We start from the raw sequence: 125,818 nt of genomic DNA, 5'->3' as shown, positions 1-125,818 counted from the left end.
AGCCGAAATGCCGAAAACAGAGAAGAGAGGCCGAGATGGGTCAGTGTGGGTCGGCGACGATGGGTTTGTGGAGGAAGAAAGAAGTAGATGGAGAGGTAGTGAGGAGAGACACGGAGAGAGGAAAATGAAATGTAGAAAAAAGAATAAAAAATAAGAAAAGTACTGTGAACGTAAACTAAAAAAAAAAAATTTTTTTTTTTTAACTGTCAGTTATAGTGCACAGCCAAAAATAGTTGTGTACTGTAGCTGTGGGGTAAAAAAATATTGCTTTGGCTCCACTATTGCAAGGTACATTTTGAGTTTTAGTGGTACTAAAAATAGCTATATAGCTATTTAGCACCACTATTGCTAATGCTCAATACCAATGTTTTAGATTTAGGTTGGTGTGTTGTTTTAAAGAGAGAAACTGTAAGTAATATCGCTTATTATGTTTTTCCCTGAAAATAGTGAAATCATCGCAACTCTATGGATATAGACAAATTACCGAACCACATCATTTCTTGTGTCTTATGATTGTCTTTTATTATTAGTTTCTTTTTGTTTTTCGTATATCACAAAATTGAAAATTCGTGTATATTTCTAATTTTCCAAAACAACACAACTTTTGATTTTACATTTTAGTTTGATGAAACTATTAAAAAATTCCTTCTATAAAAAAATAAAAACAAAAAACAAAAGTCATATAGGATTTCGTCAAACTTGTGAAATGACCAGTATAATAATTTCCAAAGGACCAAAAGAATGTTATTGGACTATTTAATTTTAAAAGTTTTGTTTAGACTCATCATGTGTAAGTCTTATTATATTAAGTAATTATTATTTGTACCGGGTCTCACGGGAAGCCATAAAATTTTCAAAACAAAGCCATATAGTTCTTGTTCTAACATTAGATATGCCTTGAGGCTCTCGTTTTATTACCGAGAGGGCATTTCATGTGGCCTTAGGCATAAGGTTGGGACCATATATGTTATTTTAAAACCTAGGTAGGGAATTTTGAGGTTAAAAGATGAAAATATTCTTGTTAAATATCTCTAATCTCTATGCATGTGTCTATATGTGAGGATGTTTAATAAAAAAATTTATTTATTGTTTTGAGGATTCTCGGGAGTCCTAGGTCAATTAAGGATCAAAATATATTGAAGGAATTGATAGAGAAATTCATAGACCTAGGTGGGATGGGAGGATTGGTACAGGGAATAGGGATGATTACAGAGAACATACTGAGAATCAAAGGATTTTGTATTAATACTACTCTCACTTTGAACAAAGTGAAACAATTGTGATAATATGGATATAATAGAATAAAAAATAAAACCTTAATTGAATCAGTTCGGTACCTATACATATTTGCCTATAATATATATATACATATACATGTTTCAACAAGAGAGAAGGAAATTTTGAATCCAAGACGTCTTTGTAATAATACCTTCTATTTTTAAGGCTTCATAACATAGACAATTAATAGCTTAACAACCTAATTAATTGGCAACTACCCATTACAATCAATAACAAACTAACCAACTTTAATTGCCTATACTAACTGAACAACTAATCAGATATTTACAAGTGTATTACATCACATGTGTTAGTATAAGTTACTAAGTGAACCATTTATTTTAATTTTTGGGAAAACTTAACGGATGCTCTAAGAGTATTAATTGAGGAACTACTTTTATAAAATTTTTATAGGAAAAAAAAAATCTAACTTAATTTTTTGACAATTTTTTATATTTTTTATGAAATTAGTATTATTTTTATATTTTTAAAAATAGTTTATTAACAAATACCTTAAAAGCACTCGTTAATCAAACCCTTATTCTTTTACCCTTAACTAATACGAGTATGACTAGTGCCACAAGACATCTGGACAACATCTTTGAGTTCTTAATACATGAAATTCTTTTGAGTATTGTTCCCAACTGTTTATCATCAGTACAATGAGGTTTGCAATATCCCCCTCAATATGGCAGTAGAGGTTATAGTGAGAATGTCTACAAGTTGGTGTACTGTTGAAACATGGAGACTATGCAGTAACCCTCTTACCCCCTAGTCCTGCACAATGTGACAATTTATCTCGATATGTTTTGTTAGTTCGTGAAAAATAGGACTTTTTTGCAGTAACTCACTTTGATTATCAGAAAAAGAAAAGAAAAGAAAATATAGCTTGTAGGTGTTCAACCTGAAAGTCTCGAAAGATACATTAGCCATGACAATTCACCAACAGATGATGCCATGGCATGATACTCAACTTTAATAGTGGATATATCTGAATACGATAGTTTGTTTCTTAGATTTCGAAGAAATCAAATAATCACCCAAGTAAATACAAAATCCATCCAGTGATAAACCTACGAGTATCTGGGCATGTAGCCCAGTTTGCAACAAATGCCTAGGGATGCGGTGCAACTTTGATCTCTGGTTGCTTGAACATACTGAAGGATTGCCTTGACTTCTAACAAGTATAATATTAATGAATTTAATATTTCATTTTTTTTTTTTAATACGAAAGATAAGGAAATTACAGAACAAGAAATTGTGAGTACTAGGAAAATCACTACAAAATGGTTGGGTATATATTTTGAGGCTAGACAAGCTTTTTAATTTACATTTGATATGATCATAGGGACAGTTACTTTTAAGGTTTACAGTTATCCTAACATTGCTTGATATATTATTTTCTTAGTGAGACAAATGACATTCGAGACTTAAATCCTTAACCATCAAAACGGCTTTCACTCCAACTTTCTAGCTTGTCATTAATGCAATAATAAATAAGGTAAGTTAGATGGTTCAGTCAGTAGCTGATTTCAAGGGTCAGCCAGTAAGTTCAGATAGAATAAATTTGTTAAGAGTTGTAATAACTTACATTCTAAGAGATACAAAAGTAGTTTCTTGATAAATTTTGTATATTTCATTTCATTAAAAAAAAAAAAAGTTGTATATTTCATTTGTTTCTAATCAATTCAAATTTTATTTCTCTTTCAATTGTTTTTCTTGAATTTCCTTTGTAAGTCATAGAGACAGTAATAGTTAAACTACTATATCATTTTTAAAAAATGGTGTTCCTATTCTCTCTTTTATTATTTGCCGCTCCTATTGAGTGTTTTATTCTCTATTTTTTGGATGTTGCATGCTTTTTTGTCATAGGCAGCTTAATACCTTAATAGAAGAAAACTTATTCTCTAATTACTACTACTTTCATCCACCATGTAATGTAAAATGCTTTCATCCACCATGGAATGTAAAATGTGAAAGAAGTGAAATATGAAAGAACATAAAATTTAACAAAACTTCTTGGTAATAGAATTGATATTCTCTTTGCGATTTTTAATTTCCACCAATATTTTACATTAAAATTTATATACATAAAGATTGGTCGTTTATAGGCTTTGATCCCATGAAAGAGATGTTCATAGTAAATGTATGTATGCATGCAACTATACTTATGTGTGTAAAAAGGAAATTTGGGTTTTTGTAGTTTTTTTATAAAAAAAATATACTAAGAGATTAATATTGTTATGACAAGCAAGGAAATAATACAAAAGCATGATTAAAAGAAAATTTTGTAACATAATAGGCAATCATTGTTTTGCCTCCACACACTAAAAAAAATGATAGTTGAGTTACTAGACGTTTGGACTAGAGTAAGCATAACATTTTTGAAAAAATAGATTATTTAGTACTTTATGTGAATTAATTCACATACGTCCAGTGACCCCAGATCTTAGTTAGATCCTATAAAAAAAATCCAAACTTTGTTTGATAAGGTCCAAAGCCAAAAAATTTTAATTAGCTACCTAAATGATAAAAAAAAAATATCATAAATTCAACCCCAAATCCCAATTTGTGTCATATGTTTCTCTTTTATTATGAGCTTCTTCCTCAATCCTGATTCCCTTACACATGCTCGGTTATTAATTTATTATAAACAACGCTAGTTGCAGCTTCAACCAAGTGAAGGAAAATTTCAACACTTTTGATGAATTTTGACAATTTATATTTGTAAATTTAAGTTCTATCTTATGTTTGCAATTTGTTACCCTTAATAAAATAAAAAGGCCATATGAATTAGAACTAGCACCACTAATTCATAAAAAAAATTCATATTTTGTAGGCCAATAAATGTGGAATACTTATAACTAATCAAATAATTAGTCTCATATGTACTAGTACTAAGTACTAGCACTACTGCACTAGAAAGTAATGCAGTCATCGTTTCTCCCAAAACCAAAAGGCAATAATTATCGCGAGCAAACATATTAATGATGAAGAACAGAAGTTTGTTATTGTAATGACATTCTGCCCAAAGCCCAGCTGAGAAATAATTACTAGGAATAGAAAAAAAATTTTCTATATATAACGCATATAGATTCTTATCTATTACTATTAGTTTTCAAATAAACTTGAGAAAATTTTATGCCATCAAAACTTAAAATAACCCGGTTACTTGTGACAATGAGGCTTATATGATCTTTATGAACGGAATGTTTGCCATTGCAGGATCAGCATTGCATTTCTGATCCTTGTTTCGGATGCGTTTTAACTTGGACCTAAATTTTTCTTGGTATGGAGCTTCAAACATGGATCTAGCACAAAAACTAGGAAAAACATAATAACTGATATGAACATTGATAAGCTAAATACATCAAAATTTAAGCATTAAATAATCCCAATTCAAGGATTTGAGATAAACAATCTTTTTATTTCCCCCTTCTAAGGATTAAAATACTTGCATAGAGTGGGATACTTATATTGAAAGATATTACATAAGGAACCAAATGTGGAACCACACCAGATCACTGTCTCTGTATCAAAACCTTAAAACATTACTGTCTACGCTTATTTACACACAATAAGGCATTGGTTTTTGTGTATTTCGAGCTTTGCCTTTGGTTTGAAGGGAACTACAACCAAATAAAACGAAAAACAAAGGCAAAGTGGGAAACCATTATAAAAAAATACAACAACAATGCAGTTTCTTTTGTTGTGTTTAAGGGGGAGAATTGGATTGGGGGAGGGGAGGGGAGGTGTTGTGTGCGGATTGTACCCTCCCCTGCCCTCTAGATCCTTCAAGGCAATGAAAATGGGTGTGCTGATAATAATGTACCCTCTAATCATTATTAATGTGCATGCCCTCAATAGCCCTAAGAGTGGAGTCAAAGTACTTTGCATGTGAGGCATTTCTACCAGAAGATGTACGGTGCTCTGATGATACAACAGGTGAACTTCTTTGCCCACTAGAAATCTTACGAAGAGTTCCTGGGCTTGCATCCATAGTGTTCAGGCGAGAAAGGTCACCTTCATTGCTAATTACCGCATCACGACTGCTAGAGACAGCAGGCCGCCTTGATGATCCACTTGACCGCAAGAAACTAGCACTTGATAACTGCATGAACCCAAGGACACAAGAAGTCCTGAGAAAAAAAAAACTAGAACGAAAATACAATATCATTGACGCAAAAGGAAACACTGAATTCATTAAGATTATCCAAATAGGCCTGTAGTTACCGGTGGTAAAATGACAACATATAAAACATATTCAAGCTTGCAAAATTCCTAATATCCTTGGTGAAAAAACACACATTGTGATGCCTTCATTTTATTCTTCGCCTGATGTTTTAATAAGTTATACTGAAATTCTCATCTTTGTTTTATCCTTCACTACAATTTTTATAATAATTAGAAGTAATTGGCCCATACATCATTATCCAGTACCTTCCTAGTGGTAAAAGCTTGAAATCTCAGTATTTGAGGTTTAGTGGGTTGTTAATAAATCCTTAAGATGCTGCTTCAAAGACATGGAAGCTTTGGTCGAACAGGCAACCTACAGCCAATAAGGCAGCTCCTTTGTGTTTGTAGAGGTATATTTAGCTGGAATGCAAAAGCCCATATTGAAGGAAGAGGGGGTGTAATGTGTTGGATCTCAAAGGAACTTTTTTCAGCAAGCTTTATGCAAATGGTAGTAGAGGCTGACTGGAGACTGGAGACTGGAGACTGGAGACAACTACTCCTTCCATTCATTTTTGCCTTTTTTAGACTTTGTAATATTTCATTCCTTTTAATGTTGGTTTTATTTTCTAATACAATTCTGGTGTACTTCCTTGCATCTGCTTCACATTTTCTATATATATTTTCACTCATCAAAAGGGAAAAGTAGACCCTACAAGAGAAAAATTACGTTTTGAAGTTGTTTCTATAAAAAGTCTAGTCCACTGGTTAAAAGAATCAATCTCTCAGACCAAAGCTTATCATCTCCACTTACTATCAATTTGCCTAAATAATCAGTGACAAAATTGTCACCCAACACCCTAGAAATAACAATACATTCAAGGATATCATAGGCATCTGGAACAGGTTTACTGGGCTATGATGATATTTGACTTTCCAAAATAATAAACTTGGTTAACTTAGAAGCACGAGCAAGGGGATTGAAAACTTTTAAATCTGGATTTAGTCAGAAATCAAGTACCACAGCATCTTTAGATGAAATTGGATCATTCGCAGCTGGACTTTTCTGTTTAGAAAGGTTTCCAGCACTCACAACTGGCCCAGAGTTTCTCCTGCGAGAGGGATCTGACAATGACCAACCAGTAAGTCTACCTTCTTCCCCACCTGCAATGAAGTTAAATAATTAACCATATTAAACATTTCATCCTCGCAATATGTATAGTGAAGTGACATCCTGAATACTGGACTAAAATAACAGATTGCAAAAGTATATGTAGGTTGTATATTTGAATTTGAACTCATTCAAAAGACCTTTCAGTAATCTCAACCCAAATATGAAGGGAGGGGGGAGGGGGATTCAAAAATAGTTTATTATTTGGAACTATAGAAAGCTTATGCTAAAGCAATAAGGTGAATGTACATAGATAAGTGAACATTACATAGAAAGAAATTTTTAACAATGTAGTGGATCACAATATGTGCATGAAGTAATACATTAAAGGAAACACAATTACGGAAACACAAGTAGAATTACCTGATTGTCTATCAGCATTTGCAGCTATTGGTGGCATGCCAGAGCTGGGTCCAGCACCAGGACCCTGTAATAAGATAAATGAAATAAATAACACATTAAAAATTTTCAGATCAGTAGCTAAAACCAAAAGCCATAGAGGTTGATCACTTACAAGAACACGAGCAGGTGGAGTGGCAATCTGGGACTGCTGATATTTCAAAATGGTCCAATCAAACACGTAATCAAACTGGAAGCCTGCAGTCAAAGAAACAATAATGAATCTCCAATTTTGAGACTATCTATTAATTATTTAGTGAATTGGGAGCACTATTGTCATATCAGTTGATCAGGTAAAGCATCTAACTGCATAGAAGACATTGAAGTCCAACGTTCAGGTGAGAATATTTGACAAGAATAACAGAAAAATTGAGAGCATTGCTGTCTTATTTTTTGAGCACATGAAATGTCTAAGAACAGCACAGAAGACATTAAAGTTCAAACCTTCATGAATGAAAAGGTCACGGAAGAGTCTTTTGAGATACGCATAATCCGGTTTATCATCAAATCGTAGAGAACGACAGTAATGGAAGTATGAAGCAAACTCTGTAGGATAACCACGACATAAAGCCTAAGGAAGAAACAGTAACTTTTGCAGTCAGACTCATGTTACTGAATACATAAATGACATCAGAATGCTATCCTAAGACATGATTCTACCTCAATGGATGTTGAAACTTTCTTCTCACTGATCTTCTCATACTTTTGCTTCTTAGTTCCTGCTTTCAGTCCCTGCCAAGGAAGACTATAAAGATAGACGGTCATAACCAAACAAACTAAGGAATGAAAAACAGTATAAGATAACATTGGTGCCAATGAATCTTCACCTTCCTCTTAAGAAATACATAAGAACATATCCAAGTGACTCTAAATCATCCCTGCGGCTTTGTTCTACAAAGCAAAAGAGCAACATAGCTAAGAGTCAGAACCATAATTCCGAGAAAAATGAAAACACACAGGACCAAAAAAGATAAAAAGAGAGGGTGGGGGGGGGGGGGGGTCAGAGCTACAAAGGTTGACACCTACATTTATGAACACAAAAAAGGTAAACTAAAAATTGATAACAAAAAGAAGCCAGAAAAATAAAATTAATAGGTATACCAATGCCGAGGTGAGTATTCATGCTCGCATATCTTGCAGTTCCTGTTAAATTCTTATTTTCTCTGCAAAGTATATGAGAATGTCAGAATTGATGAAAGAGAGTGAAAAACTACCTGAAAATTTTTGGAAAAAAATATTTAAAAAATCAGTAATGGCCTAGAAATCTTAGTCATCGTAACAAACAAGGGAAGAACAACCAAGCACAATAAAATAAGTAACCCATACAGGTAAAACCCCATTAAGCTTTATCCTTTTATTTCCTCTTTTCCTATGAATATGTAAATCAATGTCAATTAAAAGCTAATCCAAACAAACTAACCTATAAGGAATATGTTGATGGGTTGAAGCATCTCTATACTTCTTAGCCAGACCAAAGTCAATGACGTAAACCTACATGAAAGAACATATCAAGAATTGCATCGATACAAAACATGAAAGAAGTATATATCACTTGATTGATAAAAGAAGGGTGTTCAACAGTAAAACCTGATTTGCACGCCTTCCTAAACCCATAAGAAAGTTGTCAGGCTTTATATCTCGGTGTAGAAATGACTTGGAATGAACAAACTCAACTCGATTGATCTGACAGGAATATCAATATTAGATTTCCAAGAGATAACTAAAACTTGAATAAAAGTGAATTCAAAAACGATAAAAATGCAATAAGGAACCCTACCATCTGATCTGCAAGCATAAGTACAGTCTTAAGGGACAATTTCCTACTGCAAAAGTTGAATAAATCTTCAAGACTGGGTCCCAATAAATCCATCACAAGAACATTGTAGTCTCCTTCAACGCCAAACCATCTCACATTCGGAATTCCAGCTGCCATAATAGGAAAAAATTTCCAACCAATAAACATCTAATAAATGAGCACCAGAATTTGCAAAAAAAATCAAAAGGCACCAAGTATAGCAGTAAAGGTCATTACTTCCTCCCTGTAGTATTTTATACAGCTTCGATTCATACAGCAATTGGGGGTGCTTTGTCTTGACATTTTCCTGAATCAAATATGCATTATTAGAACTTACACATATTATAAAATATGCATTCCAAAATTTCATAATAATTGCATTCTAAAATGTGCAGGTGTTGGATGTAACTGACTCAACAAAAACATGACTAACCAATGCGTAATCAGCTTAAAACCCAACAAATTCAGACTCAGAAAATAATTAAGTTCTCAATACTAAACGTTTGTGGAACAAAAGAAGCACATGAAGAAAAGAAATAGTATTACAAATTAAGTGTGCTGGAATACGTGCATTACAAAATTTCATTTTATTTGCTTCTAGGATGTGTAGGTGCCAAACGTAGCTAGAAACAGCTGAGCAACAGCCAACAGTTTAATCAGCATAAAGCCCAACAATCAGACTTAGCAAGTACAGATTCCGAAATTTCATAGTATTTGCATTCTGCAATGTTTAGGTGTCAAATGTAATGGACCCGTTGCTAGGCAATGACCAGAAGTTTAACCAGCATATGACCAACAAAATTAGACTTAGCAAATACATAAATTCTCAGTACTAAACCTTTGCTGGACACTCCAAGCACACAAAGCAAAGAAACAGTATCATAAATTATGTATATTAGAACATACACTTGCATTCTAGAATCTGCAACTAACCCAACAGAAACAGCTAAGCAATAACCAAAACTTTAATCAGCATATAACCCAAAAAAAATCAGACTTAGCAAATTCATAAATTCTCAATACTAAATCTTTGCAGAACACTATAAGCACTACAAATTACACATGCTATTACATGTGCATTCAAATTACATTTACATCTTACAAACTAAGCAATAACCAAGACTTTAATCAGCATTAAACCGAACAAAATTCAGACTTAGCAAATACTTAAATTATCAAAAACTAAACCTCTGCAGAACACTACAAGCATTACATTTTACACATGCTAGAACATTCTCATTCCAGAATTTCATTACATTTTCATTCGACAATGTATAACTAACCCAACATAAACAGCTAAGCAATAATTGAAACTACAATCAGCTTAAAACCCAGCAAATCAGACTGAGCAAATACTTAAGGTCTCAAAACTAAACCTTCGTAGAACACTACAAGCATTACAATTTACAAATGCTAGAACATTCACATTCCAAAAGAGCATTACATTCACTCTACAATGTATAACTAACCCAACATTAACTGCTAAGCAATAACCAAAACTTCAATCAGCATAAAAAGCAACAAAACCAGACTTAGTAAACACTTAAATTCCCAATACTAAACCCACACCAAAGCAACTCCAACACTCCGAAAACAATCATCAAATCTCCAATACTTACTTTCACACAAATCCCATTTCGAACTCTTCACAAAACCCAACAAAATAACATCCAAATTAATCAATTTCAGTCATTTCAGAAAAACCAAAACCACAATCTAAGCCCACCAAGCAATCTACTTTTCCCAAAAAAAAAAAAACCAATTTAGACCCAACTAAGCACATAAACACAAAAAGCTAAAACTGGGGTCAAATTTTAACTAGAACCCATAATTCCAAAAACCCATAATTCAACCAATTCCAAAGCTTTAAAAAAAAAAAAGTCAAAAGTGAATTACTCACAAGCTTAATTGCAACCTCCTCATTGGTCTGAATGTTAGTACCTGATTAAAAAAAGATTAAATTTTTAAACAAAATTAAGAGCACCCACAAGCTAAAAAATCCAAAAAAGTCAAAATTTTAGCCAAAAAAAATGAAAGTACAGACCGAGATAGATCTCTCCGAACGATCCACTACCGATCTTTCTGCCGAGTCGAAACTTGTTTCCAACTCGGGGCTCCATAGCTCTGAGAATCCTCGATCAAGCAATCCGGGCCGTCCAGAGAGTGGAAAATGGGAAAAGCAATCGACGGCGGAGATGTGGGGAGGACAGAGATGAAGATAAGATGAGAGAGCGAGGGCAGAATTGGAAACAGGAATTATCAAAGTGAAGAAGAAGAAGAAGAAGAAGGAGAGAGAGGAGGCATTGTGTGTTTTTGAGACATTCAGACAACAGAGAGAGTTTGATTGAATCGTTAAGACAAAGGGTTTGGTCTCTTCTTTCTTTTCTTTTCTTTTCTTTTTTTATTTTATAATATTAGTAGTCATCAAAAAGACAGTAAAATATGGTTGTTTTTGTGTGAAGGTGTTTTTTAAAACGACGATGTTTTATTGGTTGCTTAGTGTGGTTAGCTTTGAAAATATATATATATGAACTACTTTTTTTATTTTTTTATGAATTTTTATATATAGTGATTTGGTGAGTTGGAAATTTGGAATATTCGGATACAGTACTTTTTTGTTTTAGGGGGGGGGGGGGGGTGACTGATAAACCTATGACTCTATCCCTGTTGAGTTATTCTAACCCAAAAAGATTTTAAAATATAAAATAAAAAGAAGACAAAAGAAAGAATTTTGAAAACCAAAGCAAGGGGTGATTTTGTGGGAAAAATGACAATTTCTAAAGAGGAATACAATAGGGAGGGATTAAAATATGTATCTTATAGTACAATGTTTAAACAAATCTAGTGAAGAATATATGAGAAAAGATTGTGATGATTTTAGTTCAATCAAAGCATAGAATGGATTCTCAACCAAAAAAATAAAAATAAAAATAAAAAATCAAGCATAGAATTTAAGTTGCCTACAATTTACCCACCTATGGTTTGGACAAAATTTAAATTGCCTACATGTAGTTTGAAATTTGACATACTCACTTGAGGTTAACCCAATTAGATTTTTATAATCCACCTTTGTTAAAAACAGAGTTAAATATGTAATTTTACTTCACTTTTATGTCTCTCTTTCAAAGACACAAAAAACATAAAAATACAAAATCAAGTAAGATAAAAAAACTATCCATCAGAATACTTGCATCATGGAATTTCAAACCATAGGTAGTTAACTTAAATTTTGGTCAAATATCAAATGAGTAAAGTGTCAAATTTTAGATCACAGGTAAACAACTTAAATTTCAACCAACGACAAGTGGGTAAATTGTAATTTGCCCAAGACAATTTAAGTTCAATGATAGATGGATCGTTTGTTTCCTTCAAAACTTCTAGAGTTCATCTTCTATAATAGACATTACATTAGGTAATATGGAACAATCTTATAAATGCTTACGTTCCAATGTTGGCCAACACTATCTTGCCAAGAAGCTAACAAATCCAAAATTTGTTGTGGCATGACCTATTGAATTCCAAACAAACAAAATACCATAGGTCACATCTCATAAGCAGTAAGGCAATGAAGAAAAAGATGATTCACACTCTCTTCATTCATTTTATACAAATAACACCAATCTATATGCCTCTCTTTTGTTGATTATTTTGTAGACAAAATCTTTCTTAAAGCAGTATTCTCAAGTTGTAACATATCGGGTACTTATTCAAAATTGTCATTTTTAAAGCTAAACTATCTTTGCACCATAGTTTTTAATGATAGTAACACTTTCCTTTTTGTTTACTGAATGTTTAACTAGTAACTACTCTTTTAAAAATCACTTTCTTCTTCTTTTCCGAACACATGTTTTCAAATAGCTAATCCAAATATATACTATACTATGTACCAAAACGATGTTGTTTTCATTTGTTATTGTAGTTTATTTATTTATTTAACCTTGGACCTTGATATATGCACCTTAAAATTCTTAGTGCATTACATGCACACATTTAATATTAAATAATGTAGTTGATTATAAAAGGATGTAGTTTGATATGTATAGCTTTGGACAAAGTTCTCATCTTAAAAAAAGTTAATGGGGCCTCATTAACTACATGGATGTGCCCTAAATTTCTTAGTGCATTACAGGCATGAATTTGATCACATAAAATATATATTTTTTTTTTTTAAACCTAAAAAGTCCCTAAGGAAACCATAGAAAAACTTAAAAATCATATACTTTTCTAGATTGAATCTTGCACATGTTTCATGCGATTAATAGTTAAGGTTTGCGTCAACTTTATATCTACTCTACATTCACACCATGATTTATTTGCACGGCACCTCCTCATTGTGATAATTTTCTTAATTAGATGGCATCCTAGGGCATTACTGTCTTTTCAATATTCTCCTTAAAATTTCTAGATAATGTTCAAATATTTCACAAATACATAAAATTCCAAGTCTCTAACCCAAGCTGAATCAACTGCAATCTTGGTCAAACAGGGTAGATTATTATTTCTAGAATATTAATAAAAAAAATTTGAAGTTGAATCATGTAACTTTCTAATAAGAATTGGCTAATGTCATAATAATGACTTGATTGACGTTGAACATGTCAATTGTTGGTAACAAATTCAAAGGTTGATGACCAACAGACAACTGTGGATGAGAGATTGAATTGGTCCCATTCTTCTCTCCAAGAAATTATAATTAACTTATTTTTGTTGACTGGATTAATTTGAACTTATTTGATTAAACTCATAGACTTGGAAGAGGAACTTCTTAGCATTTAAAAAGTGTGCTGCATCATGTGCAATCATTTTCTGTAACAAAGTTTTCGTTTCCGGTTAGGATTTTGTAACTCATCATCATCATTTTATTCACATTCAAGAAGCTTAAGCCCCTCAATTTTTTTTTTTTTTGAAGAATTCCCTTTTAACCATCTCTCTCTCTCTCTCTCTCTCTCTCTCTCTCTCTCTCTCTCTCACAAAATAAAAAATAAATAAAATTGAGGGGTCTAAACTTGAGGAGAGAGAGAGAGAGAGAGAGAGAGAGAGAGACACTTAGGCCATATCTCCATGAAAAGGGAAGGGAATAAGTAAAACCCAAATTACAGGAGATTGGATTCCTTCTAGTCATATGACAAAACAAAGCTCAATGCACACAATAAGGTGAGATAGAATTAACAGATTTCAATGCTTGAAAGCCCTTCCAAAAAGGTTGAGCCTATGAATTAGCCCAATGGCATTTAAGTCATTTTAGAATTGATCCGAGTATTTGTCACTTAATTCCAAGTGGTTAGTTTAGTGATTTTTAAGATTTCATGATATTTATGAGATCCTTGGTTTGAAATCTCTAGTTAGCATGTTGGGATCACCCTCAAAAGGATTTCTTCTTGTAATAACTTGGTGTTTGTCAGATAGAAAACTACACAAACTCAAGAGAATAATTAGGTGCTTAAAGAGTTTTGAATGTCCTCATTTCTTAAAAGTATTTTGTCACTTAAATGGTCCCATAACTTGGTAGGAGTATATCATGTTTCGGGTGTATACTCCCACCCTCATGCAACAAGTGAGATCCACTACTAGTGTATGGGTCCCACGTAGAGTGGGTCCCACATGTTGTGAGAGAGTTATTCGTATATACCTAAAACATAATATGCTTTTGCCATAACTTGAGCACAAGTATTCTTGAGTCATTGAAAATTCTCCAGCTCTACGGCCAAATACAGGTGCTTTAGCCGTCGTAAAAGTGAATAAAGGAGACGAGTAAAGGGATGTACAAGAGTAAGTCAATACCCACTTCGGAAAGAGTATTTTGAACAAATATAGGATGTTATATATCTAGAATTTGTAAAGAAGCCAATTACAGCCAATAGTGACGTGCATGATACCCAGACCAGACTCCAGTTTCTATCTTCACAAGCTGCTAACTCTATAAATCTCTATAAATGTTGTACATACAAAGCTCTAATACATTTCTATAACGAATGAATCTGGATTAAAATTACAAAAAAAATTATAAAAAAGGCCCCTTTATAAAACTATGAATGGCTACAGACCCTAAGAAAATTTTCAAAACTGATAAAATCATCGGCATGATCATGATGCACTCAAGTTCGAAGAATGCTTCTTTTGTAGCCTCCCTCTCAACTGCCTGATCTTTGCCTCCACCCTTGCTGTGAACCCAATCTTGGTTTCCTGTCTAGCCTTGGATCGCTCCCTAGTCCACATGTGTCGATCTTCAATGTCTTTCTTGTAGTACTTGATTTCTTGGATGATATGATGATCCATTGGATTAAAACATCTTTGGAAAGATATGTGGGCAAGGTAAGGAAGATTACAAGTGATTGTCACTAAAAGGGTGGCTGCCCAATAAATAGGAGCAGGACCAAGAACTTCAACTAGAATTTGGTAGGCATTTCCAGAAATAAGCGGTGACATCATGCCATAGAGAAAGAGAAACAGGTACCACGTGACAATGCTGCCCCAAACCAAGAGGTGTTGGATCCATGTGAAGTGGCTCATAGTGAGTGCAATCTGGCAGTTAACAGCCCAGATGATACAAGTGAACATTGTCGTACCTACAGCTTCCATATCAGCTGTCTCGCCTCCAACACGGAATGCCTGATCATAGAATATGACAATGTTGAGGAAGAAAATAACGAGGGAGGAATAGAGACCGTTGCCCATCCAACCCAGTATCCTGTACCAGTCAAAGAACAGGTTTTTCGGTCCTTGCTGATATAGTGCAGGGAACTGCAAAAGCATGGTGGATGGGTAAGTATTACAGCAGGGATAACTGGAATATGGAGGAAGCACCACTTTGGGTGTTATCAACATACTAACCTGTAGGCAGACCTCAGAAGAGACGTCTTGTTCAAAAACTCCAAGTGAAATGACAGGCAATGAGGTAAGTATAACATTAAACAATAGCATGTACCAGTCATCATAAATTGACTGTCCAGAAAAGGCCGCAAATGCCTCAAAGTAGAAGAGGGTAAGACCAAATGCTATATTTTTGTAGAAGAAATAGCAAACCTGAATGCAAAAGATCCCAGGATAAATGAGGATAAATTACATAAAAAACAAGCACATGCACACAGCATCTTCATTTCTGTTGATGCATATGTTTGCGGGTGTGCAAGTGTGCATGCATAGTTGAAAATAAATGATAATCAAACATCAAGATGGTTTACCATCTGAGCAATCCTCTTGTAGCACCAGTGTCCATGTACTACCAGAAGTCTCTCCAAAAACCGAAACTGGGCAATGGAGAAGTCACTAGCCATCACAGCCTGCAAAAAGTTACTAGTTATGAGCTTCAATGCAAAGTACAAGTGCAAATATATCCTTCTAAAGGGAAAACCTCATGCACATCTCATGCCTCTATAGTCCATACAAGGATGAGCATTAATCATTACCAGCTAACTAGCAAATAGTCCAATGTCCCAGAAAACATTCAAATATAAGCAAGAACAAACTTAGAATTGGACATTTAAGTGTGGATTAGGTCACCCAAATCTGTGAAAATACATTCAGACAGAGCCTGCCTAAGGGGGGTGCCAAACCTCCCGAGAGAGAGAAATAATAAAAATACAAATGGATAGTACTAGGTTTTTTTAAAAATTTTATTTAATTTTTTATTTTATATATGGATAGTACTAGTTCTGGAAAACAGAAGCAAATTTGACACCATGTTCCTGTCTAGAATCCAACTTGAGACAGAAGATTGTAAACAAGAATGATGTCCTACATTTGCTAACCTAAATTAAATTTTTGCCCGTCATAAAATTCTGGCAATCAGAAACAATAAAGCTCTATGACATTTTTATTTTCACAAATTTTTGAAATAGATGAAATGTGTATGAATTCTTGAACCGAAAAAAGAATGTACCAAATGCATTTAGAGAGCCGTTAAGCAGAAAGGGCAAATCAGACATGTTACCAACCTGCATACCCTCAACCCCACTGATACCAACACCAATGTCAGCTTCTTGAATCATTCCAACATCATTTGCACCATCACCTATAGCTAGGGTGGTTTTTCCAGTTCCTTCTTTGACTAACCTGGTTACCTGGTGTCAAGAAATTGAAGATATGAAAACAGATCCCAACATAACAGCACATATATAAGTCTACATTTATGAGTGACACTGATTTGATGATTGAAAATCAGAAAGCAAAATATCTGAAGACAGTGCAATGTTGACACGCAGGAAACAAAGATCCTACCTCTGCTTTTTGCTTGGGAGAGACACGACAGCATATGACAGATGCACAATCAACCGCTAATCCCAAAAATTGATGCTTCATATTATCATCTAAAACATAGCCTAAAGTTTTCCCGTCAATAATCAGTGCAAATGCAGCATGTGGGTCCTTCTCCAGCTTTATCATCTGAGTGGCATTGGTGATTTGATTCAAAATGTTCTCTTTCGCACCCTGTTCAGTGACAAAAAACAACTTTTAATGAAGGCAATTTTCCGAAATTAATTCCTCTATTTCATTTTCAAAGGAAATTACCTCTTTGCCATCTTTGACTAATGCGTCTGAATTTGTCGTTGTTATACAGATCTGCTTCATTCCTTGTCGAAGTAAACTACAGGCAAATCTGCATCATGCAAACAAAACAGTCATTATATTTATTGTCTGGAGCAGCTCTCAATAAAAAGTCTGCTTTCTGTAAGTTCCTCAAAAGAAGTACTATGCATAAAGAAGAGCCTTCTAATCAATTAGAAAGCTACGGACCCTATGTTGATTGCCGTTTCCATCTTATCTCCTGTCAAAACCCAAATCTTGAGACCAGCTTGTGCAAGTTTATCAATGCACTGGGGGACCTAAAAGGGAGAATATTGCAATTAAGTAAAAGCAAACCAAAAGAGCAAAATATTCATATTATTATGGCTAAAAAGGATTATTATGTCTACCCCTTTTTGCAGTTTGTCCTCCACAGCAGTAGCACCAACAAGTATCAACTCTCTTTCCATCATATCTGATACCCTCTCAAGCATTGCTTCTCTATCACCCCCAATAGATGTTTTAGCTTTCTGAAATTCGTTATTCCAGGTGGCATACTGGGACTCCTCAAGCTTTCTATAAGCAAGTGCCAATGTACGCAATCCAGCTTCTCCATATTCATTCAAATGCTTGGTAGTGGTTTCCTCATACACTTTTCCATTCTTTGAAAGTCGATCAAAAATGATGCTGCGTAGTACAGGGGAGAATGCATGGGTGTTAAAGTGCCTAAAACCAACTAATTTTCTCTCCCACTAAATTAAAGAGAAGAGTAGAAGATCCAAAAAGTATACATAAAGCTTGATGCTGAATTTTCAGGCTTCAGAGTTTCTTAATGCATAAAGCATTCAAAAGGTAGATATTTGAAATATAGTTTAGCCTCAACAAAACTTAAAATCAAAAAACCCTTGGTGCCATATGGAAGCTGATTGAAGATTTTTTGTATAGGCCATTTATATCATATATTCAGCTGTCAGTATCTCTGAAGCAATATCAAGAATTAGAAGGATATTCATGAGCCTAACCTGTCAGCACCTTTGCACAGAAGCAGAATCTGTCCCTCCTGATCTTGCACAATTACAGACATTCGCTTTCTTTTGCTGGTGAAATCCAGTAGATTCAAAATTTTATACTCCCTGTAAAGATAAAAAAATGCTAAGTCAACAAATATCTGTAGATGAGAACAATTACCAAAAGGGCTACATTATGTAGGTCAGTGGAATTCTTACTTCTCAACTGGCTCTCCAGAATTGGTATATCTTTCACGGACAAACACACTTGATTGAGTTCTTCTAAAAAATTCAAAACCAAACTCTCTCGCTGCAACAAGAAAAGCCCCTTCATCAGGTGACTCTGCTTCATATGTAAAACTCCCAGTGGCTTCATTATACTCAGGAATTGCAGTGTGACAAATTGCTAATATCCGGAAAAATAATAAATGGACATCAGCATTGGGCTCTTTAGACCAATTTCCATTCATCAGGCGCCTGTCCTCAAAGCTAAATCCCTTGATGGTAGGTTTGAGATCATTTTCATTACTAGAAGTGATGACAGTCTCTAGTTCAATTTCAGAAGCTCTTTCAACATTATCCCGTGAAACATGTCGACCACCTCTCCGCTTGGGAAAATTGGAAAGGTCTACATCCTCCTCCTGAATAGCCATTTGTTGTACAGCAGCAACTTCAACTTCACTAGAATGCACACCATATGCTGTACCGGCGATGGAGCACTTTAGAAAATCCATCTGATTGCATGTCAAAGTGCCAGTTTTATCAGAAAGGATTGTGTCTACCTGACCCAATTCCTCATTCAAATTTGACGTCCGCGCTTGCGCGGTATTCCCACTCTCTTCATCATACATATGTATGTCTTGGTTAATGAAGGTTGCTTGCAAAACCTTCACAACCTCAATTGAAACGTAAAGCGAGATGGGTATTAAATATCCATAAAGGATGAGAGCAGTGATCAGATGATAAAATCCAGACAAGCTAGGGTTTGTAGGATCAAATACACCATCAGGTTTCTTGGGTTGTAAGTACCACCAGTCTGGGACTTGGTACTTAGTCTTCACAGCAAATCCCAGTGAGCTGATCAATGAGATCAATACAAGGAGAGTGAAAAGGATGTATATAATATAATCCATCTTTTTTTCTATTGTGCTCCTTTTCGAAGGGGATTTTGTCGCATTCTGCATGACTTTGCTATCATGACCAGTGAAAACCACCACACCATACACAAAAGCTGTATTCCTGAGCTTTGAATCTCTGAGGAGAATCTGAGTAGGATCAAGAGGAAAAACCTGACGATCATACTCCAAATTACCCACAAAGGTGTAAAGACTGGGGTTTGGGTCTTCGCATCTGATTTTCCCCAAGAAATCCTTGAAAGATTCATCATCATTCAAAGACAAAGTTGTTTCCAAACATCTCTTTACTTTCAAGTTTGTCTCACCATCTAAATTCATAGTCTCCACATAGCAAATCCCATCCTCATAACTTGAAGACAAGAGAAGCAAATCAGCAGGAAAGAACTGATCCTTTTCCACTTTCAATACATCTCCCACCCGAATCTTATGCCATGGCCTATAACCAAAAACACCGTCTCCTTTATGAACACTAACTTTCCGGAGATTAACCTTCATATCCTGAACAAACCTACGTGAGTCTTCCAGGGCTTCCTTCGCCATACTGAGCCCAACAACAAATGCCAAAGGAGCAATCATGCTAACAGGAGTAAATGGCGAAATTGGTGTGAGTGAAAGAACCGCAGCCAAAAGAAAGTACAAATTAGCAACCCTCCGGAATTGCTCAAAGATTGCCTTAGGTAAGAACGTAACAACATTATACTTCGTGGTTGATATAAAATTTGAGCAGTACTTCAGAGGTTTCTTCAGGTGAAGTTGAGGTTGGTTGCAATGTACAACTCGTGAGCCTTGAACTGCATTTGGTCCCTCAGTGTCTGTGGTCTGAGGCCGGAGGCATGAGAATGTGTAAAGATTGCTCCGCCGGATCTTTGACCTTATCCTTCCCCTTGTCATCTTTCCAAATTTCAGCTCAAGACAATAATAAGTGACACATGCCAATCAAACAAAACCCGAATCTCCTTCACTATGAATCTAAGGATTTGTCCCTTATGTCCAATTTCTTCTTCTAATACCTAATTATACAGACCCAGATGGAAATTAATTTAGCACATAATGTTTGAAAATATGCAGGCTGCAATATCAATAAAATAACACACACACACAAAAACAAAAAAAAAAAAATCAAACTTTACGTATAAAAATCACCACATTCCTTAATGGATTCTTATTTAAACCTGCATATGAATGCTTGCAAACCCAGATTTGCAAACTATTTGAAATGTTGTCATCTTTAAGGAACAAATAAGGTCTTCACACAAATTCACAACTATAGCTACAAAGATCCTCAAAATCACAAACAAAACTTAAATTCAAAGATACTTGTTCTTTTCATTATATATGGAAATTTTAAATACATTACACCAATATTTCAGCTAAAAATTACAAAATTTATTACAAAAGAACAAATTAAATAAAAGAAAAAGGAAAGATTTTCAAAAATGAAAAAAAAAAAAATCTGAAACAGCCCAGCTAAAAATGTAGGAAACAGTCATTAATACCAGTGCAGATTCCTCATATCAAAAGCTACAATCTCACAAAATAAACCAAGAAAGGCCAAATTTTGTAGGGAAAAAAAGAAAAGAAACCCAGATGGAATAATTATTTAAAAAGCTCAAATTTTTATAAGAAAAAGTACCTGGAAACAAGAGCCCCATTAATCTCCAGGACAAACTGGCCAAAACCCATTTGCCAAAAGAGAGAGAAATGGCTTGTGAGTTGCAGATCAAAGAGGAAGACAAAGTTTAGAAGCAAAGAACAGAAAAGCTTTAGAGAGAGATTTGACAGGGTTTTAGGCCACAGAGCAAGGTCCTCTCCTCGTCCAAGAAACAAAGTCCGAACCAATGTCAGAAATTTCCGGGCCCTCCTCTCCTATATTTATATTTTACCACTCTCTCTCTCTCTCTCTCTCTGGTTTTATTAATTTTCTTTTCTTTATTAGAAAAAAAAATTATACTTTCAAAGTGTCAAATTACAGAATTGTAATTTAATTATTATGCTTTTTTTGTAATTTTTAATGTCCCATAAAAATTTGAAGGTACAACAAAATTTCTTAATTATATAAGGTAGTAAAGTTGTTAATAGTAAATAATAAAGTAGCGGATACATTTATTGATTTAAATTTTCATATAAATCCAACTTATCAGTTATAAAATTTAACGTGAAAATATTAAGTTATGGTTTTTTTTAATTTTTTCTTAATTGAGTAGTGTTGCCTAAGATGTACTGGCAATGAGAAATAAATTTGGAGCAGCTGAGAGAGGACCAGTCTAACACTTCCCTGGATTGCCAGGTGTGGGTCCCACATTATCCCACGTGGCAGGTCCTTAACTGGGACATGTTGTACCTCTTTTCTCCCAACCAATCATAAAATAATTCTAGAAAAATGGGGTTACTGATTTTAGTATTAAAAAAAGAAAAAAAAACAACTCTTTGAACAAAATTTTGTTGATTTTGTTAATTTTGTTATAAAGTACTGGGTGCACCTACTTGTGGTTCTAGTTTTAGGTGGTACTTGGGCTATAAGATATTCCTGTCCAGTCCCTAATCTTGTTTACCTAGTTTAGTTGCTATAAGAGAGAGATTAGGGACATTTCATTTTTATCATATGTGATTCAATTTTAATGAGAGTTTTGCTTATTGAGTATATATTGATTTTCTTCTATAATTAAATTCCAAGTTTGTGGCTTAATCCTTTGCATAAAATGTAGATTATTTTTAGGATTCAATTTAAGTTGAACATCACACACACACACACACACACACACACACACACATATATATATATATATATATATATATATATATTCACCTCTTTTTCTATTAGTTTTGTTTTTCTTGACAATTTGTTAGGAATTTTTTTTGATACTCACAGGGGGGAATGGAATTCAACACCATAAGTCAGTACTAAAACTGCATGCGGCAGTTAGTACGGTATATGAGCCCACAAACACACATCACCACAATTGATGTGGGACTAAGGTTGAGAAATTGTTAAGGAATTAATTGTTTGTTTTTAGTTTTTTATGTTAATGTTATTGTCTATTTTGAAAATACTTAAAAAAAATACTTTCACATTGTATATATGTTTATAATTTTTTTTAAAAAATTTAATGAAACTTTTGATTACTTGAACCAAACAAACAACTATAGGGCATGAATTATATGATAGCATAACAAACCATAGACTTGTGTTCTGCAACTCTGTTTTGAGAATGTATGCATGGCATGATTTTGGTGGTCAATTTGAACAAGGAATACACATAGGAGAAAATCTTGGTAATCTTACTATGATTCATGGATCAAATGGTTGTCAATTAGCTGGTGAATTATATATATATATATATATATATATATATATATATATATATATATATGTATGTATATATGTATATATCTTCAATGGGACCTAAAGGTGACGCCTCCCACTCCATTTCCATGTGGATCGGCCAGCTGCAAGTCTAATTTAGAGAGAGGTGAGAAAAAAAAAAAAACAAAAAACAAAAAAACAAAAACAAGAAAAGCAACATTAAAATACAGCATTTGACTTAGTTTTTCCTTTGTTAAATTATCTAGTGAACAGTATTTTTATGTTTTTAATTCTGTTTGGCCAACTATCAAATTTGACATATTTTGTTATAACAATTAACAACACAATAGCACGTTACATGTTTTTTTTTTTTTTTGGTGGGTGGGGGATTTTAATTAGTTTAGTTAGTGAAATATTTTATTTCTTACAAGAGATTTGAGATCAAATCTTATTAATACCCCCAAAATATATTTTAAAAAATAAAGAATTAGGTCTTGGTCTACAGCTTATAAATTTAATGATCATTCCGTTGACCCTAAGCCAAAATTATTGATACGTACGTTGTTTTCATGTCATTTTCTCAATCATTCGGTTCTTGTTTTAAAAACCACGAAATAGAAACAAAAACCTATTTTCAGATAATATCGATATTATCTAAAACAGTTTATTGTTTTTGGTTTACAAATAAACTAAAAACCATTGAAAACCAATCTATTTTCTTTATTTCCTCTAAAATTCTTTTTTTTAAATAAAAAATATGAAAACCAAATAAATTGATAATTATAATTAACCACCCTAAACTATTGAGATATTAGCAATATCCAACTTTTTTTTAATACATCAATAAAGAGGATTTGAACCCTAGATATTTCATTTGAAATTATTAGAAGATACCAAACAGTTGAAATACAAGACTCCTAACTACAATATATAATCTAAACTTTAAAATTTTGTAATCAACATCATAGTTTGATGCTAATTTGCAATGTCTATTCAAACGTTTAAATTAGGGTAAAAATTAATAGTTTAGTAGACAATTATCAACCGTAAGCTATGAGAGCATTAGAAAATAGGCACTTCAAACTATGAGAGTATTTGCAATATATGTCCTAAACTATAAGAGCATTTTTAATATGCACAACTAATTTGAATGATTAGATATCACAAATTATTCTCATATTATGTTGCTGATTTCTATCATTTCTTTCTCAAAAAAAAAAGAAAAAAAAGATGACTATCATTTATCAAAAAATTAATAAATAAAATTGGAAACCATATTACGAATGTGAAAATACCAACCAAATTTCATTAATTAAAGCATGACCAGTACTACACATAAACGCGTTTAATTGTGTACAACCCAACTACCCAAGTGTTGGCCATTTGGAAGTTTCCTTTGAAATTAAAATGTTATTAGACTTTCTTTCTCTCTCTCTTTTCTCCATTGCTCTATTTTTATTTAATTTTTCAACTGTGAATGTGAAAGCATGTTCAAGCATTGATTACTAATTTCAATTTGAATATGACATTACAGACAAGATTCTATATTTGAATTAATATTAGATTATATCATCGTGGACTGTTTCTCATTGTTTACCACGCACTTGAATAAACTCCATAGGTTCAAGGACTTTCTCAAGCCTTCAATTTGGAATTATACATATATATTGGCCAGTTTTTGATTAATTTATTATTATTTTTTGGTCATATGAACATTGTCAATATCGAACTCATTCTTCTTCTTCTTCTTTTTTTTGTTTGGGTCAAGTACCTTTGGTCTATGGCTTCTAGTAAGGTTAAATTTTTTTTTTCTTTAATAATTGATTTTTTGAAATACTTAAAAAAAGAGAGAAAATTTTGAGGTAATCCCTGACCATATTTATAAAACATATTTAAGTTCACAAAATGAAATATCCCAAAGTAAATATATATAATATATAGTTGTTAGTTGCAAGTGTCCATCGACACCACGTTACAATCATAGTATTATATATTATCCATTAATATCAAAGCAATAAACATTAATGTTTGAGCAGGTGTTAGCCAATTGTCAAATTTAGAATCCTTATTACAATTTGCGGTAGGTTCTGTTATTTTTTCAGGTGGATCCACTCCATCAGGTATGCTTTAGTTGAACACTATTAGTTTTTGGAATAGCCCACATATATGACTATGAGTGACATGTGGATCACAACCACCATTTTTATTTTCCTTTTTATTTTAAAGTTAAAGTATCATATCCATTACGATAATTCTTAGTTTATAATTTCAAATTGACACAAAATGTATACAATTTTGTATACATTTGTAAAAAATGTAAATATTTTATATATCTACGATCCTATAATATAAACTTACATAACTCTACAAAATTCCTAGTGATTTTGCTGTTAGTATAAACGTATAATATATGATAGCTCTGAGGAATTTTGTTTTTCTTTCTTTTCACTTTTCCCAGCCCTGGTATTGGATCTGTCACCAGTTTTACACGTATGGATTGTGGAAATTCATGCAAAGTAGACTGCAATGATTTCATGTTTTGAACGGGACCAGAGGTTCCTGCTGAAAAGGAAAAGACTAGAACAGAGAATATAGTAGTACAGTTTTAACCTCTTGTTAATTTTATCCATCTATTTTTCTTTTTTTGTTGGTATAAGGTGAGGATTTTCAATTGAGACTTTCTAGTGCCATATAAAGTGACACAAGAAATGTCACAACTCACTTATGTGGTGAGTTGTGGCTGGTAGAGGGTAGTGGTAGGTCCATGTGAAGACACTCTCTATTAACTACAACTCATCACATAAATAAGTTGTGGCATTTATTGTGCCACTTTATATGGCACAAGACTTATCTTTTCAATTTTCAATCTTTCAAACTGATGGGATATTTTTATATGATTTTGATTGAAAAGTTAGAAGAGTAAAAATAAAGTTTCTGTAACTTACTAATTAAGTAACCAAAAATAATGTTTCTAAAAAAAAAAAAAAAAGTAACCTAAAATGAGAAAGTTTAAAGTATTGGCTCACTATAGAGGAAAAGACATGTACATATCGGTGGGGAAGGCAGGCCTTGGCCTGGCAATTCTCAGAGCCTAACCTATTTGTTATCGCAATTTTGTTATATTAATTTGCCTAATACTTCCAAATATAATAATTGTCCTTTTGAGGAGTATGACATATATACCTTAACATAAATACTATCTATCTTCCATTTTTTTTTGTCCACTTCAACCATTCAAAATTTTTTTTTAAGGGAACATTATTTCATATATTGTCTTTAAAATCAAAATTTACTATTGTACAATTTATTTTTTTTATTATTATTAATTAAATAAAATATATTTTGATCCCTAAACTTTATCCAAAGTTTATTTTTCATCTTTAAATTTTAAAAAATTATTTATTCATTATCCTTAAACTTTATAATTTTTTAAATAATTTAGAGACAAAAATAAGAATGAAAAAAATAACATTTTTTTTCAATAGTTTAGAGATGGAAAAAAAAAACTTTTGGTAAAGTTTATGAACATAAAGTAAAACATTTTCAATAGTTTAATGATTAAAAATAGACTTTTCAATAATTTAAGGATAATTTTTTTTTTTAGTTTATAGATGAAAAAAAAAATTAGAACTTAAAGCCAAAGTTTGTTTTTTGTCTTTAAAATTTAAAAAATTATTTATTCATTATCCTTAAACTTTATAAACTTTTTTTTAATAGTTTAGATACAAAAATAGGAATGAAAAAATAAATTTTTTTTAATAGTTTAGGGATGGGAATTTTTTTTTTTTGGTAAAGTTTATAAATATAAAGTAAAACATTTTCAATAGTTTAAGGATTAAAAATAAAATTTTCAATAATTTAAGGATAAATTTTTTTTTTAAGTTTAGAGATGAAAAACAAATCTCATCTCATACTATATATAAAAGCAAGAGCGTTTTCCTGCAATTAAGGTTGTGTTGCCACGTAAGGAAGAAAGCCCACTTTAAAATCTGCCACGTTTACCATTAAAAAACAAATAATTAGAATATTCACATTGGGTCTTGCAAATGTCATTTGTTAGCATTAGAATTCCAAAATCTCCCATTACTCGATTTTCCAATTGTAAAAAAAATTTGCAATTCTGTTACAGTACAATTTGATATGTATGACAACACTATAGCAGGCTTGTATAATTTTTTTTATTACTTTATTCTCTCTCCCTCTTTCACTTTCTCTTCTTCTCCCACTTTGTCTCTCTCCATGTCATCACTCCCCCTCTCACATCTCTCTCGTTTTAGTAAAGTTTAAGGATTAAAATAATATTTTACTATTATTAATTTGAACATAAATTGTGGGTTCCAGTTAACTTTATTAGTAAAGTCTATAATGGTTGAATAAAAGATTTAAGGTTCAATCTCCGTCCATATCAAAAAACCAATTGATGTTTTGGTCTGATAATAAAGAGCTATCATTAGGAGTGGACGTCATAGAATGAAACTCTCTTGAAAAAAAAATTGAACACAAATATAAAAGATGGGAAAAAAAAATTAGTTTTCTTGATTAAAATGAAGGGCACATTCAATTTTGACAGGATGGGTTGGGGTGTAGATAGACTTTGTGCTCCTTTTGCTGTAGATAATCTTGGAGCCATTTCACCTCTTTTGATGTAATTAGTTTGTTTATAAAAATATAATCCTCTCCTTTTTTTTATCTGAAAAAAGAAGTTTTTATATTCTTTTTTTATAAATATGGTAGACACGATAATTCTTTTATAAAATTGTGCTTATATATATTGACAATTTCAAAGTGGAAAATAGGTTGGAACATGGTAATGGACCTAATCACAGCATTGAATAATAACAAATAAATAAAATAGGAGGAAGTAGTAAAGTACACGAATAATGAAATGTGAAGTATGAACTGTGTGATTCATTTGAAAACTATTTCCTTTCACATGGTGTTGTATTTGGTCCAAAACTTGAAAAAATATATATAATATTTTTTCCTGGAAGTTCAAGTAACACGTAAAGGTCATATGCAACAAAGAAGGGTCCTACGTAGAGTTTCAAGTCAAACATGAAAACAGCACTTGATTAGTGAGTCCTTATTGCCTCTTGACCTCTTCCATGCATGATGGTCAAGTCTCAGAAGCTCACACGTTTGCGTGTTAAGTTTGCCAGAGCTACATGAAGAAAATTGAGCTGTTCTAAGACCACATATTATCTCACAATTTTTTCATATTATTTCATAATTTTTTTGCGGCAATTTTAATAAGTTAAATTATGAGTGGTTAATCATTACCTATAAATGAATATACTATTTTTTTCTACTAATTACATATTGCCACATTACAATTATAACAAAAAATTATGAAAAAATTCGTCGGCCTAGATTTTTTGCAAGAAAATCTTGGAAAGATTTTTATTAATTAATAAAATTGGCTTGTACTTTGGTAGCTAACTAGGTGGGTTGGTTTTTTCCACAAGTACGACATCGTTTCTGACCCATCTAGAACAAGAAGAGGATGAGTATGTGAAATTTGGGACCATTCGTTACTAGATAGTAATGCAAGTCATGGGAGAAAATATTAAAATAGCATTAATTTTCAAACAATATAATTAGTAGTTAAGTTTTACAAACTATATTTTTTACTAGCATCTCGAGTCTAAAAGACTTGATTTTGGAGCTATAAATCGAGTCTTTAATGCTCGATTTTTATGGTCTGTCTGATGTGGCATTTTTTCCACGTGGCGACTACTTGGAAATCGAGTCTCTAAGACTCAATTTACCACCAAAAAAAAAAAAACGCAGTCCGCCCACCTGGGTCGCGCGGCCTGGGGCGCGCTGCCTGGGCGCGTGACCCGAGCCACGCCCGCCCGGGTCGCGCGCGGCGCGGCGCCTGGGAGCGCAACCCAGGCCCCCGCGCGCCCAAGTCGCGCTGCCTGGGCGCGCTGAGACCCAGGCCACCGCGCGCCCAGGTCGCGTGACCCAGGACAGCCCAGGTCGCGCGGACCTGGGCGCGCACGCTGCCTGGTCCGTTTTTTTTTTTTTTTTTTTGTGGAGTTCAAATTTCATCTGGCTTGTAAATCGAGTCTTAGAGACTCGATTTTCAAGTAGTCGCCACGTGTAAAAAATGCCACATCAGATAGAATCAGATCATAAAAATCGAGCATTAAAGACTCGATTTATAGCCCCAAAATCGAGTCTTTTAGACTCGAGATGCTAGTAAAAAATATAATTTGTAAAACTTAACTACTAACTATATTGTTTGAAAATTAATGCTATTTTAATATTTTCTCCCAAGTCATGGCAAAAAAAAAAAAAATGCAAGTCATGGCAAAAATGATGTGACTGATAGTGGGGAAAGAATATCAAAGTCTTGGTCTTCCTCTTTTTCTTGTTCCCTTCCTTTTTACTTTTCTAGTTTTTATGAGTTGTATTATTGTTCTGGTTTGGGAATTCTTCGCTCTTTGTTTTTTTTTTCGTGGGTCATAAATAGACTCCTTCTCAAATTTTGAATTGGTGGTAAAACCCTTCGATTTTTAGAATTCAAAGACATTATATATATATATATATATATATCTTATAGGAAGTGGTGGCTATTCCGATATTACCATTATTGGGAATGATGTTGGAGAGAGGTTATTTTAAACTTTCCATCCCTCTTTTCTTGCTCACTTCCTTTATATTTCAATCTTGAATAATATTTACTTCCGAATTCTGATCATGTTTTTGTTTTCATTGGGTACTCGTCATTCTTTCTTCTTTTGTGCATAAATGGACTCTTCTTCAATATTGGAATTAAAAAAGAGAAAAAGAAGTGGAGCTTAAAATATATATATATAAAAAAAACCTTTGTTTTAGAATTCCCACCAACATGGTTTAAAAAAATGTCTTTAAGGAAGTGGGGCATTCTTAATATTGTAATTTTAAAGTTAAAAAGAAGTGGGGCAAATCCCTTGATTTAGATTTCACACCAACATGGTTTAAAAAATGTTTTAAATGAAGTGGGGCTATGAACTACGGATAATGCTAGTATGCTACCATGGGAATGATGCAGGAGCAAGAATATTATTAGGGATTCTCTCAAATCTACTTTTTCATTTATTATTTTACATTTGTTTTTAGTGGACATTTCATTTTCACTTTTTAAAATGTGTTTTTTAACGTATCAATTATGAATATCGTGTAAAACAGTGAAGGTAAAATGAGTGTTTTTTCATATTATTAAACTTCTTGTATCCTCTTTTTCTTTGTTCTTTTCCTTTTTATTTATTTAATATTAGTATTTCTCTTGCCAAGAAATGAACTCTTTCTTGTAATAGGAATTTCAAATAGAAGTGGGGGCAACACCCTTCCATTTTCGATTTTAGAATTTCAAACCTAATTTGGTTCAAAAAAATGTCTTGAAACAAGTGCTGTCAATACCCTTAGTTTCATTCTTCAAATCCACAAGGTTTGAACATGTGTTTATTTGCATATTTATTATCTTTGATATTTGATTTTCTTAACTATCAAATTTAGGGATGGCACCTAGTGGGATCGAATTGGATTACAAACACCTTGTCACCACCTCGTCTTCTCTTCAAGGTTGAGACAATTGTGCAAGATGAACATTAGAGTAAAAGATGAGAGAGAAGGGAAAAGCATAACATGGAGAGTATTGTGAGAGGGATATGAAAGATGGCAATATAATATGAATTATATATATACACACACACACACGAGATGGGGTGCGGGCATCAAGCTAGATAAAATCCGGCTCTGCTGGCGGAGACCAGGCCCGCGGGGGCAACTGGGCAGGTTGGGTGATTCATCAACTAAATTATTATTTATTAGACTGGGATATTTTACCAATCTGTATTGATGATTCATTCAAAACAGGTCCTAGTGGACTGAGTTTTTATTTTATTTTATTTTATTTATTAATAAATAAATTAAACAGCCAGTCAAAATCACAAATAGTGTTTAGGATAAGATTATCATGATTAGATAGCTACGGATTGCACAGTGTACGTTGTTTCAAGTATCAACAGGTTCTCAGAAAATAACAGGACAAAAAACAGATGAGGGTCCCTGGAGGGCAATTCAACAACTAAATCATTATCTTTAGGCCAAGAAATGCAAGTGCAAGAGCCCACAGGCAAATAACAACATTTTCCATACGTTACTAATTATTGAGAGAGAGAGAGAGACCATAAGAAGAAGCCAAATGGCATTATGTTTCATCATCCCATGTGCTAAATGGAGAGAGAAATGAATAACTACGCTACTCACACATGAAAAAGGATTTTAATCAACCAAAAGAATGCCATCTCATATTCTATGTGTGCACGCATATCTCATTTGAGAAGGGTTCTTGTCAAATGTTCACGTGCTGTAGCCCATGCCTGAGTTATAGTCTGCAATTTTAGTCAAGAAAGATAAAGGATTAAATACAAAACCAAAGAAGAGAGCTGTAATTAATTACTTTTTTTTTAATGAGTAATACAATTTTATTGATGAAAGGGAAGCTCAAATGCGATAGCAAAAGGAGGGAGTCATTAAAGGCGGGTTAGTTAACAGTAGTTCAAACAAATAACAAATAGAGTCCAAAAGTGCTGGGAGTTAGTGTTAGTGGGTTAGTGATGCATGCATATTTCATATAAAATGTGAAATTTGTGGATCATAACATCCATTACAATATCTTATATTTTATATAAGTGGATAAGTTGAGATTAAGATATGCGAATAATAGTAAGGGAGGAACCAACGAAAAGAGAGAAAGTTGCATTACTTGCTCAGACAACGGTGCGTCAGCATCCATGCTGTGGGTCGCCACTTTCCCTGCAATGACACTTGAGTCCGTTTCAAGTATCATCCTGCAAAATAGATATATGTTCTTAATAAATAATACACTCCTTGACCATAGAAGTACTGCAGTAAACTAGACGACACTTATTGACGCTTCATGGGAAAAGGAAAAAAAAAAAATCCTCCAATAGAGAAGGAAGCATGGTGGTCGGTGAAGTGGATTCCACTGACAGTATGAAGATTCACTATTGGAAGATTGATAGTTCTCTATTGTAGAACAAAATTCTTTTCCTTTATGTTTATCTTATCCATTATGATGTATCAAATTGATCCCACATACATTATTGAAAGTGTGGAAAAAGGAATATGGAAATATTTGATAAAGTGCAAATATGCAGGGTATGTGAATTTAAGAAGCATGTTACATACCCTCCATCAACAATCTCATCAAGGCATAAAAGAATGAGATCCAAGTTTTCGAGTGCCTCCCTTTTATCAACAGTGTTCCTACAGCAAGTGAAATAGAAGAATGCATAAAACAGAAGCACAAACTAATAAATCTCTTTATCAAAAATCCAGAAACAAAGGTTAATTATGACAAAAAATACCTCAAGAGAAGGGCAACTGCATCAAAGAATCCCTGAAGAACTGTAGCTAAGATGAGTTCATTTTCATCATCACCTCCAGTCACAAAGAAGTGCAGGTCCTGGACGAACTTGTAGATAACAATGTTGTTCTCAAACATAGCTATCTCAGCTGCAGACAGTAATACAGCAATGTATCAATAATTCAAGTCTCAGGCTGTGTACCATATTTACCAGGCATCATCAACCTTTATAGAGGGTCCTACTATCACCTATGGCAAGACTAATATTTTGTGTTTTTGTCTAGTCCCAGCTAAAAATTTTCCTGGTCAAGTAGAATATATTAAAGCCCATGCTTGTTTCTTTTAGCTTAACGTTCACAAGAATATGCATTTGTGGCTTCAAGCCATGGGGCTAAAATATGCAGATATGTAATCATTGCTTTACCAATCCTTTTGACACCAGTAAGAAGATGCTTATATAGTTGATCTCAAAGCCAGGAAAAATTAGAACTAAAATACCAAAACTTGTATTATACTTTTGAAGTGGTGGTTAATGGTTTTGGCTGACTGTTGTTAGTACACAAATTGCATAGAGAAAATAATGCAAGAAATACACTAAGGCTAATTTTTACCTGTTAAAAAAATACACTAAGGCTAACTGTTGTTATTGCACAACTATACAGAATGTAGTGCAAGCAATACACTCCAATGCCCTTGGAAATTGGAGATGTTTAAGGATAGAAAACTGCTGATCAGTAATTTAGCCAAGGTCATTTAACAAGAAAGTGATTGACTGACATCTTGCAAATGTTTCAAGAGAAAATCTATGTATAAAGATTAATGATATTACCCATTTTCCCAATTTCAGAAAAGTAATACATGATTGACCATATGGCTATGTCCTCTGTAGTCTGTAGGGCACACAAACTTGACTAATTGTATGATGCTATGGTTTTAAATTCTACAGTCTATATTGAAATTCAAGGCACCAATACAAAATCTTGAGCTCAAAAAGTGACTCAGGTTTTGTTTGAAAAAGTATAGATCACATCAGTCAAGAACTGAACTTGTTAGAGGGATCAATATGAGAAAAATGCTAATACACCCCCTAAACTTTGAAGTAAAGGCCAAGACACCCCCTGAACTTTTTTATTAGCCAATTACTTTATAAACTTCACATACCTGCCAAATCAGTACCTCTGTTAGTCTACTGTTAAAAAAACTAATGGAATAGGCATATGAGACACACATGAACTTTAAAAAACAACTTCAAACCCCTTAATTTGAAACCTGGTGGATTGACACAAAGACAGAGACCATTTCAAGAACCCATTGACACTCTTACCACCTTGAAGGGGCTTCGAATCCCCACATGAATCCAACAACACACAGAAAACACCATAATCAGCACAAACACCTTGATCCATATACTCCACAATTTTTTTTTTTTTTTTTTGCATAACAGTGGAAATTTTATTGATGAAACAAAACATACAAGATAAATCAGAGTTCACACTTGCAACAGCACACTTAAACCAGAGTAACCGGACACTAACTACAACACACTGGACTACACATTGACTATTACAACAAAACAAAAAAAAAAACAGAGAAGTCCTTAACCACACCAAACTACCAGCAACTAAACATTACAAAAAAAAAAACAAAAACTGGGAAAATTGGCCACAATTTCGCCCAGGCCCATTGTCAGCCCAAGCGGAAAAACAACTCCTCCAGCCACACTGAACAAAACCACTCCGCAACTTGTTCAACCTTGCCCTCCTCACACAAACCCATCAAATCAACATTTGGTGGGTCACCGCATAACGGTCACTCTCATTTTCATTCTTAAGCTAATTACTGTTCATCTTTTGCACATTGGAGTTCCTCTTCCTGTTACTCTGTGACTGAAGAAGGTTCAGGGTGGGATTTGTACTGAGTGTTGGTGCTTTGGCGGTGAGAGACGCCACTACCGTGACGGCAATAGGCCTTTGAGTCATGGGTATTGGTTAGTGCGTAGGTGCATAGAGGTTCGGATGATGTGGGGTTGAGATAGCTGAGCTGAAAGCTGTGGTGGTATTTGAGGTCTCAAGTGGTAAGCAATAATGGAGTTTCTTGAGCCCTGAAGAGATATTAGAGAAGCCATCCTCTATCCAGTCAGACCTTGCTTCTTTTCTTTGTTCTTTCCATTAATCCATTGAGTTTTAAATTAAGGGGTTTGAGTTTGTATTTAAAGCTCATGTACGTCTCACGTGACTATTCCGTTAGTTTTGACAGTATACTAATTGGAGATACTGATTTGACAGGTATGTAAAGTTTATGGAGTAAATTGACCAATAAAAAAGTTCAGGGGTTCTTGGCCACTACTTCAAAGTTCAGGGCATGTATGGGCATTTTTCCCAATCAATATAGCATGGAGCGCATGAATTTACATGCATAGAATTGCAAGCCATGCACACAGGTTCTAGTTATCCACTGATGTAACACCATTTGTTATGAAATACATGAGAGGAAGCTTTCTGATTTTTTTTTTTATAAGTAAAATGTTTTAGCCAAAGAAAGAAAAGATCAGAATGGCAGGCATCGAGGGGAAGCTTTCTGATTTGGTTTAAATATTAAAACTGCATTCTAATTTAGAAGAAGAAAATAGCTTTTAATGCAATAGAATAGCAAACAACTACCTGAGAAGGCAAAAAATAGATGAGAAAGTTTGCATACCTATATAAATAATTATTTGGCAGATAATATTTGGACAAGAACAACTGTACTATTTAAAGTTGAGTTATTACAGTGTACCTTCTACCCGAGCATTGGACTTCAGAGTCTTGGTAAAAACAGATTTTTCAAAAGCTAACTTTGCACCATTTGTTGGCCAATCATCTGAGTAATACTTGACTGCTACATGCTTCCCTTCAGAGTCTAGAAGAAGAATGTTCTTCACCGTAGGGCATGATTCCTATTTAAAACAAAAATAACTGGATTAATAGAGTAACAAATCCCTTTACACTAAAAAAGACACGTTTAAAACGTAACAATTAAAAAATGCAGAACATTTTTTTTTTTTTTGCTAGGTCAATACTTTGGGGGGGGGGGGGGGGACAGGTTTGAACCATATATATATCTAAATTTTTCAAAACATATATATATCTATTGCATGTTACTAGCACGACCAAGACTCAAGTCAGCATGACCAATACTTTAAGATCACTCTGATGAACCTTTACAACTTTTTTCCATTGACAAGCTACACAGCCAATGGTTTTTGAACCCATAGCCTCACCCTCCATCCATTCTTGTGGGAGGAGGGAGTTCTCTTTGAGCTAGAACTCATTAACAGTTCACTTTCACGAACAAATATGTGACTAAGACTACTGTATCATTGGCTCTGTTTCCAACATTATAATTCTATTGATTTATGTCAATTTCTTGTAAGGCTATGCACAACTGGCCATGTAGCCACCCCACTGCTATTGCTTACACCATGTAATCTCACACAACCAAGTCACCCTCCATAATTCCCTCAAATTCTAGAGGTTCTATAACTGTACCATGCTGGGGATTCGCATATTGCTGCATGCAATTCTGTGCATTACTGCACCTAAGGCAGCCAATGTGATTCTAGCCATTCCAATACTCCACTACTAATCAGCATAGGTCACACAGTTTGGACCTAAATCAACCACCCATCATTTCCAAAACCAGTCCCAAATCCTCCTAACAAGTCTCCCAAGATCCTACATTAATCAAATCCTAAATTGGCTAGCATTTCATGGCCACATAAATTGATCTCTTGGTTGGGTTTTAGGTAACATAGTCAAATACACCTAATACGGCCAATGTGATCCTCCTCCACTTAGTAACTACTGCTATTGAACATAGATCACACATTGGGACTTAAATCAACAGCCCATCATTTGCAAAACCAAACCTAAAATCTAATAAGAAGTCCAGAAAATCCTACATTAATCAAAGCCCAAAATGGCTAACATTTCATAGCCCCGTAAACTTAACTCTTTAGTTTAGTTTATGTCACAAACATTGTCGAATATGCCTAACACAGCCAATGTGATTCCCATCATTTAAATACTACAACTATTCAACATAGATCACACAATTTGGAGTAAAAACAACCCCCATCATGTCCAAAACCAATTCCAAAGTCTCCTACCAACTGCCACAAAGTCCTACATTGATCAAAAGTTCAAAACCTCAAACTGGATAACATTTCGTAGTTAAATAAGCCTAACACAGCCAATCTGATCCCCACCATGTAATTACTACCACTAATCACACAGATCACAGATTTTAGAGCTCAACCAACCACCCAGCATTTCCAAAACCAATCCTAAACTCTCCCAATAGCTGACACGACATCCTACATTGAGCAAAACCCCAAAACTGGCTAAAATTTCATAGTCAAATAAGCATAACACAGCCAATCTGATCCCCCACCCCCCACCATCACCATGTAATTACTACCACTATGCCACACAGATCACACCCTTTTGCATCCAAAGAAAGCACCCATCAAACCCAAAACATTAACATTACATTGAGCTCCAAAGTGAAGTCTTGGTTTAGTATTAACAACAAACACCTTATAAACAAACATTCAACAACATCATCAAATACACACTCCTTTTCCATTATGTGAACCCTCTGATTACTAAAAAGTAAATAAATTCACACATTGCACAGATCTAAACCAAAAAATTACAAATTGTACGAAAATTTAGATCCAAAACTAATAACACAAAAAAGGGGCATTTAGAATTTGCTTAATTTCTTCGGATCTATCATACTGAACAAGCATAGAAATCATAAAATTTTCTCAGCGACCAAATAAACAGAGATTAACAATAGTCCTAGTTGTATTAATTTGTGGATTCGGAAGTTGAAAGTTGAATAAACATTTCGTTGTGTGCAATTGTAAGAGAAATAGAGAGAGAGAGAGACTTACGCGAGCCATTGATGAAATATTCAGAACAGGGAGAGAGAGAGAGAGAGAGAGAGAGAGATATGCTGCAGATTACAAAAGCGTATGCTTTTTGAGTAGTTTTTGGTGACGAGCTATATGAGTGTTTTATTTTATTTTATTTTTTCGCGGTGGTGATGGTGTTTTTATTTTATTATTTATTTTTGGGTAAAGTAATTAATCCGTATTAAATTTTTAAATATGTTCTATCTTTTATATCAAAAAAAAAATATATATATATATATGTATATATATATATATGAATTTTGAAGTGTATTAATTTTGTATTAAAATATTTGAAGTTTATCAAAAGATGTAATTGTTTTAAATTTTTAATTGAAGTGTATATTAAAATACACACAATGATGGGAGAATATATTAAAGAAACTAATTGTGGTGTATATCTAAAATGATCTAACTCTTTTTTTTTTTTTTTTTTGCTTAATACTGCACGTCAGAACCAAAAGAGCATGGAACACTTATTTCCGCGGAGCAGTAAATAAACTCAAACAGCCCAACACACACACACACGGTGTGAGACTAAGCTTTGACTCTTTTTTTGCTTAATACTACATGTCAGAACCAAAAGTGCACGCAACACTTCATTCCGTGAAACAGTATATAAACTCACACACCCCAAAAATGTCTAGCTATTGAATATACAGCACAGGTTCTAAACTTCTTTAACTTACTCATTTTTCAATGTGAGATTAACCCACTATTTTTATTTTTATTTTTATTTTTAAAATACTAATAATTTTAACATATACACAGGGTGAACAGAAAATGTAAAGAATATTGTTTATTATATTTTTCCTTTTTCAACAGCTTATGGAGATATTTGCTATTGCAATTATTTTGGTACTAGATAAATTTTTTATTTTTATTCTAAATTTATCAATTTTTTTATAAATCATAGTTAAACTTTTGTAACGAGATTCTTATACTAGAAGGTTAAAATATTCATTACTAATATAAATAAAAGGGGGGAGTTGTTAATTTTTTTTCCAAATTTTAAGAGAGGGGGTGTTTTTTCATTCGAGTTTGGAGTTGAGTGTCATTCCTTCAAACCTCAAGGGAGGGGAATGTAACCACGCCGTAGTTTAAAAAAAAAATTATGTTAAATATATTACAAAATAGGCTAAAAATTAATTTATTTTAAAAAATCTAAAATTTATATTATTAATAAAAAAAGATAACACTGAAAAAAAATTATAATTTGTTTTTAACAATTCCTAAACACACACACAAGTCATATATGTATAACCGCACAAAAGTCTTAAACAATGTGTTCAGACAGTTTTTTTTTTCCTTCAACTTTTAAGCTAAATTATAAACTGGACTTTCTATATTTTACCCAAAAATTAATTCAGTTTTATAGCCTTAGATTAATTAAGTATCTATACCTTTCGTTTTATTTTTTTTATGTAGCCATTTCATTTAAAAAAATTGTACGTTCACAATATTTTCACAACAAATCTTAAATAGTAGATTGTTATTAATTGTTATGGGTGTATTAAAAAAGTAATTTCAGTTTTAAATTTAGACTAGATCAAATAACAACGTACCATCTATGATTTGTTGTGAAAGTATTACAAAAATATTATGCATATAACACTTTTATTTTGTTTGCTTCAATTAAAGAGGTTGTCATTCAGTATCCCAAAATAATGTGATTTTGGTATTTTGAATTTCTAAAACAACGTCATTTTAGAATACTTAAAAGGCACAATGCCATGGAATTTGATGGAAGGAAAGTTATAAATCTAAAATAAATAAATCAAAAGTTACAAGATTGAATTGAACTATGAATAAATTTAAATGATGAAATTTATAACTTAGTTTTTTTTTTTGAATAAAAAATCAATAATTTCAACATAATCTCTCATATCCCTGTTTTAGATCTTCAAGTTTTCAACTTAAAAAAAATGCTGAAACTAATATAAATTGTATTATAAAATATTTACAAATTGATAAAAAATCCAATATGATTGGTGGATTTAAAAACCATAATTAATGAATGACTGATTTATTTTTTTTATAATTAGTGATACATTAGTTTGTAAAAATTATATAGTAAAATTTGTAGTATCTTTAATGTTACTTTTTCAACTTTTCAAAAAACTCATTTTCTTGAATGTAAATTTCTTTTAATATCGAATCTCAATGACAAAAAAATAAAAAGTTTAGTTGCTAAAGAATAATTATTATAAAGAATCTCTCTTGTATAAAAAAGGATAAAAGAAAATTATTGATGTCTTGAATAATTGCTAGAGAATAGTACTCTTATAGAAAATAAGTTCCAATTCTATGGATATATAAATAACTTTGTGCCACATTTGAAATAAGTTGGTTTAATTACAAATCTAGCTCATCTTCTAACTACATTTATATATGTTTCACTAGTCACTACATTGATTGTTTCCTTTATTTCCTTTCTTACCTATGAGGTTAGAGTAATTCTACGGTACCCTTTTTTTTTGGGTACTGAACTCACTAGTTAGCAACCTGTTATACTAGGTTACCAAAGCATCATATTTGACGGTTTCATTCTCACATTGTGCAGTTCCAACATTACATGTGACAATTCTTTTGTTACATTTGATGGTTATCTTATTTTTTTTCTTACATTTGATGGTTCCTTCCTCATATTATATAGTTCCAGGCTTCCAGCATCACATGTGACAGTACTCTAGTTACATTGGTGGTTCTTTTATTTTTTTCTCACATCTGATGGTTTCCTCCTCACATTGTGCACTAGTAACATAACAAGTAACAGTATTTTTGTCACATTTGGTGGTTCCTTTATTTTTTTTCTCACATTTGACAGTTTTATCCTCATATTGTGCAATTTTAACATTACATGTGATTTTTTTTCTGTCACATTTGGTAGTTCTATTTTTTTCCCTCACATTTGATGGTTTCATTAATTGTCATATTAGGCAGTACTAGCATCAGATCTGATTGTCCTTTTGTCACATTTGGTTGTACCCTATTTTTTTCTCACATTTGTCGATTTCATCCTTACATTGTGTAGTTCTAATATCATATGTGACTGTTGTTTTGTCACATTTGGTGGTTCCCTTTTTTTTTTTCTTACATTTGATGGTTCTATTGTCACATTAGGTAATACCAATATCATATCTGACTGTACTTTTGTCACATTTCGTAGTACCTTTTTTTTTTTTCACATTTGACAGTTTTATTGTCACATTGGGCAGTACTAACATCACTTATGACCGTACTTTTATCACATTTGGTGGTACCATTATTTTTTTTCTCAATTTCATCATCACATTGGGCAGTATCAATATCACGTCTGACCATGCTTTTGTCACATTCGGTGATATTCTCATTTTTTTCTCACATTTGAAAGTTTCGTCGTCACATTGGGTAGTACCAACATGACATCTGACCATAATTTTGTCACAATTTGTGGCACCATTATTTTATTTTATTTTTATTTTTACATTTAATAGTTTCATTGTCATATTGGACAGTACCAACATCACATGCGACCCTACTTTTGACACATTCAATGGTTCCTTATCTTTACTCACATTTGACGGTTCCATTGTCACATTGGACAGTACCAACATCACATGTGACCGTACTTTTATCACATTCAATAGTTCCCTTATTTTTTTTTCACATTTAATGGTTCCATTTTTACATTAGGCAATACTAACATTACATATGACTGCACTTTTATCACATTTGATGGTTCCCTTTTTTTCCCTTATATTTAATAGTTACATCATTACATTGGGTAATATTAACATCACATGTGACCGTACTTTTATCACATCCAAAGGTTCCTTTATTTTTTTCTCACATTTGGCAGTTTCATCATCACATTGGGCAATATCAATACCACATCTAACCATACTTTTGTCACATTCAGTGGTACTCTTATTTTTTTCTCACAGTTGAAAGTTTTATCGTCACATTGGGCAGTATCAACATGACATCTGATCGTAATTTTGTCAAAATTTGTGGCACCATTATTTTATTTTATTTTTTTCACATTTGGTAGCCCCATTGTCACATTGGACAATACCAACATCACATGCGACCATACTTTTGACACATTTGATGGTTTCTTATTTTTTTTTCTCACATTTGACAGTTCCATTGTCACATTGGGTAGCACCAACATCACATGTGACCGTGCTTTTATCACATTCAATGGTTCCCTTATTTGTTTACTCACATTGGATGGTCCATTTTTACATTAGGCAAGACCAACATCACATTTGACTGTACTTTTATCATATTTGATGGTTCCCTTATTTTTTTTCTTACATTTGACAGTTACATCATTACATTGGGTAGTACCAATATCACATGTGACAGTACTTTTATCACATCCAATGGTTCCTTTATTTTTTTTTCTCACATTTGACAGTTCTATTGTCACATTAAGCAATACCAACATTACATGTGACCAAAATATCCCTAAAACTCTTAGAAAATAATAGGATACCCTTAAAACCTAAAAATGATGGAAATACACTTAGAACCTAAATAATGATCGAAATGACCCTAAAACCAAAAAAATGACCAAAATATCTTTAGAACCTAAAAAATAACCTAAATGACCCTGAAACATAAAAAAATGGCTGAAATGACTTTGTAAGCTAAAAAGTGACTAAAATACTCTTAAAACTTAAATAATGACCATAATACACCTGAAACCTAAAAAAATGATCGAAATACTTATAAAACCTTAAAAATGATCTTAAAACTTAAAAAATGACCAAAATACCCTTAAAACCTAAAAATGACCGAAATGAACTTGAAACCTAAAAAATGACAAAAATGAACTTGTAACGTAAAAAGTGCCTAAAATACCCTTAGGACCTAACAAAATGACTGTAATGCACTTAAAACCTAAAAATGACCAAAATACTCTCAAAACCTAGAAAATGACCAAAATACCATGACTAAATAACGACCGAAATACCCCTAAAACCTAAAAAATGATAGAAATACCCATATAACCTAAAAAATGACCATGATGCCATTGAAACCAAAAAATAACCAAAATGACCTTGAAACCTTTATTTGCAAGACCAAAATGACAATAAAAATGTTATATAACTACTCTACTTGCTTCCCCCCCCCCCCTTAAAAGTCTCAGTGGAACTTATAAAATTTTCTTTTGTAATTAAGTTGTTGTATTTTGGTGTATACTTATTGTAATTTAAAAGATGATAAATTATCTATAAAAAACTATCTATTACACACACACACACACACACAAACACACACCATTTTTTTAAGTTTTTTTTGAAATTCTCGCAAAAAAAAACTTAAGGTTGTCTTTGGATGGCAACATTTGGATTTGGATTTTAAATCAATGGATTTAAAATGCCTTGATTTGAAATCCATTGATTGTAAAATTCCTTGTTTGGGTCTTTTTATAAAACTCAAGATTTGAAATTCATAATTTGAATTTCCATTATTTGGATACCTAAATTTAGATTTGGATTTAGAATTGGATTTAAGATCATAAAATATTTTTTTCCAATTATTGTTTTTCTTAAACCTTCTACATTTTAATTTTAGTAACATTTTTAATAAATACATGAGGTAATAAAAAAGCTATTGATAATCCAATTGACAAGATGATGACTAAAAATCTGTCATCATAGACAACTAATAATTTGCTATTAGTTGCAACTTGGACTTGAAAAATATGAATTTATCATATAACAAAAAACAATTTTTATTGTTCCATCATAATCATTATCAATGGCAAGGATAATCATAATCGATCTAGAAATTATGGACATTTGACCCCAAAATTTATAACGAACTTTCATGTACTACAAATAGGTCTCTTGTTGTAAAGTATCTAAAGGAAGAAGCCAGACTACAAAGAAATCCATTATAAGTATCTTAACTACTACTTACTTTGCTACTTTCTCATCACAAGAAGGAAAAAACTTCATTGACAACGGAAATCCATTACAATGTATTTCCTTCAAATCTATATTTGAATACCCTCATGGAATGAGACAATCAAAAGTAGCTTGCAATGGGTCTTCATGTCTAGATCATTCATCCCTAAGTTTTCAACACGGCAACTTATAACTTGTAGGAATTTCTTATTGTCCCTTTAGCAACTTAAGTGGTAAAGGAAATATCTGCATTTACACGGTATAACTATCAACACTTAGAAAAATGAGGTGTGGTCACCACCTTGATTAATAAGTAGAGCCACCCCTAATAGTGGAAAATATTGCATAATGGATCAATGGTCAACAAGTCAAAAAAAGAGAGCCAGATTCTAGATGATTCTGACATTGATGAATAATAGCTACACGGTTACTTGAAAGATGGATGTCAAATCAACCTAACGCAACATCTCATCACTTGTGTGTGGTGAGCATTGATCTTTGGGGGTTTTGCTTAAAGCCTATATTATCACTAATTTATTCATGTCATTAAGAGCACACTCACATGATATTCAACTCAATCATGAGGCTTAATTTCATGAATTTTGGGCCTTACATGAGATTATGTCACATGGTGAAAAATATTGCACAATGGATTAATGGTCAACAAGTCACCCAATTAAAAAACAAAAGATGTCAATAAGACAAACTCTTAATCATTTTGATATTGTTGAAAAATCTTTACACGGTTACCTGAAAGATAATCGTCAAATGAACCTAACACTACATCTTTTCACTTGTGTGTGCTAAGCATTGATCTCTAGGGGTTTGGCTAAAAACATATATTATCATTAATTTAATCAAGTCATTAAGAGCACATACACATGACTTGAGATTGTACTCAATAATGAGCCTTAAGTTCCAAAAACAATTTCCTCAACATGAATTTTTGGCCCTACATAAAAATTATGTCACATGGTGGAAAATATTGCATAATAGATTAATGGTCAACAAGTCACCCAATAAAAACAATAATTCAACAATTCAAATTCTAGATGATTATGATATTGATGGAAAATCTCTACATTATTACGTGAAAGATGGTTCTGAAATGAACCTAATACTACTGGTTTATTTGAGAACGGTTTATTTAGTTGAAACTAAAAATTTGTTGTTGAAAATGTAGAAAATAAAATTTAAAAGCTAGTTGAATAGTACAATGAGACTTATGAATAATTCCAATTGTACAATGAGACCCATAAATAGTAAAAAAAAAAAACTACAAAATTAAATAAATTAAATAAATTTTTTTAATTATGAAACAAAAAATAAATGCAAAAGAGTAACGGGATCATGAAAATCAACTAATTTGTGTTGTGTTCACATTTTTAATACTATGAAATAAAAGTATGTCCAACTCTCTCATTGTCTTGCACTCATCAATAGTGCGACATTAAAACACGGTGTGGGCAAATGTGTATGCATGTATCTTATAGATGATTTAAAACCATGGTAGAATATGACTTTACATTGCGTACCAAGTATTCTCTCTACTTATATACCCAAAACAAAAACTATCCAACCAAATGACTCAAACCTAAATCATATTTAATCCCTTAATTTTTTTTAAAAAATTTATAGGGGTTTCAACGTCTTGATGGTAGTGGGAGACCAATATGATAGAGGCGGCAGCCCCTTAGATTTCTCTTTCTCTCTCTTTCAAATGTTTTGTTAGTCTTAGGTCTTTTATTTTGATAATATGTAGTGAAACAATGCGGTTTATTTAACAATTCATAACATTTTTGTGTCTCTCTATCTCTCTCCAAGGCCTTATTTGGTTAGTTATTACTATTAGTCTTTAATTATTATTATTATTATTTTTCTTTTTTTTTAAATATTAAAAAGGTGGGTATGCTAAAAGATATGAAAAAGAGAGAAATGTGTGATGTAAGCTTAAGCAATAAATGAGAGATTAATGAGATAATAGTAAAATAAATTAATGTAAACTTTTGAGTAACAGTAAAAAAACTTAATGAAAGAGGTAAAAAAATGCTAAATGCAAAATTAGAATGTATATATATATATAGTGATTATTCATTTATAACTCCTAATCACTAATCATCATAAGTCTCAAAAAACTGTGATAGATTATCATATGTACAAAATAAGCATAGATTTTTTTTTTATCTTTATTTTTTTAAAAAGGATATTGCTATTGTATTCATCCTTATAAGAATTTAAGCATAGATTAAATTTTTATTATTTTTGACAATTTTTCTTTGATTCCTTTATAATTTATATATTGTGTTGGTTTATATGAAATTTTTCTCAAGCTTTCAAAGGATGGACTTTAGATAAGATGTTCAACTTTTATACACCAAGCATTGGCTGTAAATGTTGTACATGGAACAAATCGAGATAAGAAATTAAGAATATGGTCCATTTTGGTTGGCCTTAGCTTGATTTGTCTGGACATCAATTTTCTCTCTTGCCAAAAGTCCGACTTATTTTAGGTGGAAGTTTCCTTGATTATTACTTGTATACAAAATTTCAGGATCATTAAATTGGAATAGGTCCTTACTGACCTAATCAATTGGAATAGGATGAAATTTCTTCCCATTCACGATAAACATTGTGTACACTCTAAACTTTTTCTGCATCTCATAATAATACGTTGTGGAAAAGAGTCATCTAAGTCCCACATGATTGAGAGTTGTAGTTGAGACTATGGCCCATAAGCTTTACTATTCAATACTTTGTGAGAAAAATTAAACACTCATTTGATATAACAGGAGACTATGGAATTTGACACTGCATACACTGGAGTTTGTTCTTGATGTTGTGAAATTGCTGTAGGTATTAAAAACTCTAGTTTGATTAGTTGACAAGTCATGTTCTTTAAGCATGAAAAGTCTACAATGAAAAACTTTTATATTCCTATAATAAATATTTTGGAGAGAAAATTGTTAGCCCCCCATCCCATTGGGACCCCGCTACTTATACAAAGGAAAAAATGTCCAATACTCTTGAGTATGACTTAGTTAAGTGTGGAATTTTTGTGCAATTGTGCCTAGATTTCTTTTAAAAATTTAATTATAATTTAAACTCTAATTTGGTGATTTTTATGAGTTTTGTGGTTTGATTTTGATTTTGTAAAGACACATTAACCAAAAGATACGAAGGTAAAGCTATTAAATAAATCTGTACTTTCAGATTAGCAATTACCGATGGCTAATGCTACATTGTCATTTGTGGTTGTGGTATGAATAAGCGGTATGTTGTTTGGGTGACTAATTGAGGCAAAGAAATTAACCATATTAAAAGGGATTAGCAACTTTTTTTTTTTCTTTACCATTTGTGGTATGTATATGCCTTTTTTCACATATGCTCAAGTGAAGTACCCATTAGGATTTTCCTTAATTATGATAAACATATTAATTTTTTTAAAGGAAGTTCTATATTTATTGAATGATATATATATGACAAGGGCCATGGAGCTGAATTGGCATCTTCCCATACAAAAAATGTCTAGGGTTTAAGGGAGAAAATGTTCAAATTGTGAGAGTCATGGAGAAAAAGTTCAAGTCGCGGGATTAGCATACATATTGTAATTATTTCTATATATATATATATATATATATATATATATATATATATATATATTGTTTTCCTTGAGCAAAAGCAGTTGCGATGGAAGGGTGGAGTGAATGACTTTTTTTTTTTTTTTTTTAACCTTGAGTATTTTGGGTTTTTTCAAATGAGTAATGGCTACTCTTAGGCTCCTAAAATTTTTGGTTTATTGATTTTGCTATCATTAACTTGATTCTTCTTTACCTAATTAGGTTTGGAATTTTTTTTAAGTACATTTTTTCTTCAAGAAAATGAATAGAAATCTCCCTTCATGTTCATACTCATGTTAATATTCATATTTGTATCTTTTGCAATACTCAATAAGTTGTTTACTCATGTTGTGAATTATCAATTGTAGTTTAAAAAAAGAATAAACACAATATTGTTCAATTAAACTAACTAACAACATTCCAATCATTACGTGCACAATGGGGTGATGAAATGGTTGTTCAATTTATTTAAGAAATGTGATCTGGCTAATAGAAATTAAAAAATACAATAACTTTCATGCGTAGTCATGAATTATGCCTTTACGTATATCTTATGCATTTTATGAGTTTTATTTTATATAAATGTATTTCATAAAATTAACAAAATTTATCATAAAACCCTTCATTGTATTTCTTAAAATCACTGCATAAAAATGAAAGAAGTTTTTTTTCCCTAAAACAATGTTCTTCAGTCATAATATTTACCAAAAAAGATCATACCAAAAAAAATTGTGCAACGCATGGGCCGATAACTAGTCTATATATATATATATATATAATATTAAAGCCAAAACTAAGAGAAAATTTAATTAGATTTTAAATTGGATTCCAATTATTGTCTAATTTTGTGCTACTGTCCAATTTAAGAACATTGATTCCAAATACTGATAGACTCATCATTCCAAATATATTGCAATATACTAACTTTTTTTTTTTTTTGATGAGATAGTGGCTCCTAAAAAAGGACCATATATGGGACTATGATTTCATGAACAACATGTAATTTTAAATAGAGTGATGGTAGGTTGCTATACATCTATATATTGGAGTCTAATTTTGCGCCATGTGTCTCATCTAATTTTTAAATTTGTGTGTCAAATGAATTATTAGGTACAAAAATCAAAGAGTGTAAATTCAATTAGATTCTAAATTGAATTTTAATTAGAGTTCAATTTTGTGTCATGTGTCCCATCTAATTTTTTAATTTTTGTAGCAAGTAAATTATTTGGTAAAAAAACCGGAGAGACTAGATCCAATTAGATTTTAAATCATATATATATATATATATATATATATATTTAATTGTGATTGTTTTTAAATGTACATGTGCATATGCACGGGATTACACATTACTTTTATTAAATGGATGTATCAATTTTTAAACAAAAAATAGGAAAATAATTAGGAAATTGATTTATTACCTTGTTGACATGACACTAATTATATTCATTAAAATGTTAGTTTACAAGATTTTTATAATATAATTGGCAATAACTTTAACTTCTTAAAAAAATGATAATGTAAAAAATGGACATTTGGCTTTTCCTTTTTTTTTTTTAATTTTCATTTTAAAATTAGGTAAATAGTATGTTTTGTAGATGATGTTCATAAGCACTTTAACTAAAAAGTCAAGACTTATACCCCATTTGGTTGGTAAGAAAGCAGACGAAAAGAAAAGAAAAGAAATTTTCAATTTCTGCTACTAAAATGACATCTCGTTTACTTATGGAGATGCAATTAATATATTTTCAAATATTTTATTTTATTTTCTAATTAAGGACACGTGATAATTCAAAGCATAGCTTAGATGGCATAAAAATATTATTTTGATATTAATGTTAGATAAATCAATTCTTTTCATGTACCGCTTAATCATAAGGATTATTTTGACAAAATACAAAAAGTTTAGAAACAAAATTGACACATTTAAGATGTTAAAAACGATTTCGATACATTATACAAGTGTAAAGACTAAAACAGTAATCAAACATGTTTTTTACATATTTTTATTGAAGATTAAATTTTATAAAGATGTGGTTTAAAACCCAAGTTTTACACTTTCTAATCACAACATGTCACATCATCTTATCATGTATTAAAAAATAAGCACAACCACACTCAATCAATTATAATACTCATCTGAAAATTCAGCCAAATTGGGAGTTTATTAAGATGTTATTAATTGTAGTATGATGTACTGAGTTTTAAATAAAAAGCTGATGTGACATCTCTTATTGGATGGTGTAAAACACAAAATTTACACCACATTCTTATCAAATTCAGACTCTTTTTATTAATATCCTCAAAAAAAAATTTATTAGTTGAATTTGGAAACTAGTATCTTGTTTGGTTGTAAGGGAGATGAAAAGGAAAGAAGGGAGGAGAAAGTAAAGGAAGGGAAAGGGAAGAAGAGAAAGTTGTACATAAAATGATTGCATTAAAACAATTTCTTTGAAAGAAAGGTCTTCTTTGAAAAAATAATGGGACCGTTTGAAGGATTGTGCTAAGAAAATTTCTAGAACACAAATGTTTCTCAAAATTATGGGTTGTGACAAAAGTATGAAACTTCATCAAAAAAGAAAAAAAGTATAAAATATTGAGGAATCGGTCAAATTGTGTATTCTCACTTTTTAATAGAAAATTGAAAAGTGAAAATACTTGGGACCATCACAGCACATATTGATATAGAAAAGCTTAATGAAAGAGGTAAAAAAATGCTAAATGCAAAATTAGTGCACCACTTGGAAAGACCTCATACACTTCTGTATGAGGTCTCCTTTTATATATATATTGATTGATTGATTATCTTTGTCAATGTACACAACTAAGCAATCATTAAACTGTTGATCTCCCATTCAATTACTAATACCTTACCAAAATAAGTAAAAATAACACAAAATGCATTATCCCTTTTTATGATATGTTCCAACTAATTTTTGTATTCTTTAAACTAATTAGGATTAAATTGACACAATACTCCACAATTTTTTTTAAAAGGAAATTATGGCCAAGAGGTTGACAAGAACCTCTTTATAAATATGCTCTTCTTATTTCATCTTGATCATTAAGATGAAACATTTTCCCATATCCTAGGATCTAAAAGAAAATTATTCAAGCCAATACGAATTTTCTTGGAAAATGAATCTCGAAATACAAGTGATTTCCTTATAAGAAATTTGTTCAGAGTGCTAGCAAAAGAGTAAAGAGTAAACTATAAGTTTATTCAATATATTCAACTTAGGCATTCAACTGTTACATTAATCATGTTCTACAAAGTATTCAGGTATTAATTAAGTGCATATGCATGTGTAGAAAATGTATCAAATAAATTCAACAAATTCAGTAGAAGACTAAAGCAAGCACGAACAGACTAAATGACTAACTATTTGAAAATGTGTTTTTTAGAAAAAAATATATAATGATTTTAAAATATGCCTTTTGAAATCAAAATTTAAAAAAATCACAACTAAACATTTGATTTGGGCTTTTGGGCTAATTTGTATGTGTTTGGGCAATTTTTGAGAAGTGCTATATTTACTATATTTTCATAACAAACCCTAACTGGTAAGTTGTTATTGGTTCTAATTTGAAATTAGCAATAAAATTATCTTTTTGTTCACTACTATTAGCCAATAATAATATGCCACTTAAGATTTATTTGTGAAAATGTTGTTAACATAGCACTTCTCACAATTTTTTGGTTCAATCTTCATTGGACCAAAATTTTATTTTTAATGGCTCAAATTTTTATTTAGGGTGTTCAAGATTTTTTTAGAGTGGTCACAAATCATTTTTAGGGTGGTCAACAACCCATATTAATTTAAAATTTAATTTTTTAAGGTATATATATAAAAAATAAAATTCAAGTCAAGGTGGTCACGACCCCGATTAACAAGTAGAGCCGCCCCTAATAGTGGAAAATATTGCATAATGGATCAATGGTCAACAAGTCAAAAAAAGAGAGACAAATTCTAGATGATTCTGACATTGATGGATAATCTCTACGCGGTTACTTGAAAGATGAATGTCAAATGAACCTAACGCAACATCTCATCACTTATGAGTGGTGAGCATTGATCTATGGGGGTTTTGCTTAAAGCCTATATTATCACTAATTTAATCATGTCATTAAGAGCACATACGCAAGATATTTTACTCCATCATGAGCCTCAAGTTCTAAACAAATGTACTTAACATGAATTTATGGTCTTAGATGAAAATTAATGGTCAATAAGTCACACAACCAAAAAACAAAAGATGTCAATAAGTCAAATTCTTGATGATTTTGATATTGATAAAAAATCTCTACGCTATTATGTGAGAGACGGTTGTCAAATGAACCTAACACCACATCTCATCACTTGTGTGTGGTGGGCATTGATTTTTTGGGGGGTTTGGCTTAAAGCCAATATTATCACTAATTTAATCATGCCATTAAGAGCACATTCACATGATATTCTACTCAACCATGAGGCTTAAGTTCATGAATTTTGGGCCTTACATGAAATTATGTTACATGGTGGAAAATATTGCATAAAAGATTAATGGTCAACAAGTCATCCAACTAAAAAACAAAAAGATGTCAACAAGACAAGTGCTTAATGATATTGATGTTGTTGAAAAATCTCTATGCGGTTACATGAAAGATGATTGTCAAATGAACCTAACACTACATCTCTTCACTTGTGTGTGCTGAGCAATTTCCTCAACATGAATTTTTGGCCCTACATGAAAATTATGTCACATGGTGGAAAATATTGCATAATAGATTAATGGTCAACAAGTCACCCAATAAAAACAAAAATTCAATAATTCAAATTCTAGATGATTATGATATTAATGGAAGGGCAAGACTTAGGTATAGTACTTAAGTGCTGTTCCTTAGGTTCCCCTGTTAAGATTCTGCCATGTGGATTTTTTCTTATGGAATGAAAGTGTATTTTTTAATTAAGTGGTCACATGGCTAAATCTTAAGAGGGGAACCTAAGGAACAGGACCTAAAGTACTATACCTAAGTTTTGTCTTTAATGGAAAATCTCTACATTATTACGTGAAAGATGGTTCTGAAATGAATCTAATACTACGGGTTCGTTTAAGAACAATTTATTTAGTTGAAATTGAATTTTTTTTTACTAAAAATGTAAAAAAGAAAAAGTTAAAAGCTAGTTGAATAATACAATGAGACCTATAAATAGTACCAATTATACATAGAGACCCATAAATAGTAAAAAAAAAAAAACTACAAAATTAAATAAATTTCTTCCCAGATTCTCAAAAAAAAAAAAAAAAAAAAAATTTCTTCCCAAACGGACTGTACATCTCATCACTTGAGTGGTTAGTGTTGATCCTTGTGGGTTTGGCTTAAAATAATATAAAAGCACAAATCAACAAATCAAGGTCTTTATTAAAATAATATAATAATAAGAAAAATGAGAAAGGGTTTATAAAATCACTATATATATGGCCTCCTCTTTTGAAAAATTTTTATTTTTATTTTTGTGACAAGTAAAATATTTAGAAGTCTAAAATTAATTAAATTATATATATATATATAATGAAAAATCATTACAAAATTTATAAAAATGTAAAGATAAAAAAAATATAAATTAATACCATAAATAATTTGAATTTCTTCTAAAATTTTTTATTATCCTCGTGCATTTACACCACACTACAACAATAATATATAAACTTAGGAGGGAACCAAAACATCAACTTGCACTGGCCACACATGATTCTGAAAGAAACTAATGAACCTTACCTAATCATGAAACAAACAAGAGTATTGGTAATTGGTGTTTGGCATTTGGCTTAAGTCAACAAGTCAAAGTCTTGTTTAAAATAATATAATAATAATGAAGAATCCCTATATATTATCACGAGCTGCAGTAACATTCAATTACATCACCTCCACTACTCATATTTCAGCTTTTCTTCCTTCAAACTTCCCTTCCTTCAATTCATTACCATGGCCGCCTCTTTTGCAACTCTTCATCATGTGCTTTTTTTAGTATGGTTCCTTCCCATTGCCTTCAGTCTAAAGCTTCTTCTTCTTCAAAGCAGAGTCAATCTCAAATGTCTCTTGCAATGAAAAAGACAAGCAAGCCCTTCTAACCCTCAAACGTGGTCTCACTGATCATGACCACGTCCTCTCATCCTGGTCTGACCATAAAGATTGCTGTATTTGGGACGGAGTTTTCTGCGACAAGAAAATTGGCCGAGTCTCTGAGCTCCACCTCAATGATTCGAGGTTAGGCGGTGAGATTAGTGGTTCGTTGCTCCAATTAGAACATTTGAATTCCTTGGATTTGAGGGGCAATGACTTTAATTGCACTTCGATCCCAACTTTCCTTGGTTCAATGTTCAGTCTCACACATCTTGATCTCTATGGTGCTAACTTCTGTGGACTCATTCCTCATCAGCTTGGGAACCTTTCAAGCCTTCGCTATCTGTCTATTCGATATAATTCCGACCTCTATGTAGATAACCTTCGTTGGATGTCTGGTCTCTCTGCCATTCAATACCTTGACCTGAACTCAGTTGACCTTCACAGAGAAGTTGATTGGCTTCAAATAATGAGTAAGTTCCCAACTCTTTCAGAGCTATACTTGTACTATTGTCAGCTTGATAGCCTGAATCCATCTCTTGGATTTGTCAATTTCACGTCTCTTCGAGTCCTTTCTCTTTTTGATAATCATTTCAATCATGAGATACCTAATTGGTTCTCTAATCTCAGTACAAGCCTCTTATGGCTTGGCCTGTACAACAATTCTTTGAAAGGCAATATACCGCCTAGCATTTTCAATTTAGAGAAATTAGAACATCTTGATCTCGGACTTAATTCTTTAAATGGTCCTATACCTTCTTCCGTCGGGAATTTATCTCGAATGAGAACATTATTGCTCGACCAAAATCAGTTGAATGGCACCATTCCAAAGAGTCTTGGGCTTCTCTCTAAGTTAGAGGAGTTGTATGTTGGAAAAAATTCTTTAACAGGTACCGTAGATGAAGGGCATTTCAGAAAACTCTCAAAATTAAAGTTTCTCTATATGTCTGAAGCACCTTTGTTCTTTAATGTCAATTCCAATTGGGTTCCCCCCTTCCAACTTGGCTATGCCTACATGAGCTCAATCGAGATAGGTCCTAATTTTCCTTCATGGCTACAATCACAAAAATCCCTCAGTTTTTTAGATATGTCCATGTCAGGAATTTCAGGCAAAGCTCCGGGTTGGTTCTGGAATTTGACTTCAAACATTACACATATCAATCTTTCTAACAACCACATAGAATGTAATGTATCAGACATTTTTCTGAGTTCTACTGTCCAAGTGCTCAATATAGCTAACAACTCATTTTATGGACCCATTTCTAGTTTCTTATGCCAAAAGAAAATTAGAAAGAATAAATTAGAAGTTTTAGATGCATCAAACAATCTCTTATCAGGAGAACTTTCTCACTGCTGGAAGTATTGGCAATCTTTGATCCATTTAAACTTAGGGAGCAATAATCTAGTAGGTGGAATTCCCTACTCCATGGGGGCTTTAGTTAACCTCCAATCATTACGTTTACAAAACAATAGCATCTATGGAGATATTCCTTCATCGTTGAAAAAATGCTCAAATCTGAGGCTCATTGATATGGGTGATAATCATTTGTCCATCATACCACTATGGATTGGAGAAATGAAAAATGTTTCAGTTCTCCGTCTAAGATCAAGTGAATTCAAAGGTTATATACCTCAACAAATATGCCAACTTTCTTCTCTTATAGTATTGGATCTTGCCAATAATAGCTTATTAGGAACCATACCAAACTGCTTAAAAAATATTAGCGCCATGGCATTCCCAAATTCCTATTATATTTCATCTTTTTCTATGTCTTTTCTGTATTCATACGCATATGAATACTATGTTGAGAATGTTCAGTTGGGTCCCAAAGGGAAAGAAATGGAATACGAAGAGAACCTTAAATTACTTAGGCTCATAGACCTTTCAAGTCACAACTTGTCTGGATCAATCCCTACTGAGATTTCAGATCTTTTCGAATTACGTTTTTTGAATTTGTCTCGAAATCATTTGATGGGAAAGATACCAGAAAAAATTGGGAGTATAAAAGAGTTAGAGTCAGTTGATCTCTCACGAAATCATTTATCGGGTGAAATTCCTCCAAGCATGTCTAATTTGATATTTCTTAGTCTCTTGGACTTGTCATACAACAACCTCTCAGGTAGAATTCCTTCAAGCACCCAGCTTCAATCATTTGATGCCCTTAGGTACATTGGAAATCCTCAGTTATGTGGTGATCCTCTTCCAAATAGCTGCACAATTGAGGAACAATCTTTGAATAAATCACCAATTGGCAGTGTTGAAGATGATTCTAAAAACTCCAGCTTCTACATTGGTATGGGAGTTGGATTCGCAATTGGCTTTTGGGCAATTTGTGGAGCTCTCTTCTTTAATAGGACTTGGAGGCATGCTTATTTTAGATTTGCCGATGAAATAAAAGATTGGATTTATGTGACTACAATGATAAAGATGAATTTAGTGGAAAAGCTAAGAGTCTACCTTAGCAAGTGAGGCATCGATATCTAGCCAAAAGGTATTGCTTCAAGTTATATGTCCTTAATATTGTTTCTTTCATGTTTATGTTGTAGTAAGCTACTTTGAATATACAATTTATTTCATAGCTAAGTGTGATAGTTATTTGGTTTTTATTTCACTAATATGACATAACTTTAGCCTTGGTTTATGACATAACAGTTTTACTGAAAATACTGTTCCCTATTTCAAAAATGGGTTTCTCAGCAAACTCTATTCAATTGAGCCAAATCTATGACTGTTATTGAATTGAGTTGGGTTTTTGATAACAATATTAGTCATAAAGTTTAAAACTTTCTTTCATTTATGCTATGCTTTCTTATCTTCTTCTTCTTCTTCTTCTTCTTTTTTTTGTGCTTTTGTATGACCATTTTGCTCTTTTGCAAAAAATATTCACAGGCTGTGAAAACTCTTGCAATCAAGACAATTACAATTAGAAGCGGACAGAAATAAATTGTTTCTATATATATACCAGGTCAGTGTAACTATGACTTTGTCATCTGAATTATCTTGTTTGTTACCTTTGCATATGAACTATATGCGGCTGTTGGTACTAGCCAATTCCACTAAGGATGTTGTATGTAATGTGAAAAGATAGGGACCGTATCAGTAGTGTAGACCATTTGATTGGTTTATATTAACCTCTTGAATGAATGTTTTGCCCAATTTTGTTGATATACATGATTATGTTTGAAGTAGAAATTGTATGGATTTTGATGTTATGGTCAAATGAATTAAAGCAAATTTACCATAACAATGAGATTTACCTCAAATGACTTCCTCTTCCATAATAATGAGATAGAGGGTAAGGTTTTGATTCAAAACTTAATGAATGCATAATATTCCAATAATAATAGTAATGATATAAAAAAAGACTATTCCCTAAGTTTCAACCCTATCAATTGTCGTATATTGTGTCAGATTTATTTGTAATAAGTGAATGCATTAGTTAAGGATTTTTATTTTTATTTATTTTTATTTTAAATTTACTCGAAAGAAGTGGTAAATTATCATTGAGATTGTGTTTGGATGACCTTATTTTGACTGCCTTACTTTGTTTAAAAATACAACTATAGTTAAAAAAAGTGAGGCTTTAAAAAACTTTACATAAGTTGTTTGTTGAAATTAAATTTACATATTAATCTAACACAAACATAACCTTAGCATATAAAGTTTATGGTTGGGCATCAACTATTTTCTAGTTCTTGTCTCTGAGGTATTTAAAGATAGAAGTGAATGTAGTATTATAATGATTAAGAATTTTAGGTTGGATCACCACTATTAAATATAATTTTTGTGCCTATATTGGTTTCAAAACTTCTTAAATCTTAATTACTGAAAAAGTTGTATTACTTGCAAGGTGATAACAGCCAAATAATAGTAGATGTGACATAACTTGCCTATATTGGTTTCGCCTTTGTCATTCAGTGTACTACTTCATTGGTTTTCCTTTAATCTCAATTTTTTTTTCTCATTAACTGTTTGGGAAGGGATGCTGATGAGGCAAAAGCAAAGGGGTTCAATGAAATGGTTTGTAAAGCCTCTCTTACTGATCAACAGAAGCAGGTCCAAGAAAACATTCATGCTCAAATTAAAAGTTTCTCCATGTGTATAAATGAAATTCTTCTGCCTTATACTAAAAGGATAAATGAGGCACAAGAACTGCCTCCACAACCAATAGCTGCTCCTTGTCAGAGTGGCCTTGGTTTTGCTGTTGGCAGGAATGGCCAACCTACGGACTATCCTGGTAAGATTCTGTTTGTAATAGAAAACCCTTTTCCAATGTTGCATTATAAGCTTGAAGTTGTGTGAGTGCAGCTTGAGATGTTCAGGATCTTTGAATTTTCTTGTGGCTCATCCTTGAAGTAGGGGGATTATATTGATTTGAAGGAATGATCTTTTGATTTGTCCGTTGATTACCCTAACTTCTTTAATTGTTTCCTTAAACAAATTTAATTATTTAAAATATTTAAAGTTATTCAAGTAGAGTTGAAGTCAACATCCAATCACTTTTGAATTGAAGTGTCAACAAAAGAAAGATGCCTTGGGGATACTTAAATTGATTCTATGAGGCCTCAATTGGGAGTTGTGTTATCTCTAGCTTCTATAAGGCCTTTCTTGAAATCATGTTTTTGTGTTTGTGATGTGATTCGTTCTATAATTTTTAACCTTTTTACTTCTAAATTAATATTCTTAGATGAATTGGTTATTTTATAAATTTTTTTTGGAAAGATAATATGCTCTGATGCTTTTAATACCTTCTAGAATATCTCTTGGCTTCTTTTCACTGAAGTTAAAGCTCTAAAGTAGTATTTGTTCTTTTTTGAATGCCATTCTTATTGCAGCTAAACAAGGAATTCAACCAGTTTGTAACCTAAAACATGAAATTATTTGGATTGAATCCTTGGAAACCAAATTGATTAAAGGTTATGTGAAGTTCTAAGTTTTGATTGATATTCGACAGGGCCTTGATTGGAAGTCATTGTATTGGAGGTAACACATATAGAGGTTCAGATTATTTTACTGCAAGAAAGTGCTAGATTATGATCAATTCTCATTTTAGTATTTGGATGTCATGCTGTTGGCTAACAAATACATGGATATGTGGGAAAAAAAAAGGGGATCAATATCTCATGAAGTACAAGGATGTCCTCCAAGCTGGACTTATGCCCTCCAGTTTAATCTCCTTTATGTGGTAAGAACTAATCGGTGTTCATTTAATTATATGGTTAATGTTTCAAACTTTTTTCTTGAATATATTTCCCAATAACATCAAATCAACCCTTGCCGCATCAGAGGTTGCATGAGAGGGCTTCAACTGGGTGCCAGTTCCATAATACACAGCTGTCAAATATGTTTGCTTGTTACAAAATTCATTACAATTGCGCATACAAGTAGGATCCCATATCATAGTCGCTGTACTGGAATCAAATTAGAATGTTTTCAGCACCCGGATTTGATTGCAAGACTATCAGTTTTTGCTTAATGTACTGGAGTATATGTACTTGTTGAGCTTGGATAAATTTCTTATTACAGGAAAACATCAAAATCCAGAAATCTGTATTGTTGTCTTCTGCTGAGTTGCTTGTCTAACAGTTGTGAAATTCCTTAGGTTTCCTTTGGTGGCAACATTGCTTTGGGTTGTCTGCTGCACTTAATTTGATATTCATGATCATGTATCGCCACACTCTTCTGCATCTTGTGGTGCAGAGGCTCTTGACATTTCCATCATTTGACACTTTCATTTGATTTTTCTTGTTGACCTTGTTGTCTTCAATAATTATTGAACTGCTCCTCATATTTAATAAGTTTTTTTTTTAATCAAATTGTCAAAAATGAACTGTTTTTACTAATGCCACTATAAACATAGCTAAACAATGCCCTTTTTGGCCTACATGTAGAAAACACATGAAGTTAGAATGCAATTTATGTCATTTTAATTTTTATAATATAAATTATGAATTTGTGAAGAGAATGGTTTATATGTACAACGCATATTTTTTTTACCATAATTGCATTATTTGGGTTTTAAGTATCTATCTTCTGTTTAGGTATAGAAGAAGTCTCAATTAATTATTACAAAATTTCGACATTTGGTTCTGATTACTTAAAGCTTGTGGGTTTGTCATGTGTGTTCTAGTTCTCCCATTAAAGTACCAATTACTAATGATTTTTCTGCACATCATTGAATTGTGCTGAAGTCTTTGAAAGACTAAAGGACCTCATTGTTTACAAGCTTGATGGTGAAATACTTCACAAGGAAGCCAGCCAAGCTATATGTTTAGATGGTGAAGCTGATGTTGGTACTGTCATAGCCTTCTAGCCTGTTGTAACTTTGAGGACGATCCATTCTTAATAATAAAAATCCTAAGCTCTTTTTGTTATAAGTGAATAAATTAGTTGTTAAGGCCTTTTTTTTAATATAAATTATGTTCACAAAGTAAAAATCAAATAAATTTTCACGATTGTGTTTGGATGAGCCTATTTTGACTGCCTTACTTTGTTAAAAAATAAGCTGTAGAACAGTACAACTATTCTTAGAGAAATAATACAAATTTTGTTTGTTCCCTACTTTGCCACTTGGATTCATGTGAATTTATGCTGCCTTTGTTGCTCAAGGTACAGCTTCATTGGGTGTGCTTTAATCACAAATTTTTTCTCATGACAGACTTGAACATCCAGCTACAACCATTTGGGAAGGAATGCTGATGAGGCAGATGCAGAGGAGATCATAGAATGGCTAGTAAAGCCTCTCTTGCTGATCAACAGAGCCAAGTCCGAGAAAATATCCATGCTCAGATTAAAAGTTTCGCCATGTTTATGGATGAAATTCTTATTCCTGATAATAAAAGGATAGGTGAAGCACATGAATTGCCTGCACAACCAACAGCTGCTTCTCGTTGGAATGACCAACCTACTGACCATCCTGGTAAGGTTCTATTTGTAATTCGGAAACTTTTTGCAGTGCTGCATTATGAGCTTGAAGTTGTGTGACTGCGGCATGAGATGTTCTGGATCTTAGAATTTTCTTGTGACCCATCCTTTCTGTGTTTGAAGTAGTGGGATTATCTTGATTCGAGGGAAAGATCTTTTGATTTGTTCTGTTGATTTCCTTAGCTTCTTTACTAGTTTCCTTGAACAAATTTAGTTATTTAAAAAGTTTAAAGTTATTCAAGTAGAGTTAATGTTAACATCAAATCACGTTTGAACTGAAGTGTTGGAAAAAGAAATCTACAATTGGGCAGCAAAGTGTGGGAAATGGGATGGTGACCTTCAGGGATGCAGGAGGGGAGGGGAGGTGAGGGGAGGGGAAGATTTCTTGGGGATACTTAAATTGATTTTATGGAAGGCATATTCAAGGAGTATTTAATTACTGTCCAGAATGCCTACTGGGATTTTGTTGGGGAATCTAATGCTATATTCATTGTCTCTAGCTTTTATAAGGTCTTTCTTGAAATCAAGTTTGTGTTTGTGATGTGATTCATAGGTAGTTCTATACTTTTTAACTTTTTTTCTTCTAAAATAATATTCTTAGATGAACTGCTGATTTTATATTTTTGTAATGATAATATGCTCTAGTTGGAATCAAATTAGAAGTGTTTCTACACCTAGATTTTCTACAAGACTATCAGTTTTGTTTATTGTACTGGCTTATAGGTACATGTTGAGTTTGGATAAATTTCATATTACAGGAAAACATCAAAATCCAGAAATCTGTGTTGTTGTCTTCTGCTGAGCTGCTTGCTTGTCCTACGACTGAGAAATGCCATAGATATACTTTGGTAGCAACGTTTCTGTGTCTTGTCTGCCGCACTTAGTTTGATATACATGACCATGTATCATGCTCTCTTCTGCATCTTGTGGTGCAGAGGCTCTCTTGACATTTCGTCATTTGACACTTTCATTTGATCTTTCTTGTTGACCTTGCTGTCTTCAATAACACTTGAACTGCTCTTCCTTGTATTTGATAAGTTCTTTTTATTATTATTATAATTATTTTTTTCATTGTTAGTATTTCATCAAATTGTCAACAATGAACTGTTTTTACTTATGTCACTATCGACATAGCTAAGCAATGCCATTTTTGGCCTAATTAGACATAGAAAACACATGAAGTTAGAATGCAATTTATGGCTTTTTAATTTTTATGATAACTTTTGAATTTGTGAATAGAAAAAAGAGAAAGGACTATACGTACAACACATGGTTTTGGGTTTTCTGTATCCATCTTATGTTTTGGTACAGAAGAAGTTTCAATTAGTGATTCAAAATGTCACTGTTTGGTTCTGATTATATAAAAGATTGTGTGTGATGCGTGTACGTTCTAGTTCTCCCATTTTAAGTACTAACTATTAATGATTGTTCTGCACATTTGTACCTGAAACAAAGCCATTAAATTGTGCTGAACTCTCCGAAAGACTGCAGGACCTCATTGTTACAAGGTTGATATCAAGCCATCTCAAATGCCACACAAGAAGCCAGCCAAGGATTATATTTAGATGGTGAAAGTGAAACTGATTTTTGTGCTGTCACGGCCTTCTAGCCTAGTGTAGCATACTCTACCAGCGTACTATACATTACAGTCCTGGATACCCAAGAGTTGATGTGCAAAACACATATAAGGTAACAAGGTATGATGGAACTGTGATCAATGCCCAACATTGGGGTTTTGGTGGCTACTAAGGTACTTCATAATGAAGAAGCGCTGTTAGGCTACAGATTGAGCAAGTTAAAGCGACGATGCATGATATACTCCAATGTATGAAGAGGACCAAAGGAGATGGAGCTTCGTGTATGTTGTTTAGCCATAATTTTATTCCAGACACCTTCTCACCCTGGTGTACTTTTTCCATAATTATTAGTCAGCAATCAGATTTTTCATTTTAACTATTTTGAAGTTGCAATCGCCAACCTTTGTAAATTACAGAGTTATGGCATCTAGATGAAGATTGTACTACTTTATGCTCAAGTTTTCTTCATGTACATAGAGTTACGAGTAACATAGTTCTGTACTACTTTATGCTCAAGTTCACTTTATGCTAGTGGGTTGGCTTAGTAGTTCTTAAAGCTTCAAGATATCTATGAGATTATGGGTTCAAAACCTCTTGCTAACATCTTGGGCCACTCTCAAGTGAATTCTCCATATAATTATCCAGTGTGTGTGAGATGGGGGGATTGCACATGCTCAAGAGAATAGTCAAATACTCAAAGAGGTTTGAACACCCTGTTATAAAAAAAAAAACACGTAGTTTTGTATGCTTGAGTTTTCTTCACATACAGAGTTTGGATTAGAACTGTTTTGAGGGATTGGTTGTGGTTTCTTTCCAATTAATTCTTTTATGCAATGATGATGGAAAGATATTATTAAACACATGATGACATATTCGGACATTTACTGTGAGATGTGATACTATCTTAGTTGTTATGTTGAGTTGGAAACTTGCTTTGCTTTTGTAGTTTTTAGTATCATTGAGATCATGTAAACAATAATGCACCATTTTGATGCAACATATTTAAATCCAAAGGACTGGATTTTTGTACTGTGGTGCGGACACCAAGTTAATGCCCAATTGATTCCACTAGTCCATATTATGGGATTCAAATTTTGTTTTGAGGGTTTTAACTTTCAAGGGTTTAATTGCAATCTTAATTATGAATTATGAATTTCTTTTTTGCTACAAATAGGAATTATGATTTGATTTCCCTTATTTCATGTACTTTGGTACCTTATTCATAGATCCTAGAGTAATCCCAAACTCTCCAAACAAGGCTGTTTTGCATAGTCCGGGACTATACAATAATTTTTCCACCAAATAGCGACTACTAGATTCTACATTAACATTACATTACACTCCAAAGTGAAGTCTTGGTTCAGTTTTAACAACAAACACCTTATAAACCTTCAACATTCCATCAAATACACTTTTTTTTCTTTTATGTGAACCCTCTTATGACTAAAATGTAAATAAATTCACACATCGCCCAGATCTAAACCAAAAATAAAAGTAAAAATTGTAAGAAACTTCAGATCCAAACATAATAATACGGGAGAAATTTATTAAAATAGACTAATAGAAAAGTTAGAATTTGCTTCATTTCTAGGGATCTGTCACAATGTAAGTGTTGAGAAATAAGAATCGAGATACATAGTACGTTAACCCAGTGGGGTTGGCCAAGTGGTTGGGCACTTGGTCTCAAAGTGGCTGTCTTGGGTTTGACTAGGAGCTCCCTAGTTCAAATCCAGGCACCAGCACTTTGAAAAAACTCCCTAGGCTAGCGATTTACACCGTTATGGGCCCACTTGTCGCGAACAGTGATTAGTCTGGGAAACCAAAAAAAAGAGATACATAGTACGTTTGTTTTGGCAACGAGCCACATGAGTGGTGGAGATTTTTGTGATTTAGTCCTCTGGAGTTGTACAAGTCCACGTTACAAGTGTTAGATACCGTGGTATCTAGCCCTCAAATGACGGTGATTTTTTTCTTCTTTTCAAATCAACAATTCTACCAATTCTTTTGTATTCTTGTCATACTATTTTCAAGTCAACTTTAAATATTCCTGAGATAAAAAGGGAAAAAAAAAAACCTTTATGTAAGTACATATATTGATGAAAAGTATCATTTTTTAAATCATTTTATTGAATGTAAAGTTTTTTATTATCAAATAGTAGACATCAGATTGAATCTCGCCAATATATATTTAAAAGAATAAAAAACCTCATTGATACCTTTGCAAGAAAATGATATATAATTGTTATTTAATGATCACTATAAATTAAAATTCCATTTAGTAAATTGGACAATGCACCAATTGATGTTTTGTAGTTTGCTAAAAAAAAGCCACGGTACCTTCTCAAAAAAAAAAAAAAAGCCAATATATTTGGTGTGGGGACTAAAAGGACCTAAGCAAGTATTTGGGCCTCGGGCTTAGTTGATGGGTTCTAGTTTGTTTTAGACTAAAAGCCTCTTATAACTGTAGCTCGGCCCACGAGTTGAGAGCTCGGGGATTCGTCCGAGGATGAATATCTCCTTGGACAGACCCACGATGACCCTGTGATTCACCAAAAAGATCAAGGCAGGGTTACGTAAAAATCGTTGGTTAAAAGGGGGACTTAAGCGCCCTCCAGACGCAACGGTGTGAGGGAAATATCTTATAAAAAGGCTGCTATCTCCACATTAAAGACCCTACACCTACCTTCCTGGCTGCATTAATGGGAAAATGACCCCTGGACAGTAGAATAAAAACTTTCTAGCTATTATATAAGGACTTGAAGAAGGTGGTGGGGGGGGGGATTGGGGAGTTAGCAAAAAAAAGAACTAAGAACTGTAATTCTGGCATAAAAGAGAAACAATATATAAATCGTCCTCGGCTTACGTCCGAAGAGGTTCCCTTGTCATATTTGTTTATTATTTGCAAAAATTGTGGCATTCTAGCCTGTTTGTCAAGTTTCCAACACTCCTAAACTAGATTTCAAATCCACACTCTACAAATCTTATTGTTTAAGGCTCATTGGGCCTGAGCCCATGTCAATCTTTGGGTCTAGGTGCAACTGTGCGCTTACAATTGGCGCCGTCTGTGGGGATCTAGTGCTGAAAAGGAACTGGAACACTATGGCAGGCTTAGGCTCACACCATGCAGAATCTCAGGGATCGCAACCAGAGGATTTGTTCGAACGCCTTGAATGCCGGAGGGATCGAAAGGGTAGCGTTCACACTGAGTATCCTAGGACGAGTCGTACTCACACTGGAGGCGCCAGTACCGCCCATGAAGATGGTGCTAAAGCCATGCAGAAGGAGATTGATCACCTTAAGAAGAAGCTGCGCCGCGTCAGGCGCAGGCATGCTTCACCCTCATCCAGTATCTCTTCCGGGAGATCCCGGGGAAGTAGTTACAGCTCTAGGTCATGGTCAGCCCCCAGCAGAGCGTCCTCTGGTGAAGAGGATGGCCTATCGGGTCGTAGGAGCAGGAAGCTCCCCTCCAGGGGCTTAGGGAACGATGCCATGAGCCGGGCGTTGCACCAGCTCTCCAAATCGCCATTCTTGCACAGGACTGAGAATGGGAGGCTCCCTAGGAGGTTCACCCAACCCACCTTCACCATTTATAACAGCCGGACTGACCCAGTGGAACACGTGAGCCACTTTAACCAGAGAATGGCTGTGCATTCTCACAGTGAAACTTTGATGTGCAAAGTCTTTCCTTCTAGCCTGGGACCTGTTGCTATGAGGTGGTTCAACGGTCTTAAATCAGGGTCTATAAGTTCGTTCGGGGAGCTGACTAGAGCATTTGCGTCACGATTTATGAAGGAGGGCGAGACGTTGAAAGCATACTCCGACAGGTATTGGGAGATGTTTAATGAGATAGATGGTGATTTTGATGAGGTGGCGATCAATACTTTCAAGGTGGGCTTTCCAACTGATCATGACTTGAGAAAGTCCTTGACTAAAAAACCCGTACGGAGCGTACGTCGCCTCATGGACCGTATTGACGAATATAAAAGGGTTGAGGAAGACCAACAGCAGGGGAGGGGGGAGTTAGCAGAAAAAGAACTAAGAATTGTAATTCTGGCATAAAAGAGAAACAATACATAAATTGTCTTCGGCTTACGTCCGAGGAGGTTCCCTTGTCATATTTGTTTATTATTTGCAAAGATTGTGGCATTCTAGCCTGTTTGTCAAGTTTCCAACACCCCTAAACTAGATTTCAAATCCACACTCTACAAATCTTATTGTTTAAGGCTCATTGGGCCTGAGCCCACGTCTATCTTTGGGTCCAGGTGCAACTGTGCGCTTACATTTGGTACATGCATATTGTAAAGTTTTAGACCCCTTAACACAATATGTTTAACCTAATATTAAGCCAAGTTGATTAACAAGTTTGTTAATTAAAACTAGGTTAAACCAATATGTGTAAAAGAAATATAATGCGGAAATATAAAGAACACAAAGATCTGATGACCTAGGAAAACCAAACCGGTAAAAAACTTGGAGAAGATTTAACCTAACTATCCTCAAGGTAAAACAGATCCACTATGAAAGAATTGAAGTTTGTATAATAGGACTTAGACCACTAACATCCTATTGTTACCTCAAGTAGAAAACTTACTATCACGACTACGTGATAGTTCCGAGTCTACAGACTACTTCTTTTCTTTGATCCATTGCAACCACAAGTTCTCCTACTTGTGACTTTGAGACTCCACTCAAAGATTTCAAATCTTCGTTAAGTTTTTTACGCAGCAACTAAAGTGATCACCAAGCTCTTGATATCAATCTTGATCTTGATAACCCTAAGTGTGCATGAAGGTAAACACCTCTAGATTTCACAAGAGATTCAAACACACAGCACATCAAAAGCCTCTAAAACGTAGCTAGAGTTTTTCTTTTTATATGAGAAGTCAAACATAAAACCCTACACCTCAAACAGGTTTAGGCTGAGTTGGAAATTCTGCAAAAAAAACAATCTGCACGTGATTCAATCAATCGAGTCTAATTTTCGATTGATCGAGCTTTGCAGATTTAGTCCAGTAAATTCTACGGTCACTTGATTCCAACTTTACAATAAAACATACTTTGAGCAAGCCTAACCCTAGACTCTATGTTTTGATCATGGTTTGCCAACACATTACACATTGAAATTCTAATACATTAGTCCCCAAGGTCTTAGAACCTAACACATATTGATAATTGCTTTAGCTTTTGCAAGTTGACTTGAGTAGCTTACTCAATGAAGCGTTGAACGTCCTTCCAGCTTTATATGCTTTTGCGCAAGATGGACACAAGATTTCAAGCTAGGGAATAGGAGTATGAGAAAAAAAAACTTTAAATAAGCATCTATATAGTATTAACAAACTATGACAAATACACAAAATTATTATTTTTCAATATATTTAGATGCAATCATCTGCTAACAAAGACAAAAAATACAAAATACAATTGTTTTTAAATATATTATAGTGAAATCATCTATGCAATCTCAATTTATAGATTTACTAGTTTTCAATTTATAAATTTATCTAATTTAGTGAGCTAATATAATCTTGGAGGACAAGAGTCCCAATTATAAAAAATAAATAAAAAAAAGTCCGGTTAATATATGTTCTTAAGACATACATTAGTCATTTATTTTAGGAAATTTTTTTTAGGAAATTTTTTAGGAAAAAGCTTTCCCATTAATTTTTTTTCTAAAATGGCTCACTAACATATGCCCTTAGGGCATACGATAGTAAAACACATAAAAAAAAAATTGTACTTAGAAAAAAAGTCTTCTTTGGGTTAAGGGGGACTCAGGCCCTTATATCCCCCCCACCCCAGGTCGATCCATATTTTGTGGAAGAAGATGAAGATTGTATTTCCACAATTTGTCTCACACTATTTTCAAGTTTGCGTTGCCTTCAACGTTCAACCTTTATTTTATTTTATTTATTTGAGAAACAAACTAACTGCTAAATACACACACACACACACACACTTAATTACACTCTCTCATCAAATGTCCTCAATATGAGTTTCTGGCCTTACATGAAAATTATGCCCCATAGTGGAAAATATTGCATAATGGATTAATGATCAACAAGTCACCAAAAAAAAAAAAAAAAAAAAAAGTTGTCAACAAGTCAAATTTTTGATGATTTTGATATTGATGAAAAATCTCTACGTGGTTACGTGAAAGATGGTCATCAAATGAATCCAACACTCCATCTTATCACTTGTGTGTGGTGAGCATTAATCTTTGCTCTTTGGGGGTTTGGCTTAAAGTCTATGTTATCACTAAGTCAATCATGTTATTAAGAGCACAAATGCATGATATTTTACTCAATCATGACTTCCACACAAGTGTCCATAACATGAATCTCTAGCCTTACATGAAAATTATGCTGCACGGTGAAAAATATTGCATAATAGATTAATGGTCAACAAGTCACCTAACCAAAAAAAAAAAAAAAAAAAACAAAAGATGTTAGTAAGTCAAATTCTTGATAATTTTAATATTGATGAAAAATCTCTATGCGGTTACATAAAAGATGGTTGCTAAATGAACCCAACACTGCATCTCTTCACTTGTGTGTGGTAAGCATTGATCTATGAGGGTTTGGCTTAAAGCCTATGTTATCACTAAGTTAATCATCTATATATATCTAAAAGCTGAAGCGTAGTATTTATTGTTGTTACGCTCCAGTCGAGCCACATAAGCGTCTACGTCATTATCTTTTTTCTTTTCAATTTTTCTATAATTGTTTTTAACATTTATTTTTTTAATATTTACATTTCTTTTCTAACCTTTCTCCCTCCCTTGCCTTTTTATCTCCCCACTACTTCTCCAACCTTTCTCCTTCCCGTATCTTTTCATCTCCCCACTACCTTCTACATTAATGTCATTCTTCCTCTTTCCCTTCATCTTCCTTTATTTTTGTCTCTTCTTATTCACACTCTCTTACTATAAATTCGTTATTACCCTCTTTTATTCTATGCATAGTTTTCCCTCACAAAAAGGTTATTTCTCTCTCTCTCTCTCTCTCAATTTTTTGGTGGATTTTTTATTTTTCTTGTCTTCTGTTTTAGGTTGATAATTTTTTATATTTTTAAAACTCTACTTTAGGTTGATGTGATTTAGTTTAGTTTTTTTAATTTTAATTTTTTGGTTCTCTTTGATTTTTGAATTTATCCTATTGCGTCAAAAAGAACTAAATATAGCATATAAAAATATAATATATATTTTTTATATCCTTTAAAACTCTACTTTTGGTTAATGTGATTTAGTTTTCTTTTTTAATTTTTTTTGTTCTCTTTGATTGTTAAATTTATCCTATTGTGTTATAAAGAATTAAATATAGCATATAAAAATATAATATTATTCTATTATATAGCATGATTTGGATAATTTCGTATTTATTGTTTTTTAATTTTTTTTATTCTCTTTGATTGTTAAATTTTATCCTATTTCATTATAAAGAATTAAATATAGCATATAAAAATATAATATTATTCTATTACATAGCATGATTCAGATAATTTGGTATTTATTTTATTACACATCATGATTTTTTATGGTGCCCAATTTAGATGTTAAACTATGAGATTTTCCTAATTTTTATTTATTTTTTAACCCTTTGTGGTATTTATTTTTAAGAGTTTCTTTAAAAAACCTTCTCCCCTCTCCCCATGTGTGTGTGTGTTAATTCTTAGTATTATAAAAAAAAAAAAAATAGTTGTATTAGAACTACTCTATAATGCCATTTATTTAGAGAAAAGTAAAGGCTAGTCAAACGAAAATAATCAGATGAATGACAAATTTTAGCTTTTGAAATTTTACTTTAATTGTTATTATTATTTTATAACAACGCATATATAGAAATTTAATTCTTAGTTTTTTCTAATAATTGTTTATTTGATAATATGTTTTGGGTGGATGACATTACAATTTCTGCTAAGAAAATAACTTTAATAGATTATCAACAACAAATTGTTTTCCCTAATTAGTCCAATTAATCATTGTTAAATTTATTAATTTTCTTAGTTATGTTTTTTGATGTTTTGAATTGTAGGCAGAAAAAAGAAGGTTTGAGAAAGTTCGTTTAAAACTAAAAGAATAATTTCCAAATTTCATATTCTTTTTAATGATTCACAAAATGTTATAAATAACTTTTATTAAAAATGAATATTTTCCTTAATTTGCCTTTAAAATTTCTGAGAAAAATTGTATTGTTTTCATTTTGGTACAACAAAAATTATATTTATGATTTATGATTGTTTTTATACTACATTATTCTTTATTAAATTAGTTTAAATTGTATAAAAAAAAATAATAAAACCACCATAAAAATGATTATCACGCGCAACGTGCGGGTTCGCGACTAGTGTAATTAAGAGCGCAAATTCACGTTATTTTACTCAATCATGACTTCCACACATGCAAATGTCCACAATATGAATCTTTGGCCTTACATGAAAATTATGCGACACAGTGGAAAATATTGCATAATTAATTTATAATTTAATGATCAATAAGTAACCCAACAAAGAAACCAAATATGTCAGTAAATCAATTCTTGATTCTTCTAATATTGATGATAAATATCTATGCAATTTCGTGAAAGATGGTCATCAAATGAACCTATCACTACATTCCATCTCTTGTGTGTGGTGATATCTTACTCAATTGTGAGCCTAAATTTCCACAAATATCCACAACGTGAATTTTGGACGTGAATTTCCTGTATAATCTCATTTTTGGACCTTCTAACAAGGCTCATTGCCTAATTATTGTATGAGCAGCACTGTAACGGAAAATACTTCCCCAAAAACCCAACCTTTATGTTAACTCTACCATTAGATCATAGTTTTTTTTTTTTTTTACAAGATAAAACTCTATTTTATCCTAATCTAAGTGTGTATATGTGTAAAACTCTTTCTTGATGACTTGAATCCCGACCTTTGCCCCCCACACCTCACAAATACTTATACTTGTGGAAAGACGGTTGCGCTAAGGGTGTACAGTGGTGATCATAGGTTTTTAAAAAACTGATTTTTTAATAAACTAACAAGAAGTACATGGTTAATATGGAAAAGGATCAACCTTTCTTTGATGGTCATGCAAAATGATATTGGCAAAATTTCAGTGCGGATTATAATTAGAATTCAGCTTATAGCATGAAAACATCCAAAGACCATTGCTTATGTTCTCTTCTTCTTTATTTATTTTTTGAAATATCCAGGAAGATACGTCAGAAAACACTCTCATTTACTAATACAAAGCTACAAACCTCCTGCTTTCATTTAGTGAAAAAGAAAAAGAAACACACATGACCTTTTATTTTGATTAAAAGTTCTAAAATTGTAACAGCAGCTTGCTTCTTTTCATGCAGGCCGAAAAATATAGTTCCTTCATATTCTTGCATTCATCGTATCAGAATGTTCAAATGTTCACAACCTGATAGACTGAGGCAGCCATTCCTCTTCAGTGGTGCCATGTTCTGGCTGTCTTGAGCTGTTGGAGCTGAATGTATAAACATGTTTAAAATTAAAGAACTCCATTCTCAAAATGTGCATAATATTTACTTGCCTCTAGTTTTGCAAGATCTTGAGGATCCAAGTTACACGTTGTAAAGACATAAAGGAAAATGGAGGGATTTGAAGACAAGGGGGATTCCTTCCGGGGGATGGAATCCCTGAAGCAATGGTGTTGGTGTTGTTGAAATGCCGATACAGGTGTGGCAACAATAGCAGTAATTGGCTGGTCTAGAATATTATGGTTATCGAACACTTGGGGTTCCACTCTTTGTAGCATCCACGGGCATTGCCACAGTTTGAAGTGCCCAAATTTGGCTGATGATAGATCTAAATTGTTGGGAATTAGGAAACCTTGATCACAAAAATTACTAGATAACTCTTTCCAATGACATCTTACTATTATATTCACTAGTAGATATTGGGCATTGGTATCTATCTACCCTGAAATGGTGATTATATTGCAATCATGTTTTTAAGGCCACTAAGCAGTACTTCATATGCATAACAGAAGAGTTTTAAGATTTTAATCAATCATGAGCATTACTTTTTTGCAATATAGTAAAAACGAAAAAAAGGACCAAAGTGTAGAAGGTTAGAATTTAGAACAAAGCCATACCGGTATAATCATGAAAAAACAAAAAGCTGAAATTCTTCACAAATTATCAAAACACCTTACCGGTAAACAGTGAGATGTCCATTGGCAAATAAGTCACGGAACAAAAGAAACAAAAAGCAGTCAACAAATAAAAATCTTGAAGTGCAATTACTATGCTGTTTCATGAAACAAGACATGACAAGAGTATTGGTCTTTGGCATTTGGACTTAGTCCACGAGTTAAAGTCTTCGTTGAAGTAATATATTAATAAGAAAGGAATTGAAGAATCACTATAAATTATTACGACCTAGTCTTCCTTCAAACTTCTCTTTTGAACCCTTCTCTTCCTTCGTTTTTTGCTCTGTAATGGGTGCCTCTTTTGCAACTCATGTGCTTTTCTTACTATGCTGCTTTGTAGCTACCCTGAGTTAAGCTTCTTCTTCAAAGCAGAGTCAAACTCAAATGTTTCTTGCAATGATAAAGAGAAACAAGCACTTCTAAGCTTCAAACAAGGTCTCATTAATTCTGAAATCATACTCTTCTCCTGGACTAAACAAAAAGATTGTTGTAGATGGGACGGAGTTCGCTGCGACAACATTACTGGTCACGTCACAGAGCTCCACCTCAATTTTTTATGGGACGGTGATGAAGATTTCAACTACGGAAAAAGGTTAGGCGGTGCTATTAGTCATTCATTGCTGGAATTATTACAACATTCGAATTACTTGGACTTGAGTGAGAATGAATTTAATTGTACTGGTATTCCAAGTTTTCTTGGTTCAATGGGCAGTATGAGACATCTTGAGCTCCATGATACTGGGTTTTGTGGAGTCATACCTTGTCAGCTTGGGAACCTTTCAAGCCTTCACTATCTAAATCTTGGACGTAATTTGGGCCTTTATGCAGATAACCTTCATTGGCTGTCTAGTCTCTCTTCCATACAATACCTTGACCTGAGCTCAGCCGACCTTCACAGAGAAGTTAGTTGGCTTCAAATAATGAGTAAGTTCCCGTCTCTTTCGGAGCTATACTTGCAATATTGCCATCTTGATAGTCTGAATTCATCTTTTGCATCAGTAAATTTCACATCTCTTCGAGTCCTTTATCTTTCTGAAAATAATTTCAATCATGAGATACCTAATTGGTTCTCTAATCTCAGTACCAGCCTCTTAAGGCTTTTCCTGGCTGAAAGTTCTCTGATAGGCAGGATGCCGCCTAGCATTTTGCATTTTCAGAAATTAGAACATCTCGATCTCTGAGATAATTCTTTGAGCGGAAAAATTCCAGATTCGCTAGGACAACTTAAGCATTTGAAATATCTCAGTCTTCGTGGTAATTCTTTAAGTGGTCCTATTCCTTCGTCCATTGGGAATTATCTGAATTGCAAATCTTACTCCTTAATGGAACCAAGTTAAATGGCACCGTTCCAAAGAGTCTTGGACTTCTCTCAAATCTATTGGCAGTATCTATTTCACTTAATTTCTTCAGAGGCAGTCTAGATGAAGCACACTTCTCCAAATTAGGGAAATTATGTATATCTCTTATACACCTTTGTTCTTTAACGTGAATTCCAATTGGGTTCCACCTTTTCAACTTGAATATGTTGACATGAGCTCTTGTAAGATAGGTCCCAACTTTCCTACATGGCTACATACCCAAAGATCCCTTTGGCTTTTATTGTTGCCCTTGTCAGGAGTTTCAGGTAAAGCTCAGAGCTGGTTTTGGGATTGGATTTCAAACATTCATACGGTTGATCTCTCTAAAAACCATATAGAAGGGGATGTACCAGACATTTTGTTGAATTCTACAATTTTGAATCTAAGATCTAATCACTTTAAGGGGCGGTCGCCAAGATTGTCTGCAAATGTTGAAGTGCTCAATCAAGCTAACAATTCATTTTCTGGACTTATTTCCACTTTCTTGTGCCAAAAGATGAATATAAAAAAATTGCAGGCTCTAGATGTATCAAACAATTTCTTACTTGGAGAACTTTCTAACTGTTGGAGGTATTGGCAATCTTTGATCCATTTAAACTTGGGGAGCAATAATCTATCAGGTAGAATTCCTTATTCTCTGGGGTCGTTAGTTGAAATAAAATCATTGAGTTTACAAAATAATAGCATCTATGGGGATATTCCTTCGCCATTGAAAAGGTGCTCAAAATTAGGGCTCATTGATATAGGTGATAATAATTTTTCAAGGACCATACCACTCTGGATTACAAAATTGACATGACTTATAGTACTCCGTCTAAGATCTAGTGGATTCAAGGGAAATATATATAACATATCAAATAAAATTTATCGTTTCCTAGGTTGGAAAAATAGGTTGCATCTTTAATTTTTCTCCAAAAGATAGAGATGTTTTATCTACCACGTACAATAAAAAATAATAATTAGTAGAAATTTTAACCCAAAAACCAAACCCACGATTATCAATGTGAGTCTAACATACCCAATAAAAATTTATTGTTCCCTAAGCTGGAAGACATAGGTTGTATCTTTGATTTTTCTCTAAAAAAAAATAGAGATATTTTATCTGTCACGTTCAATATAAAAAAATAATTAGTAGAAATTTCAACCCAAAAACCAAACCCACAATTATCAACGTGTCTTTTTTTTTTTTTTTTTTTTAGATTATCAACGTTTGAGATAGAGTTTCACTCCTTATTAAGTTTTGATTAAACAAGAATAATTTTATTTAAAAAAAATGATAATAATGAGTTTGAGTTTGAGTTTAAGTTGAACTTATTAGAAAGATTGAGTTTCACTTTTGGTTAAGTTTGAACTAAAAATAATAATTTTATTTAAATAAAATGATAATTTTATTTAAATATTGTGTTGATGTGGAAAATAGTAAGAGCTTCAAAGGTTTCGGTTTTATATATATATATATATATATATATATATATATATATGAGCCCTAAAAATGTAATAAAAATGATAAATATTCAAAAGTCTTATTCGGTCTACATTGGTTCTATTCAGTCCATTCTGTCCTCTTCGGTCTTATTTAGTCTATTCTGTCCACAAAGTTCTATTCGGTCCAATTCAGCCCATTTAGTTCTATTCGGTCTAATTCGGTCCATTCATTCACATTAGACCTATTTGGTCCACATTGGTCCTATTTTGTCCACTTCGGTTCATTCTATCTACTTTGGTCCTATTCGGTCTATTCTATCTACTTTAGTTCTATTTGGTCCTATTCGGTCCATTTTGTCCATTTGAAAAATATAATGAAAATATTGTGGACATAACATTTCTCATTATCTAAATGTTTTTTTTTTTGAGGAAGATCTAAATGTTTAATTAATAGAAACACTTTTTATATATTTTACCATAATTTTAAAAACTAAGTTTTCAAAAGCACACTTTTTAAAACCGCTATTTAAAAAAAAAAAAAATGCACAATTTCAAACATCCTACTCAAGCAGACCTATAAACATGACTAACAACTTGATAGTATAACAAAAAGAATTGGGAATCTTCATGAAACATCATTAACATAATTGCACAGATTTTCAATACAGCTCTAGAAGTCATGTTTTTTAATCAATACAAGTTATTCTAAAAAATGATAAAGAGTAAAAATTACATAAGCAAACACAATAGGTTAAATTTCAATAATAAAAAAAAAAAAAACTTGAGTACACATAAAATTAAGGTACATTCTTCTATAATAGTAATAGTAGAAATTGTCCAAATGGAATTGTTTTTCAAACTAATTTCAAACTTACAGATAAAATAAAATAAAATACATGGAACTTCATTTTATCAAATTCCGTACAATAAAAGTGAAATCACATAAGCGCGATATTTCCAATTGCAATTTACAGTTTTACTTTTACACACACACTCCTCTCTCCTTCATGTGATATTTCCAGTAAGTGTCTCTTTCAGTCTCTCACTCCCTCATTTTCCAATGACTCAATTTTTTCTTGTGTTTGTGATTGAAATGCTATGGTTGAAACACTTTTGTTATATGCTTTAATTTCCATGGCTTGGTGGTAAGGTGTTGAATGAAACTCGTCTTCTTTCTTGTTGCAACTGCAGAACTGCTAATGGCATTTCTGTTCCACAAATTCCAAGAGCTCTCTCTCTCTCTCGTTTTAGTTTTACATTTTTTACTAAAAATACTGTTCCCCATTTCTCAATAGTTAAATGGGGAACACAACCAATGACTATTATTGAACTAATCTGAGTTTAGTTTTTGTTTTTTTTTTTGCAAACCCAAATCAATATTAGTCATAAAGATCAATACTTTCTTTCAATTTTCCTTTGTTTTCTTCTTTTCTAGTATCTGTTTGGGAACAGTTTATTTAGCTAAAATTGAAATTTTTTTTGCTAAAAATATAGTAGATAAAGTTAAAACGTAGCTGAAATAGTTGACTATAATAAGAAACCCTTGTGCTAAATAACAGAAAGGAGTTCAAAACTTGAGACAAATAGCCTTTCAAATTTTTGCATATTTTCCCCGTAAACTTAAGAGACTTCTGATGTGGGCTAAACTTGACAAATTTCAACTTTTAGGTTTTGGCTGTCAACTATGGTGGTTGTTGATCCTTTTGCCTTCGTGCTAATCATGATATATGCGATCAAGCATGTATTGCTAGTTTGCTTAGGTGTTTCGTATATAAATTAAAATTATAATTGAGTATTGTTTTAATTACCGTAACGATGATTGCAGCTTTTGAAGCCTCGCTTTCACAATTATACTAGCTAAAGACTAAAAATGTTTCCTTCTTTTTATTCGTGGTACTCATTGCGTTAAAGATATACTATCGGCGGCAATCGGAGCGGTAGTCTCTTTTCACCACTCGCTTTTACATGATGGTGGAATAAGCAATTTAGTTTTAGTATATGCTTATTGTGGAATGGTTGCTGCTGCTCGTTGGATTGCAAAGCTTAGCACTCCTTTTCTGCTCTAAGCTCTTGATAAATATCCTGACTACAAAGTTAAGGTACAGACTATTAATTATAACTAGCCGCAAACTTGTGCGTTACGCATGATAATTATTTTTATAGTAGTTTTATTAGTTATTTTTATACAATTTAAACTAATTTAATAAAAAGTAATATATTTTGTAATTATATTTTTATTTATTATAAGAATAATCATAAATGTAATATAGGAACAATCATAAATCATAAATTTAATAATTTTTGTTGTACTAAAATGAAAAAAAAAATACAATTTTTCTCAGAAATTCAAAAGGCAAGTTAACAAAAATATTTATTTTTTAATAAAAGTTATTTATAACATTTTGTGAATCATTAAAAAGAATATAAAATTTGGAAATTATTCTTTTAGTTTTAAACAAACTTTCTCAAACTTATTTTTTCTGCCTACAATCCAAAACACTGAAAAAAGTAACTAAAAAAATTAATAAAACTTAACTATGATTAATTGGACCAATTAGGAAAACAATTTGTTGTTTATAATCTACTAAGTTTATTTTCTTTGCAGAAATTGTAATTTTGTCCACCCAAAACAGATTATCAAAAATACAATTATTAGTAAAATCTAAGAATTAAATTTCTATATATGCATAGTTATAATAATAATAATAATAATAATAATAGTAAAATTGTGAAAGATAAAATTTGTTTCTCATCCAATAATTTTTGTTTAGCCAACCTTTACTTTTCGCTAAATAAATAGCATTATAGAGTACTTTTAATACAATTATTAAGAGTATTTTGTCCACCACAAATGATTAAAAAATAAACAAAAATTATTAAAGTCTCATAGTTCAACATCTAAATTGAGTACTATAAAAATCATGCTATCAAATTACAATAACTACCAAATTAAATTATCCAAATCATGATATGTATTAGAATAATATTATATTTTGATATGCTATATTTAATCATTTATAATGCAATAGGATAACATTTAACAATCAAAGAGGAAAAAAAAAGAAAACTAAATCTCATTAACCTAAAGTAAATTAAAGAATATAAAAAATTATTAACCTTAAGCGAAGATGCAAGAAAAATAAAAATCCACCCTAAAATTGTGTGTGTGTGTGTGTGTGTGAGAGAGAGAGAGAGAGAGAGAGAACCTTTTTTTTTTTGTAAGGAAAAATTATGCATAGAATGAAAGAGATAGTGACAAATTTATAGTAAGAATGTGTGAATAAGAAGAAACAAAAATAGAGGAAGATGAAGGGAAAGATGAAGAATGATATTAATGTAGAGGGTAGTGAGAATATGAGAAGGTGAGGGAAAAAGAAAGGTTGGAGAAGTAGTGGGGAGATGAAAAGGTAAGGGAGGGAAAAAGGTTGGAGAAGTGTAAATATGAAATAAAAAATATTAAAAATAATTATAAGAAAATGGAAAGAAAAAAAATAATGACGTAGGTGCTGATGTGGCTCAACGTGAGCGCAGCAGCTTTAAACGTTACACTTCAGCTTTTAGTAATATATAAATGTAGAGGATAGTGGGAATATGAGAAGGTGAGAGAAGAAGAAATGTTGGAGAAGTAGTGGGGAGATGAAAAAGTAAGGGAGGGAAAAAGGTTGGAGAAGTGCAAATATGAAATAAAAAATATTAAAAATAATTATAAGAAAATGGAAAGAAAAAAAAATAATGACGTGGATGCTGATGTGGCTCAATATGAGCGCAACAGCATTAAACGCTACGCTTCAGCTTTTAATAATATATAAATTTGATATTATAAATCACTATTTAATTGTGCTATTTCTGCTGATAACTTTTCCTTCTGTCAAACAAATTAAAATGGCATACTATTTGACTTCTTTGTGCTCCTTTGCATAAAGAAGCTTTATTTATACTGTTTTTTCTTACTTATCAAAAAATAAAATAAAATAAAATGGCATCTTGTGGTAGATCTTAATCTTTTCTTTTTGGATGGATAATAAAAGGATAAAAAGAATAAATTAATTTTCTTGATGTTTTCCTATTAAAAATTTCATTTTTTATTTTTAATGTTTCTGCTTGTATTTCTGTGAATACTACATTCAATATTATCTTTTCTAGTTCAACCTATCAAGGAATCTCGTGTTACCAAGCATCTTATGTTATTGACAGTACCCCACTACCCCTTCCCTGAAGCTTTCCTTGTGCAGTTAATCTCTCTCTATTAGCCTGCCACAACGTAGTTAGAATGACGAATAAAATCATTCTTCACTTTTATTTAAAGTACCTACCATGAGGTTCAAAATATCACTATTATTTACAAAGTTCTGTCAATAAGGCTTATCGAATATCAAAGAAGACTACCGTTGAAAAATATGACCCCAACCTATCTGGCATGTTCTCATCCGCCCTTGCCCGCATTCACCTCCTCTACAATCTCTGTTGCCACCAATAGTCTCTGGCCCTATCCCCCTAACCTCTCCCCTCTCTACCAATGCTAAAATGTCCAACGCATCAGCAAAAAAATTCCTCATAGATCAGATTTCACCCCAATACATCTAAACAACAGGATCAACTTTGACCCTATCATGGGTCAGCTTGAGTACATCTCAAGTTCTTTCTCAAGTTGTTGTTCACTCCTTTGTCCAATTGCATCTATTTCCACCACTGATAGAACAAATGCAGTGAGCTTGTTGACCCATCTCTTCAATTTAGAAATTGATTACATGGGTGGAAAGGAGGTTGAAAGATAAGAGTGAGAGAGGGAGAGAGTGAGTCATTCTAAATAAGACTTAATACCCCACCAGCAAAGTAGTTTCTAGATTCAAGAACTTAAGGCAGGACAAACCCACCATGGCTCCTACTCCGTCAAGTTTAACCAGGCAATTTGGAGACCTTGAATTGTATTGTCACGTTACTTCTTTTATATACTTAATGGTACTGTATCCTTCTTTTATAGACAATGGTCCTATCAGTGTGAATATATTGCTTTAGTATATATGTGTGTGGAATGCTTTAAGATTTAATCATTCAAAAGATTAAGCTTGATTTGAAAATTTTAAAAATGATTTTTAAAGTATAATTAGCTTGATGGTAGATGGGATGAGTTTCTAATCAACTATGGATGTTGTTTCTTAACTTTTATGTGGATTTAGATAAATGGAATTTCCGGCTTAAATCCAAACAATGGAAATTATTATGTTTTTTAATAAGACAAAATAGTGGAATTAATAATTGATGGGATTTTAAATTATGATTATAAATCCATTATTAGATTTTCTTTGTATATATCCATTACTTCATTTAAACACAAGGTAAGTGATCTGACTTAGTTAAAGAAATATTTCTAAGGGGACAATAGCAGAAATTAGAGAAGATCCAAAGATTAAGAAAGGAGGATTGGGAGGGGGGTGGGGGGAGAAAAGAAGAACAGCCTAGTATAGAAGACCTGTTTCCCAATATGCTTTAAATAATGTCACAACAATAGTGAACTCACAGAAGTCACAGAAAAGCAATCCATCCAAATGCATCAATATAATGAGCTCAATCAAAGGAAGGTATGATAACCACACTCATCTCCCAGACCAAATACATAAGAAATTATTGATTAGATGTAAATTTTATATCTTAATAAACTGGATAAATTGAAATTAAAATCAACAATTTCAGGTGCAGATTCAAGAACTATTACTACTAGTCATTGGTGCCAGTGACAACTTCACCTTGAGCCTGAAGCAAAAGACTAGATCCTCAGAGATTCTATTCTTTATATAAAATTAATCTCCTTAATATGAGATGACAGACTGTAGAATTGCAAATCTCGAGTCATAAGGAAATCTCAAGAAAAGGCTCAAGCTTAGTTCGTGAGCAACAAATTCAACTAGAAATGCTCTTGTTCAAGTTGATAGCAAATGGGGGATATGGAGTTTAACAATTGGAACAAGTAACAACAATTAATCGTAATCAATAGTAGGACCATAATTACAAATTACGAACAGGGGCATTGAGTTTCAATACATGAGATAAATTAACACTCTGATACAAACTACATTGCTTTGCTAGGATATGATATCTGCAGGTACTTTGCTTTGCTAGGATCTTCTCTGTAACATATAAGAATAAGATGCACTCCATTTATATCCTCCAATTCCTTCCAATTTTTGGCTAGATGGGAGAGGATCCTTTCCGTAAGATATAAACCTCTAATTCTTTGTTACTCTCTACCATGCTATGTCATCATCCAGTCAATTTTGAAATTTAAATTACTGTACTGAATTAGTTCATGCAATATATGTTTTCATATATATAATTTTATTTTGCCTTAGTTTTTCATTTTGTCATTTTCAGATTGTTGGGCATTCACTTGGTGGTGGTACTGCTGCGCTGTTGACATATATTCTATGAGAATAAAAAGAATTATCCTCGACAACTTGTGTCACATTGCCTGAGGTATGTACTGATCAAGCCTGTTGCTTATGTTTGCTTTCTTTTTCTACTGATAGCTTTGTTTTTAGTTGCTTTGCAAAGTCTTCATAAACTTTTGTGAAAATAAACAATGGAATGCCTTCTTTGAAATGGTAAATATTGAAAGGTTGATGATTTTATAGCCGCATTTGTAAAACCTATAGCTGCGTCTGTAGACAGGCATGGGTGATTTGCCCCCAAAAAACCTATAGTCGCGTTTTTTACTATAGCCAAATTAAAAACAAAAACCCTATAGCCGCATTTTCAAAATGAGGCTGTAGGCTGAGGATCTATAGTCACGTTTTAAACAAAGCTTTACATAGTGACCAGTCATTAACCATAACATCTAATAAGCACAACTAAACCCTATTATTTAAGCTAGTTGTGCACATAAAACTTCTTCAAATGCCCTCTCCGTATGAAGAAGTAATAGCTTTCATAATGTTTTCATTAGTAAAGCAACTTGAAAAGAATCTCATTATATACTTTCATTCTTTTAAGTGCCATATCAGCTTCATGTTTAAAAGTTTCAGCAAGCTTCTTCATACTTTCAGTGTCTCCATCATAAATTTTACCCGTATTACTTAGGTTATCCACTAATTGCATAAATATGGGATCATTATTCCTTAAATTCTCTTCTTCCAAGAGGCTGTTATTGAAGTACCAGATGGATTATTTGATATTGCAGCTATGAATTGACTTGTATTTGTAAGATAGTCATTTTCATTGGTTTCAACCTACTCCCTCTTAACAGTTTGAGCCATGTCAGTAGGGTTTTATTTAGCCTACTCAACTGCTCTATCTTTCCCAAAAACAAGGGTAAGTTCATTGTAGTGGGGGAATAACTTATTCCTTAAACCAACAGCAGATGGGATGAATCTACCATATTAACGTTTTAAGTTCAGTAGTATCAATTAATGCAACTCATTCACACTATATTCTTGAATAACTCACCTTAATTCACGCAATCTTCAAGAATGACATGATCACATGTTAAACATTTGTATCAATCATCCCAACCAAACCCCCTTTCTTGTCCTAGCATCTCAGAAATGGCACTGCCTTTTCAATAAACCTGTTCTTGGAGTAACTATGAGGTACAGCCCCAAGGTTACAACCGGGTATCTTCTTTAACAACATCTTCTCTAACTCCAAAAAGGAAACCATTCTTAAATATGACCATTGAAAGTTTCCATTTATGAGTTGTGACCCATATTATTCATCTCCAAAAGACATTCAACTAGATTCTTATCCATATGAGGTGTACATTCATGTTTATTGTCACTTTGGTTGGACCATCTTTTGAACTGTTGGCCATATAAGATATAACCATTTTTTCCTTTACCAGTTTGTGTGGTGTCACCTTTCCTTCGTTGCATAGATATCACTAGCATCTAGAAAAATTATCATTATATAACTACAATAATTTTTCGTTTCACAATTTACAACAATATCAAGTAAATCTACCTCCACTTCCTTTAGTTCAGGTTAGTGTAAATAAATAAAAGTTAAAGGCAAAAGAAGGTGGAAAAAAATCAACTATTAGGCAGACAAAGTTTTCAATATTACTAGTGGGATTCAACTTTATTTGGCTCATCAATGAATATTGTTGAGAAGATATAATTAAAAGAGCCCAACATCTAGAAGTTGGACATTTGACATATGGTCTTACATGAAAATTATGTCACACGATAGAAAATGTGTAATGGTTAACAAGTCACCTCCACCCTTAGATGGGGTGGAGGTTAAAGCAGAAGAAGCTAGAAAGTCGATAACATTGATACAAATGAAGAAAATCTATGTAGTTTATGTGCAAAATGATTGTTAAGTGGAATGATAGTCCTTTGTTCCACTATGAGTATTCAATTTTATGCACCACCAAATGTAATATACTATGGGTCTTATTTCTTTCCACTTTGATTACTTTATTAGAAAACGTGGCGTATAGTAAATTGCAATAAACGAAGGATGAAATGGAATATGAAATTTTTATTCATCCAATGAACCTAGAACATCTCATCAATTGTCTTTAGAAAATATTGATCTAGCAAGGTTTGGCTTAATATCACTAAGGGAATTATGCCATTAAGAGCATACATACATATGCGTGAGATTTTTCACCATCATGTGCCTTATGTTCCGGACAAATGTCCTCCACATGAATTTCTAGATGTGTATTCTTGACCTAACAAGCATATTGCTTAAATTATTGTATCATGTATCAAGAACACTAACTCCACTGGAAGAAGAGAATGTAGGGAATAATTATCCCATATTTTGAAAAACACCTCAGAAGAACTTATATTTGTTGAGTGACCTTCATGCTAAGGGTGTGTAGGGGTGACCATCTTTTGAAACGGTGACCATTTAACCATTATTTCATTTGCTAGTTTTTGTGGAGTCATCATTCCTTAGTTGCAATGATATCACCAACAGAAAAATTATCATTATATAACTATAATAATTTTTCGTTTCACAATTCAAATCAATATCAAGTAAATCTACCTCCACTTCCTTTAGTTCAGGTTAGTGTAAATAAATAAAAGTTCAAGGAAAAAGAAGGTGAAAATAAAATAAAATATAAGGCATACAAAGTTTTCAAGGGATTTAACTTTATTTGGCTAATCAATGATTATTGTTGAAAAAGTATAATACAAAGAACACGGCATCTAGAAGTTGGAAATTTGACACATGGTCTTACATGAAATTATGCCATACGGTAGAAAATGGTTAATGGTTAACAAGTCACCCCGCACTCTAGGATGGGGTGGGGGTTAAAGCAAAAGAAGCCAGAAAGTCAATAACATTGATACTGATGAAGAAAATCTATGTGGTTTATGTGAAAAATGATTGTAAAGTGTAATGATAGTCCTTTGTTCCACTATGAGTATTTAATTTTTTGCTCCACCAATTCTTCCACTTTGATTACTCTTTTAGAAAACCTGGCGTGTAGTAAATTGCAGTAAGCAAAGGATAAAGTGGAACATGGAATTTTTAATTCGTCCAATGAACTTAGCACATCTCATCACTTGTCTTTGGCAAGTATTGATCTAGTGAGGTTTGGCTTACTATCACTAAGGGAATTATGCCATTAAGAGCACACATGCATACACATGAGATTTTTCACCATCATGAGCCTTATGTTCCGGACAAATGTCCTCCATATGAATTTTTGGATGTGTATTCCTGACCCAAGAAGCACATTGCTTAATTATTGTATCAAATATAAATAACACTATAATGGAAACAATAGTTAACCAAAAAACCATCCGTTAGCATGAAATTTGAACCAAATACTTGCAGGCTGCCTATACATGTGTAGCAACAATAGCAGTAATTGGCAGGTTAGGAATGTTATGGTTGGTTATTGAACATATGGGGTTCCACTCTATCTACCCTAAAATGGTAATTATATTGCAATCGTGTGTGTTTTTTGAAGGGTGCAATCATGTTAGTAAGGCCACTAAACAGTAACTCCTATGCATAAAGGAAGAATTGAAATGCACATACATGAGATTTTAATCATGGGCAATACTTTTTTGCTAAATGTGCGGAAGGTTAGAACAAAGCCATATACACTAATACTATGCACATGGAAAAAAGCCAACTTTCTTCAAGCAATTTTATCAAACACCTTACAGGCTTAATCATTATTGGAGTATTTTTTATATTTTAATAAATAAATAAAAAAACACCTTATAGGCAAACTGTAAATACTATGCATCAACTTTTAGAAATATATAGATATCAAGTAAATCTACCTCCACTTCCTTTAATTCAGGTTAGTGTAAATAAATAAAAGTTCAAGGTGAAAGAAGGTGAAAAGAAAATAAACTATTCGGCATTCAAAGTTTTCAAGGGATTCAACTTTATTTGGCTCATCAATGATTATTGTTGAAAAAAATATAATACAGAGAACACGACATCTAGAAGTTAGACATTTGACACATGGTCTTACATAAAAATTATGTCATACGGTAGAAAATGTGTAATGGTTAACAAGTCACCCCCCACTCTAGGATGGGGTGGGGATTAAAGCAAAAGAAGCCAAAAAGTCGATAACATTGATACTGATGAAGAAAATCTATGTGGTTTATGTAAAAATGATTGTCAAGTGGAATGATAGTCCTTTGTTCCACTATGAGTATTTAAGTTTTTGCTCCACCAATTGTAATATACTATATGTCTTATTTCTTTCCACTTTGATTACTTTATTAGAAAACATAGCGTGTAGTAAATTGCAATAATCGAAGGATAGTGGAACATGGAATTTTTATTTCGTCCAATGAACTTAGCACAACTCATCACTTGTCTTTGGCAAGTATTGATCTAGTGGGGTTTGGCTTACCATCACTAAGGGAATTATGCCATTAAGAGCACACATGCATACACATGAGATTTTTCACCATCATGAGCCTAATTATGTTCCAAAAAAATGTCCTCCACATGAATTTCTGGATGTGTATTCTTGACGTAAGAAGCACATTGCTTAATTATTGTATCAAGTATCAATAGCACTATAATGGAAAAAATAGTTAAGCAAAAAATCATCCTTTAGCATGAAATTTGAACCAAATACTTGCAGGCTGCCTATAGAAGGAGCATGTTGCCTGTAGGAAGCATATTCAAAATCAAATCAGCAGCATTATCAACTCTGTTAACATTGCAAAAGAACTCCATTCTAAAAATTTAGATAATCTCTTCTTGTTTCAATTCTGTAAGCATGAAGGACAATAGAGGTATTGGAAGAAAAGGGGAATTCCTTCTAGGGGATGGAATCCTTGAAGCAATGGTGTTAGCGTCTTTGAAATGCCAATACATGTGTGGCAACAATAGCAGTAATTGGCAGGTTAGGAATGTTATAGTTGGTTATTGAACATATGGGGTTCCACTCTATCTACCCCTGAAATGGTAATTACACTGCAATCGTGTGTTTTTTTGGAAGGGTGCAATCATGTTAGTAAGGCCACTAAACAGTAACTCATATGCATTAAAGAAGAATTGAAAAGCACATACATGAGATTTTTTAATCATGAGCAATACTTTTTTGCTAAACGTGTGGAAGGTTAGAACAAAGCCATATACACTGATACTATGCTCATGGAAAAAGGCCTTTCTTCAAGCAATTTTATCAAACACTTTACAAGCTTAATCATTATTGGAGTATTTTTTATTTAAAAAAAAACAACTTACAGGCAAATTGTGAGAGGTACATTGGCAAACGTTTGGGAGCAATGCTTAAGTATTGTTGTTTAGTTTTCAGTGTTATAGAAATACGTATTTAAGTGTTATTAAAATACATGTCAGAAGTGTTATTGTTGTTTAAACACTAAAAACTGTTGTTTAAAAAGCAGTACCAAACACGAGTAATTAGTCTTTGGCATTTGGTTCAAGTCATCCAATCAAAAGTCTTCATTAAAATTAAAAGGGTATTTGCCCTCTCCACACTCCACCCCAAACTTGATGAGAAAAAATATTTTTCTCTAGTGACATCTGATTGACCGAATTTTATTAAATTGATATTAAAAATGTTGTGTACTACCATGCCCTTTGCTTTTGGACAAGTTTCTAAAATTATCATATTTTCTAAATTTTGGATGTGCATTTATGATATACTCTCATTTTCTAACCTTCAGACAAGGCTCATTGCTTATTTGAATTGTGTGTTAAATGAATAAATTTTATAGATTCTAAAAAATTTAAATTTTTAGGACAATCGGTAACTTAACATTGCTTAATTATTATATCAACAACACTGTAATTAAAAATTCTTCACCAAAAACCAACCTTTAGCGTGAAAATTTTGAATCAAATGTTAATTCCACCATCATATCATAGGCCACTAAATGGTATTCCACAGGCACATCACAAGGATTTAAAAGCACAAGTCAACAAGACAAGGTCTTGATTAAAATAATATAATAATAAGGAAAAGGAGGAAGGGTTTGAAGAATCACTATATATATATATATATATATATATTACGATGAGCTCTAATAACTATATGCCCACACTTCAGCTTTTCTTCCTTCAAACTTCCCTTCCTTCAATTCGTTACCATGGCCGCCTCTTTTGCAACTCTTCATCATGTTCTTTTTTTAGTATGGTTCCTTCCCATTGCCTTCAGTCTAAGCTTCTTCTTCTTCAAAGCAGAGTCAATCTCAAATGTCTCTTGCAATGAAAAAGACAAGCAAGCCCTTCTAACCCTCAAACGTGGTCTCACTGATCAAGACCACGTCCTCTCATCCTGGTCTGACCATAAAGATTGCTGTATTTGGGACGGAGTTTTCTGCGACAACAAAATTGGCCGAGTCTCTGAGCTCCACCTCAATCATTCGAGGTTAGGCGGTGAGATTAGTGGTTCGTTGCTCCAATTAGAACATTTGAATTACTTGGATTTGAGTGACAATGACTTTAATTGCACTCCAATCCCAACTTTCCTTGGTTCAATGTTCAGTCTCACACATCTTGACCTCTTTGGTGCTAACTTCTGTGGACTCATTCCTCATCAGCTTGGGAACCTTTCAAGCCTTCGCTATCTGTCACTTGGATCTAATTCCGACCTCTATGTAGATAACCTTCGTTGGATGTCTGGTCTCTCTGCCGTTCAACACCTTGACCTGGGCGATGCTGACCTTCACAGAGAAGTTGATTGGCTTCAAATAATGAGTAAGTTCCCATCTCTTTCAGAGCTATACTTGTACAATTGCCAGCTTGATAGCCTGAATCCATCTCTTGGATTTGTCAATTTCACGTCTCTTCGACTCCTTTCTCTTCTTGGAAATCATTTCAATCATGAGATACCTAATTGGTTCTCTAATCTCAGTACAAGCCTCTTAGAGCTTTACCTGTACAACAATTCTTTGAAAGGCAATATACCGCCTAGCATTTTCAATTTAGAGAAATTAGAACATCTTGATCTCGGAATTAATTCTTTAAATGGTCCTATACCTTCTTCCGTCGGGAATTTATCTCGTATGAGAGCATTATACCTCGACCAAAATCAGTTGAATGGCACCATTCCAAAGAGTCTTGGGCTTCTCTCTAAGTTAGAGACGTTGTTTGTCTCAGAAAATTCTTTAACGGGTACCGTAGATGAAGGGCATTTCAGAAAACTCTCAAAATTAAAGGATCTCTATATGTCTGAAGCACCTTTGTTCTTTAATGTCAATTCCAATTGGGTTCCCCCCTTCCAACTTTACTATGCCCGCATGAGCTCAATTAAGATAGGTCCTAATTTTCCTTCATGGCTACAATCACAAAAATCCCTCAGTTTATTAGATATGTCCATGTCAGGAATTTCAGGCAAAGCTCCGGGTTGGTTCTGGAATTGGACTTCAAACATTACATATATCAATCTCTCTGACAACCACATAGAATGTAATGTATCAGACATTTTTCTGAGTTCTACTGTCCAAGTGCTCATTATAGCTAACAACTCATTTTATGGACCCATTTCTACTTTCTTATGCCAAAAGAAAATGAGAAAGAATAAATTAGAGGTTTTAGATGCATCAAACAATCTCTTATCAGGAGAACTTTCTCACTGCTGGAAGTATTGGCCGTCTTTGATCCATTTAAACTTAGGGAGCAATAATCTAGTAGGTGGAATTCCCTACTCCATGGGGGCTTTGGTTAACCTCCAATCATTGCGTTTACAAAACAATAGCATCTATGGAGATATTCCTTCATCGTTGAAAAAATGCTCAAATTTGAGGCTTATTGATATGGGTAATAATCATTTGTCCATCATACCACTATGGATTGGAGAATTGACAAATCTTACAATTCTCCGTCTAAGATCAAGTGAATTCAAGGGTTATATACCTCAACAAATATGCCAACTTTCTTCTCTTAGAGTATTGGATCTTGCCAATAATAGCCTATCAGGATCCATACCAAACTGCTTGAAAAATATTAGCGCCATGGCATTCCCAGATTCCTATGATATTTCATTTTTTTCTATGTCTTTTCAGTATTTGTACATAAATGAATATTATGTTGAGAATGTTCAGCTGGTTCCCAAAGGGAAAGAAATGGAATACAAAGAGAACCTTAAATTAGTTAGGCTCATAGACCTTTCAAGTAACAAATTGTCCGGATCAATCCCTGTTGAAATTTCAGATCTTTCCGAATTACGTTTTTTGAATTTGTCTCGAAATCATTTGATTGGAAAGATACCAGAAAAAATTGGGAGTATGAAAGAGTTAGAGTCAGTTGATCTCTCACGAAATCATTTATCGGGTGAAATTCCTCCAAGCATGTCTAATTTGACATTTCTTAGTCTCTTGGACTTGTCATACAACAACCTCTCGGGTAGAATTCCTTCAAGCACCCAGCTTCAATCATTTGATGCCCTTAGGTACATTGGAAATCCTCAGTTATGTGGTGATCCTCTTCCAAAAAGCTGCACAATTGAGGAACAATCTTTGAATAAATCACCAATTGGCAGTGTTGAAGATGATTCTGAAAACTCCAGCTTTTACATTGGTATGGGAGTTGGATTTGCAACTGGCTTTTGGGCAATTTGTGGAGCTCTCTTCTTTAATAGGACTTGGAGGCATGCTTATTTTAGATTTACGGATGAAATAAAAGATTGGATTTATGTGACTACAATGATAAAGATGAATTTACTGGAAAAGCTAAGAGTATGCCTTAGTAAGTGAGGCATTGTAATCTAGCCACAAGGTATTGCTTCAAGTTATATGTCTTGAATATTGTTTCTTTGATGTTATTGTTGTAGTCAACTACTTTTAATATACAATTTAATTCATAGCTAAATGTGATAGTCATTTGGTTTTTATTTCACAAATATGACATAACTTTAGCCTTGGTTTATGACATAATAGTTTTACTGAAAATACTGTTCCCTATTTTAAAAATGGGTTTCTCATTTTGGAACCAACAAACTCTACTCAATTGAACCAAATCTATGATTGACTTTGAATTGAGTTGGGTTTTGATAACAATATTAGTCAATAAACTCTACTCAATAAAGTTTAAAACTTTCTTTCACTTATGCTATACTTTCTTATCTTCTTCTTCTTCTTCTTCTTCTTCTTCTTTTTTGTGCTTTTGTATGACCCTTTTGCTCTTTTGCAAAAAATATTCACAGGTTGTGAAAACTCTTGCAATCCAAGACAATTACAATTAGAAGCAGATATAAATAAATTGTTTCTATACCAGGTTAGTGTAACTATGACCTTGTCATCTGAATTATCTTGTTTGTTACCTCTGCATACGAACTATATGCGGCTATTGGTACTGGCCAGTTTCACTAAGGATATTGTATGTATGTGAAAAGATAGGGACCATATCAATAGTGTAGACCATTTGATATTGGTTTTTATTAACCTCTTGAATGAATGTTTTACCCAATTATGTTGATATACATGATTATGTTTGAAGTAGAAATTGTATGGGTTTTGATGTTATGGTCAAATTAATTAAAGCAAATTTACCATAACAATGAGATCTACCTCAAATGACTTCCTCTTCCATAATAATGAGATAGAGGGTAAGGTTTTGATTCAAAACTTTATGAATGCATAATATACCAATAATAATAATAATGATAAAAAAAGACTATTCCCTAAGTTTCAACCCTATCAATTGTCATATATTATGTCATATCTATTTGTAATAGGTGAATGCATTAGTTAAGGATTTTTATTTTTATTTTTATTTATTTTTTAATTTTAAATTTACTTGAAAGAAGTGGTAAATTATCATTGAGATTGTGTTTGGATGGCCTTATTTTGACTAACTTACTTTGTTTAAAAATACAACTATAGTTAAAAAAAGTGAGGCTTCAAAAAACTTTTCATAAGTTGTTTGTTGAAATTAAATTTACATTTTAATCTAAAACAAACAGAACCTTAGCATATAAAGTTCATGGTTAGGCATCAACTATTTTCTAGTTCCTGTCTCTATGGTATTTAAAGATAGAAGTGAATGTAGTATTATAATGATTAAGAATTTTAGGTTAGATCACCACTATTAAATATATATTTTGTGCCTATTTTGGTTTCAGAACTTCTTAAATCTTAATTATTGAAAAAGTTGAATTACTTGCAAGGTGATAATAGACAAATAATAGTAGATGTGACATAACTTAGCTTCATGTGAATTTATGCTACCTTTGTCATTCAGTGTACTACTTCATTGGTTGTCCTTTAATCTCATTTTTTTTAATCATTAACTGTTTGGGAAGGGATGCTGATGAGGTAAAAGCAGAGGAGTTCAATGAAATGGCTTGTAAAGCTTCTCTTACTTATCAACGAAGCAGGTCCAAGAAAACATTTATGCTCAGATTAAAAGTTTCTCCATGTGTATAAATGAAATTCTTCTGCCTTATACTAAAATGATAGGTGAGGCTCAAGAACTGCCTCCACAACCAATAAATGCTCCTTGTCAGAGTGGCTTTGGTTTTGCTGTTGGCAGGAATGGCCAACCTACAGACTTTCTTGGTAAGATCTGTTTGTAATAAAAAACCCATTTCCAATGTTGCATTATGAGCTTGAAGTTGTGTGAGTGTAGCTTGAGATGTTTAGGATCTTTGAATTTTCCTGTGGCTCACCCTTGAAGTAGGGGGATTTCAAAGGAATGATCTTTTGATTTGTCCATTGAGTACCCTAACTTCTTTAATTGTTTCCTTAAACAAATTTAACTATTTAAAATACTTAAAGTTATTCAAGTAGAGTTGAAGTTAACATCCAATCACTTTTGAACTGAAGTGTCAACAAAAGAAATCTACATTTGGGTAGCGAAGTGGAGGGGAAGATGCCTTGGGGATACTTAAATTGATTTTTTGGAAAGGCATCTTCAATGAGCTTTTAATTACTGTTTCCAGAATACTCATTGGGAGTTTGTTATCTCTAGCTTCTATAAGGCCTTTCTTGAAATCATGTTTTTGTGTTTGTGATGTGATTCGTTCTATAATTTTTAACCTTTTTACTTCTAAATTAATATTCTTAGATGAAATGTTGATTTTATATATTTTTTTGGAAAGATAATATGCTGTAGTTGTTAGATTTCTTGCAAACTTCAATGTTGCGAATTAGCATTTCCCTCTTTTAAGAACAAGGTGGCAAGTGAGATTGAGGGTTCATGACCCACCCATATGTGTAACTTACCAATAAAACAAAAAGATTACTTGCAAGCTTTGATGCTGTTAATACCTTCTAGAATATCTTGGCTTCTTTTCATTGAGGTTAAAGCTCTAAATCTAAAATAGTGTATGTTCTTTTTTGAATGCCATTCTTATTGCAGCTAAACAAGGAATTCAACCAGTTTGTAACCTAAAACATGACATTATTTGGGTTGAAACCTTGGAAACCAAATTGATTATAAAGGTTATGTGAAGTTCTCAGTTTTGATTGATACTCGACAGGGCCTTGATTGGAAGTCATTGTATTGGAGGTAACACATATAGAGGTTTAGATTATTTTACTGCAAGAAAGTGCTAGATTGTGATCAATTCTTATTTTAGTATTTGGATGGCATGTTGCTGGTAACAAATACTATGATATATGGGAAAAAAAAAGGGATCAATATCTCTAGAAGTACAAGGATGTCCTCCAAGCTGGACTTATGCCCTCCAGTTTAATCTCCTTGTGTGGTAAGAACTAATCGGTGTTCTTTTAATTATAAGGTTAATGTTTCAAAAAATTTCCTGAATACATTACCCAATAACATCAAATCGACCCTTGCCGCATCAAAGGCCGGATGAGAAGGCTTCAACTGGGTTCCTGTTCTAAGACAGAACTGTCAAATATGTTTGATTGTTACAAAATTCGTTACAATTGCACATATAAGCAGGGCCCCATGTCATAGTCTCTGTACTGGAATCAAATTAGAATGTTTCTACACCCAGATTTGATCGCAAAACCATCAAGTTTTTTCTTAATGTACTAGAGTATATGTACTTGTTGAGCTTCGATATATTTTGTATTACAAGAAAACATCAAAATCCAGAAATCTATATTGTTGTCTTCTGCTGAGTTGCTTGTCCAACAATTGTTAAATTCCTTAGGTTTCCTTTGGTGGCAACATTGCTTTGCATTGTCTGCTGCACTTAATTTGATATGCATGATCATGTATCGCCACTCTCTTCTGCATTTTGTGGTGTAGAGGCTCTCCACATTTCCATCATCTGACACTTACATTTGATTTTTCTTGTTGACCTTGCTGTCTTCAATAATTATAGAACTGCTTCTCCCTAGTATTTAATAAGTTGGTTTTTTTCATGGTTAGTTTTTTTATCAAATTGTTAACAATAAACTGTTTTTACTTATGCCACTATTAACATAGCTAGAATGCAATTTATGGCATTTTAATTTTTATAATAAAACTTATGAATTTGTGACGAGAATAAAAGAGAAAGGTTTATATGTACAACACATTTTTGTTTTTTTGAGCATAACTGCATTATTTGGGTTTTTAGTACCTATCTTTTGTTTAGGTACAGAAGACGTCTCATTTAATTATTACAAAATTTCCACATTTGGTTCTGATTACTTAAGAGCATGTGGGTGTGTTCTAGTTTTCCCATTAAAGTAACAATTACTAATGATTTTTCTGCACATCATTGAATTGTGCTGAACTCTCTGAAAGACTAAAGGACCTCCTTGTTTACAAGCTTGATGGTGAAATACTTCACTAGGAAGCCAGCCAAGGTATATGTTTAAACGGTGAAGCTGATGTTGGTATTGTCATACCCTTCTAGCCTGGTGTAACTTTGAGGATAACCCATTTTAATAATCAAAATCCTAAGCTCCTTTTGTAATAAGTGAATAAATATGTTCATAAAGTAGTATTGAATAAATTTTCACGAGTGTGTGTTGGATGAGCTTATTTTGACTGCCTTACTTTGTTGAAAAATAACCTGTAGAACAGTACAACTATTCTTAGAAAAAGTGAGGCATTAAAAAGATTTACATAAGATGATGGTGAAAAGAAGCTGATATTTCTAAGCCAAAACAAACAGAACCTTAGTGTATAACATTCATAGAGGCACCTACTAATTTTTTGTTCCTATCTTGATGGTTTTTAAAGTTAGAAGTGATTGTATTACTATAATAATGAGGTATTTTAAGTTTATATGACCACTAATTAATTTATATTTTGAGCCTATTTTTGGTTTTCAAGCTTCTAAAAATCAACCCAAAAGTTGTACTATTTGCGAGGTGATTAAACTCAAATAATAGAAGTTCAAAACTTGACATAACTTGATTTTAATTATTGCCTGACTTCCATCCAAGTTTTAGCTTCTTTGATCTTGTGTATCTATGTCAAGTACTTTAACAAAGCTAAAATTTCTTTTAACTTGTTGATAAATCAAGCCAAAAGTGAACTTTTAAATCATGTCTTGCATTTTGTGTAGATGCACAATATCAAAGAAGCTAAAACTTGGATGGAAGTCAGGCAAACATTAAAATCAAGTTATGTCAAGTTTTGAAGTTCTACTATTATATGAATTTTATCACCAAACAAATAATACAGCTTTTGTTTGTTCCCTACTTTGCCACTTGGCTTCATGTGAATTTATGCTACCTTTGTCACTTGGGGTACGACTTCATTGGGTTTCCTCTAATCCCAAATTTTTTCTCATGACAGACTTGAACATCCAGCTACAATCGTTTGGGAAGGAATGCTGATGAGGCAGATGCAGAGGAGATCATAGAATGGCTAGTGAAGCCTCTATTGCTGATCAATAGAGCCAACTCCAAGAAAATGTACATGCTCAGATTAAAAGTTTCTCCATGACGATGGATGAAATTCTTATTCCTGATACTAAAAGGACAGGTGATGGACATGAATTGCCTCGACAACCAATAGCTGCTCCTTGTTGGAGTGGCCTTGGTTTTGCAGTTCGTAGGAATGGCCAACCTACTGACCATCCTGGTAAGGTTCTATTTTGCAATCCGGAAGCTTTTTCCAATGTTGTATTATGAGCTTGAAGTTGTGTAAGTGTTTCTTGAGATGTTCAGGATCTTAGAATTTTCTTGTGACCCATCCTTTCTATGTTTGAAGTAGTGGGATTATCTTGATTCGAGGGAAAGATCTTTTGATTTGTTCCGTTGATTACCTTAGCTTCTTTACTAGTTTCCTTGAACAAATTTAGTTATTTAAAAATTTTAATGTTATTCAAGTAGAGTTAATGACTCAATGTTAACATCCAATCACTTTTGAACTGAAGTGTTGACAAAAGAAATCTACAATTGGGCAGCAAAGTGTGGGAAATGGGATGGTGGCCTTCAGGGGTGGGGGAGGGGAGGGGAGGGGAGGGGAAGATTTCTTGAGGATACTTAAATTGATTTTATGGAAGGTATATTCAAGGAGTATTTAATTACTGTCCAGAATGCCTATTGGGAGTTGTTGGGGTATCTAATGCTATATCCATTATCTATAGCTTCTATTAGGTCTTTCTCGAAATCATGTTTCTGTTTGTGATGTGATTCATAGGTAGTTCTATACTTTTTAACTTTTCTTCTAAAATAATATTCTTAGAAGAACTGTTGATTTTATATTTTTGTAATGATAATGTGCTCTAGTTGGAATCAAATTAGAAGTGTTTCTGCACCCAGATTTTCTGCAAGGCTATCAGTTTTGTTTATTGTACTGGCTTATAGGTACATGTTGAGTTTGGATAAATTTCATATTACAGGAAAACATCAAACTCCAGAAATCTGTGTTGTTGTCTTCTGCTGAGCTGCTTGCTTGTCTTACAATTGTGAAATGCCATAGATATCCTTTAGTAGCAACGTTTCTGTGTCTTGTCTGCCACACTTAGTTTGATATACATGGCCATGTATCGTGCTCTCTTCTGCATCTTGTGGTGCAGAGGCTCTCTTGACATTTCCATCATCTGGCACTTTCATTTGATTTTTTTTGTTGACCTTGCTGTCTTCAATAATACTTAAACTGCTCTTCCTCATACTTGATAAGTTCTTTTTATTATTATTATTATTATTATTATTTTCATGGTTAGTTTTTTGTCAAATTGTCAACAATGAACTGTTTTTACATATGTCACCATTAACATAGCTAAGCAATGCCATTTTTGGCCTAATTAAACATAGAAAACACATGAAGTTAGAATGCAATTTATGGCATTTTAATTTTTATGATAACAACTTGTGAATTTGTGCATAAAAAAAAGAGAAAGGACACAGTGTTTTGGGTTTTCTGTATCCATCTTATGTTTTGGTACAGAAGAAGTTTCAATTAGTGATTCAAAATGTCACTGTTTGGTTCTGATTATATAAAAGATTGTGTGTGATGCGTGTACGTTCTAGTTCTCCCATTTTAAGTACTAACTATTAATGATTGTTCAGCACATTTGTACCTGAAACAAAGCCATTGAATTGTGCTGAACTCTCCGAAAGACTGCAGGACCTCATTGTTACAAGGTTGATATCAAGCCATCTCAAATGCCACACAAGAAGCCAGCCAAGGATTATATTTAGATGGTGAAAGTGAAACTGATTTTGGTGCTGTCATGGCCTTCTAGCCTAGTGTAGCATACTCTACCAGCGTACTATACATTACAGTCCTGGATACCCAAGAGTTGATGTGCAAAACACATATAAGGTAACAAGGTATGATGGAACTGTGATCAATGCCCAACATTGGGGTTTTGGTGGCTACTAAGGTACTTCATAATGAAGAAGCGCTGTTAGGCTACAGATTGAGTAAGTTAAAGCGACGATGCATGATATACTCCAATGTATGAAGAGGACCAAAGGAGATGGAGCTTCGTGTATGTTGTTTAGCCATAATTTTATTCCAGACACCTTCTCACCCTGGTGTACTTTTTCCATATTTATTAGTTAGCAATCAGATTTTTCATTTTAACTGTTTTGAAGTTGCAATCGCCAACCTTTGTAAATTACAGAGTTATGGCATCTAGATGAAGATTGTACTACTTTATGCTCAAGTTTTCTTCATGTACATAGAGTTATGAGTAACATAGTTCTGTACTACTTTATGCTCAAGTTCACTTTATGCTAGTGGGTTGGCTTAGTAGTTCTTAAGGCTTCATGATATCTATGAGATTATGGGTTCAAAACCTCTTGCTAGCATCTTGGGCCACTCTCAAGTGAATTCTCCATGTAATTATCCAGGGTGTGTGGGATGGGGGGATTGCACATGCCCAAGGGAATAGTCAAATACTCAAAGAGGCCTGAACACTCTGTTATCAAAAAAAAAAAAAAAAACACGTAGTTTTGTATACTTGAGTTTTCTTCACATACAAAGTTTGGATTAGCAACTGTTTTGAGGGATTGGTTGTGGTTTCTTTCCTTTTGAAATTAATTCTTTTAGGCAATGATGATGGAAAGATATTATTAAACACATGATGACATATTCGGACATTTACTGTGAGATGTGATACTATCTTAGTTGTTATGTTAAGTTGGAAACTTGCTTTGCTTTTGTAGTTTTTAGTATCATTGAGATCATGTAAACAATAATGCACCATATTGATGCAACATATTTAAATCCAAAGGACTGGATTTTTGTACTGTGGTGCGGACACCAAGTTAATGCCCAATTGATTCCACTAGTCCATATTATGGGATTCAAATTTTGTTTTGAGGGTTTTAACTTTCAAGGGTTTAATTGCAATCTTAATTGTGAATTATGAATTTCTTTTTTGCCACAATTAGGAATTATGATTTAGTTTCCCTTATTTCATGTACTTTGGTACCTTATTCATAGATCCCAGAGTAATCCCAAACTCTCCAAACAAGGCTGTTTTGCATAGTCCGGGACTATACAATAATTTTCCCACTAAATAGCGACTACTAGATTCTACATTAACATTACATTGCACTCCAAAGTGAAGTCTTGGTTCAGTTTTAACAACAAACACCTTATAAACCTTCAACATTAACATCAAATACACACTCTTTTTTCTTTTATGTGAACCCTCTTATGACTAAAATGTAAATAAATTCACACATCGCCCAGATCTAAACCAAAAATAAAAGTAAAAATTGTAAGAAACTTTAGATCCAAACATAATAATACAAGAGAAATTTATTAAAATAGACTAATAGAAAAGTTAGAATTTGCTTCATTTCTAGGGATCTGTCGCAATGTAAGTATTGAGAAATAAGAATCGAGATACATAGTACGTTAACCCAGTGGGGTTGGCCAAGTGGTTGGACACTTGGTCTCAAAGTGGCTGTCTTGGGTTTGACTAAGAGCTCCCTAGTTCAAATCCAGGCACCAGCACTTTGAAAAAACTCCCTAGGCTAGCGATTTACACCGTTATGGGCCCACTTGTCGCGAACAGTGATTAGTCTCTAGTTGAAAGCTTTGAGGATCACTGTGGGAAACCAAAAAAAAGAGATACATAGTACGTTTGTTTTGGCAACGAGCCACATGAGTGGTGGAGATTTTTGTGATTTAGTCCTCTGGAGTTGTACAAGTCCACGTTACAAGTGTTAGATACCGTGGTATCTAGCCCTCAAATGACGGTGATTTTTTTTTTTCAAATCAACAATTCTACCAATTCTTTTGTATTCTTGTCATACTATTTTCAAGTCAACTTTAAATATTCCTGAGATAAAAAGGAAAAAAAAAAAACCTTTATGTAAGTACATATATTGATGAAAAGTATAATTTTTTAAGTCATTTTATTGAATGTAAAGTTTTTTATTATCAAATAGTAGACATCAGATTGAATCTTGCCAATATATAATTAAAAGAATAAAAAACCTCATTGATACCTTTGCAAGAAAATGATATATAATTGTTATTTAATGATCACTATAAATTAAAATTCCATGTAGTGAATTGGACAATGCACCAACTGATGTTTTGTAGTCTGCTAAAAAAAAGCCACGGTACCTTCTCAAAAAAAAAAAAAAAAAGCCAATATATTTGGTACATGCATATTGTAAAGTTTTAGACCCCTTAACACAATATGTTTAACCTAATATTAAGCCAAGTTGATTAACAAGTTTGTTAATTAAAACTAGGTTAAACCAATATGTGTAAAAGAAATATAATGCGGAAATATAAAGAACACAAAGATCTGATGACCTAGGAAAACCAAATCGGTAAAAAACTTGGAGAAGATTTAACCTAACTATCCTCAAGGTAAAACAGATCCACTATGAAAGAATTGAAGTTTGTACAATAGAACTTAGACCACTAACATCCTATTGTTACCTCAAGTAGAAAACTTACTATCACGACCACGCGATAGCTCCGAGTCTACAGACTACTTCTTTTCTTTAATCCATTGCAACCATAAGTTCTCCTATTTGTGACTTTGAGACTCCACTCAAAGATTTCAGATCTTCGTTAAGTTTTTTATGCAGCAACTGAAGCGATCACCAAGCTCTTGATATCAATCTTGATCTTGATAACCCTAAGTGTGCATGAAGGTAAACACTTCTATATCTCATAAGAGATTCAAACACACAGCACATCAAAAGCCTCTAAAAATTAGCTAGGGTTTTTCTTTTTATATGAGAAGTAAAACATAATACCCTACACGTCAAACAGGCTTAGGCTGAGTTGGAAATTTTGCAAAAAAAAACAATCTACACGTGATTCAATTAATCGAGTCTAATTTTCGATTGATTGAGCTTTGCAGATTTAGTCCAATAAATTCTACGGTCACTGGATTCCAACTTTACAATAAAACATACTTTGAGCAAGCTTAAACCTAGACTCTATGTTTTGATCATGGTTTGCCAACACATTACATATTGAAATTCTAATACATTAGTCCCCAAGGTCTTAGAACCTAACACATATTGATAATTGCTTTAGCTTTTGCAAGTTGACTTGAGTAGCTTACTCAATGAAGAGTTGAACCTCCTTCCAGCTTTATATGCTTTTGCGCAAGATGGACACAAGATTTCAAGCTAGGGAACAGGAGTATGAGAAAAAAAAAAACTTTAAATAAGCATCTATATAGTATTAACAAACTATGACAAATACACAAAATTATTATTTTTCAATACATTTAGATGCAATCATCTACTAACAAAGACAAAAAATACAAAATACCATTGTTTTTAAATATATTATAGTGAAATCTTCTATGCAATCTCAATTTATAGATTTACTAGTTTTCAATTTATAAATTTATCTAATTTAGTGAGCTAATATAATCTTGGAGGACAGGAGTCCCAATTATAAAAATAAAAAATAAAAAAATGTCTGGTTAATATATGTTCTTAAGACATACATTAGTCATTTATTTTAGGAAATTTCTTTTTAGGAAATTTTTTAGGAAAAAGCTTTCTCATTAATTTTTTTTCTAAAATGGTTCACTAACATATGCCCTAAGGGCATACGATAGTAAAACACATAAAAAAAAAATTATACTTAGAAAAAAAGTCTTTTTTGGGTTGGGGGGGACTCAGGCCCTCATGTCCCCCCCACCCCAGGTCGATCCATATTTTGTGGAAGAAGATGAAGATTGTATTTCCACAATCTGTCTCACACTATTTTCAAGTTCGTGCTGCCTTCAACGTTCAACCTTTATTTTATTTTATTTATTTGAGAAACAAACTAATTGCTAAATACACACACACACACACACACACACACACACACACACTTAATTACACTCTCTCATCAAATGTCCTCAATATGAGTTTCTGGCCTTACATGAAAATTATGCCCCATAGTGGAAAATATTGCATAATGGATTAATGATCAACAAGTCACAAAAAAAACAAAAGTTGTCAACTAGTAGATATTGGGCATTGGTATCTGTCTACCCTGAAATGGTGATTATATTGCAATCATGTTTTTAAGGCCACTAAGCAGTATTTCATATGCATAACAGAAGAGTTTTAAGATTTTAATCAATCATGAGCATTACTTTTTTGCAATATAGTAAAAACGAAAAAAAGGACCACAGTGAAGAAGGTTAGAATTTAGAACAAAGCCATACCGGTATAATCATGAAAAAACAAAAAGCTGAAATTCTTCACAAATTATCAAAACTACTTACCGGTAAACAGTGAGATGTCCATTGGCAAATAAGTCACGGAACAAAAGAAACAAAAAGCAGACAACAAATAAAAATCTTGAAGTGCAATTACTATGCTGTTTCATGAAACAAGACATGACAAGAGTATTGGTCTTTGGCATTTGGACTTAGTCAACGAGTCAAAGTCTTCGTTGAATTAATATATTAATAAGAAAGGAATTGAAGAATTACTATAAATTATTACGACCTAGTCTTCCTTCAAACTTCTCTTTTGAACCCTTCTCTTCCTTCGTTTTTTGCTCTGTAATGGGTGCCTCTTTTGCAACTCATGTGCTTTTCTTACTATGCTGCTTTGTAGCTACCCTGAGTTTAAGCTTCTTCTTCAAAGCAGAGTCAAACTCAAATGTTTCTTGCAATGATAAAGAGAAACAAGCACTTCTAAGCTTCAAACAAGGTCTCATTAATTCTGAAATCATACTCTTCTCCTGGACTAAACAAAAAGATTGTTGTAGATGGGACGGAGTTCACTGCGACAACATTACTGGTCACGTCACAGAGCTCCACCTCAATTTTTTATGGGACGGTGATGAAGATTTCAACTACGGAAAAAGGTTAGGCGGTGCTATTAGTCATTCATTACTGGAATTATTAGAACATTTGAATTACTTGGACTTGAGTGAGAATGAATTTAATTGTACTGGTATTCCAAGTTTTCTTGGTTCAATGGGCAGTATGAGACATCTTGAGCTCCATGATACTGGGTTTTGTGGAGTCATACCTTATCAGCTTGGGAACCTTTCAAGCCTTCACTATCTAAATCTTGGACGTAATTTTGGCCTTTATGCAGATAACCTTCATTGGCTGTCTAGTCTCTCTTCCATACAATACCTTGACCTGAGCTCAGCCGACCTTCACAGAGAAGTTAGTTGGCTTCAAATAATGAGTAAGTTCCCATCTCTTTCGGAGCTATACTTGCAATATTGTCATCTTGATAGTCTGAATTCATCTTTTGCATCAGTAAATTTCACATCTCTTCGAGTCCTTTATCTTTCTAAAAATAATTTCAATCATGAGATACCTAATTGGTTCTCTAATCTCAGTACCAGCCTCTTAAGGCTTTTCCTGGCCGAAAGTTCTCTGATAGGCGGGATGCCGCCTAGCATTTTGCATTTTCAGAAATTAGAACATCTTGATCTCGGAGATAATTCTTTGAGCGGAAAAATTCCAGATTCGCTAGGACAACTTAAGCATTTGAAATGTCTCAGTCTTCGTGGTAATTCTTTAAGTGGTCCTATTCCTTCGTCCATTGGGAATTATCTGAATTGCAAATCTTACTCCTTAATGGAACCAAGTTAAATGGCACCGTTCCAAATAGTCTTGGACTTCTCTCAAATCTATTGGCAGTATCTATTTCACTTAATTTCTTCACAGGCAGTCTAGATGAAGCACACTTCTCCAAATTAGGGAAATTATGTATATCTCTTATACACCTTTGTTCTTTAACGTGAATTCCAATTGGGTTCCACCTTTTCAACTTGAATATGTTGACATGAGCTCTTGTAAGATAGGTCCCAACTTTCCTACATGGCTACATACCCAAAGATCCCTTTGGCTTTTATTGTTGCCCTTGTCAGGAGTTTCAGGTAAAGCTCAGAGCTGGTTTTGGGATTGGATTTCAAACATTCATACGGTTGATCTCTCTAAAAACCACATAGAAGGGGATGTACCAGACATTTTGTTGAATTCTACAATTTTGAATCTAAGATCTAATCACTTTAAGGGGCGGTCGCCAAGATTGTCTGCAAATGTTGAAGTGCTCAATCAAGCTAACAATTCATTTTCTGGACTTATTTCCACTTTCTTGTGCCAAAAGATGAATATAAAAAAATTGCAGGTTCTAGATGTATCAAACAATTTCTTACTTGGAGAACTTTCTAACTGTTGGAGGTACTGGCAATCTTTGATCCATTTAAACTTGGGGAGCAATAATCTATCAGGTAGAATTCCTTATTCTCTGGGGTCGTTAGTTGAAATAAAATCATTGAGTTTACAAAATAATAGCATCTATGGGGATATTCCTTCGCCATTGAAAAGGTGCTCAAAATTAGGGCTCATTGATATAGGTGATAATAATTTTTCAAGGACCATACCACTCTGGATTACAAAATTGACATGACTTATAGTACTCCGTCTAAGATCTAGTGGATTCAAGGGAAATATATATAACATATCAAATAAAATTTATGTTTCCTAGGCTAGAAAAATAGGTTGCATCTTTAATTTTTCTCCAAAAGATAGAGATGCTTTATCTACCACGTACAATAAAAAATAATAATTAGTAGAAATTTAACCCAAAAACCAAACCCACGATTATCAATGTGAGTCTAACATACCCAATAAAAATTTATTCTTCCCTAAGCTGGAAGACATAGGTTGTATCTTTGATTTTTCTCTAAAAAAAATAGAGATATTTTATCTGCCACGTACAATATAAAAAAATAATTAGTAGAAATTTCAACCCAAAAACCAAACCCACGATTATCAACGTGAGTCTCTTCGTTTTTTTTTTTTTTTTTGAGTCCTATCATAATTTTTGTTTTTATATAGATTATCAACGTTTGAGATAGAGTTTCACTCCTTATTAAGTTTTGATTAAACAAGAATAATTTTATTTAAAAAAATGATAATAATGAGTTTGAATTTAAGTTGGACTTATTAGAAAGATAGAGTTTCACTTTTGGTTAAGTTTGAACTAAAAATAATAATTTTATTTAAATAAAATGAATATTTTATTTAAATATTGTGTTGATGTGGAAAATAGTGAGAGTTTCAAATGTTTCGGTTTTTTTTATATATATATATATATATGAGCCCTAAAAATGTAATAAAAATGATAAATATTCAAAATTCTTATTCGGTCTACATTGGTTCTATTCAGTCCATTCTGTCCTCTTCGGTCTTATTTAGTCCATTCTGTCCACAAAGTTCTATTCGGTCCAATGCAGCCCATTTAGTTCTATTCGGTCTAATTCGGTCCATTCATTCACATTAGACCTATTTGGTCAACATTGGTCCTATTTTGTCCACTTCGTTTCATTCTATCTACATTGGTCCTATTCGGTCTATTCTATCTACTTTAGTTCTATTTGGTCCTATTCGGTCCATTTTGTCCACTTGAAAAATATAATGAAAATATTGTAAAAATAACATTTCTCATTATCTAAATGTTTTTTTTTTCTGAGGAAGATCTAAATGTTTAATTAATAGAAACACTTTTTATATATTTTACCATAATTTTAAAAACTGAGTTTTCAAAAGCACACTTTTTAAAACCGCTATTTAAAAAAAAAAAATGCACAATTTCAAACATCCTACTCAAGCTGACCTATAAACATGACTAACAACTTGATAGTATAACAAAAAGAATTGAGAATCTTCATGAAACATCATTAACATAATTGCACAGATTTTCAATACAGCTCTAGAAGTCATGTTTTTTAATCAATACAAGTTATTCTAAAAAATGATAAAGAGTAAAAATTACATAAGCGAACACAATAGGTTGAATTTCAATAAAAATTAAAAAAAAAAACTTGAGTACACATAAAATTAAGGTACATTCTTCTATAATAGTAATAGTAGAAATTGTCCAAATGGAATTGTTTTTCAAACTAATTTCAAACTTACAGATAAACTAAAATAAAATACATGGAACTTCATTTTATCAAATTCCATACAATAAAAGTGAAATCACATAAGCGCGATATTTCCAATTGCAATTTACAGTTTTACTTTTACACACACACTCCTCTCTCCTTCATGTGATATTTCCATTAAGTGTCTCTTTCAGTCTCTCACTCCCTCATTTTTCAATGACTCAATTGTTTCTTGTGTTTGTGATTGAAATGCTATGGTTGAAACACTTTTGTTATATGCTTTAATTTCCATGGCTTGGTGGTAAGGTGTTGAATGAAACTCGTCTTCTTTCTTGTTGCAACTGCAGAACTGCTAATGGCATTTCTGTTCCACAAATTCCAAGAGCTCTCTCTCTCTCGTTTTAGTTTTACATTTTTTACTAAAAATACTGTTCCCCATTTCTCAATAGTTAAATGGGGAACACAACCAATGACTATTATTGAACTAATCTGAGTTTAGTTTTTGTTTTTTTTTTTGCAAACCCAAATCAATATTAGTCATAAAGATCAATACTTTCTTTCAATTTTCCTTTGTTTTCCTCTTTTCTAGTATCTGTTTGGGAACAGTTTATTTAGCTAAAATTGAAATTTTTTTTGCTAAAAATATAGTAGATAAAGTTAAAACGTAGCTGAAATAGTTGACTATAATAAGAAACCCTTGTGCTAAATAACAGAAAGGAGTTCAAAACTTGAGACAAATAGCCTTTCAAATTTTTGCATATTTTCCCCGTAAACTTAAGAGACTTCTGATGTGGGCTAAACTTGACAAATTTCAACTTTTAGGTTTTGGCTGTCAACTATGCGATCAAGCATGTATTGCTAGTTTGCTTAGGTGTTTCGTATATAAATTAAAATTATAATTGAGTATTGTTTTAATTACCAGAACGATGATTGCAGCTTTTGAAGCCTGCTTTCACAATTATACGAGATAAAGACTCAAAATGTTTCCTTCTATTGATTCGTGGTACTCATAGCGTTAAAGATATACTATCAGCAGCAACTGGGGCGGTAGTCTCTTTTCACCACTCAGTTTTACATGATGGTGGAATAAGCAATTTAGTTTTAGTATATGCTTATTGTGGAATGGTTGCTGCTGCTCGTTGGATTGCAAAGCTTAGCACTCCTTTTCTGCTCTAAGCTCTTGATAAATATCCTGACTACAAAGTTAAGGTACGGGCTATTAGTTATAACTAGCCGCAAACTTGCGCGTTGCACATGATAATTATTTTTATGGTGGTTTTATTAATTATTTTTATACAATTTAAACTAATTTAATAAAGAGTAATGTATTTTGTAATTATATTTTTATTTATTATAAGAATAATCATAAATGTAACATAGGAACAATCATAAATCATAAATTTAATAATTTTTGTTGTACTAAAATGAAAAAAAATATACAATTTTTCTCAGAAATTCAAAAGGCAAGTTAACAAAAATATTTATTTTTTAATAAAAGTTATTTATAACATTTTGTGAATCATTAAAAAGAATATAAAATTTGGAAATTATTCTTTTAGTTTTAAACAAACTTTCTCAAACTTATTATTTCTGTCTACATTCCAAAACACTGAAAAAAGTAGCTAAAAAAATTAATAAAACTTAACTATGATTAATTGGACCAATTAGGAAAACAATTTGTTGTTTATAATCTACTAAGGTTATTTTCTTTGCAGAAATTGTAATTTCGTCCACCCAAAACAGATTATCAAAAATACAATTATTAGTAAAATCTAAGAATTAAATTTCTATTTATGCATTGTAATAGTAATAATAATAATAATAATAATAATAATAATAATAATAATAATAATAATAATAATAGTAAAATTGTGAAAGATAAAATTTGTTTCTCATCCAATAATTTTTGTTTAGCCAACCTTTACTTTTCGCTAAATAAATAGCATTATAGAGTACTTTTAATACAATTATTAAGAGTATTTTGTCCACCACAAATGATTAAAAAATAAACAAAAATGATTAAAGTCTCATAGTTCAACATCTAAATTGAGTACTATAAAAATCACGCTATTAAATTACAATAACTACCAAATTAAATTATCCAAATCATGATATGTATTAGAATAATATTATATTTTTATATGCTATATTTAATCATTTATAATGCAATAGGATAACATTTAACAATCAAAGAGGAAAAAAAAAACTAAATCTCATTAACCTAAAGTAAATTAAAGAATATAAAAAATTATTAACCTTAAGCAAAGATGCAAGAAAAATAAAAATCCACCCAGAAATTGTGTGTGTGAGAGAGAGAGAGAGAGAGAGAACCTTTTTTTTTTGTAAGGAAAAATTATGCATAGAATGAAAGAGATAGTGACAAATTTATAGTAAGAAGGTGTGAATAAGAAGAAACAAAAATAGAGGAAGATGAAGGGAAAGGTGAAGAATGATATTAATGTAGAGGGTAGTGGGAATATGAGAAGGTGAGGGAAGAAGAAAGGTTGGAGAAATAGTGGGGAGATGAAAAAGTAAGGGAGGGAAAAAGGTTGGAGAAGTGTAAATATGAAATAAAAAATATTAAAAATAATTATAAGAAAATGGAAAGAAAAAAAATAATGACGTAGGTGCTGATGTGGCTCAACGTGAGCGCATCAGTATTAAACGCTACGCTTCAGCTTTTAGTAATATATAGATGTAGAGGGTAGTGGGAATATGAGAAGGTGAGAGAAGAATAAATGTTGGAGAAGTAGTGGGGAGATGAAAAAGTAAGGGAGGGAAAAAGGTTGGAGAAGTATAAATATGAAATAAAAAATATTAAAAATAATTATAAGAAAATGGAAAGAAAAAAAAATAATGACGTGGATGCTGATGTGGCTCAATGTGAGCGTAGCAGCATTAAACGCTATACTTCAGCTTTTAGTAATATATAGATTTGATATTATAAATCACTATTTAATTGTGCTATTTCTGCTGATAACTTTTCCTTCTGTCAAACAAATTAAAATGGCATACTTTTTGACTTCTTTGTGCTCCTTTGCATAAAGAAGCTTTATTTATACTGTTTTTTCTTACTTATCAAAAAATAAAATAAAATAAAATGGCATCTTGTGGTAGATCTTAATCTTTTCTTTTTGGATGGATAATAAAAGGATAAAAAGCATAAATTAATTTTCTTGATGTTTTCCTATTAAAAATTTCATTTTTTATTTTTTATTTTTAATGTTTCTGCTTGTATTTCTGTGAATACTACATTCAATATTATCTTTTCTAGTTCAACCTATCAAGGAATCTCGTGTTACCAAGCATCTTATGTTATTGACAGTACCCCACTACCCCTTCCCTGAAGCTTTCCTTGTGCAGTTAATCTCTCTCTATTAGCCTGCCACAACGTAGTTAGAATGACGAATAAAATCATTTTTCACTATTATTTAAAGTACCTACCATGAGGTTCAAAATATCACTATTATTTACAAAGTTCTGTCAATAAGGCTTATCAAATATCAAAGAAGACTACCGTTGAAAAATATGACCCCAACCTATCTGGCATGTTCTCATCCGCCCTTGCCCGCGTTCACCTCCTCTACAATCTCTGTTGCCACCAATAGTCTCTGGCCCTATCCCCCTAACCTCTCCCCTCTCTACCAATGCTAAAATGTCCAACGCATCAGCAAAAAAATTCCTCATAGATCAGATTTCACCCCAATACATCTAAACAACAGGATCAACTTTGACCCTATCATGGGTCAGCTTGAGTACATCTCAAGTTCTTTCTCAGGTTGTTGTTCACTCCTTTGTCCAATTGCATCTATTTCCACCACTGATAGAACAAATGCAGTGAGCTTGTTGACCCATCTCTTCAATTTAGAAATTGATTACATGGGTGGAAAGGAGGTTGAAAGATAAGAGTGAGAGAGGGAGAGAGTGAGTCATTCTAAATAAGACTTAATACCCCACCAGCAAAGTAGTTTCTAGATTCAAGAACTTAAGGCAGGACAAACCCACCATGGCTCCTACTCCGTCAAGTTTAACCAGGCAATTTGGAGACCTTGAATTGTATTGTCACGTTACTTCTTTTATATACTTAATGGTACTGTATCCTTCTTTTATAGACAATGGTCCTATCAGTGTGAATATATTGCTTTAGTATATATGTGTGTGGAATGCTTTAAGATTTAATCATTCAAAAGATTAAGCTTGATTTGAAAATTTTAAAAATGATTTTTAAAGTATAATTAGCTTGATGGTAGATGGGATGAGTTTCTAATCAACTATGGATGTTGTTTCTTAACTTTTATGTGGATTTAGATAAATGGAATTTCCGGCTTAAATCCAAACAATGGAAATTATTATGTTTTTTAATAAGACAAAATAGTGGAATTAATAATTGATGGGATTTTAAATTATGATTATAAATCCATTATTAGATTTTCTTTGTATATATCCATTACTTCATTTAAACACAAGGTAAGTGATCTGACTTAGTTAAAGAAATATTTCTAAGGGGACAATAGCAGAAATTAGAGAAGATCCAAAGATTAAGAAAGGAGGATTGGGAGGGGGGTGGGGGGAGAAAAGAAGAACAGTCTAGTATAGAAGACCTGTTTCCCAATATGCTTTAAATAATGTCACAACAATAGTGAACTCACAGAAGTCACAGAAAAGCAATCCATCCAAATGCATCAATATAATGAGCTCAATCAAAGGAAGGTATGATAACCACACTCATCTCCCAGACCAAATACATAAGAAATTATTGATTAGATGTAAATTTTATATCTTAATAAACTGGATAAATTGAAATTAAAATCAACAATTTCAGGTGCAGATTCAAGAACTATTACTACTAGTCATTGGTGCCAGTGACAACTTCACCTTGAGCCTGAAGCAAAAGACTAGATCCTCAGAAATTCTATTCTTTATATAAAATTAATCTCCTTAATATGAGATGACAGACTATAGAATTGCAAATCTCGAGTCATAAGGAAATCTCAAGAAAAAGCTCAAGCTTAGTTCGTGAGCAACAAATTCAACTAGAAATGCTCTTGTTCAAGTTGATAGCAAATGGGGGATATGGAGTTTAACAATTGGAACAAGTAACAACAATTAATCGTAATAAATAGTAGGACCATAATTACAAATTACGAACAGGGGCATTGAGTTTCAATACATGAGATAAATTAACACTCTGATACAAACTACATTGCTTTGCTAGGATATGATATCTGCAGGTACTTTGCTTTGCTAGGATCTTCTCTGTAACATATAAGAATAAGATCCACTCCATTTATATCCTCCAATTCCTTCCAATTTTTGGCTAGATGGGAGAGGATCCTTTCCGTAAGATATAAACCTCTAATTCTTTGTTACTCTCTACCATGCTATGTCATCATCCAGTCAATTTTGAAATTTAAATTACTGTACTGAATTAGTTCATGCAATATATGTTTTCATATATATAATTTTATTTTGCCTTAGTTTTTCATTTTGTCATTTTCAGATTGTTGGGTTAGTTTTTCATTTTGTCATTTTCAGATTGTTGGGCATTCACTTGGTGGTGGTACTGCTGCGCTGTTGACATATATTTAATGAGAACAAAAAGAATTATCCTCGACAACTTGTGTCACATTGCCTGAGGTATGTACTGATCAAGCCTGTTGCTTATGTTTGCTTTCTTTTTCTACTGATAGCTTTGTTTTTAGTTTCTTTGCAAAGTCTTCATAAACTTTTGTGAAAAAAAACAATGGAATGCCTTCTTTGAAATGGTAAATATTGAAAGGTTGATGATTTTATAGCTGTGTTTGTAAAACCTATAGCTGCGTTTGTAGACAGGCATTTGTGATTTGCCCAAAAAACCTATAGTCGCGTTTTTTACTATAGCCAAATTTAAAACAAAAACCCTATAGCTGCATTTTCAAAATGAGGCTGTAGGCTGAGGATCTATAGTCGCGTTTTAAACAAAGCTTTACATAGTGACCAGTCATTAACCATAACATCTAATAAGCACAACTAAACCCTATTATTTAAGCTAGTTGTGCACATAAAACTTCTTCAAATGCCCTCTCCGTATGAAGAAGTAATAGCTTTCATAATGTTTTCATTAGTAAAGCAACTTGAAAAGAATCTCATTATATACTTCCATTCTTTTAAGTGCCATATCAGCTTCATGTTTAAAAGTTTCAGCAAGCTTCTTCATACTTTCAGTGTCTTCATCATAAATTTTACCCGTATTACTTAGGTTATCCACTAATTGCATAAATATGGGATCATTATTCCTTAAATTCTCTTCTTCCAAGAGGCTGCTATTGAAGTACCAGATGGATTATTTGATATTGCAGCTATGAATTGACTTGTATTTGTAAGATAGTCATTTTCATTGGTTTCAACCTACTCCCTCTTGTCCTAGCATCTCAGAAATGGCACTGCCTTTTCAATAAACCTGTTCTTGGAGTAAATATGAGGTAGAGCCCCAAGGTTACAACCGGGTATCTTCTTTAACAACATCTTCTCTAACTCCAAAAAGGAAACCATTCTTAAATTTGACCATTGAAAGTTTCCATTTATGAGTTGTGACCCATATTATTCATCTCCACAAGACATTCAACTAGATTCTTATCCATATGAGGTGTACATTCATGTTTATTGTCACTTTGCTTGGACCATCTTTTGAACTGTTGGCCATATAAGATATAACCATTTTTTCCTTTACCAGTTTGTGTGGTGTCACCATTCCTTCGTTGCATTGATATCACTAGCATCTAGAAAAATTATCATTATATAACTACAATAATTTTTCGTTTCACAATTTACAACAATATCAAGTAAATCTACCTTCACTTCCTTTAGTTCAGGTTAGTGTAAATAAACAAACGTTAAAGGCAAAAGAAGGTGAAAAAAAATCAACTATTAGGCAGACAAAGTTTTCAATATTACTAGTGGGATTCAACTTTATTTGGCTCATCAATGAATATTGTTGAAAAGATATAATAAAAAGAGCCCGACATCTAGAAGTTGGACATTTGACATATGGTCTTACATGAAAATTATGTCACACGATAGAAAATGTGTAATGGTTAACAAGTCACCTCCACCCTTGGATGGGGTGGAGGTTAAAGCAGAATTAGCCAAAAAGTCAATAACATTGATACTAATGAAGAAAATCTATGTAGTTTATGTGCAAAATGATTGTTAAGTGGAATGATAGTCCTTTGTTCCACTATGAGTATTCAATTTTCTGCACTGCCAAATGTAATATACTATGGGTCTTATTTCTTTCCACTTTGATTACTTTATTAGAAAACGTCGCGTATAGTAAATTGCAATAAACGAAGGATGAAATGGAATATGAAATTTTTATTCGTCCAATGAACCTAGAACATCTCATCAATTGTCTTTAGAAAATATTGATCTAGCAAGGTTTGGCTTAATATCACTAAGGGAATTATGCCATTAAGAGCATACATGCATATGCATGAGATTTTTCACCATCATGTGCCTTATGTTCCGGACAAATGTCCTCCACATGAATTTCTGGATGTGTATTCTTGACCTAACAAGCATATTGCTTAAATTATTGTATCATGTATCAAGAACACTAACTCCACTGGAAGAAGAGAATGTAGGGAATAATTATCCCATATTTTGAAAAACACCTCAGAAGAACTTATATTTGTTGAGTGACCTTCATGCTAAGGGTGTGCAAGGGTGACCATCTTTTGAAATGGTGACCATTTAACCATTATTTCATTTGCTAGTTTTTGTGGAGTCATCATTCCTTAGTTGCAATGATATCACCAGCAGGAAAATTATCATTATATAACTATAATAATTTTTCGTTTCACAATTCAAATCAATATCAAGTAAATCTACCTCCACTTCCTTTAGTTCAGGTTAGTGTAAATAAATAAAAGTTCAAGGCAAAAGAAGGTGAAAATAAAATAAAATATAAGGCATACAAAGTTTTCAAGGGATTTAACTTTATTTGGCTAATCAATGATTATTGTTGAAAAAATATAATACAAAGAACACGGCATCTAGAAGTTGGACATTTGACACATGGTCTTACATGAAATTATGCCATACGGTACAAAATGGTTAATGGTTAACAAGTCACCCCCCACTCTAGGATGGGGTGGGGGTTAAAGCAAAAGAAGCCAAAAAGTCAATAACATTGATACTGATGAAGAAAATCTATGTGGTTTATGTGAAAAATTGTAAAGTGTAATGATAGTCCTTTGTTCCACTATGAGTATTTAATTTTTTGCTCCACCAATTCTTCCACTTTGATTACTCTTTTAGAAAACCTAGCATGTAGTAAATTGCAGTAAGCAAAGGATAAAGTGGAACATGGAATTTTTAATTCGTCCAATGAACTTAGCACATCTCATCACTTGTCTTTGGCAAGTATTGATCTAGTGAGGTTTGGCTTACTATCACTAAGGGAATTATGCCATTAAGAGCACACATGCATACACATGAGATTTTTCTCCATCATGAGCCTTATGTTCCGGACAAATGTCCTCCACATGAATTTCTGGATGTGTATTCCTGACCCAAGAAGCACATTGCTTAATTATTGTATCAAATATAAATAACACTATAATGGAAACAATAGTTAACCAAAAAACCATCCGTTAGGATGAAATTTGAACCAAATACTTGCAGGCTACCTATACATGTGTAGCAACAATAGCAGTAATTGGCAAGGTAGGAATGTTATGGTTGGTTATTGAACATATGGGGTTCCACTCTATCTACCCTAAAATGGTAATTATATTGCAATCGTGTGTTTTTTTTGAAGGGTGCAATCATGATAGTAAGGCCACTAAACAGTAACTCATATGCATTAAGGAAGAATTGAAATGCACATACATGAGATTTTGATCATGGCCAATACTTTTTTGCTAAACGTGCGGAAGGTTAGAACAAAGCCATATACACTAATACTATGCACATGGAAAAAAGCCTTTCTTCAAGCAATCTTATCAAACACCTTACAGGCTTAATCATTATTGGAGTATTTTTTATATTTTAATAAATAAATTAAAAAAAACAACTTATAGGCAAACTGTAAATACTATGCATCAACTTTTAGAAATATATAGATATCAAGTAAATCTACCTCCACTTCCTTTAATTCAGGTTAGTGTAAATAAATAAAAGTTCAAGGCAAAAGAAGGTGAAAAGAAAATAAACTATTCGGCATTCAAAGTTTTCAAGGGATTCAACTTTATTTGGCTCATCAATGATTATTGTTGAAAAAAATATAATACAGAGAACACAACATCTAGAAGTTGGATATTTGACACATGGTCTTACATAAAAATTATGTCATACGGTAGAAAATGCGTAATGGTTAACAAGTCACCTCCCACTCTAGGATGGGGTGGGGATTAAAGCAAAAGAAGCCAAAAAGTCAATAACATTGATACTGATGAAGAAAATCTATGTGGTTTATGTAAAAATGATTGTCAAGTGGAATGATAGTCCTTTGTTCCACTATGAGTATTTAATTTTTTGCTCCACCAATTGTAATATACTATATGTCTTATTTCTTTCCACTTTGATTACTTTATTAGAAAACATGGCGTGTAGTAAATTGAAATAATCGAAGGATAGTGGAACATGGAATTATTATTTCGTCCAATGAACTTAGCACAACTCGTCACTTGTCTTTGGCAAGTATTGATCTAGTGGGGTTTGGCTTACCATCACTAAGGGAATTATGCCATTAAGAGCACACATGCATATGCATGAGATTTTTCACCATCATGAGGCTAATTATGTTCCAGAAAAATGTCCTCCACATGAATTTCTGGATGTGTATTCTTGACGTAAGAAGCACATTGCTTAATTATTGTATCAAGTATCAATAGCACTATAATGGAAAAAATAGTTAACCAAAAAACCATCCTTTAGCATGAAATTTGAACCAAATACTTGCAGGCTGCCTATAGAAGGAGCACGTTGCCTATAGGAAGCACATTCAAAATCAAATCAGCAGCATTATCAACTCTGTTAACATTGCAAAAGAACTCCATTCTAAAAATTTAGATAATCTCTTCTTGTTAGATAATCTCTTCTTGTAAGCATGAAGGACAATAGAGGTATTGGAAGAAAAGGGGAATTCCTTCTAGGGGATGGAATCCCTAAAGCAATGGTGTTAGCGTCTTTGAAATGCCAATACATGTGTGGCAACAATAGCAGTAATTGGCAGGTTAGGAATGTTATAGTTGGTTATTGAACATATGGGGTTCCACTCTATCTACCCCTGAAATGGTAATTACACTGCAATCGTGTGTTTTTTGGAAGCGTGCAATCATGTTAGTAAGGCCACTGAACAGTAACTCATATGCATTAAAGAAGAATTGAAAAGCACATACATGAGATTTTTTAATCATGGGCAATACTTTTTTGCTAAACGTGTGGAAGGTTAGAACAAAGCCATATACACTGATACAATGCTCATGGAAAAAGGCATTTCTTCAAGCAATTTTATCAAACACCTTACAAGCTTAATCATTATTGGAGTATTTTTTATTTTAAAAAAAACAACTTACAGGCAAACTATGAGATGTCCATTGGCAAACGTTTGGGAGCAATGCTTAAGTATTGTTGTTCAGTTTTCAGTGTTATAGAAATACGTATTTAAGTGTTATTAAAATACATGTTAGAAGTGTTATTGTTGTTTAAACACTAAAAACTGTTGTTTAAACAGCAGTACCAAACACGAGTAATTGGTCTTTGGCATTTGGTTCAAGTCATCCAATCAAAAGTCTTCATTAAAATTAAAAGGGTATTTGCCCTCTCCACACTCCATCCCAAACTTGAAGAGAAAAAACATTTTTCTCCAGTGACATCTGTTTGACCGAATTTTATTAAATTGATATTAAAAATGTTGTGTACTACAATGCCCTTTGCTTTTGGACAAGTTTCTAAAATTATCTTATTTTCTAAATTTTGGATGTGCATTTATGATATACTCTCATTTTCTAACCTTTAGACAAGGCTCATTGCTTGCTTGAATTGTGTGTTAAATGAATAAATTTTATAGATTCTAAAAAATTTAAATTTTTAGGACAATCGGTAACTTAACATTGCTTAATTATTATATCAACAACACTGTAATTAAAAATTCTTCACCAAAAACCAACCTTTAGCGTGAAAATTTTGAATCAAATGTTAATTCCACCATCATATCATAGGCCACTAAATGGTATTCCACAGGCACATCACAAGGATTTAAAAGCACAAGTCAACAAGTCAAGGTCTTGATTAAAATAATATAATAATAAGGAAAAGGAGGAAAGGTTTGAAGACTCACTATATATATTATGATGAGCTCTAATAACTATATACCCACACTTCAGCTTTTCTTCCTTCAAACTTCCCTTCCTTCAATTCGTTACCATGGCCGCCTCTTTTGCAACTCTTCATCATGTGCTTTTTTTAGTATGGTTCCTTCCCATTGCCTTCAGTCTAAGCTTCTTCTTCTTCAAAGCAGAGTCAATCTCAAATGTCTCTTGCAATGAAAAAGACAAGCAAGCCCTTCTAACCCTCAAACGTGGTCTCACTGATCAAGACCACGTCCTCTCATCCTGGTCTGACCATAAAGATTGCTGTATTTGGGACCGAGTTTTCTGCGACAAGAAAATTGGCCGAGTCTCTGAGCTCCACCTCAATAATTCGATGTTAGGCGGTGAGATTAGTGGTTCGTTGCTCCAATTAGAACATTTGAATTACTTGGATTTGAGTGGCAATGACTTTAATTGCACTCCGATCCCAACTTTCCTTGGTTCAATGTTCAGTCTCACATATCTTGATCTCTCAAGCGCCAACTTCAGTGGACTCATTCCTCATCAGCTTGGGAACCTTTCAAGCCTTCGCTATTTGTCTCTCAGATATAATTCTGACCTCTATGTAGATAACCTTCGTTGGATGTCTGGTCTCTCTGCCATTCAATACCTTTACCTAAACTCAGTTGACCTTCACAGAGAAGTTGATTGGCTTCAAATAATGAGTAAGTTCCCATCTCTTTCAGAGCTATACTTGTACAATTGTCAGCTTGATAGCCTGAATCCGTCTCTTGGATTTGTCAATTTCACGTCTCTTCGAGTCCTTTCTCTTCCTAGAAATCATTTCAATCATGAGATACCTAATTGGTTCTCTAATCTCAGTACAAGCCTCTTAGAGCTTTCCATGTTCAACAATTCTTTGAAAGGCAATATACCGCCTAGCATTTTCAATTTAGAGAAATTAGAATATCTTGATCTCGGCCGTAATTCTTTAAATGGTCCTATACCTTCTTCCTTTGGGAATTTATCTCGTATGAGAACATTAATGCTCGACCAAAATCAGTTGAATGGTACCATTCCAAAGAGTCTTGGACTTCTCTCTAAGTTAGAGAAGTTGTTTGTCGGAAAAAATTCTTTAACAGGTACCGTAGATGAAGGGCATTTCAGAAAACTCTCAAAATTAAAGGAACTCTATATGTCTGAAGCACCTTTGTTCTTTAATGTCAATTCCAATTGGGTTCCCCCCTTCCAACTTTACCATGCCTCCATGAGCTCAATCAAGATAGGTCCTAATTTTCCTTCATGGCTACAATCACAAAAATCCCTCAATTTTTTAGATATGTCCATGTCAGGAATTTCAGGCAAAGCTCCGGGTTGGTTCTGGAATTGGACTTCAAACATTACATATATCGATCTCTCTAACAACCACATAGAATGTAATGTATCAGACATTTTTCTAAGTTCTACTGTCGAACTGTTCAATATAGCTAACAACTCATTTTATGGACCTATTTCTACTTTCTTATGCCAAAAGAAAATTAGAAAGAATAAATTAGAGATTTTAGATGCATCAAACAACCTCTTATCAGGAGACCTTTCTCATTGTTGGAAGTATTGGCAGTCTTTGATCCATTTAAACTTAGGGAGCAATAATCTAGTAGGTGGAATTCCCTACTCCATTGGGGCTTTAGTTAACCTCCAATCATTACGTTTACAAAACAATAGCATCTGTGGAGATATTCCTTCATCGTTGAAAAAATGCTCAAATATGAGGCTCATTGATATGGGTAATAATCATTTGTCCATCATACCACTATGGATCGGAGAATTGACAAATCTTACAATTCTCCGTCTAAGATCAAGTGAATTCAAGGGTTATATACCTCAACAAATATGCCAACTTTCTTCTCTTAGAGTATTGGATCTTGCCAATAATAGCCTATCAGGATCCATACCAAATTGCTTGAAAAATATTAGCGCCATGGCATTCCCAAATTCCTATGATATTTCATTTTTTTCTATGTCTTTTCAGTGTTTGTGCGATTATAAATACTATGTTGAGAATGTTCAGCTGGTTCCCAAAGGGAAAGAAATGGAATACAAAGAGAACCTTAAATTAGTTAGGCTCATAGACCTTTCAAGTAACAAATTGTCTGGATCAATCCCTGTTGAAATTTCAGATCTTTCCGAATTACGTTTTTTGAATTTGTCTCGAAATCATTTGATTGGAAAGATTCCAGAAAAAATTGGGAGTATGAAAGAGTTAGAGTCGGTTGATCTCTCACGAAATCATTTATCGGGTGAAATTCCTCCAAGCATGTCTAATTTGACATTTCTTAGTCTCTTGGACTTGTCATACAACAACCTCTCGGGTAGAATTCCTTCAAGCACCCAGCTTCAATCATTTGATGCCCTTAGGTACATTGGAAATCCTCAGTTATGTGGTGATCCTCTTCCAAAAAGCTGCACAATTGAGGAACAATCTTTGAATAAATCACCAATTGGCAGTGTTGAAGATGATTCTGAAAACTCCAGCTTCTACATTGGTATGGGAGTTGGATTCGCAACTGGCTTTTGGGCAATTTGTGGAGCTCTCTTCTTTAATAGGACTTGGAGGCATGCTTATTTTAGATTTGCGGATGAAATAAAAGATTGGATTTATGTGACTACAATGATAAAGATGAATTTACTGGAAAAGCTAAGAGTCTGCCTTAGTAAGTGAGGCATTGTTATCTAGCCAAAAGGTATTGCTTCAAGTTATGTCTTGAATATTGTTTCTTTCATGTTATTGTTGTAGTCAAATACTTTTAATATACAATTTAATTCATAGCTAAATGTGATAGTCATTTGGTTTTTTTTTCACAAATATGACATAACTTTAGCCTTGGTTTATGACATAATAGTTTTACTGAAAATATTGTTCCCTATTTAAAAAATGGGTTTCTCATTTTGGAACTAACAAGCTCTACTCAATTGAACCAAATCTATGATTGACTTTGAATTGAGTTGGGTTTTGATAACAATATTAGTCAATAAACTCTACTCAATAAAGTTTAAAACTTTCTTTCGCTTATGCTATACTTTCTTATCTTCTTCTTCTTCTTCTTCTTCTTTTTCGTGCTTTTGTATGACCCTTTTGCTCTTTTGCAAAAAATATTCATAGGTTGTGAAAACTCTTGCAATCCAAGACAATTACAATTAGAAGCAAATATAAATAAATTGTTTCTATACCAGGTCAGTGTAACTATGACTTTGTCATCTGAATTATCTTGTTTGTTACCTCTGCATACGAACTATATGCAGCTATTGGTACTGGCTAGTTTCACTAAGGATATTGTATGTGTGTGAAAAGATAGGGACCATATCAATAGTGGTTTCAAAACTTCTTAAATCTTAATTACTGAAAAAGTTGAATTACTTGCAAGGTGATAATAGACAAATAATAGTAGATGTGACATAACTTAGCTTCATGTGAATTTATGCTACCTTTGTCATTCAGTGTACTACTTCATTGGTTGTCCTTTAATCTCATTTTAATTAATCATTAACTGTTTGGGAAGGGATGCTGATGAGGCAAAAGCAGAGAAGTTCAATGAAATGGCTTGTATAGCCTCTCTTACTTATCAACATAAGCAGGTCCAAGAAAACATTCATGCTCAGATTAAAAGTTTCTCCATGTGTATAAATGAAATTCTTCTGCCTTATACTAAAATGATAGGTGAGGCTCAAGAACTGCCTCCACAACCAATAAATGCTCCTTGTCAGAGTGGCTTTGGTTTTTCTGTTGGCATGAATGGCCAACCTACAGACTTTCTTGGTAAGATCTGTTTGTAATAAAAAACCCTTTTCCAATGTTGCATTATGAGCTTGAAGTTGTGTGAGTGTAGCTTGAGATGTTCAAGATCTTTGAATTTTCTTGTGGCTCACCCTTGAAGTAGGGGGATTATATTGATTCAAAGGAATGATCTTTTGATTTGTCCATTGAGTACCCTAACTTCTTTAATTTTTTCCTTAAACAAATTTTATTATTTAAAACACTTAAAGTTATTCAAGTAGAGTTGAAGTTAACATCCAATCACTTTTGCACTGAAGTGTCAACAAAAGAAATCTACATTTGGATAGCGAAGTGGAGGGGAAGATGCCTTGGGGATACTTAAATTGATTTTTTGGAAAGGCATCTTCAATGAGCTTTTAATTACTATTTTCAGAATACTCATTGGGAGTTTGTTATCTCTAGCTTCTATAAGGCCTTTCTTGAAATCATGTTTTTGTGTTTGTGATGTGATTCGTTCTATAATTTTTAACCTTTTTACTTCTAAATTAATATTCTTAGATGAAATGTTGATTTTATATATTTTTTTGGAAAGATAATATGCTCTAGTTGTTAGATTTCTTGCAAACTTCAATGTTACGAATGAGCATTTCCCTCTTTTTAAGAACAAGGTGGCAAGTGAGATTGAGGGTTCATGACCCACCCATATGTGTAACTTACCAATAAAACAAAAAGATTACTTGCAAGCTTTGATGCTGTTAATACCTTCTAGAATATCTCTTGGCTTCTTTTCATTGAGGTTAAAGCTCTAAATCTAAAATAGTGTATGTTCATTTTTGAATGCCATTCTTATTGCAGCCAAACAAGGAATTCAACCAGTTTATAACCTAAAACATGACATTATTTGGGTTGAAACCTTGGAAACCAAATTGATTATAAAGGTTATGTGAAGTTCTCAGTTTTGATTGATACTCGACAGGGCCTTGATTGGAAGTCATTGTATTGGAGGTAACACATATAGAGGTTTAGATTATTTTACTGCAAGAAAGTGTTAGATTGTGATCAATTCTTATTTTAGTATTTGGATGGCATGTTGCTGGTAACAAATACATGGATATGTGGGAAAAAAAAGGGAATCAATATCTCTAGAAGTACAAGGATGTCCTCCAAGCTGGACTTATGCCCTTCAGTTTAATCTTCTTGTGTGGTAAGAACTAATCGGTGTTCTTTTAATTATAAGGTTAATTTTTCAAAAAATTTCTTGAATATATTTCCCAATAACATCAAATCGACCCTTGCCGCATCAAAGGCCGGATGAGAAGGCTTCAACTGGGTGCCTGTTCTAATACACAACTGTCAAATATGTTTGATTGTTACAAAATTCGTTACAATTGCGCATATAAGCAGGGCCCCATGTCATAATCTCTGTGCTGGAATCAAATTAGAATGTTTCTACACCCAGATTTGATTGCAAAACCATCAAATTTTTTCTTAATGTACTAGAGTATATGTACTTGTTGAGCTTGGATATATTTTGTATTACAAGAAAACATCAAAATCCAGAAATCTATATTGTTGTCTTCTGCTGAGTTGCTTGTTCAACAATTGTTAAATTCCTTAGGTTTCCTTTGGTGGCAACATTGCTTTGCGTTGTCCGCTGCACTTAATTTGATATGCATGATCATGTATCACCACTCTCTTCTGCATTTTGTGGTGCAGAGGCTCTCCACATTTCCATCATCTGACACTTACATTTGATTTTTCTTGTTGACCTTGCTGTCTTCAATAATTATAGAACTGCTCCTCCCTAGTATTTAGTAAGTTGCTTTTTTTCATGGTTAGTTTTTTTATCAAATTGTCAACAATAAACAGTTTTTACTTATGCCACTATTAACATAGCTAGAATGCAATTTATGGCATTTTAATTTTTATAATAAAACTTATGAATTTGTGAAGAGAATAAAAGAGAAAGGTTTATATGTACAACACATTTTTGTTTTTTTGAGCATAACTGCATTATTTGGGTTTTTAGTACCTATCTTCTGTTTAGGTACAGAAGAAGTCTTATTTAATTATTACAAAATTTCCACATTTGGTTCTAATTACTTAAGAGCATGTGGGTGTGTTCTAGTTTTCCCATTGAAGTAACAATTACTAATGATTTTTCTGCACATCATTGAATTGTGCTGAACTCTCTGAAAGACTAAAGGACCTCCTTGTTTACAAGCTTGATGGTGAAATACTTCACTAGGAAGCCAGCCAAGGTATATGTTTAAACGGTGAAGCTGATGTTGGTACTGTCATACCCTTCTAGCTTGGTGTAACTTTGAGGATAACCCATTTTAATAATCAAAATCCTAAGCTCCTTTTGTAATAAGTGAATAAATATGTTCATAAAGTAGTATTGAATAAATTTTCACAAGTGTGTGTTGGATGAGCTTATTTTGACTGCCTTACTTTGTTGAAAAATAACCTGTAGAACAGTACAACTATTTTTAGAAAAAGTGAGGCATTAAAAAGATTTACATAAGATGATGGTGAAAAGAAGCTGATATTTCTAAGCCAAAACAAACAGAACCTTAGTGTATAACATTCATAGAGGCACCTACTAATTTTTTGTTCCTATCTTGATGGTTTTTAAAGTTAGAAGTGATTGTATTACTATAATAATGAGGTATTTTAGGTTTATATGATCACTAATTAATTTATATTTTGATCACTATTTTTGGTTTTCAAGCTTCTAAAAATCAACCCAAAAGTTGTACTATTTGCGAGGTGATTAAACTCGAATAATAGAAGTTCAAAACTTGGCATAACTTGATTTTAATTATTGCCTGACTTCCATCCAAGTTTTAGCTTCTTTGATCTTGTGTATCTATGTCAAGTACTTTAACAAAGCTAAAATTTCTTTTAACTTGTTGATAAATCAAGCCAAAAGTGAACTTTTAAATCATGTCTTGCATTTTGTGTAGATGCACAATATCAAAGAAGCTAAAACTTGGATGGAAGCCAGGTAAACATTAAAATCAAGTTATGTCAAGTTTTGAAGTTCTACCATTATATGAATTTTATCACCAAACAAATAATACAACTTTTGTTTGTTCCCTACTTTGCCACTTGGCTTCATGTGAATTTATGCTACCTTTGTCACTTGGGGTACGGCTTCATTGGGTTTCCTCTAATCCCAATTTTTTTCTCATGACAGACTTGAACATCTAGCTACAATCATTTGGGAAGGAATGCTGATGAGGCAGATGCAGAGGAGATCATAGAATGGCTAGTGAAGCCTCTATTGCTGATCAACAGAGCCAACTCCAAGAAAATGTACATGCTCAGATTAAAAGTTTCTCCATGACTATGGATGAAATTCTTATTCCTGATACTAAAAGGATAGGTGATGGACATGAATTGCCTCGACAACCAATAGCTGCTCCTTGTTGGAGTGGCCTTGGTTTTGCGGTTCGCTGGAATGGCCAACCTACTGACCATCCTGGTAAGGTTCTATTTTGCAATCCGGAAGCTTTTTCCAATGTTGTATTATGAGCTTGAAGTTGTGTGAGTGTGTCTTGAGATGTTCAGGATCTTAGAATTTTCTTGTGACCCATCCCTTCTATGTTTGAAGTAGTGGGATTATCTTGATTCGAGGGAAAGATCTTTTGATTTGTTCCGTTGATTACCTTAGCTTCTTTACTAGTTTCCTTGAACAAATTTAGTTATTTAAAAAGTTTAATGTTATTCAAGTAGAGTTAATGACTCAATGTTAACATCCAATCACTTTTGAACTGAAGTGTCGACAAAAGAAATCTACAATTGGGCAGCAAAGTGTGGGAAATGGGATGGTGGCCTTCAGGGGAGGGGAAGATTTCTTGAGGATACTTAAATTGATTTTATGGAAGGTATATTCAAGGAGTATTTAATTACTGTCCAGAATGCCTACTGGGAGTTGTTGGGGTATCTGATGCTATATGCATTATCTATAGCTTCTATAAGGTCTTTCTCGAAATCATGTTTGTGTTTGTGATGTGATTCATAGGTAGTTCTATACTTTTTAACTTTTCTTCTAAAATAATATTCTTAGAAGAACTGTTGATTTTATATTTTTGTAATGATAATGTGCTCTAGTTGGAATCAAATTAGAAGTGTTTCTGCACCCAGATTTTCTGCAAGGCTATCAGTTTTGTTTATTGTACTGGCTTATAGGTACATGTTGAGTTTGGATAAATTTCATATTACAGGAAAACATCAAACTCCAGAAATCTGTGTTGTTGTCTTCTGCTGAGCTGCTTGCTTGTCCTACAATTGTGAAATGCCATAGATATCCTTTAGTAGCAATGTTTCTGTGTCTTGTCTGCCACACTTAGTTTGATATACATGACCATGTATCGTGCTCTCTTCTGCATCTTGTGATGCAGAGGCTCTCTTGACATTTCCGTCATCTGACACTTTCATTTGATTTTTTTTTGTTGACCTTGCTGTCTTCAATAATACTTGAACTGCTCTTCCTCGTACTTGATAAGTTCTTTTTATTATTATTATTATTATAATTATTTTTTTCATGGTTAGTTTTTCATCAAATTGTCAACAATGAACTATTTTTACATATGTCACCATTAACATAGCTAAGCAATGCCATTTTTGGCCTAATTAAACATAGAAAACACATGAAGTTAGAATGCAATTTATGGCATTTTAATTTTTTATGATAACAACTTGTGAATTTGTGCATAGAAAAAAGAGAAAGGACACAGTGTTTTGGGTTTTGTGTATCCATCTTATGTTTTGGTATAGAAGAAGTTTCAATTAGTGATTCAAAATGTCCACTGTTTGGTTCTGATTATGTAAGAGATTGTGTGTGATGTGTGTACATTCTAGTTCTCCCATTTTAAGTACTAACTATTAATGATTGTTCAGCACAGTTGTACCTGAAACAAAGCCATTGAATTGTGCTGAACTCTCCGAAAGACTACAGGACCTCATTGTTACAAGCTTGATATCAAGCCATCTTAAATGCCACACAAGGAAGCCAGCCAAGGATTATATTTAGATGGCGAAAGTGAAACTGATGTTGGTGCTGTCATGGCCTTCTAGCCTGGTGTAGTATACTCTACCAGCGTACTATACATTGCAGTCTTGGATACCCAAGAGTTGATGTGCAGAACACATATAAGCTAACAAGGTATGATGGAGCTGTGATCAATGCCCCAACATTGGGGTTTTGGTGGCTACTAGGGTACTTCATAATGAAGAAGCGCTGTTAGACTACAGATTGAGCAACTTAAAGCGACGACGCATGATAAACTCCAATGTATGAAGAGGACCAAAGGAGATGGAGCTTCATGTATGTTGGTTAGCCATAATTTTATTCCACACACCTTCTCACCCTGGTGTACTTTTTCCATGTTTATTAGTTAGCAATCATATTTTTCATTTTACTGTTTTGAAGCTGCAATCGCCAACCTTTGTAAATTGCAGAGTTATGGCATCTAGATGAAGATTGTATTACTCTATGCTCAAGTTTTCTTTCAAGTTTACTTTATGCTAAGGGGTTGACTTAGTAGTGCTTAAGGCTTCATGATATCCATGAGATTATTGGTTCAAAATTTCTTGCTAATATCTTGGGGCCACTTCCAAGTGATTCCTCTTTGTAATTACCCGGTGTGTGTGGGATAGAAGGATTGCCCAAGGGAATAGTCAGATACTCAAAGAGGTTTGAGCACCCTTGTTATTAAAAATAATAATAATAATAATAATAAAATAAAAAGTTCTGTATGCTTGAGTTTTCTTCACATACAAAGTTTGGATTAGCAACTGTTTTGAGGGATTGGTTGTGGTTGCTTTCCTTTTGCAATTAATTCTTTTATGAAATGATCAAGATGGAAAGATATTATTAAACAAATGATGACATATTCGGACGTTTACCGTGAGATGCGATACTATCTTAGTTGCTATGTTGAGTTGGAAACCAGCTTTTGTAGTTTTTAGCATCACTGAGATCATGAAAACAATAATGCACCATTCAGATGCAACATATTTTAATCCAAAGGACTGAATTTTTGTACAGTGGTGCGGACACCAAGTTAATGTCAATTGATTCCACTAGTCCATATTATGGGATTCGAATTTTGTTTCGAGAGTTTTAACTTTTAAGGGTTTGATTGCAATCTTAATTATGAAAATTTTTTTTGCTACAATTATGAATTATGATTTGATTTCCCTTATTTCAGGTACTTTGCTACCCTATTTATAGACCCTAGAGTAATCCCAAGCTCTCCAAGCAAGGCTGTTTTGCATAGTCTGGGACTATGCTCCCTCTTTCTCACAGATGGGTGGGTCCCACCCACCATGGGGCCTATCTCTCTGTGAGAGGTAGAGAGCATAGTCCCAGACTATGCAATAATTTCCCCTCCAAATAGCCACCAGTAGATCTTACATTAACATTACATTGCGCTCCAAAGTGAAGTCTT

At 32.9% G+C, this 125,818-nt stretch overlaps 6 protein-coding genes and 1 pseudogene across 8 annotated transcripts; 4 read left to right on the top strand and 3 right to left on the bottom strand.

Annotated features, from left to right (window-relative positions):
• Positions 1–4,684: 4,684 nt before the first annotated feature.
• LOC142636529 (casein kinase 1-like protein 2) lies at positions 4,685–11,236 on the bottom strand. Its single transcript, XM_075810782.1, has 14 exons — positions 10,861–11,236; positions 10,717–10,757; positions 9,054–9,123; positions 8,799–8,947; positions 8,609–8,704; positions 8,442–8,512; positions 8,123–8,184; positions 7,849–7,912; positions 7,682–7,766; positions 7,466–7,592; positions 7,137–7,219; positions 6,986–7,049; positions 6,473–6,615; positions 4,685–5,389 (listed from the first exon to the last, which is right to left on the bottom strand). Exons 1-14 carry the CDS (start codon positions 10,934–10,936, stop codon positions 5,114–5,116), a joined length of 1,407 nt encoding a protein of 468 aa, XP_075666897.1. The 5' UTR covers positions 10,937–11,236; the 3' UTR covers positions 4,685–5,113.
• Positions 11,237–14,614: 3,378 nt separating this feature from the next.
• On the bottom strand, positions 14,615–21,233 carry LOC142636528 (putative phospholipid-transporting ATPase 4). 2 transcript variants are annotated; one of them, XM_075810780.1, is made up of 11 exons: positions 21,095–21,233; positions 18,545–20,471; positions 18,341–18,451; positions 17,729–18,005; positions 17,550–17,638; positions 17,325–17,412; positions 17,034–17,264; positions 16,751–16,876; positions 15,998–16,096; positions 15,648–15,839; positions 14,615–15,557 (listed from the first exon to the last, which is right to left on the bottom strand). In XM_075810780.1, the coding sequence occupies exons 2-11, from the start codon at positions 20,350–20,352 to the stop codon at positions 14,901–14,903; spliced, it is 3,678 nt and encodes a 1,225-aa protein (XP_075666895.1). In that variant the 5' UTR covers positions 20,353–20,471; positions 21,095–21,233; the 3' UTR covers positions 14,615–14,900. The 2 variants fall into 2 exon arrangements, with proteins under 2 accessions (XP_075666895.1, XP_075666896.1); XM_075810781.1 differs by having other exon boundaries at positions 17,034–17,243.
• A 9,598-nt stretch (positions 21,234–30,831) lies between these two features.
• LOC142636961 (coatomer subunit zeta-2-like) lies at positions 30,832–37,282 on the bottom strand. Its single transcript, XM_075811250.1, has 6 exons — positions 37,084–37,282; positions 34,920–35,079; positions 32,146–32,293; positions 31,967–32,044; positions 31,521–31,605; positions 30,832–31,146 (listed from the first exon to the last, which is right to left on the bottom strand). Exons 1-6 carry the CDS (start codon positions 37,090–37,092, stop codon positions 31,087–31,089), a joined length of 540 nt encoding a protein of 179 aa, XP_075667365.1. The 5' UTR covers positions 37,093–37,282; the 3' UTR covers positions 30,832–31,086.
• A 15,307-nt stretch (positions 37,283–52,589) lies between these two features.
• LOC142633655 (receptor-like protein EIX2) lies at positions 52,590–57,901 on the top strand (annotated as a pseudogene).
• Positions 57,902–86,690: 28,789 nt separating this feature from the next.
• On the top strand, positions 86,691–89,332 carry LOC142637357 (receptor-like protein EIX2). The gene has a single exon (XM_075811638.1). The coding sequence runs from the start codon at positions 86,726–86,728 to the stop codon at positions 89,330–89,332; it is 2,607 nt and encodes an 868-aa protein (XP_075667753.1). The 5' UTR covers positions 86,691–86,725.
• A 26,318-nt stretch (positions 89,333–115,650) lies between these two features.
• LOC142637292 (receptor-like protein EIX2) lies at positions 115,651–118,304 on the top strand. The gene has a single exon (XM_075811567.1). The coding sequence runs from the start codon at positions 115,698–115,700 to the stop codon at positions 118,302–118,304; it is 2,607 nt and encodes an 868-aa protein (XP_075667682.1). The 5' UTR covers positions 115,651–115,697.
• Positions 118,305–121,527: 3,223 nt separating this feature from the next.
• LOC142636954 (uncharacterized) lies at positions 121,528–124,861 on the top strand. 2 transcript variants are annotated; one of them, XM_075811245.1, is made up of 4 exons: positions 121,528–121,618; positions 122,560–122,847; positions 124,271–124,373; positions 124,498–124,861. In XM_075811245.1, the coding sequence occupies exons 2-4, from the start codon at positions 122,628–122,630 to the stop codon at positions 124,610–124,612; spliced, it is 438 nt and encodes a 145-aa protein (XP_075667360.1). In that variant the 5' UTR covers positions 121,528–121,618; positions 122,560–122,627; the 3' UTR covers positions 124,613–124,861. The 2 variants fall into 2 exon arrangements, 1 of the variants encoding a protein (XP_075667360.1); XR_012844439.1 differs by lacking the exon at positions 121,528–121,618 and having other exon boundaries at positions 122,363–122,847; positions 124,266–124,861.
• Positions 124,862–125,818: the final 957 nt, after the last annotated feature.

The sequence above is a fragment of the Castanea sativa genome, chromosome 5, assembly GCF_040712315.1.
Source record: "Castanea sativa cultivar Marrone di Chiusa Pesio chromosome 5, ASM4071231v1".
NCBI lineage: Eukaryota > Viridiplantae > Streptophyta > Magnoliopsida > Fagales > Fagaceae > Castanea > Castanea sativa.
This window is presented reverse-complemented; position numbering and strand designations above follow the sequence as displayed.

Bases quoted from the DNA above. Each gene is read 5' to 3' on its own strand.
- LOC142637292 (XM_075811567.1), top strand. From the start codon at position 115,698: ATGGCCGCCTCTTTTGCAACTCTTCATCATGTGCTTTTTTTAGTATGG.
- LOC142636954 (XM_075811245.1), top strand. From the start codon at position 122,628: ATGGCTAGTGAAGCCTCTATTGCTGATCAACAGAGCCAACTCCAAGAA. The intron at 122,848-124,270 runs GTAAGGTTCTAT...TGTTCAGCACAG, and splicing joins CCAACCTACTGACCATCCTG to TTGTACCTGAAACAAAGCCA. The intron at 124,374-124,497 runs GAAGCCAGCCAA...TGGATACCCAAG, and splicing joins CATCTTAAATGCCACACAAG to AGTTGATGTGCAGAACACAT.
- LOC142636961 (XM_075811250.1), bottom strand. The intron at 32,294-34,919 runs GTACACTGTAAT...TACTGTCTGCAG, and splicing joins GTCCAATGCTCGGGTAGAAG to CTGAGATAGCTATGTTTGAG. The intron at 31,606-31,966 runs GTATGTAACATG...TCTATTTTGCAG, and splicing joins GATGAGATTGTTGATGGAGG to GATGATACTTGAAACGGACT.
- LOC142636528 (XM_075810780.1), bottom strand. From the start codon at position 20,352: ATGACAAGGGGAAGGATAAGGTCAAAGATCCGGCGGAGCAATCTTTAC. The intron at 17,265-17,324 runs GTAATTTCCTTT...CTTCATTAAAAG, and splicing joins TAGTCAAAGATGGCAAAGAG to TTGTTTTTTGTCACTGAACA. The intron at 15,840-15,997 runs GTAAACCATCTT...TTTTGCATTCAG, and splicing joins ACAAGAGGATTGCTCAGATG to GTTTGCTATTTCTTCTACAA.
- LOC142636529 (XM_075810782.1), bottom strand. From the start codon at position 10,936: ATGGAGCCCCGAGTTGGAAACAAGTTTCGACTCGGCAGAAAGATCGGT. The intron at 6,616-6,985 runs GTAATTCTACTT...ACTTCATTGCAG, and splicing joins AAATGCTGATAGACAATCAG to GTGGGGAAGAAGGTAGACTT. The intron at 5,390-6,472 runs GTACTTGATTTC...GGGTTCATGCAG, and splicing joins TTTCATCTAAAGATGCTGTG to TTATCAAGTGCTAGTTTCTT.
- LOC142637357 (XM_075811638.1), top strand. From the start codon at position 86,726: ATGGCCGCCTCTTTTGCAACTCTTCATCATGTTCTTTTTTTAGTATGG.